We start from the raw sequence: 111,546 nt of genomic DNA on the forward strand, positions 1-111,546 counted from the left end.
CCCAGGGCAGGGGACACAGGGCTCGGGTCGTGTGAAGGCTCAGTCACCAAAGACTTCACACCTTCAGGGACATAAGACCCCAAGTCAGGGACACAGGGCTCAGGGTCATCTGAAGGTTCAGGAACCAAAGGATTCACACCTGCAGGGTCATAGGACCCTAGGGCAAAAGGCACAGGGCTCAGGGTAATATGAAGGCTCAGGAACCAAGGAATTCACACCTGCAGGGACATAAGACCCCAGGGTAGGGACACAGGGTTCAGGGTCATGTTAAGGTTCAGGAACCAATGACTTCACACCAGCAGGAACATAGGACCCTAGGGGCAAGGAACACAGGGCTCAGGCTCATGTGAAGGCTCAGGAACCAAAGGATTCACACCTGCAGGGACATAAGAACCCAGGGCAGGGCCAAAGGGCTCAGGTTCATGTGAAGGCTCAGGAACCAAAGGATTCACACCTGCAGGGACATAAGTCCCCAGGGCAGGGAAACAGGGCTCAGGGTCATGTGAAGCCTCAGGAACCAAAGGATTCACACCTGCAGTGACATCAGACCCCAGGGCAGGGGACACAGGGCTCGGGTCGTGTGAAGGCTCAGTCACCAAAGACTTCACACCTGCAGGGACATAAGACCCCAAGGCAGGGACACAGGGCTCAGGGTCATCTGAAAGTTCAGGAACCAAAGGCTTCACACCTGCAGGGACACAGGACCCCGGAGCATGGGACAAAGGGCTCAGGGTCGTGTGAAGGTTCAGAAACCAAAGGATTCACACCTGCAGGGACATAGGACCCTAGGGCAAAAGACACACTGCTCAGGGTCATGTGAAGGCTCAGGAACCAAAGATTTCACACCTACAGGGAAATGAGACCCCAGGGTAGGGACACAGTACTCAGGGTCATGTGAAGGCTCAGGAGCCAAATCTTCACACCTGCAGGGACATAGGACACCAGAGCAGGGGACACAGGGCTAAGGGTCGTGTGAAAGGTCAGGAACCAAAGGCTTCACACCGGCAGGTACATAGGACCCGAGGGCAGGGACACAGGGCTCAGGGTCATGTGAAGGCTCAGGAACCAAAGGATTCACACCTGCAGAGACATAAGACCCCCGGGCAGGGGACCCAAGGCTCAGGGTCATGTGAATGCTCCGGAACCAAAGATTTCACACCTGCAGGGACATAGGACCCTAGATAAGGGGACACAGGGCTCAGGGTCATGTGAACGTTCTGGAACCATAGGCTTCAGACCTTCAGGGACATAGTACCCAAGGGCCAGGTACACAATGCTCAGGGTCATGGGAAGGTTCAGGATCCAAACATTACACACCTGCAGGGACATAAGACCCCAGGGCAGGTGACACAGGGCTCTTGGTCATGTGAAGGATCAGGAACCAAAAGCTTCACACCTGCAGGGACATGCGACGCCAGAGCAGGGGACACAAGGCTCAGGGTCGTGTGAAGGATCAGGAACCAAAGGATTCACACCTGCAGGGACATAGGACCCCAGAGCAGGGGACACAGAGCTCAGGGTCATGTGAATGTTCAGAAACCAAAGGCTTCACACCTGCATGGACATAGGACCCTGGGGCAAGGAACACAGGGCTCAGGATCAAGTGAAGGCTCAGGAACCAAAGGCTTCACACCTGCAGGGACATAGGACTCCAGAGCAGGGGACACAGGGCTCAGGGTCGTGTGAAGCTTCAGGAACCAACGGATTCACACCTGCAGGGACATAGGACCCCAGAGTAGGGGACACAGAGTTCAGGGTCATGTGAATGTTCAGGAACAAAGGCTTCACACCTGCAGGGATATAAGACCCCAAGGCAGGGGACACAAGGCTCAGGGTCATGCGAAGGTTCAGGAACCAAAGGCTTCAGGCCTTTAGGGACATAGGACCCTAGGGCCAGGGACACAGGGCTCAGAGTCATGTGAAGTTTCAGGATCCAAAGACTACACACCTGCAGGGACATAAGACCCCAGGGCATGTGACACAGGGTTCATGGTCCTGTGAAAGCTCAAGAACCAAAAACTTCACACCTGCAGGGACATAGGACCCCAGAGCAGGGGACACAGGGCTCAGGTTCATGTGAAGGTTCAGGATCCAAAGGCTACACTCCTGTAGGGACGTAAGACCCCAGGGCAGGGGACACAGGGCTCAGGGTCATGTGAAGGCTCAGGAACCAAAGGCGACACACCAGCAGGCACATAGGACCCCAGGGCATGGACACAGGGCTCAGGATCATGTGAAGGCTCAGGAACCAAAGGATTCACACCTCCAGGGACATAAGACCCCAGAGCAGTGACACAGGGCTCAGGGTCATGTGAAGGCTCAGGAACCAAAGATTTCACACCTTCACGGACATAGGATCCCAGAACAGGGTACACAGGGCTCACGGTCATGTGAAGGCTCAGGAACCAAAGGATTCACACATGCAGGGACATGAGTCCCCAGGGCAGGGCCAAAGGGTCATGTTCATGTAAAGGCTCAGGAACCAAAGATTCACACCTGCAGGGACATAGGACCCAAGGGCAGGGACACAGGGCTCAGGGTCATGTGATGGTTCAGGAAAAAAAGGCTTCACACCTGCAGGGAAATAAGAGCCCACGGCAGGGACATAGGGCTGAGGCTCATGTGAAGGCTCAGGAATCAAAGGATTCACACCTACAGAGACATCAGACCCCAGGGCAGGGGACACAGGGCTCAGGGTCATGTGAAGGCTCAGGAACCAAAGGATTCACACCTGCAGGGACATAAGACCCAGGGCAGGGACACAGGCTCAGGGTCATGTGAAGGCTCAGGAACCAATGGCTTCACACCTGCAGGGACATAGAATCCCAGAGCAGGGGACACAGGGCTCAGAGTCGTGTGAAGGTTCAGGAACCAAAGGATTCACACCTGCAGGGACATAAGACTCCAGGGCAGGGACACAGGGCTCAGGGTCATGTGAAGGTTCAGGAACCAAAGACTTCACACCTGCAGGGACATAGGACCCTAGGGCAAGGGACACAGGGCTCAGGCTCATGTGAAGGCTCAGGAACCAAAGGATTCACACCTGCAGGGACATAAGACCCCAGGGCAGGGACAAAGGGCTCAGGTTCATGTGAAGGCTCAGGAACCAAAGGATTCACACCTGCAGGGACATAAGATCCCCAGGGCAGGGACACAGGGCTCAGGGTCATGTGAAGGCTCAGGAATCAAAGGATTCACACCTGCTGTGACATCAGACCCCAGGGCAGGGGACACAGGGCTCGGGACGTGTGAAGCCTCAGTCACCAAAGACTTCACACCTGCAGGGACATAAGACCCCAAGGCAGGGACACAGGGCTCAGGGTAATCTGAAGGCTCAGGAACCAAAGGCTTCACACCAGCAGGGACATAGGACCCTAGGGCAAGGAACACAGGGCTCAGGGTCGTGTGAAGATTCAGAAACCAAAGGATTCACACCTGCAGGGACATCAACCCTAGGGCAAAAGACACACTGCTCAGGGTCATGTGAAGGCTCAGGAACCAAAGATTTCACACCTGCAGGGAAATAAGACCCCAGGGCAGGGACACAGTGCTCAGGGTCATGTGAAGGCTCAGGAGCCAAATCTTCACACCTGCAGGGACATAGGACACCAGAGCAGGGGTCACAGGGCTAAGGGTCGTGTGAAAGGTCAGGAACCAAAGGCTTCACGCCGGCAGGTACATAGGACCCGAGGGCAGGGACACAGGGCTCAGGGTCATGTGAAGGCTCAGGAACCAAAGGATACACACCTGCAGAGACAAAAGACCCCCGGGCAGGGGACCCAAAGCTCAGGGTCATGTGAATGCTCCGGTACCAAAGATTTCACACCTGCAGGTACATAGGACCCTAGATCAGGGGACACAGGGCTCAGGGTCATTTGAACGTTCAGGAACCATAGGCTTCAGACCTTCAGGGACATAGGACCCTAGGGCCAGGGACACAATGCTCAGGGTCATGGGAAGGTTCAGGATCCAAAGATTACACACCTGCAGGGACATAAGACCCCAGGGCAGGTGACACAGGGCTCATGGTCATGTGAAGGATCAGGAACCAAAGGCTTCACACCTGCAGGGACATGGGACGCCACAGCAGGGGACACAAGGCTCAGGGTCGTGTGAAGGATCAGGAACCAAAGGATTCACACCTGCAGGGACATAGGACCCCAGAGCAGGGGACACAGAGCTCAGGGTCATGTGAATGTTCAGAAACCAAAGGCTTCACACCTGCATGGACATAGGACCCTAGGGCAAGGACACATGGCTCAGGCTCATGTGAGGGCTGAGGAACCAAAGGATTCACACCTGCAGGGTTATAAGACCCCAGGGTAGGGATACAGGTCTCAGGGTCATGTGAAGGCTCAGGAACCAAAGGATTCACACCTGCAGAGACATAAGACCCCAGGGCAGGGGACACAGGGCTCAGGGTCATGTGAAGGCTCAGAAACCAAAGACTTCACACCTGTAGGGACATAAGTCCCCAGGGCAGGGACACAGTGCTCAGGGTCATGTGAAGTTTCAGAACAATAGGATTCACACCTGCAGGGACAGAAGACCCCAGGGCATGAACAAAGGTCTCATTGTCATGTGAAGGATCAGGAACCAAAGGATTCACACCTGCAGAGACATAAGACCCCAGGGCAGGGGACACTGAGCTCAGGGTCAAGTGAACCTTCAGGAAACAAAGACTTCACACCTGCAGGAACATAGGAACCCAAAGTAGGGGACAAAGGGCTCAGGGTCATGTGAAGGCTCAGGAAGAAAAGTCTTCACACCTGCTGGGACATAGGACCCTAGGGCAAGAGACACAGGGCTCAAGGTCATGTGAAGGCTCAGGAATAAAAGTATTCACACCTGCAGAATCATAAGAGCCCGGGGCAGGGGACACAGGGCTCAGGGTCATGTGAAGGCTCAGGAACCAAAAATTTCACACCTGCAGGGACATAGGACCCCAGCCAGGGGACACAGGGCTCAGGGTCATGTGAAGGTACAGGAACCAAAGGCTTCACACCTGCAGAGACATAGGACCCTAGGGCAAGGGACACAGGACTCAGGCTCATTTGAAGGCTCAGGAAACAAAGGATTCACACCTGCAGGGACATCAGACCCCAGGGCAGTGACACAGGGCTCAGGGTCATGTGAAGGTACAGGAACCAAAGGCTTCACACCTGCAGAGACATAGAACCCTAGGGCAAGGGACACAGGACTCAGGCTCATTTGAAGGCTCAGTCACCAATGACTTCACACCTGCAGGGACATAAGACCCCAGGGCAGGGACACAGGGCTCAGGGTCATCTGAAGGCTTAGGAACCAAAGGCTTCACACCTGCAGGGACATAGGACCCCGGAGCAGGGGACACAGGGCTCAGGGTCGTGTGAAGGTTCAGAAACCAATGATCACACCTGCAGGGACATAGGACACTAGGGCAAGGGACACAGGGCTCAGGGTCATGTGAAGGCTCAGGAACCAAAGGATTCACACCTGCAGGGAAATAAGACCCCAGGGCAGGGACACAGGGCTCAGGGTCATGTGAAGGCTCAGGAGCCAAAGCTTCACACCTGCAGGGACATAGGACACCAGAGCAGGGGACACAGGGCTCAGGGTCGTGTGAAATTTCAGGAACCAAAGGCTTCACACCTGCAGGGACATAGGACCCGAGGGCAGGGACCCAGGGCTCAGGGTCATGTGAAGGCTCAGGAACCAAAGGATTCACACCGGCAGAGACGTAAGACCCCCAGGCAGGGGACTCAAGGCTCAGGGTCATGTGAATGCTCAGGAACCAAAGATTTCACACCTGCAGGGACATAGGACCGTAGATCCGGGGACACAGGGCTCAGGGTCATTTGAACGTTCAGGAACCATAGGCTTCAGACCTTCAGGGACATAGGACCCTAGGGCCAGGGACACAGGGCTCAGGGTCATGTGAAGGTTCAGGAACCAAAGACTACACACCTGCACGGACATAAGACCCCAGGTCAGGTGACACAGGGCTCATGATCATGTGAAGCCTCAGGAACCAAAGGCTTCACACCTGCAGGTTCATAGGACCCCAGAGCAGGGGACACAAGGCTCAGGGTCGTGTGAAGGATCAGGAACCAAAGGATTCACACCTGCAGGGACATAGGACCCCAGAGCAGGGACACAGAGCTCAGGGTCATGTGAATGTTCAGGAACCAAAGGCTTCACACCTGCATGGACATAGGACCCTAGGGCAAGGACACAGGGCTCAGGCTCATATGAAGGCTCAGAAACCAAAGGATTCACACCTGCAGGGACATAAGACCCCAGGGTAGGGACACAGGTCTCAGGGTCATGTGAAGGCTCAGGAACCAAAGGATTCACACCTGCAGAGACATAAGACCCCAGGGCAGGGGACACAGGGCTCAGGGTCATGTGAAGGCTCAGGAACCAAAGACTTCACACCTGTAGGGACATAAGACCCCAGGGCAGGGACACAGTGCTCAGGGTCATGTGAAGGCTTAGAACAAAAGGATTCACACCTGCAGGGACAGAAGACACCAAGGTATGACAAAGGTCTCAGGGTCATGTGAAGACTCAGGAACAAAAGTCTTCACACCTTCTGGGACATAGGACCTTAGGGCAAGGGACACAGGGCTCAAGGTCATGTGAAGGCTCAGGAACCAAAGGATTCACACCTGCAGAGACATAAGTGCCCAGGGCAGGGGACACAGGGCTCAGGGTCATGTGAAGGCTCAGGAACCAAAAATTTCACACCTGCAGGGACATAGGACCCCAGCCAGGGACACAGGGCTCAGGGTCATGTGAAGGTTCAGGAACCAAAGGCTTCACACCTGCAGAGACCTAGGACCCTAGGGTAAGGGACACAGGACTCAGGCTCATTTGAAGGCTCAGGAACCAAAGGATTCACACCTGCAGGGACATAAGACCCCAGGGCAGGGACACAGGGCTCAGGGTCGTGTGAAGGCTCAGGCACCAAAGACTTCACACCTGCAGGGACATAAGACCCCAGGGCAGGAACACAGGGCTCAGGATCATGTGAAGGCTCAGGAACCAAAGGCTTGACACCTGCAGGGACATAGGACTCCAGAGCAGGGGACACAGGGCTCAGCGTCGTGTGAAGGTTCAGGAACCAACAGATTCACACCTGCAGGGACATAGGACCTCAGAGTAGGGGACACAGAGCCCAAGGTCATGTGAATGTTCAGGAACCAAAGGCTTCACACCTGTAGGGACATAGGACCCTACGGCAAGGGACACAGGGCTCAGGGTCATGTGAAGGCTCAGGAACCAAAGATTTCACACCTGCAGGGACATAGGCCCCTAGATCAGGGGACACAGGGCTCAGGGTCATGTGAACGTTCAGGAACCAAAGGCTTCAGGCCTTTAGGGACATAGGACCCTAGGACCAGGGACACAAGGCTCAGGGTCATGTGAAGGTTCAGGATCCAAAGGCTACACACCCGTAGGGACATAGGACCACAGGGCAGGGACACAGGGCTCAGGGTCATGTGAAGGTTCAGGAACCAAAGGCTACACACCTGCAGGCACATTGGACCCCAGGGCAGGGACACAGGGCTCACGGTCATGTGAAGGCTCAGGAACCAAAGGCTACACACCTGCAGGCACATAGGACCCCAGGGCAGGGACACAGGGCTCAGGGTCATGTGAAGGCTCAGGAACCAAAGACTTCACACCTGCAGGTACATAGGACCCTAGATCAGGGGTCACAGGGCTCGGGGTCATGCGAGCGTTCAGGAACCAAGGGCTTCAGACCTTCAGGGACATTGGACCCTAGGGCCAGGGACACAGGGCTCAGGGTCATGTGAAGGTTCAGGATCCAAATACTACACACCTGCAGGGACATAAGACCATAAGGCAGGGGACACAGGGCTCGTGGTCATGTGAAGGCTCAGGAACCAAAGACTTCACACATTGCAGGGACATAGGACCCCAGGGCAGGGACACAGGGCTCAGAGTCATGTGAACGTTCAGGAAACATAGGCTTCAGACCTTCAGGGACATTGGACCGTAGGGCCAGGGACACAGGGCTCAGGGTCATGTGAAGGTTCAGGATCCAAAGGCTTCACACCTGCAGGGTCATAGGACCCCAGAGCACGGGACACAAGGCTCAGGGTTGTGTGAAGGATCAGGAACCAAAGGATTCATACCTGCAGGGACATAGGACCCCAGAGCACGGGACACAAGGCTCAGGGTTGTGTGAAGGATCAGGAAGCAAAGGATTCACACCTGCAGGGACATAGGACCCCAGAGCAGGGGACACAGAGCTCAGGGTCATGTGAAGGTTCAGAAACAAAAGACTTCACACCTGCATGGATATAGGAACCTAGGGCAAGGACACAGGGCTCAGGATCATGTGAAGGCTGAGGAACCAAAGGATTCACACCTGCAGGATTATAAGACCCCAGGGTAGGGACACAGGGCTCAGGGTCATGTGAAGGCTCAGGAACCAAAGACTTCACACCTGTAGGGACATAAGACCCCAGGGCAGGGACACAGTGCTCAGGGTCATGTGAAGTTTCAGAACAAAAGGATTCACACCTGCAGGGACAGAAGACCCCAGGGCACGCACAAAGGTCTCAGGGTCATGTGTATTCTCAGGAACCAAAGGATTCACACCTGCAGAGACATAAGACCCCAGGGCAGGGGACACTGAGCTCAGGGTCATGTGAACGTTCAGGAACCAAAGACTTCACACCTGCAGGGACATAGGAACCCAAAGCAGGGGACACAGGGCTCAGGGTCATGTGAAGGCTCAGGAACAAAAGTCTTCACACCTGCTGGGACATAGGACCCTAGGGCAAGGGACACAGGGCTCAAGGTCATGTGAAGGCTCAGGAACCAAAGGATTCCCACCTGCAGAGACATAAGTGCCCGGGGCAGGGGACACAGGGCTCAGGGTCATGTGAAGGCTCAGGAACCAAAAATTTCACACCTGCAGGGACATAGGACCCCAGCCAGGGGACACAGGGCTCAGGGTCATGTGAAGGTTCAGGAACCAAAGGCTTCAAACCTGCAGAGACATAGGACCCTAGGGTAAGGGACACAGGACTCAGGCTCATTTGAAGGCTCAGGAACCAAAGGATTCACACCTGCAGGGACATCAGACCCCAGGGCAGGGACACAGGGCTCAGGGTCATCTGAAGGCTCAGGAACCAAAGGCTTCACACCTGCACTGACATCAGACCCCAGGGCAGGGACACAGGGCTCAGGGTCATCTGAAGGCTCAGGAACCAAAGGCTTCACACCTGCAGGGACATAGGACCCCGGAGCAGGGGACACAGGGCTCAGGGTCATTTGAACGTTCAGGAACCATAGGCTTCAGACCTTCAGGGACATAGGACCCTAGGGCCAGGGACACAGGGCTCAGGGTCATGTGAAGGCTCAGGAACCAAAGGATTCACACCTGCAGGGAAATAAGACCCCAGAGCAGGGACACAGAGCTCAGGGTCATGGGAAGGCTCAGGAGCCAAAGCTTCACACCTGTAGCACAAAGGACACCAGAGCAGGGGACACAGGGCTCAGGGTCGTGTGAAAGTTCAGGAACCAAAGGCTTCACAACTGCAGGGACATAGGACCCGAGGGCAGGGACACAGGGCTCAGGGTCATGTGAAGGCTCAGGAACCAAAGGATTCACACCTGCAGGGAAATAAGACCCCAGGGCAGGGACACAGAGCTCAGGGTCATGTGAAGGCTCAGGAGCCAAAGCTTCACACCTGTAGCACAAAGGACACCAGAGTAGGGGACACAGGGCTCAGGGTCGTGTGAAAGTTCAGGAACCAAAGGCTTCACACGTGCAGGGACATAGGACCCGAGGGCAGGGACACAGGGCTCAGGGTCATGTGAAGGCTCAGCAACCAAAGGATTCACACCTGCAGAGACATAAGACTCCCGGGCAGGGGACTCAAGGCTCAGGGTCATGTGAATGCTCAGGAACCAAAGATTTCACACCTGCAGGGTCATAGGACGGTAGATCAGGGGACACAGGGCTCAGGGTCATTTGAACGTTCAGGAACCATAGGCTTCAGACCTTCAGGGACATAGGACCCTAGGGCCAGGGACACAGGGCTCAGGGTCATGTGAAGGTTCAGGATCCAAAGACTACACACCTGCACGGACATAAGACCCCAGGGCAGGTGACACAGGGCTCATGGTCATGTGAAGGATCAGGAACCAAAGGCTTCACACCTGCAGGTTCATAGGACCCCAGAGCAGGGGACACAAGGCTCAGGGTCGTGTGAAGGATCAGGAACCAAAGGATTCACACCTGCAGGGTTATAGGACCCCAGGGTAGGGACACAGGTCTCAGGGTCATGTGAAGGCTCAGGAACCAAAGGATTCACACCTGCAGAGACATAAGACCCCAGGGCTGGGGACACTGAGCTCAGGGTCATGTGAACGTTCAGGAACCAAAGACTTCACACCTGCAGGGACATAGGACCCCAGGGCAGGGGACACAGGGCTCAGGGTCATGTGAAGGCTCAGGAACAAAAGTCTTCACACCTGCTGGGATATAGGACCCTAGTGCAAGGGACACAGGGCTCAAGGTCATGTGAAGGCTCAGGAACCAAAGGATTCACACCTGCAGAGACATAAGAGCGCGGGGCAGGGGACACAGGGCTCAGGGTCATGTGAACGTTCAGGAACCAAGGACTACACACCTGCAGGGACATAAGACCCCACGGCAGGTGACACAGGGCTCATGGTCATGTGACGGCTCAGGAACCAAATGCTACACACCTACAGGCACATAGGACCCCAGGGCAGGAACACAGGGCTGAGGGTCATGTGAAGGCTCAGGAACCAAATACTTCACACCTGCAGGGACATAGCACCCCAGAGCAGGGGACAAAGGGCTCAGGTTCATGTGAAGGTTCAGGATCCAAAGGCTACACACCTGCAGGGACATAAGACCCCAGGGCAGGGGACACAGGGCTCAGGGTCATGTGAAGGCTCAGGAACCAAAGGCTACACACCTGCAGGCACATCGGACCCCAGGGCAGGGACACAGGGCTCAGGCTCATGTGAAGGCTCAGGAACCAAAGGCTTCACACCTGCAGGGACATAGGACCCCAGGGCAGGAACACAGGGGCTTGGGGTCACCGGAGCACCCAGTATGCGGAGCACAGCAAAGCAGTGTCTCCACAGGAGGGGCGGCGGACTCCGGGCAAGGCAGCTGGTCCGAGGAGGACACTTCGCCCCACTCAGGGGCTCTGGTGCCAGGAGGCCATGCTGCCTTGCTGCTGGGCGCAGGCAGCTGCCCTGAGGTCCTCCGGCCCTCCCAGCATGCCTGGGCTCCTCCATGTCCTTTATGCCAAGAGACGCCAGAGCTGTGTGGAACCCAGCTGTCCTTGTTGCACACCCACCACCCCAGGCTGCCCAAGTGCAATGACCCCTCCTGGCCTTGGTGAGCTCTGGTTCCTGTGTGGGCAAAGAAGGCCACTGGGTCAGCACCTCCAGGGCAGCCTTGGGGCAACGTCCCTAGGTTAGCTTGCCAGAGCCCACAGGAGGCTGAAGCCAAACCCAGAGAAGACAAGTGTAGACCTCCAGTCAGAGCGGGGCTGTGGGCATTGTGCCCACCACTGCGCCAAGGCCCTGCCTTCCCTGCCCACCCATGCCCGTCGGCCAGCCTTCTCAGACAACACCCCTGGGCTGGGATCTGCAGGCAGGTTCACAGGGTGGATCAATCCGTCTTCCCTGGCTCTGAACTTAGAACTCACTGCTAATGCCTTCAGGCTCCCAGAAGAAGCGTTCAGGATCACAGAAAGACAGACGCGTGTGGAAGATGCGCAAACGGGAGAAGCAAGGGCGCAGACCGTTGGGTCGGATCAGAGACCAGCTCTACCGGGCTGTGGGATTCTGACCCGGTCACACAAACTCGCTGTGCCTTGGTTTCCTTGTGTGAGGGTGAGGATGGCAGCAGGGCCAAGGTCCCTGGGTGAGCCATGAGGAGGTGGACGCTGTCCACCGGCTAGCAATCCCCACAAAAGGGCTGCTGGTGCAAGCCCCTCACCCCGCTCACCTGTCTGCCCCGCCCCTCACCCCACATTAGGGTCCCACCTGCTGGGAGCTTTCCATCCCGGGTCGCTACCCCCGCGCTGACAGCCCTGCCGACTTCAGGCTTATGTCTCGCCATTCTGAGGCTACGGCACCCCGAATTTTCTGTCACTCTTGGTTCCCACTGTAACCTGCCAGCATGCATAAAAACACTTGGCGTGAGCACGCCCATCACCGCGGGCTGCCGCACGGACACACACTTGGCGTGAGCAGGCCCATGACATCTTCACTGTTATTAGGACCCCTTGGCATCTTCCCCGTGGGAGCTGCATCCTCCTGTCTCCCGTCCTTTGTGCCTCAGCATCCTTTGGTCCCCAGGAGAGGATTCAGAGTGGGTGTCCTGGCTAGCGGCCCACCTGGAGCTCTGGATGTGCACAGGCCCAGGCTGGTTGTGGCTTTGCCTTGCCTTGTCCTGGGCTAAGTGTCACCAGAATCCCTTTCTGCTTCTGTTGAGCTCCCAGGTGGCATTTTAAAAGATTCTTTCAGCAAGGTGGGTTTCTCTGGTTTGGTCCTAGATGCCAAGCCAGCTTGCTTTCCTTGAACCGCTTTGTCTTCTTGTAAGGTACTCTCATTCCTCAGTCAATTGCCAGGTTGTGACGGTGGGTTTTGTTGTTGTTGTTATTTTTTTCTCCTCCTGTTTAATGGAGGATGTTGGTCTGTGACTTTCATGGTAAGGAGGTTGCCAGTGTTTGACAGAGTTACGCTGGGCTCATGAAGCAAGCAGGAAGCTTCTCTCTGCTAACAAGATTTTGGAATCTCTTGTTAAATGTTGTCTCCGTATCTCCATCAGCTGTTTGACAGAATTCATTGTCAACATCGTCTGTCTCCGGAGCCTTCTTTGCAGAAAGGTCTTTGACAGCAGGTTCAGTTTCCTTGACAGATAGGGGACTATTCACGTTCTCTGCGAACCTCGTGTTGGCTCTGGTGAGTCGCCTCTGTGGAACAAGTTGTTACGGGCTGTCTACGTCTCCAGCACGTGCATTCCGAAGCTGAGGCCCTCATGCTGCTGGAGCCGGCATCCTGACAAGGCGCCATTCCTTGGTGTCCATTCCTTGGTGTTGGTTTGATCAGACTCGTCAGGGTCTTACCAATGTGATTGATCTCTTCAAAACACTGCTCTGCCTCTTCTGACTTCTACATTTGTTCTATAATCTGTCAATTTCTCATCTTCATGATTTTTTCTTTTACATCCCTCTACTCATTTTGGATTTATTTTACCCATATTTTCAACTTTTCAAAGCAACATCTTAAATCATCTTGTGAGGATTTTCTTGTCTTCTGATGTGGGTGTTCAGAGCTGTCACTTCCCCTAAGCCCATGTTCAGCTCCCTTAGAGACTCGCGTGCACCCACTGTGGTTGTTTGCAATGCTTTTGGATTTATTCTGTGACTTTCTGACCCCAGAGCCATTGAGGAGTGTGTTCCCTAGCTGGCACACCCGTGGTTTCCCAGGCGTGTTACCATTCACGTCTAATTAAATTCCAGCGTGATCAGTGCACCCTGATCCAGCCCTGGGGAACGCCTGAGAGGGACTGCACCCACCCGCAGCAGCAGGTCACCTGGGCACAGAGGGCACAGGCAGCATCCTGGAGGAGACCAGCAGGCCTGAGCAGGCCCCAAGCAGTGGCCTGTGAAAACAGAGGGCCCAGAGCCCACCGGCTGCGCTTGGGAGCAGTCCTGTCATGGAAGAGCAACTTCTCCCACCCAGCGGTCCTGGCAGAGAACTCTTCACCGGATAAGAGCCCGCCAAACCCGCTCCTCCACCTGTGCGGGCTCATGTGTGGCCACTCAGAACCTAATCTCCTGGAGACGGGCGGGCCACTTACCTTCCCAGAGCAGGAAAGTGGCCACAGGCTTTGAACTGCCGGTGGGAGTCGCCCAGGGAAGGGCTGCGGGCCAGAGGGAGCCCTGAGGAGGAGGGTCGCTGGTGGCCCAGACAAGCTGGCCTGTGATCAGCCAAGGGGAGGCGCAGGGCAGAGGCAGGAGGAGCAAGAGTGGGCCAGGGGTGCGGCCACCCCACTTGACCGCAGAGTGCCACTGGGCAGAGTGCCACTAAGGCCTTGCCTGTAGAGAAGCTGGCAGTGGATCTGTGCTGCTGAGCATGCGGGTCCAGGGACCAGGCCTGTGTGCCCTGGCCCTGCTGGCCTGGCTGGTGGGCACTGCCCTCCCCTTCGCACTTGGTGGCAGAGGCCAGAGGGCAGAGCCCTCTGGCCCCCAGAACAGCAGCGAATTCCCTGTGGCCAGTCTGCAGTGGCTGTCTGTGCAGGCCCCCTTCCTTACCGCCGTGTGGACCCTGGTGGCCCTCTCGTCCCTCCTGGGTAAGCACCCTGCGTCCGTTGGGGGTGTCGCTGCTTGTCTGCGGGCAGGCCGGGCAGGGCCCACGTGGCCTGAGGGCGCTTCTGGTTTAGCCCCCCGCCCAGGCCCACAGTCTCCCGAAGGGCAGCTCTGCCTGCCCTGAACGCTCACCACCAAGGCCTGGTGTGCAGCTGGTGACCCCAGGTAGCCGTCTCTGCCCCAGGTCGTTCCCGCCCCAGACACCCTCTGGGCTCCCGTCCACATGGCGGGTCAGGGCGGGGCGTGCATGGCTGGGGCCTGCTGGTTTTGAGGGGTGCTGCAGGGAACCCCGAGGCCCGGTGACCTGGGGCACAGGGAGACTCATCTGTGCAGGTCAGGTCTCCACCTGCAGGAGCCGCACCGTGGCCTGTGACACCTACACTTGGGTTTTTGTGGTGAGGACAGAAAGATCAACATCACACACCTGTGAGGCTAGCAGCCGGGGTGACTCCACAGGGTCCCTGGGTGGGGGTGTTGGATGTGGACGGTGGTGTCCTTGGACAAGGAGTGGCCCCCCAGAAGGGATGTGTTCAGACGAAGAAAGCAAGGACGTGGGCTAGCGTCCCTGTGGCACTCGGGGCTGGCCACCTGCACTGGGAGCAGAGGCTGAGGCCTGGTCCAGCCCCACTGACCTGAGCTCTGTCCTTCTCCAGGGGAGGCCCGTCCTCGGGTGCAGGTCGGGGAGGGCATGTGAGGAGGTGGCCTGAGGGCAAAGCCCAGCCAGAGCCCCCATCCCTGCAGCACTTTCTGGTGTTGGCGAGTACCCGCTGCCCGGGGGCCCTGGGTCGCCTGGGGGTCAGGTCTCGCAGGCCGGCCTGCAGGGGGTGCACTCTCTGCCATGTCCCCCAAGGGCCACCTCAGCACCGGGCAGAGACAGCTCAGCCCCCACCCTGACCCGTCCTCCTCTGCTGTCCTGACCTCCCACTGCACCGAGCGCTGAAGTGGGTATGAAGCCTGACTAGACTGTGTGGTCTTCATTTCTCACTGTGCGAGATTGCTGGGTGTCAGGAGCCCATCAGGGTCAGTGAGGTATAGAGGAATCTGCCAGCTAGCCCTGACGCCAAGGAAGTCGCCCAAGCCCTGCTGCCCCTTCCTGGTACAAGGCAGCCTCGAGCTCCAAAGGAGGGCAGGCTGCAGTAGTGGGGCTTCTCAGCACCCCAGCACCTGCCGGACCAGCCTAATTATTTAATGAGTGGAATGTCATTGTGCAGAAAGGAAGGAGGTGTGTGGGCCGGGGTCCCGGAGCCTGGAGCTGTGCGGACTGGGGTCCCAGGCTGGGCTGCCTGGAGGCTCCCGTGTGCGGGTCCACAGGGCTCTTGCTCCAGCCTGTTGCAGGCTGCATTTGGCAGCTGACGGTGTTAGAACGCGTCGCGTCTCTTCCCTTCACAATGCGCACTGGCAAGACCTCGGAGCTCAAAGGGATCGGGAGCCCGGGCGTTGGGTCTGCAGGGCATTGAAGTCAAAACGCGGTGCGTTTCCTTTGTCCAGGACACCCACGGGCACACAGACGGGGGAAGGGCCCCTGGGACTCAGGGAGGCTTCTCCTCCCAAGGTGGGACAACAGAAGGACACAGGGCCAGCCAGGACCAAGGGCCCCTCTGGGGTCCAGCTGGGGACCTTGTATAAGTTGCCCTCGCTCTTTGACCCTTAAGGAGGTGGCAGTGGATGGGGAGGGATCACGTTGTTCTCAGCATATGAACAGAAAGACCAGCCCACAAGCTGGGGGCTCGTGAAGGCCTGCCCGGGTGAGGCTGGTGCCGTCTCCTGTGCTGGGCACCCCGAGGGCCTCACACCCTCCCGCGGGCCCTGTTGCTGGAGCAGAGCTCTGCGCAAACAGATGAAGACCCTGACCCCAGACGCACGTTCTGGCGGGAAACGGACCCTGACAGGAGGGCAGTTCTGTGGCAGGTCGTTGAGGAAGGACCAGGTCAGCAGGTGTCGACTGCACAGTGGGCTCAGGGAGGGATTGGAGGGCCAGCTCCTGCAGGTGGGCACAGCCCAGGAAGGCTCCCAGGGACCCTCCCTGCCGAGGTGGCTGCTTGTGGTCTCCTCTATTCTCCTGCTCACTCGCCGTGTGCCCCTGTGGGGGTTGTGGTTCCTGAATGACATGCCGAGCGGCCCTCTGGCTAGACACTGTCCCTCACGCCCTCCAGTACCTGCACAGGGCTGTGTCCTTCACCTCCAAGGCCTGCACTCTGCTGCCACGTGCCGCTCTAAATCTCCTGCTGAGATTCCCAGGTGGCCACAGACTGGGCTACTCCAGAGCTGTGTGACACCTGGTCTGTCCTGCGCGTGGCCAGGTTTTTGCTCGGACATTGCCATGCCCGGAACTGTGCCCTTGAGTGTGGCCTGAGCCCCAACCTCCAGGGCCTCAGGGTGGGCGGACGTTTCAGACCTGGCCTTGAATGAAGTGACTCAGGTTAGATGGGTCACCATCTGGGCTTGATCCCATCTGGCTGGGGTCCATACAAGAGGGCAGGACACGGGGCAGTGATGATGGCCTGGCGAAGACACAGGGAGGACGTGTGCCCACCCGCCACGGAGGGGCCCAGGAGGAGCCAGCTTGCCGGCCGGTCTCAGTCTCCAGGACAGCTGCTCCAGCCAGGGGCTGTGGCTCCTGCTTGAGTGTCCTGGTGACTGAGTGGAGGGCCGGCGGCCGGCTGCTCGCCCTGCCACGCAGCGTCTCCCTCCTCCTCCTGCAGCTGTTGGCAGGCCCCTCTCACTTCTGCTCTGCTCTCCCACCTTGGGAGTCATCCCTTCCCCGCGTGATGAGGCATTAAGTGGGTTTGACAGTTTATGACGAGATTTTCAAAGATACACAAAAGCAGAGAGATTAACAAGGTGGCCGGAGCTCTCAGCCTGGAGCGAAGCGCGCCTTCACGATGGAGTGCGTCGCAGTGACGTGCTGCCCGACCAGCGGACAGTCCACGCGGCTTCTCTGTGAGGACAGGATCCCAGGTCGGCAGGTCGCCCAGTTTCATTCTGCTTCCAGTCTCCCGGAAAGATCCTGTGAAGCCTCAGTTGCTCCTTAGGAAATGAACTCCAAAAATACTTTACGAACCTGACAATCCTGTCAGAATCCCCCTGGGGTCTTCAGTGAAAATCAGTCAGCCAGCCCTGAAATCCACAAGGATGGGGGAGGCCAGGAGAAGGTGGGCTGATCAGGGCCAGGAGTAGGTCTGCAGGGCTGGGCTATCTGGCCACATGGCAGGACGTCCCATAAAACCCAGCAGCAGTCACCTGGGCTTGGGGTGGGCAGACTAGAGCATCACCATCTGACCTCAGACCAGAAGTTTGGGGTCTGGTGTTTCTGTATATTGATTTACAGAGTTTTCTTTTCCAGGATACAAATCTTCTGTCAGTTTTTAAATGCCTTCTCTGAGTCGATGGCTGCTTTTCTTTCTTTCTCACTGTGCTTTCTTGGAGAGAACTCCTGCAAACTTGACTCATCACTGTGAAGCCCATCCCTCCGGTCTCCAGACGCTGTGTGGCATTGTCGGCTAGCCTGTCTCCCCTGCGGAGCAGGTGGCTTATTTAGCTGTTGTTTTAGCACTTGGCCCATTGATCAAAAGTAGGTAACTGGCCTTCTCTGAGGGCTCTGCCTCTTCCTAACCGTGCCCGCCTACAGGGGAACCGTGGAGCACTGTCACAAGGGAGCACACAGCTGATCTTCCTGGCCTGTAAAATTGCCAACAGCAGCACCAAGCCCATCGCACTGCTGCTGGGAGCTTGTGGAAAGTGTGCTACGCCCAAGGAGCTGCCTGGAGCCTGGTTGTCCCGCAGGTCACCCTCACCAGGTGCCAAGGTGGCGCACTGACCCAGTCCTCTCATGGCCGCCCAGCACAGAGCAGCCGTACCACCTCCAGGCAGACTGGATTGGTCTCAGCTCACCCTCCTTCCCTCGGTGCCCCCTGAGGCTCGGAGCACAGCATCTTCCCCAGAGAGATGAGGCAGCTCCTCACTCCCAAAGACTCTCTTTTAAAATCCTTATTTTAATTTTTGATCATTTTATTTCATTAAGATGTATTGATTGCACCTAGTAACGGGGTTTGGTGAGCTCTTTCCACACAAGCAGACGGGGTACACTGAACCTCCCTGCAGTCCCCTCCTGCCCCTTCCCAGTCTCTGACAAGAGGTACGAAACACAAAAGCAAAAGCTACCTGGGAATAAATCTCACCCCATGTGGAAAGACCCCCACAGTGAGACTCACAGAACACGGCGGGAGAGGCTGAGGGAGAAATGGAGGCCCTCCCTTCTCACGGACGGGGACCCTCCTACTCACACGCTGGAAGAATCAGCACTGGCAAAATGTCCTCAGAACCCAGTCGATTTGCAGACCCAGTGCAGTCCCCACCGAAACACGAATGAACTCTCCACAGAACTACAAGGGCGACCCTGAGATCCACGTGGAACCACGTGGCCCCAGAGCCAGAGCCCTCTGGAGCAGAGAGCCGTCTGCAGGCAGCACAGTGCCTGCTCCACGTTGCGTGGCTGAGGTGCAGTGGCCACGGCCACGTGGGGCCCCCAGCAGCGCACGCAGCACAGCGGAGAGTGCCCAGAACCAGCCCTCAGGCCTGCAGCCCACCGGGGCTCGGCAGAGACGCCACAGGACTCCTGCAGAAAGGAGCCTCCTCAGCAAAGGTGCTGGAAAACCAGTCCCCACACCAGAGACGGGAACTCAACCCTGTGCAAACAGCACCTCAAAGCAGATCGAAGGCGTCAGAGGGCAACCAGAAGCCCTGAAGCCACCGGAGAACAAGCGGGAGACGCTTGGAGATGATGACATAGCAGCTTTCTGGACAGGACTTCAAAGGACAGGACTCAAAAGAAAGGCTGACAGGTGGACGGATGTCGTGGCGCTGAATGCTCTGCAGGCAAGGGTGGCAGCCGGCGGGAGAGCAGCTGCGGCTGGGTGGACCCTCGCCAGCGCTGCCCAAGCGGTGGTGCCCGGAACCTCGCGGGCGACGAGAAGCTGCTACTGAGGGAGGGCAGGTGAGCCAGAGGCACCACTGAAGGAAAGACCAGTGGCCAGCAAACCAGGGAAAAGCGCCTCCTCTCGGGCCATCAGAAGTGCCACCGAGCCACCGCAAGACACCACTCCACACCGTCAACGTGGCCGCCGCCAGAGCCGGGCCCTTCTGGAACCTCGTGGTCCAGCAGACGAGTCCCCAGGAACGACCCTGTACTCCGCTCCCTCTGGGAAGGTTTGGGCAAGGAGAGCCCCAGCTCGGCCAGGGGAGCCCCTGGCGCCTCACACACGCCAGCCGGAGCTGCCTGCTGCTGGGGCACAGGACACTGCCTCTCTGCTGCAGCAGGCACAGGTGGCCCACGGCGTCCAGCACAGGGGTGCACAGCAGGCAAGAGGAACAGAGTCCCAAACAGAACCTGGACCAGCCCCAGCGTCCACCACTGGTTAAGGAATGGATAAGTGAGCCACATGCAGTCCAGACCCTTCACTCCAGGAAGACCGTGCAGCCCCTAAAAGAGCAGATGACACCAGAGACGGGGGTGGACAGACAGACACGGAAGCACAGAGGGCGAGCTCTGGATGGCAGCTGGACTCAGGGATGGCCTGAGAGGGAGGCACAGGAGCACACAGAGACACAGGGACGGAGATAAAGACTGGATGAGAGATGGACACAGGGATGGACGGACAGGGAGACAAAGGAACACGTGGAGACACAGAGGGGATAGAGGTAAAGACGAGTGGCCAGTAGGTAGGTAAGTGACAGACGACAGGATGGTCACACCCAGATAACTGAGATGGTCAGGTGGTAGGTGGAGCTGAGTGACAGGCAAGAGGTGGCAGCTGGTGTAGCTGGGGTCATGGGCACAGGGACGGCAGGGGTTGGCGCCTGCAGCGACAGCTGTCCCTCATGTGGGGAGATGCCCAGACACTGGGGCCGGCGTATTGCAGATAAGTGCTCCGTATCCCAGGGGAGCCTGTGCCGGCCAGCCTGGAGGGACGGAGATGGCGTGGAGGGCCAGGAGGAAATGCCGGGCGGGGCCGTGGGCTCCAGGGCTCCTGCTGCAGGACTCTTGCCAGGCTTGCTCTGGGCCAGCTGGCAGGGGAAGGCAGGCAGGCCAGAGCTCTCAGCGCCGCCCGGCAGGGACCTGCAGATGGCCCGGAGTCCCGGCCCAGGCAGCAGCCGGTGATGAGGAGGGCCGAGTCCCCTAGACCCACCATGGCTCATGACGCCGGGTCAAGGCCGCAAAACATGCGGACCCTGGAACCCGCGCAGCGGCCTCTGTTGGCTCCCGAGGCCCAGGACGCGCCTCGACCCCGGCACACGAGGTCCCAGGGTGGGGAGGGGAGCAGAGGGGTGGGGGCCACAGCAGCCCCTCGTGGCACGAGGAGAGGGAGGGCACAGTGACCGTGCGTCCTGTGCTACTTGCATACACTCGAGTGGCAAGGCCTCGCAGAACCTAGGAGTCAGCCAGGACGGCTAAAGGCGGCGCTTCTGCAGCCGCCACTTCTGCAGCCGCCGCCACTGCGCCCACGCCTCCAAAGAGTGACTTGCAGATGACCTGTTGCTGGAACCTCTGGAGAGTGACACGCCAAGAGTGGGGCACCATGCTGGCCACCTAGGGTGCGGAGACCAAAGGGGACGTGGAGGGGAGCCCGGCCCACACCAAGCCCAGCTCCCTGGGGGCAGGACCCTGCCCACCCCTCGCCTGGTGTCTCTCCCAGGGTGAGATGAGGGCCAGGCAGAGCTGGCCTCAGTGGGTCACATCCCACCCCATGGACGACTGGGCTGCTAGCCCTGCAGAGCCCACTCCACCTCTGGGTCGAGGTCCCAGGGTCTTGTGGGGACAGGGGTCACTGCCTCAGCAGGATGTGGGTTCTGCCAGCCCAGCCTTCATCCAGAGACCAAAGGCCTTTGAAGGAGTCAACATCACCTGGCTCTCCAACAACCCCTCACTTTAGGACAGGGCTGGACTCCCGTGGCTTATCCCTATGGTCAGCTGTGGGCTGTCCTGAGCAGGGGTCTGGCCAGGACTGTGTTTGGGACAAGTTGGGTCTGGGCTCTGCAGGGGTCTGGGCAGAGTGGGTCTGGGCTGGTCCGGGGTCGGGCAGAGGTGGGCTGGACCCTCTGAGGCCACGCTTTTCCCCTGGGCAGCCAGTGTGGCCAGCAGGGGGCAGGCCTCAGCAGCCTCTCCTACCCTGTGGTCCTCACGCTGTGCAGGGAGGGGACCTGGCCGACCCGACACCTCTCTTTGTCTTGGGAACATGTGTGCTTATCCTGGGTTTTCCTCTGGTTCAATGTTATCAGAAACGGCACAAGGTCCTGGGAAGCAGGCCCCTGGGCGACCGTGCAGGGCCCTTCCTCAGTGTGTACCCGTGTGGGGACAGGGGAGGCCGGGGAGGCAGGACCACTGAGCCCCCGTAGAGGCCAGCTCTGGGACCTGGTGGCACCGTCCAGAGCCCAGCTTCTGCCTGACTCTCTCAAGGAGACGCGCTCCCGCATCCCAGCCGAGTGGACACTTCCGTGCCCCACATGCTGCACTGTCCAGAGCTCCCTCGGCCGCTTTGCAACGCATGGTTTCAGGTCTCGATCCTCCTGGGAACAGGAGGATCTCTAGGCAGGGAGCCTGTTTATGCTCAGGCAGTGCCACAGGCCGGTGGCCCCCGTGGCTTCTGGGCCCCAAGGCCAGCGCGCGGCAGTCAATGGCTGCGGGATGCCCACAGCCATGTGGTCAGGCTGCTGTCCTTAGGGTGAGGGGCCACCCACTCCCCCAGAGGCCCACCCGCCAGGGGACATCCCCAAGCTCCGCAGCTGGGGCAGGGTCCCTGAGGGGAGGGTCCCCTGCGGCCATGCTGCTCATCCCCAGGCCAGCAGGGTGCAGGCAGGGTGTCCCGGGCGGGCTTCCTAGGGAGGCTGAGCACCATGGAAGGCCAGGCCACCCGACGGCCGAGGCCCCAACCCATCTGCGTTCGCCGGCCGGCCATCCGGGGCCCAGCCCGGCTCGCCCTGCAGTTCTTTTCTATTTATAGCTGTCTTGTTCTGTGTGGAGGATGATTTTACAACCTCCGAAATTCCTCTGGGAAGTCGTCAGGGCGGACACGCCCTGTGAGTTGGTGGAGGGCGGTGGGCCTCCGTTCCCCTGTCCTCGGTCCTCAGGTGCTACTGCCCCAGGAAAGCTCACGGCAGGGGACTGGGCACCTTGGGCCCCCAGGTGGGCCGCTAATGTGCACGTCAGACTGGGAAGGTCCTCCGATTCCCAACAGCCCTTGGGTGTGCTTGCCTGTGAGACAGAGGCCTGCGGAGACAGCGCACTGTCCACGGCAGCCAGGCCACCGCTCGCCTGGGCAGCGTCTGCTCCTCTGGGGACGTGCCCCTGCACCAGAGGCTTTCTTTCAGCCCCTGGAGCTTTCTCTGCCTCTGCGGTTATGGCTGGCAACTGCCCCATCCAGGCCACTGGACGTGGCACCTGGACACAGAGGTCATTGCCCTCGAGGGCAACGCGACCTCCACTCGTGCACAGTTTATTGACAGCTTTGCTGAGGTGCAATGACCTCCATAAATTCTGCCAAGTGTCAGTTGGCGCTCGGACATGCGCCGCCTCTGGAGGAACCCACCGTAAACACGCAAGGAACTGTCTGTGCCCACAGAGCCCGTGTGCAGCTGGCAACGCCCAGCCCTGCCCAGCTCCTCCCCAGCGCCTGGCGGCCACACCTCGATGCCCCCGTGGAGCAGCCCTTGCCTCACCTCTTGGGAGACGCCCTGGCCACCTCCTGTCCCACCTACCGGCCCTCGCATGGAGTGGCCGCAGGTGTGTGGACGCAGTCCAGCGAGCCTGACGGTGACCATCTGAGGGTTTCCGACTTGGTCATGGTCCGCCAGCTCTTCTGACAGGACGCGCAGACCCCGGCTTCCTCCCACCTCTGACCTTCAGCTTGCTTGTGGCTTTGAAGTGATTCCTGTAAGGGGGACTGGTTGGGGGTCTCCAGTCCAACAGCTTTTCTCCCCCGCGGGGGTCTTTAGACCTCTTGCCCTCAGTGGGATTGCCGGTGAGGCCTGTCTGCCCATTCGTGCCTCCCTTCTGCTTCCTCTGGGTGGCGCATTTCCTACGACTCAGCCTTGTCTCCTGGAGTCCTGTCCTGGTGTGTCGTGTGAAGTGGCTCCTGGAGGCTGTGGTGCACTCCTGTGGTCCGTGCCTCCAGGTCCAGCAAGATGGAGAACTTAGCCAGCAGGTCCTGTCTCCTCCCAGCCCGCGGCTTCCACATGCCCTTTGCACGTGCTGTGATCTCAGAGCCAAGGCTGATGCGACCCCTCCATCGTGCCCGATGTCACCGCCTTGAGAACCTTTGTTTCGTGTGTCACTTCTGAGTTTTTATTTGGTTCTGGCTGCTGGTAACTCTGGTCCTAGTTACTGCATCTTAGCTGGAAGGGGCCCAAGTAAAATGATTTTTTAAAAAATCTTTTAAAATAATCCATTTAAAAACAAGTCTTTGTTTGTATGTAATGTGTATTTATTGTTAAAAAAAAAAAGGAAGCTACAAAAAGTGCTTGTTAGCTTTTCATTGCTATGACAAAATACCTGAGAAAAACAACTTAGAGGAGGAAAGGTTTATTTTGGCTCATGGTTTGAGGTTCAGGTGATGGTCAGCTGGCCCTGTTGCTCTAGCCCAAGGTGAGGCACAACATCATAGTGGGAGAACGTGGTGGAGGAGGCTGGGAAGAAGAGGACACACCCCAAGGGCCATCTTCTCCAATTAGCTTCCCCCGCCCACCGTGCATTCAGCTTTCAATGAGTTAATCCAACAAGTGGATTAATCCACGATGAGGTCAGAGCCCTTGTGATCCACTTTGCCTCAAAGCCCCACTTCTGTACCCTGAGACCTTGGGGGACATTCCAGGTCAAAACCATTATAAAAATTTAGCAGGAAAAAAAAAAATCTCAGGATCCTGCCATAGGGATGCTGTTAAACCAGTGCACACTCCTGCATGTGTACTGTGACATCCCTCCTTGCTGGTGACAGTCACAATTTGGTGATCTTTCACTGACATCGCCTAGTGCACATTTATTCCCCATGCCATTAAAAATCACAGCTGCGCACTACTGTTTCTAGTTGCCGCTCACTGAGTCCACACACCTGACTGCTGAGGCAGCAGGACTGCAGGTGTGGTCAGAGCTGGGCAGTGAGCGCCGGTCAGCGAGGAGACTGGAACCCAGGTAAAGACTCACTGCCACGCGGGCCTTGCTGCACCAGCAGGGGTGCCAGGATGGCCTTCCACTCTCCTCTGCCCAACAACCACCCGTCGGGACTCATCCCTAGTCACCTCCTCCGGGAGCCTCTCCTGTGTCCAGCTGGGTGCCTTCCCTTGGGGAAGACCTGGACTACAGAGACCCCAACCAGGAGCTCTGTGGTAGTGGGAAATGAGGGCCAGGACACCAAGATCTGCAGGCAACACTTCATTAGTGGTACCGTGACCCAGAGGGATCATTCTCAAAGTCTGAGCCCCAGCGCGGCAGGGCGTCTACTGTCACACATAAGCAGGTTTGGGGTACCTCGAGGCAAGAGGCTTGGTGCGATTCTCCTGGAGGGTGCCTTCTGCATTCCTAAGGGTCCAAGCTTGTCGACAACCTAGCGACTCAGCTCGTACAGCTTTCACTGCACTAAGACTAAAGGGACAGGGTTCCGCCCCTCCTGTGTCCCGCTTCTGCTACCGTGGTTATCTGGTACAGGAACCTGTCAGCCACGGCAACCCTCATGGTGAAATGTCGCAAGCAGGCTGCAAAGCCACTGCCGGCCCGCTCTGACGCTGCTGAAGTCCCCATTCTGCTCTACGCCACTGTCAGAGCAGAGCGCCCTCTAATCCTGTCTGGTCTCCAGCACCCTCCAGGCAGAAGCCTGGGCACTGCGACCCCAGCCTCACACAGGGTCCCTGGTTCTGGGCACAGAGTGAGGCCCAGCCACGGGCACCTGCGTTTCTCTCTTCGAGGCTGCAAAAGGCCTGGGACTCCAGTTCTCGGGGCGTAGGGCCCAGGCTCACCGGCTACAGCAGTCAGAGGCCGCCATGCTGCAGGTTGTGTCCTCAGATGGAACAGATTTCTGAATATCTGATCAAAGTTATTCGGAGAATGACTGCATCTCTGTGCTGAGCACACATAGACTTTTCTTGTCATTATTCCCTTAAAATACAGTACAAAGCTGGTGGCATGGCACTTATGTTGCGCTAGGTTCAATGACCCTCTGGGGATGATTTACAAGGGTACACAGCACCCTTGTAATCCCAAGTTCAAGGCCAGCCTGAGCAACTTAGACCTTGTCTCACAGTTAAACACTGAAAGGGCTCAGGACACAGCTTAGTGGTTCAATCCCTAGTTCCAAAAAATTAAAAATAATCTGAAAGAGTAAAACTAAACTAAACGAGGGTGGGGGTTTTCTGCAGGCAGGCAGCGCATTTGGAGACCTGAGCGCTGTGGGCGTGGCCTCTGTGGACTGTGTGGTTGGATCAGAACTTACCAGAAAAGTCAGAGAGCCCCAGAAGGCGCACGGCGGCTCACACAGGCTGAAGCCCAACCGGAGACAGACAGCGTGTGGCGGGACTGAGGTTGGCACCGGGGTCTTTGTTCCAGATAAATGGAAACGTGCTGGTGGGCTACTACCCACCGTGGACACCAGCACGTCTCCAGACCAGGCCGGACATAGGTGGTCCCCAGCATGGCTCTGGTCCACACGCCTGTGAGCCCCTCTGGGCAAGAGCCTGGCCCATGCCCACACGGCACTGGTATGTGTCCAGCTGTCCGGCATGCACTGCCCCGTGGTATTTGGCTGGGGTTGCTGGGGCACAGCTGAGGGTGGGCACATGTGTGACAGGTGAGGTCTCCTCTCCCTGGGGCCGTGAGCCTCAGGGGAGCAAGGCCAGGCAGACCCACTGGACCCACCTGAACCCACATCAACAGATGTGGTGGATGGCCCTGGGGCCAGGTCTGGGTCTGGTCAGGTCCAGGGGTGGCTGTGAGTTGTGGGCAGCAGAGGTGGAAAGGGCATGCTGACCAAACCACTCCCAAGGCTGCGGGTCCAGGTGCCCAGCCCTTGTGGCCAGCCCAACTCCAGTGGGTGGAGGTGCCCATTCTGGGCTCCCGAGCTGCACAGCACATGCCCACACGCTATGCCATGCTGCACCCTAGGAGGTCTGTCTACCCATGAGGGTCCAGGAAGCTGCTCCCCAGGCCAGCGCTCTCCCACGCCCTCTGAGGGCAGCCCTCCTGCCCCAACAGCTTAGCTTCAGGCCAAGCACCTCCACCAGGCTGCTGACCACCTGCTAGTCGGGGTCCACATGCACAGCGGGTTCATCTGCTGGGCTAGATATGTGGCCAGCTCCGTGTGGCTGAGCTTGAGGCATGGAGGCACCCCTAGGTGTGAGGAAGAGGCCGGGCCTCAGTCACGTGAGGTGAGAAGCAGTGGCACTCAGCGCTTGCCACCTCTGTGCCATGCCATCCTGGCGTGCATGGAGGGGCTCTGCCACTGCCCAGCCTGGGCTGGTCTGAGTGCCCTGCTGCTATCTGGCCAGATCCCAGCTGCATGCCCTCCACCTCCAGAGTCAGCTGGGCTCTGCCTTCTGCCTGGGGGTCTCCAGGTGAAACCTTGGGACACCCTACCCCTCCAGGTTGGGTCCACAGCTTTAACCACAGGGCTTCTGTTCCCAACCCTCTCAGGGCAGGGCAGCAGCAGGCATCCAAGGCCCAAGCAGCCATGCCTGTGGCGCAGAGGGACTTCTGCCAGAAGCCAGCGAGGCCGCCTGAGCGGCAGGAATAATCAGATATCACAAAGTCCAAGCCCTGTGATCCCCGGCACTTTATTGGTAGGAGCGGCTGTCTCCCCGCCTGCTCACCCATCCTACGCTCTGTTTTGGCTCCAAGCACGCGGCGTTCCAGTCAGAGCAAGGTTGTTGAGGGCAGGAGGCACCCGCGCCTTGGCCTCCATGGGGAAAAGGGCAGAGGACAGGGAAAGGCCACCAGGAAGACCCCGAGGGCTGGCCCCACAGGGCAGAGGCCACTGGGGTCATAGCAGGGCACACTCTTGCTCTGTGTGACACTGGGCCACATGAGCGGCACCTCTGAGCAAAGCTCAGGTGGCTCCCCAGAGTCGATGCTGGGGCCACACTGTGACAGGCGTGGCCTCAGGGCAAACTTTCCTCCTGATAAGCCCCTGGCAGCTGCCCTGGGTCTTGGCAGGAATGGACAAAGTCACTTTCCTTGCCTCCTCCTTCCCGGCATCTTCCAGAAGCTTTCTGAACCTCCCAAGAGCTGCAGAGGTCAGCCGCTGGTGCTGTGGAAATGCCCCAGCCCTGCAGATGGCAAGCGGCCAGGCGGAGTCCACCCACCAACAGCAGGTCCTAGCCTTCCGGCATCACAGAGAACGGGTCTGGCGGGCCCCGGAGAAATGGCGAGGTACCTCAGTCCTGCTGGTAGGCGGCTCCTGAGGCCCTGGCCACGGGAGGTCACCCAGCATCAGGCCCCCTTGTCCAGTGAGGGGCTGATGAGTGCTGATCGCAGGTCGTGGGGACATGACGCAGAGCAGTGACGTCCAAGGGTAAGGGAGGGACTCAGGACCAGTGAGCAGCAGTTTGTCCAGCAGGGGCCAGCTCCCCAGATGCTCCAGCCTCCAGGGGCCTCTTCCATCACAGTTGAGCCGGGTGTGCACACAGCTGGCGCTGAGCCAGACACAGCCCCAGGGGCAGTGCACTCGAGAGGTGGCCAAGGGCAATGGCCATGGCTCCATGCTGACCATGGGACCCTGACTGACCATGAGCTCCCCACTGACCAGGGACTCCAGGCTGACCAGAGGTTCCTCAGTGGCCATGAGCTCCCCATTGACCACAAGATCCTCACTAATAATGAACTCCTCACTGATCAGAGATGACCGCTGACCAGGGACACATGCTCTCTTAGGCCCCAGGTGACCCAGGCTGCTCTGGGCAGTTTTCGAAGGACAGACCTGTCCACTCCTGGCTGATGGGCCTGGTGGTCTGGGCATCACAGAACCTTGAGGGATTGTGTCACTAAGCTCTGCACGTGTGGTGTTCCTTGCCTGGACCTTAGCACACCAGAGGCAGCGGCCGGAGGGTCGCTGGTTCCAGGCCAGCCTGGGCCACCTCACCAGACTATCTCAAGACCACCCTAGCAAAGGTCTGGAGCGTGGCTCTATGATCACGCGTGCCCGTGGGCAGGACGGCACGCGTGCGCGCAGCCCCGTGTGTCCTGAGAGTGCTGGCCTGCTGGTGTCTGATGTCCTGGGAAGGCTTTGGGCCCCACCAGGACAAGTGACAACGGCAACCTGCCTAAGGACTGGGCTGGACAGGGGCTGTGGAGAGAGTCAGTCACCGCAGCTGCAGACGCCCCTGGGTGGCTGCCAGGATACCTCCGCCACGCAGCTCTCTGCGGGAAGTTCCAGGGCGGGGGGGGGGGCACTTCCGAGCACCGGGCTCTCTTGGCTCGCCTCCTGCATGGACGCGCCAGGCTCCGCCAGCCTGAGCCCTGGTGTCTGACCTCAGACGGCAGGCCGCCCTCCCCGCTCAACTGGTACGATTTTAAAGCACATAAAAACTGAACGAGGAGAGGAAGTGGATGCACAGCGCACCGCCCACCCAGCCACCCTTCCGCCTGCACGTGGGGCCTGTTTACTCACGACCTCTCACCTCCTTCCAGCACGAGGTTGGCTAAAGTTAGGGCAGCACGCCGATTCCAGGTCTTTTGGGTTCCTGATGGGAGTACTTTCCCCGGGAAGCCAAGAAGCCTGGTGGCCTGGCCTGTCCCCCAGGACAGGTGCAGGTCCTGGGAGGGAGGGAGGGAGGCTGGGAGGGTGGAGCCCGAGTCACAGGTCCTTGGTCAGGAGGGGCCTTGGGAGCATTTCACGGCTTGCCCAGGCCCTGCTCCCAGCCAGCCCACCATGGCCCTCAGTCACTACAGGGAGCTGGAGAAGGGGTGCCCTCCCCGGTCCCTTCTGTTCCTCTTAACAAGACACCCGGAGTCACACCACACCAGGCCCACCAGCCTGCAGGCTGGGGCTGGCCTGCCCTGTGCCCACCCTGTGCCCATCTCCCCAGCAGTCCCCTGGGAGCTGCCCGTTCTCTGCCTGGCCTTTCCTCTGCATGGGGAGGGAAGCCTGCACAGACCTCTCAACATCTTCCCCATCCCCAGCGCTGGCCACACCAGCTGAGGGCCCGGAACAGCTCCTGCTCAGCAGGACCCTAGTGGAAGCAGTGCTGCCCACTATCCCAGAGGTTCCTCTGCCCACATTGCCCTGCTAGAGGCCCTGACAGGATGGGGGCCAGCGAGGCAGAATGCAGGGCCGGCTCTGGCTCTTGAATGCACTGGGGCTCCTGGAGGCCCAGTTCACTGGTGACACTTTGGAATTTGGTAGTTCAAGTGGACAGAGTGAGCAGACGCCGTTTGGGGATTGTGCTTGCTCTGAATGCTCGGTGGAGCCAAGCTAAGGGCTAAGCATCCTTTCCAGCAGGTCTCAGCACCTGCGCTCCTGACACTGTGACCTCCAAACTGTCTGAACCTGGGGCTTCTGTGTCCACTGCCCAGAAGCTGATGAGCTGAGGCCTGTGGTGGATTCCCAAGTGCCCCACCAGCAGGGACCTTGCACAAGACCTCATGCACCCCTAGAGTGGTACAGAGCAGAAATGCAGATTAGACCCTGTGCCCATCCAAGGAGACTGCTTGGGACTTCACAAGGGGTCACCCACTTGCAGCTGGCAGTAATGTCCACCTCAGCAGCCAGGGAAGAAGCCCTTCCCTAACCCCACCCTCTAAGAGCTCCAGAGTCCTGCAGTGGGACAGGGCATTGGAGAAGGAGACTGGGCAGGAGAAGGATGGGCAGCATCAAAGGCCACAGGTTGCCCACCCATGTCCATGGATGGAAGGCGTCTTGCTGGCTGGGGTAACCTGTGTACTATCCTGGGCCCAGCCTACCCTGCCCTGGACACCTGCTTCCCACTGGAGTGCTTCTGTCCTGGTGCTACAGTGTCCAGCACAGTCCCTTTACCTGGACTGGGCCCTAGGGCATGACCTGCAGCAGGAAAGCAGCCAACCAGCAGCATCACCCCAGGTGCTCAGCCCCACGGCACGTCCCGTGCTGTGTGCCAAGCGTGGGAAACACTCTGACCCCCCCCACCTTGTCTTGAGTGGCCACCTGGAAACACCGCTGCCTGCCTGAGCTCTCTGTGGCTGTGTCCAACCAGGAGTCCACCTGGCTTTTGCAACAAGACAAATGGCTGTCACACCAGAAAAAGGCAACTAGATGGAGCAAACCCTCCAGGGACCTGTGGTGCCCTGCAAAGCCTGTGGGGTTCAGATGTCCTTGTCCTCTCTCTGGTTCCCATCTGGACCTTGGTGGCCACTCCTGGAAGGGCTGGAAGGCACCAGCAGGCCCAGGGCAGGAGAGCCTGGCCCTTTCCCTGCTCTGAATGCCCGTGGGACTGCCCCTCGGGGGACAAGGTCAGTGCAGCAGCTCTCACCCCATCCAGGGATACAGGCCGGGCATGTCCTGCAGCAGGAGGGCCTGCCGCGGTGTGGCCTGGAGGCCTGGGCAGGCCCTGTGCTGAGGACGGTGCTATGAGCTCCCTGCTGCAGGCGCCTCCCAGCATCCCTGGGAACATCGTGTGTGGGAGCTGCCAGGGGCGTGCAGGTCAGAGCCCCTCCCCACAGAGACGGAGGCAGGAGGTAGCCTCTGGCCTGCCCGTGGTGGGGGACGGCCCCTGCCTCTCTGGAGGTTTCTGTGAAGAGAAGTGGCCCCACCATCTGCAGCTTAGCTCCTGGAAACTGCAAGCTGCTCTTCTGAGTCGGGACCCCACTTACAGAAGCCCCAATCCTCAAGGGCAGAGCATCGCTGGGTAGCCAGGTGCGGTCTCCTTGGCCGGCAGCTGGTGCAGGCCTTTCTCTCCCGAGGTTCCTGCCCTTTCCCAAAGCCAGGCAGTGGTGTCCTGGTTCCAGGGCTGGGCTGCACCACTGTGGCTCGGCCTCGTCCACGCTGCAGGGTGAACTGTGTGCTCCACTCTGGCACTGGTGCCTCTGTCCCCACTGAAGCTCCTGGCCACCCTGGGGTCTTGCTCGGGAGTCGTCCCCCCACGCCATCTAGGGTGGGCCTGTGGCAGGCCTGGGCTTGGGAGATCCCTGCTGGGCATGGCAGGCCACAGTGCCCGCAGGGCCCGCATTGCCCAGCCTGCGAGTGAGGCCCTGGCTCTCCCGGTGTGCTCACCACCCAGCGCGACGGTGGTGCTGGTGGCGCTCTTGGAACCCAGCCCTGTTGGTGGACCTGACACTGCCAAGCAGGAGGGCAGCAGGCCCAGGGAGGACCCCGAGGCCTGAGAGAGGGCTCCAGGAGAGGCCGGAGGGAGGCTGCCCGACCCTGGGATGTGAAGGGCAGGGAAGAGGGCGGACAGTGAGGCCAGCCCTGCCCCAGCCATGGGAGGTCACCAGTGGGCAACCCTGGGGAGCTGCTGCGGGGGCAGATCAAGAAGGGCCAAAGGTGGAGGTCAAGGCAGTACATTTCTGGGTGGACGAAGGCAAGACAGTCCTCCACCACCAGAGGAGGAGGGTGCTGGTGTGGAGTCAGAGGCCCAGCTTGGGGTCCCCCCTCCTGCTCCCCATTGCCCTCAGAGAGGAAGCCACAGAGGGGTCCGGGCAGCTCCTAGAGGGACTGGTAGGGGCTTGGATGGGGCCCCCGTAGTCTGGGGGGCCAGGGTCTGGGAGGTAGCTGTCCGGGCAGGCCAGCCCTGCGGCCTGAGTTGGCGAGCAGTGGAGCCGCTCTGGACCGGAGCCGCTGTCGGGCTGTGGCCAGCCTCGCATGGCGCCCTGTACCATAAACATTAATTAGCACGAGTTAATATGTAATTCCACGCCCGCAATATCTCACTCGCGCTGCGGCCATTGTTCGATAAGGATTTAATGAGGAGGCAGGACAGCACCAGTAAGGCCTTCCCTCACTGCGGGACGCCAAGGTCACCGGGAGGGGAGCTGCGACCCCAGACTGCACGCAGGTTCTGCTGCAGGTGGGGTCCCAGTCCTGGCACCCCAGGCCTGTTCTGCTTCCTCAGCGGCACTGGAGTGGCCCTGGGGTCATGGTCTGCCAGCATCTGTGTCATTGCCCACCCTGCATGCCAGCCTGGCGAGGCTTGTCTACACAGGCGGCCCAGGCCAGGCCTGCAGGGCCCTCCTGCCCACAGCAGCCTCTCTCTCCACTCAGACATGGGGCCCCAGAGGCAAGGTCGGCGCAGTGACTTGCAAAGCCAGGCAGCTCCAGGCGGGCAGCTCCCTTCCTGCAGACAGGCTGTGGTCACAGGAGAGGCAGGAATAGGGCCTGTCATAAACGGGGCCCTCCCAGCCCGTCCCAGAGTCCGGAGAGGCCAGGGTGCCAGAGGAGGCACGTGGGTTTATGGCCCTGCCGCCAGCAGGAGGTGGGGGCTCTGAGCCCAGGCGTGGCCTTCCAAGGGTGCGGAGGAAAAGGAACGTGTGGAAGGGGGTCTCCAGCACACCCTTCCCCCAAGCAAGGTCCGAGCAGGAGTCCTCAGGCCAGAGCTGTGGGGAGCTGTGACCTCTTCCTTGGGGGAGGCAGAGCCAGCGGACCTCCCTCCGAGCACAGTACCCCAGAGGAACAAGCACGGGGGGAAGGAGGGAGTTACGGGCAGGTGCGCCAGCAGAGTCAGCGCGTGCGCCGGGGCACAGGGGCGCGGGGCTGGCTCCCACCAAGGTCCCCGCTCTAGAGACGTGGAACCAGCCTGTCACACATGCAGCCACAGGCACCAGCTGCAGGACGCTCGCCGGAGCCTCCGTCCTGCCGAGGATGGCTCTCCCCGCAGACGCGGGCACTGAGTCCCTCCACTCCCCGCTGGTCCCACCTCCGGACTCAGTGGCAGAGCTGGCTTGGGAGCAGGCTGTCTCCCGGGCCAGCACTGATGGCTCAGACACCGCTGCTGACCTCCGCTGGTCACAGCCGGACCTATGGGCTTCAGGAACACGCTGAGCACCCTCCAGCCCCACCTTGCTGGCCAGTCCAGACCCTGGCCATCACACAAGGCATGTCCCCTCGTGGCTGTGGGCACAGAAGCACTGATGATAAAGCGATTCTGCTCTGCAGCAAACATGTGAAGTCGCCTGACCAGCCCAGATTGAAATGGAGTGGCAAGAGGCCTCTCCTTCCCGCGCATCTGGCCAGAAGAGCGTCTGCCACTGCAGGGCTCTGGACACCCAGGCAAGCCTCGCGCAAGGAGGGTGGGCAGAACGCAGCTTCCCTATTGCTGTCCTGTGCCTGGCGTCCCAACGGGCTCTGCATGCTGCTCAAGGACAGCGTGGTCACCAGAACCACCCCAACAGCCGCCTGCCGGCTGGACCCTGCTTCTCCCTCAGCTGCCCGGGGTTTGGGGAGACACAACGTTTCTGCCATGGGGTGACGCGGGGTGGGGGTAACCACAGGTGTGGTGTGCCGGGCTGGGACAATGACTGAGGCCAACCCCTGGCCAAGCACTGGCCCTGGGGGCATCTGGACGAACAAACCAACTCCCTGCCAGCACCCGTTTCCCTGGCCCACCAGCCCATTAGACTTGGGGTGGGTGTGAGCATTCTGGCTGTTCTGGGGGGCCCTCACCCCGGCAGTGCCTCGACTGGGACCATAGCAAGCAGCCTCCATGCACCTGGAGAGCCCCACCCATCTCCCACACAGGGCAGCCACTTGCCCACACAGGTGCCCACGCTGCATCCACTGACCCTGGGCGGGAACTTCCCAGGGAGCAGATGGGCTGGCAAGGTAGTCACTCCCACCGTCTGACGACGGGGAAGCCGGGAACAGAGAGGTTAAGCAACTCCCCAAGGCAAGGTGGTGGGTCCAGGAAGCCCCAGCAAGCGCGGCAGAGTGGGGGTCAGCTGCGCCTTGGCTCTGTGGCCCTGGGCCAGCCGCCAAAGTCCTCAGCTTCCCTGCTTCAAAATGGGATTAGGGGCACAATGCTAGCCAGGCTCTGGGTCACTGGGTTCCCAGGGTATCAGGTGAAGCCCAGGTGGGACGCCGCAGTGAGCGCCGGCGCTGTTATTTTTCTGTGTGTAAAATACCCAGTCTCTAAACAGGGAAATCAGCAGAACAATGAGCACATTCAATGCAGAGAAGCGCGAAAGAGTCCACAGGGCTGCATCAGTCCACTGTGCTGCCGCACAGTGGTCTGGGTGCCGCCTGGACAGGGGACCTGCCTCCTCGGAGGCTTGGAGCCTGCTTCTCCAGCCAGGGCTGTGGCGAGCTCGCCAGCCCCAGGTCAGCACTCGGGCCCCGTCCACACCAGAACCAGTTACTGTGACAGACGCCCAGGCATTTCGAGACCAGGGAAGGGAAGGCTGGCTAGGAATGGCGCACCAGCCTGCATCCAGCGCCGTGAGGAGGCCGCTCTGCCGGGGAGGGGAGCAGACCTGCGCCTCATCCAAGGAAAACACCCTGTTTTCATGAGCCCAAACAACGGAAGCATGAGATTGATTTTTGAAAATATTATTCCTGAAATCTAAACTGGCCGCCCGTGTTCCTGGCCGCCAGCTGTGGGGCCTTCAGGTCTGGCCACCTGCGTCCCCCAGGGCTTGGCTACAGCTGCTGGTGAAATGCATCTGGACTGGCACATGGTCTTCTACCCCAGACCACAGACGTGGCTGCCTCGCCCAGGTGGGCTGCTGGGGCGGGGAGTGGCCACCACGCCCTCCCAGGGCCACTAAAGGTGACTCAGACGCAGCGGCACCCTAATCCAGCCTCAGTATTACATCCATAAACTCTGCTCCCGTTTCTGGGAAGAAATCAGGGTTTATGTCCAGCACGACCACGTCTGCTTTATAGCCCAATTGACCTCAGCCCAACCAGGGCTGGCCCAGGACAGCCTGTACCCACCTGGGGTGAGCACACAGGTGGCCAGGCTCTCCTGTGAGGTCTCGGTGGGCTGGGCCGGGGAGGGGCTCCAGAGCTACCTCCATGATGGAGTAGATGGGCCAGAGCAGGGGGCGGGGCACAGCCAGCCTTGGGACGCCCCCTTTAGCCTCCACACCCACCATGAACCCAACACCCAGCTGCGGAGAGAAGGTGGCCAAGGGCCTGCCCAGCCGCTCCTGGGGATGAGGGGCTCAGAGTCCCTCCCTTCCCTCCCTTGAGTGGAACCCGCCCATGGAAGCCCCGCCCCTCAGGGCCCACAGCACAGGACGAGGCATAGGCCAGCACAGGGCAGAGAGGGGCAAGACCCCTGTCTTCCAGCTCTGATGGGTCAGGGGACAGAGCAAGGAGCCACACAGGCCATTCACAACCAAGGTCCTCCTGTCCTCCCTGTGTCCCTGAACATGAGGCAGGGTCAGCTTCTTGTCCAACGGCTTTGACGGAGAAGGCTGAAGGGGCCTCGTGTGCAGAACGCTGCGTCCTGCCCTCCGAGTGCCCGCAGCCTGGTGTGAGCGACATTCTGCTCTGAAAGGCTAATGAGTACGGAAGAGAGCTGAGCCCTCCGCCTCGGCCTGAATTCCCTCCTCGGAGGCAGCGTTCCTCTCTAGGGAATTTTCCACTGCCAGGTAAGCAGCCGCTGCCCCGGTGGCCACCCAGTGTCCTGTGCTTTGGCTCACAGCTCCTTTTCCTTCCTGGTGACCAGAGCCCTAGGTGGGGCTGGTCCTGGTGATCCAGGGAGATCAGGGACCCAGCTGCCCCAACCACAAGGCCTGAGGTCTGCCAGGGGCCTTTGATCTGCAGCCCTGTGCAGGGGCCTCAGGGGTTGGATAGGGTCACAAATTCCCTACCAGGGCCCCCAGAGTGGCCTGTGGCCAGTCTCTCTCCCCACCCCAACTTCCCTGAGCTTTGTGGTGACAGGAGGTGCCCTCCCCTCCCTGCAGACCTGTTCTGGAAGCGGAGTAGAGGTCCCCTGTGTGTGCAGTGGAGGGGCTGCAGCTGGTGCCGTCCGCCTTGGGCAGCCTGCCTGAGCTGCCATGGAGGCAGTGGGGGCCAACACACTACCTGGCCCTTCAGCAACCCTGGCCAGGCCTGGAGGGAAATGTTCATAGCCCCCACCAGCTGGACCAAGGGAACTTCGTCCCCTGGCAAGTATCTCCAGCAACTGGGGGTTGTGCCTAGACCTGTCCCAGTTCTCCAGGAGTGTGCAGAGGGTGAAGCACAAAGCCATCCAGGAGGATGCAGGCTTCGCCCACACAGAGGCACAGACCAGGGACCACGTTGTCAGATCTCGCAGCACACCAGGGAGCTCGGGACTTATTCCTGTGCACAAAGCTGTCAATCTCTGGGGAAACCTCCCTGCATTCTTTCTGAGAAGAAGCACTATCAGGACTGATATGTGAACAAAGCCTTCCCACCCCCAGGAGCAGGGGCTCCTCCCAGCCAGGTCTCCCTGCTCGCCCGGAGCCACACCTCCTAAATCCTCTAGCACACACACCTCAGGCCGCAGACAAAACCCAGCACCCTCCTCTGTGGCCCAGTGTCCCAGTCTTCAAGGCCTGAGGTCGTTGATCTCTACCGGAGGTGGGGCCACAGCTGGAATGGCTGTGCAGCCCAGGGGACCTGGCCTGGGTCCAGCATCCTGGACGTTCGTCACAAGGAAGCTCCTATGCAAAAACCGTGTGTCCAAGAGGTCCAGGGCACAGAGGACGGGCTGGCACTGCTCACCGTGGCCATTTCCCCAGTCTCCAGCACACCTTGGTGCACAGCATGAGGATGCAGATCAGGGCCTCCCGGTCTCCTGGGGACCTCCTACATGGGTGCGCCACAGTCACATGGGGACACTGAGTCTGAGGATGTAAGCAGATCCCACCCAGGGAAACAGGGACCTGGGCCAAGTTAACCCCAGTGCTTACATCTCCCCATATCAGGCTTCCTTCAAAGGTACTGAGCCTGCTTTAGCCCTTCTGAATAAAAATGGAAGCCTTAGGAAGGGGAGGATGGAAAGGTCTGTACTTTCCAACAGAGGGACGGCGGTACCAACATGGTGGCTGAGCCCACAGTTGAGCAGTGGCTGAGCAGTGGCTGAGCTGTGGCTGAGCTGTGGCTGAGCTGTGGCTGAGCAGTGGCTGAGCTGGGGACTGATCTGTGGCTGAGCTGTGGCTGAGCAGTGGCTGAGCAGTGGCTGAGTTGTGGCTGAGCTGGGGACTGATCTGTGGCTGAGCAGTGGCTGAGTTGTGGCTGAGCTGGGGACTGATCTGTGGCTGAGCAGTGGCTGAGCAGTGGCTGAGCAGTGGTTGAGCAGTGGCTGAGCAGTGGCTGAGCAGTGGCTGAGCTGTGGCTGAGCTGTGTCTAAGCAGTGGCTGAGCAGTGGCTGAGCAGTGGCTAAACTGTGGCTGAGCAGTGGCTGAGCTGTGGCTGAGCTGTGGCTGAGCTGTGGCTGAGCTGAGGCTGAGCAGTGGCTGAGCTGGGGACTGATTTGTGGCTGAGCAGTGGCTGAGCTGTGGCTGAGCAGTGGCTGAGCAGTGGCTGAGCAGTGGCTGAGCAGTGGCTAAACTGTGGCTGAGCAGTGGCTGAGCAGTGGCTGAGCTGTGGCTGACCTGTGGCTGAGCTGAGGCTGAGCAGTGGCTGAGCTGGGGACTGATTTGTGGCTGAGCAGTGGCTGAGCTGTGGCTGAGCAGTGGCTGAGCAGTGGCTGAGCAGTGGCTGAGCTGTGGCTGAGCAGTGGCTGAGTTGTGGCTGAGCTGGGGACTGATCTGTGGCTGAGCAGTGGCTGAGCAGTGGCTGAGCTGGGGACTGATCTGTGGCTGAGCAGTGGCTGAGCAGTGGCTGAGCAGTGGTTGAGCAGTGGCTGAGCAGTGGCTGAGCAGTGGCTGAGCAGTGGCTGAGCTGTGGCTGAGCTGTGTCTAAGCAGTGGCTGAGCAGTGGCTAAACTGTGGCTGAGCAGTGGCTGAGCAGTGGCTGAGCTGTGGCTGAGCTGTGGCTGAGCTGAGGCTGAGCAGTGGCTGAGCTGGGGACTGATTTGTGGCTGAGCAGTGGCTGAGCTGTGGCTGAGCAGTGGCTGAGCAGTGGCTGAGCTGTGGCTGAGCAGTGGCTGAGTTGTGGCTGAGCTGGGGACTGATCTGTGGCTGAGCAGTGGCTGAGCAGTGGCTGAGCAGTGGTTGAGCAGTGGCTGAGCAGTGGCTGAGCAGTGGCTGAGCTGTGGCTGAGCTGTGTCTAAGCAGTGGCTGAGCTGTGGCTAAGCTGCGGCTGAGCTGAGGCTGAGCAGTGGCTGAGCTGGGGACTGATTTGTGGCTGAGCTGTGGCTGAGCAGTGGCTGAGCTGTGGCTGAGCTGTGGCTGAGCTGTGTCTAAGCAGTGGCTGAGCAGTGGCTGAGCTGTGGCTGAGCTGTGGCTGAGCTGTGTCTAAGCAGTGGCTGAGCAGTGGCTGAGCTGTGGCTGAGCAGTTGCTGAGTTTTGGCTGAGCTGGGGACTGATCTGTGGCTGAGCAGTGGCTGAGCAGTGGCTGAGCAGTGGATGAGCAGTGGCTGAGCAGTGGCTGAGCTGTGCCTGAGCTGTGGCTGAGCAGTGGCTGAGCTGTGGCTGACCAGTGGCTGAGCAGTGGCTGAGCTGTGGCTGAGCTGTGGCTCAGCAGTGGCTGATCTGTGGCTGAGCAGTGGCTGAGCTGTGGCTGAGCAGTGGCTGAGCAGTGGTTGAGCAGTGGCTGAGCAGTGGCTGAGCTGTGGCTGAGCAGTGGCTGAGCTGTGACTGAGCAGTGGTTGAGCAGTGGCTGAGCAGTGGCTGAGCTGTGGCTGAGCTGTGGCTGAGCAGTGGCTGAGCTGTGGCTGAGCAGTGGCTGAGTTGTGGGCTGAGCAGTGGTTGAAATGTCGTTGTGGTGGGGGATGAGGCCTCTTCCTCATTTTATCTGGGGACTAGGCTCAGAGAGGCTGGTGTTCCTGTGAACCCACCCCCAGACACTGGGTGTTCTGCTCCTCTGCCTCTGTTCCCAGAACCCCACTTGTCTGGGAGTATCTCTAGGGTCTGACGACCGTGGGTGGGCTCGGGCCTCAGTCAATGCATAACCTGGATCTGATACAGAGGGCTGCTGTTATGTCTTGTTGGTGGAGAGTGTGCCCTCCCAGGTGCAGGGCAGAAGGCTCAGGCAAGCCATGCCTGCCACTGGCCAGGTCCCCTGGAGCCCCTGGGGGCCTGGGGCACTAGAGGAATCAGGGGATATCTGGTGATCACCCAAGTGTGAGGCCGCAGGGACACCTACTGCTGCCAGGCTCCGTGTGGGCAACAATTGGAACGCGGCAGGGCAGAGGGGCCATGGGATGGCAGGAGCATGGGGCATGTGGGGGGCAGGAGCAGTACCAGCCCCACCAGCTGCCTCTCCCTCCATGTGACCTCGGACGCTCCTCACCAAGAGCCACTTCCCCTGCACTGATTGTGGACCCCAGAGGCCCACGTGAGCCTCTGCCACACACGAGACCTCACAGTCCAGGCAAATATTTGCTCAAGGGAAGTGAATTATAACAAGAATGCTGAGGGAAAACAACTGGTTGGAAAGGTGGAGGGAACAGTCAAGGACATCACCGAGCGAGCCCGAGGCCCTCCGAGCCAGCGTGAGAGCAGAACCCAGCACTGCCCTGGGCTGGGGACACCGTGCGTGACAAGGAAGACAAGCCCCTACTGCTTCTATGGAGAGGGAGAGGCCAGCTTCGGGGTCCAGAGCTTGAGGGCTATGGTTTGCCGTTTGTACACCATTAGTTTAGAATGATTAATATAAGATAAAGATTGTCAGACTCAATAAGAAACAAAATTATAGTTAAGTAGAAGATACAAATAGGTGGAAAATTAAAAGCTGTAAGATGATGCACTTACATTAACCCTAAGATAGCTGGTGTGGGAATAAAGGCAAGAAATGGGAGAGGAACGGGAACGTTCTGTGATGGCAGGGGCCAGGACAGCCAGAACATACATGGACGCCTTGCATCAGTACGCACTACTAAGCCAAAAGCGTAGACAGCAGAATCCAGGACTCCAGAGATGGACAAAGCCTCCGCCACAGACCTCAGCAGGATACAGGTGGGACCACACCGTCGGCCAGCTTGGCCAAATGAGTCTGTGCAGAGCCCCACGTCCCAGGACAGCAGGATGCACACTCTCACCAAGGTGTGTGGCAGATTCACCAAGATAGACCAGGTTCTTAGCCACCAGTAAATCATTAAAACTCAAAAGGACTGAAACCTCACAAGCTGTGCTCTCTGGTCACGGTAGAATTCTATTAGATCTCAGTAACAGGAAGACGATAGGAAAATCTCCAGATATTTGGAAATGAAGCAATGATAAAGTAAAGTAACACTTCTCTGTAACCTATATGTCAAAGAGAAATCACAGTAGAAATCAGAAAACATTTTGAGCTGAATAAGGAAAATATAGCACAAAAAATTTCCCAGATGCACAAAACTGATCACCAAAGGGAAATCTACAGCTTACTGGGCAAGTTGCATGTTTAAGGAGAAATGCTGAAAATTAGTGACTCATAAAAGAACACCAAATAAAGGTGAAGAAAGTAGAGAAATAATAATGAAGTCTGTGAAACAGGAAATGGAAATAATGTGGAGGAAATCCATGTTAGGTAACAGGAAATCCAAACACCAAACCTGGTTCTGTGAAAAGATGAATAAAGCTGATAAACCTCCAACAATGCTGGTCATTAAAGAGAAAACAGCCCAAGGTCCCTGGAGTAAAGAGGGAGACATCATCGCAGGGTCTCACAGACACTGAAGGTACTGGAAGAATGTTCTCGCACATCTTTTGCAACATTCTTTTCTGGGTATATCATATTTTTGATGTGTAAATTATATTTTCAAATGAACTTTCATTTTCTAAAAAGATAACAAACAAAATGCAATTGACTTTGGAATGTTGGTTTTGTAGCCAGAACCTTGCTTCTAAAACAGTGGTACCCTGCTTCGTGACAGGGACACTTTCTCAGGCAGTTCTGTCCCTGTGGGAACATCACAGAACTCTCTCGTACCAGCACAATGGTAGGAGGTCGCTGTCAGAACCCAGTCCACAGATGACGTCGTTAAGCCACACAAGGCTGTGGCTTGTAAGTCTTTTGAGTGCTGCAGGTATTTATTTATTCATTTATTTATTTATGGCGGGATGGGGAGTTTCACCCAGGAGCACTTTACCACTAAGCTACATCCCCAGCATATATTTTTAAAGATTTTTAGTTGTAGATGGACACAATACCTTTATTTTGTTTACTTATGTGGTTGCTGGGGGTTGAACCCAGTGCCTCATGCATGTGAGGCAAGAGCCACAACCCCAGCCCTCCCCAGCATATTTTTTAAAATTTTGTTTTGAGACAGGATCTCGCTGAGTTGCCCAACTGGACCTTGCAATTCTCCTGGTTCAGCCTCCCACATCTCTGGGGTTTCAGGGGGACGCATAACAAGCTGTATATTTATTTTACAGTGGGGGTTGGGCCGGAGCCCAAGGTTCCCCCCCAGCAAGGCAAGGACTCTGCCACTGAGCTGCGCCCCCAGCAGGGGATTATTTCTGCTAACAATATGGTCCTGTCTCACACTAGTGCTCCTCTCTGTCTTGGTGTGCTGGCTGGGAGTTGGGGCTCCCTCTGCACAGCATGGACAGCAGGCACCAAGGAGACCCCTGCTCTCAGTGGGAAACCTTCCTACGGTCACCGTAGTACTTACCAGGTTACTGGAACCTGCCTTGTTCTAAGCCTGCTAGCTGTCTCCCCTCCATCTGTCATGATGAACCTTCCTGTACATCCTGGCCTTCCTTCCTGGATCAGCTTGGTCAAGGGGAATTATCTCATCCTTCACAGGCCTTGTCCTTCCCCAATGCCGTTTGTCTTGGGGGCGGTTGGTGGGGCACCCTGCCACCCAAAATCAGTGGAGCACGGGGATCTGGTCGCTCTTAGGTCCCCTAGGCCGCAGGGCACTTACTACCTGGCAGGGACTCAGCCCAGGGGCTGTGGTCCGACCTCTGCGCTGGACTGTGCTGTGGCACGTCCACATCCTCGGGTCTGGGCAGGTCCGTGGAGCCTGGAGAGGACGCAGCAGATTGGGGCCCAGAGAGGGATCGCGGGATCGCAGCCCTGGCGCCGGAGGATGAGGCTCGAGGCAGATCCCTCCAGGAATCGGGCTCCAGAATGGAGCGGAGCGGCAGGCGGGAGGAGTCTCCTGCGCGGTGGCGGGGAGCTCAGTGGAGTCCCGGGGGTCACATCGCAGAGGGGGCCCTGGCGTCCCCAAGGGAGGGAGGGAGGACAGGCGCGGCCCCTCCTGGCAAGCGCCCGTGGCCAGCGGCGCGGCGCTAGGTTCGAGGCAGCGGTTGGGTCGCCCTGGACCGCCGCCCCGCCCCCGCCCCGGGGGCCGCCTCGCCCTTGACCCCAGCCCCCGCCCCTCCCTGGCCCCGGCCGCCCCACCGCCCCACCCGGACTCAGCCCCGCTCCCCCAGCCGCCTGGAGCGCCCCGGTGGTCGCCGCCCTGCTCCGCCCGACTCCTCTGGCAAGCCGACTGGCTGACCGCTGCCCGGCCGCCGCAAGGGGCTGGTCCGGCTCTGAGGCCCCAGCCCGCGCCGCCGATTCCTGCAACTCGGGGCCAAATCGCGCGCCCGGCGGTGGCGCCCACTGACCGTGGGCGAGGTGGAACCGCCGAGGGCCGCTGTGGGCAACAGGACCCCCGACGCACGAGGGTGCCGCCGAGCCAGAGCCCAGCCTCCCAGCCCCGGGCCTGCGCGGGCTCACGCGACCCGGTCCCAAGCGTGCTGAGAGGCGGCCGGAGCTGCCTGCGGGGCCTGTTTCTGAGAAATGCAGCTGCAGCCCAGTCCGCAAGCAAGAAACGTGGATCCGCCGCGTCGGGACGGGCTGTGGGGAGGGCGGCTGGGGCCTGAGGTTGGGCGGAATGGTGCCCAAATGCTCCCGGGAACAGGAGGGAGCACCGTCACAGCTGCCCAGTGCGACAACATCCGAGCTCCCCTCCCCAAGAAGGACTGGCCTGTGACCTCTGCAGGTTTGAAGGTGAACTTTAGGGGGTCCTGTGACCTCTGCAGGTTAGAAGGTGAACTTTAGGGGTGAATGCATGGCCTTAAGCGTGTTAAAGGCGTGTTAGAAATGCACGTTAGTCTCTGCATTGTTAACAAAAGCTTAACTAGGTTCCAATCCATTTGCCTCTTTATTCACAAGACATTTTTCACAAACCATAAATGAAATTCAATCAGAAATCAATGTGAGGGACTAGATTTTCCCAAGTGATTTCGAAGCTCCATGCTTGGCAGTTAGGTGGATGGCAGTTTTAGGACTGGGTATTGTTTCAACATTTCACTTCTTGCATGGACAAGGCCCTCCACCTGTGTGCAGGCTAGCCACAGGAGCTGGTGTGCAGGGTGGAGGAGTGGGCAGCCGTTAGACCCAGCCCGGTGCTCCTGGGCTCTGGGGGCCACTGTGTGTACAGCCTGCCCATCTGGACACAGCCTACTAAATCATGGCCTGGGTTATTGAACAAGAGCTGTGGGGCTGAGCCCCGCCCATGGTCTCAGTCCAGGGAGTGAGTGAACACCCACACACCCACTAGGCTGGCCTCTGCCTGCGAGGCAGCTGTCCTCACTGCCTCACCCTTCGTAGGCACTGGGGCACGGGCAGCACGTGGTGGGGGGCTCCCAGCAACAGGTTCATCCCAGGTGACCCAAAACCCTGCCAAGAAGCCACACCACCTCAGGGGTGGGAGCAGGGGCTTGCTGTCTCCTCACCCTCTACCAAAGCGTCCCTTCCCATCGTCTCAGGTGGACTGCCTGCACCGTGGGCAGCACTCCGACCCGTGGCCAGGGACACTGTCAGTGTTCACTCGAATTCTCACATCGACACAGTAACACCCTGCTCTGCTGCCCTTTGAACTGCCTTGGGGCTCACAGGAGCCAAGCTGCAGCTCTTAGGTCAGGCAGGGTTGGGTGAACCCCCAGGGCATGGCGACCAGAGGGCTACTGGGCATCACGGCACATGCTGTTCTGGTGGGAATTTGGCCTTCTTATGGACTGCAAGGGCAGCAAGAGGACGCCCCTCCTCCAGGCTTCACCCAGGAGCCACGAAGGAGGGGTAGGCATGCTGTCTGAGCTGGAGCTATGCCTGCTCTCGCCCAGTGGGTCTTTCTCAGACAGGTGTGAGATAGGGCTGGAAACAAGGAGGTATGGAGTGGACAGGAGCAACTCCTGCACCCCTATGGCCAGTCATGTGCTGTGGTGGCCCAGAGCTGCCTGCCAGATCCTGCCACACACAGCGCCCAGCCGCCCAGCCAAACTGCCCAGTTGAGCAGAATGTGAATCTGCACTCTGCTACATAGGCCACCTCCCTTCAGCAGGAAATGGGGAAACTGACTCAGTGCTGTCCTCCTCCGGCCTCTTGGGAGATGCTAGAAGACACCACCTGCCCTCTGTCTACCTGTCACGGGAGATTAAGTATGAGGCGTGAGAGTTAAGTAGTTTCTCCGTGCTGGTTTATTCACTGCACACAGTCGCACACTTACTCGATCTGACTCTAGTCTTAGCCTGACTCTCGTCTCACACCAGCCTCCCAGCACTCACCATGTGACGTGCCTTAAGGCCGGCTTTGCAGGGAGTCCATCTGACAGGGGTGGAGGGGTGTGGAGGATCCACCGCAGTGGGAGGCAGAGGCTACAGATGTCTCCTCCGGCTCTTTTCTCGGCTCGACTGGGGTCTCAGCTCTGATGTCCTCAGCTCTCTGACATCCAGTCTGACTGTCAACTCTCCACCATCTGATCTCCTGCTCTCTGGTCAGTCTTATAGTTCTTCTGAGGGTCTGTCGTAGCTCAGTAAGCTGGATGGCACTGGGTGTATTCGGTGTGGTTGCTCTAAGCTGCCTGATTGGTCACAACTCTTTTTGGGTCACACCATTAGTTTTTCATACGAATACATCATTCGAGTTGCACATCACACATAACACTCTTCATAACACTCATAGTATTCCATATAGTAAAGTATATCACACATAACACTATCCATCGTCCCTCCGCCATCTGTGCACTGACATTTCAGGAGTACTGCTACACAGGCACTGTTCATGCTCGGGTCAGAGCTGAGCAGCTGAAGCCCCCAGTCATTGGGCAGGCATTCCTCAGAGCAGGTGGCCCGTCAACTGGCAATCCAGCAGATGGCCTGTCAAGAGGAGGCTGAGCCAATGAGGAGAGCCGCTGGGAGAGGAGGGAGTGTCTCCTCACAGCTGTGGAACCTCGGGACCTGAAAGGTGAGCACGTGGAGCACATGGAGGAGCCTTCTAGGCAGGGGGCCCAGAGAAGGGGCAGTGCCTACCTAGGCTGCTAGGGGGCACCAGTGAGGGGCTAGGGACAGACAGGGCACTGGATCTGGGGAGATACTAGGGTATTTCCTCTGAGTTGGAGGAGTCCAGCAGGGGACCAGATGGGTCAGGTGAAGTGGCCTCCAGGACTTGGCTGTGGGGTGCTTGGTGTGTTAGGCAGGTCTGCATCAATGTGGCAGGGTTCCTACGCCACCAGTATAGAGGAGAAGGGAGTTTCAGAGGCCCTAGTCCATGACTGGTGGGCCTGCGGTGAGGCAGAAATGCATGATGGAAGAACAAGGCAGAGCAAAATGACTCACTTCTTGGGGGCCGGAAGCAGAGGGAGAGGGGCTTTGGACAAGACACAGATCCCAAGGACATGTCCCCAAGGGCCCACTCCCTTCAAGAGGTCCTACCTCTGCAGTCCCCACCGCCTCCCAACACGACGTCACCTATGAATCCGTCCGTGGAGGTTAGAGCCTTCATGACCCCATCTCTTCCCCAAGGCCCCTCCTCTGAACACTTCTGCATTGGAAACCAAGTTTTCAACACATCGGCCTCTGGTGGTCGCTTTATATCCAGTTTATAGCACTTGGGGACACTTGGGGACACTTGGGGAGGGAGAGTTCTGCCAGGCTCTGGGAGCTTGAGGTGGCCAGGAGTGCACTCCTGGACTGCAGTGCTGTCCTCAGAGAGTCAAGGGCAGATAAAGAGGCTCATGCCCTCTGGGCTTTCAGGCCAGGGGCAGCCTTGGAAGACCCGGCAAAGGGACATCCAGGTCAGCCTCAGAGGGTCGGGAAGGGGACCCTAGGTCCTGACAAGTTGGTCAACCCTATTGTGGAGCTGCGGTTGATGTCCCAGAGGGAGACCCACGGCCGGGGTCCTCTTCATTAGGAGTCTCTGCTACCCGGGCCTTGCATATCTGGAGTAGGTTCGGTAGGGCCGAGCCACTGCAGCCCAGAGCCCAGCGGTCACCGCAGAAGGGCGCCCTAGCCCTCAGAACTGCGGGTCCCACCCACCGGGAGCTGCCGGTAGGGAGGGAGGCGGCCGCCTGGGCCGCGGCTGGGTCCATCCTTGGCGGCACCACCTCGCGGACCTCCTCCGCGCCGCGCCCTCCGGACGGGGGGTTCCAGCCGGCGGCGTTGGAGCGCCGGCACGGGGCGGGGGCCGGGCGGCAGAGGGGCGTGCACAGGCCGGGCGGGCGCGCGAGCCGAGCGCGCGACGCTCTGCTCTCACGTGTGCGCGGCGGGGGCGGGAAGGCCCCGCCCTGGGGCGGGAGGGGGCCGTGGGATTAAAGGCCACCCGGGCGGGCGGGACCGGGCTGCCGCCGGCACCCAGAGCACTCTGGGCTCTGCGCTGCCCGACAGGCGTCCCGTGGCCCCAGAGCCGCGCGTCCGAAGGAGCGCAGCAGGGACTTACCGCAATATGCGCATGGGGACCCGGCACTGAGAGGCGGCGGCGATGTGGCGAGGCGAGTCCCCAGGCCCCTCCTGGGGACCGCTGCTGGCGCTGGTGCTGGTGCTGACGCTGGGCGGACTTCCAAGAGTGGGGGGCTTCGAGGAAGAGCCAGGCGGCGCGCATGGCGCGAGCCAGGGATTCCAGGTAGTCACCTTCAAATGGCACCACGTCCAGGACCCCTACATCATCGCGCTCTGGATCCTCGTGGCCAGCTTAGCCAAAATTGGTAAGTGACCCGGGGCCTGATGGGTCGTGGGCCTCACCGCCTCGGCTCCCCCGCGCGCCCGGGGGGCCTTTGGAGGTCCCTCAGCGCCACGGGGACAGAGCCCAGCACTCCCTTCTCCTGCGCCTTCCCTCCCGGTCTCTGGGGAAGGGTGCACTCTGGAGGAGTCACCACCACAGTGGATCCCAGGAGCAAGGCTCCTGCCGAGACCCTGGCTGAGTTGCCGATGGTCCTGGCCCCAGCGGCCGGCACAGCCCTGGGGCCCTGCACTCCAGCTCCTGGTCTGGACGCAGGTCCCAGCTTGGCATCTGCCCAGGTCTGCTGTGAGCACCGGGGGCTGCTGGTCCTTGCAGTCCACCTGGAGTGATGTTTGTCTCCGCGGCAGAGCAGAAAAAGGACGGCCCTCAAAATGAGACCTAGTGAGATCCCATTTACAGGAGCAGTTTCCACAGGATTCCTGTTCTCTCATCTTCTCTTCTCTTAATTGGCCAGTGAGTCAGGAAAGGGGATCACAGGTAACTCCTGGACAAGGTGAGAGGAAGGTCAGCTTTCTTAGGAGCTGAGGAGGATCAAAGCTTTGGTGTCTTCCTGGAGGGAAGGATCTTCCCGGAGCCATGGTGGTCTGTGTGACCGTCTAGGTGGAGCCCCGGGGAACCGCAGGACCCGGTGGGTCCAAGAGAAGTAAGATCAGACTGCTGGTGCTTTATCCGGGGAGGCTTCCACTGGGGCTCTGGGGTGGGGAGGGCCGGGGAGCCCCCGCCTCCCCTCAGCAGGACAGGAAAGGGATGGGCTTGGGGAGGGCAGTTAGAAGACGGACTCAGAGGGCCTGGCGTGGGAAGCTTTGGTGAAGGTGTGACCCTCAGGGCTGCTGAGCTCTGTCCTGAGGTGCTGGTGGCCTTTTCATCTCTGCCGTGTCTCCTAAAAGCTCTTGTGGGACCTTCTGCCTCCTTGCTGGTTCTCAGGTGCCTCCTCTCTTCCATCCCTCTGGGTCTGTTCAGCTCCCCACCTCTGGCTGCCTGGTCCCCTTGCTCAGTCTGTCCCCTGGGCTCTTAAGTCAGGACTGTGGGTTGGCTGTGGACATTCAGCAATGCCAACTGCTTCCTAAGGTCATTGGTTCTGGAAGGACCAGCCTCATCCTGGGGTACCAGAACCCCTTCCTGAGGCTCCCGCTGATCCTGCCCAGACTGCAGCACCCAGGTGTGTGAGCGTGCACCTCCATGCCAGTGGGGTGCCCCCTGATCAGCCCTGGTGTACATTCAGAGCCTGGGCACCTGCCAGCTGGTCAGCTGTGCTCTGCTGTGGGAGGCCAGTGGGCGGGCACCTGAACCAGGGTTCTGCTGCCCTGAGTGTTATTCATCAGGAAGCACCCAGCCCTGCAGCTTTTCCAGTCACTGAGAAGGGTCCTGAGAGGGCGTCCATGTGGCATGAGGGTGGGGTGGCCAGCAGCTCTCTGAGAGGGCAGTGGGCCCTTTTGGGGATGTCTGCCAACTTGAAAAGGTCCACTAGTTAAGTCAGTCTGTACTTGAAGGGTAAGAGCCAGACATTGGTGGAGGTGTTGGGGGCAGTCCATGAAACAGGCAGGGACCTCTGAGGATGATGGAGCCCCCTTGGGAAGCCCTCTGCTCTGGACAGGGGCCAGGCCAGACTCCCCCACACGGCTGCCCATTCTACGTCCAGACTGTGCTGTGGATCCCACAGCAGAAGGAGCTGAACCCCCCAAATCTGGCCTCTCCTGCAACACTCACCCACCCACCCCCGGCTCAGGGAGTGTCTGAGCTGACCCTGCCCAGGTCCCAAAGGCCTCCTGGTAGTTCAGCATAGCCCTTGGTGACCCACGTCCCTGCACCCTGTGGGTGTTCCCCCTCATCCCCAGCTTCCCTCCCTCTGCTGGTGCCCCTGCTCAAGCCTGCAGATGGCAGCTCCTAGGCGCTCTCCCTGAGCCTCCCTCTGTGAGCCACGCCTTCTGCCCTGGGCCTGGGGCCCCCACCTCCAGCCAGGAGGGTCCCCCGAGTGCGGCTGCCTACCAAGCATCCCAGCACAGACATCTCCCCACACCTCAGACTCCACAGGCCCTGAAAAGCCCAACTCTACTCAGAACCAAAGCTCACATCAGCCCTGATATGACAGACGAGACAGGGTCACCGTGGGTCCCTCGGCCCTGGCGCAGACTGGCTCTGTTCCAGACTCCACCCAGCTCCGCCCCTGCAGTGTCCCTTCCCCAACAACCCATTGTCCACCCACAACCTGCATAAGAGAAAGAGCACCTAAGGATACCTAAGAGCACCTAGCCCTGGGAGCCACCTCCAGGGCAGGACACCCCCAGCCCCGCCTTTGTCTCCTCCCTCCCCATGGACTCTGGACTGGCTCAGATCCCTGCTGACCCCGACCTGCCCCCTCGGAATCCTCCCAGACCCCTCCCTGCACAGGTGACCTCGGATGCTCATCCTGGGAGACCCTCACCTCCCCCGTCCCTCCCCGCTGCCTCCCTCCATTGGCCCAGTACTGACACAGGGGCTCAGGGACTTGTACAAAGGAGGGCTGTTCTGAACTCTGGCAGCCCCCACCATGGCCCCAGAACAGAGTTCTTGCTGGTAGGCTCATGCCATTGTTTAAAGTGGCCCAGAGCATCTCAACCTGGAATCACGGGATAGAAGCCATCCTTGAGGGCTGGATTCGTGTTGGTTTCCATGAAATCGGGCATTTGCTGAGCTTCTTACACATCACGGTGTCCCTTAACTGGTGCCCAGCTGTGCAGTTAAGAGGCCAGCCTTCTTCCAGCCAGCAACACGTCTGGGGAGGTTGGCCAGGGCCTGGGACACAGGCAGTGTCTGATTCTGGCAGCGGGGGCTTGAGGAAGGCTGAGAACGGGGCCCCCAAGGCTGGGGAGCCTGTCCACAGTGCAGCTAGGCTGGGGGTCAGGATGTGCTGGGGTGGGGGTGGCAACAGGCCAGTTTCCCTGGGGCGTGAGAGACTCCTTCCTCTGGCCAGCCTAGACACCCACCATGGGCTCCCCATGGGGGTCCCCAGCCTGCTGCAGCTCAGCCCCTTGGCTCTGTCCCCATGACTTCCTGACCCTAGACCCTAATCCTCCCCTCCCTTCAGGCTCCTCTCTTTCTTCTTCAAACTTGTGTCTTCTCTCCTGGATCCTCCAGCCAGGCAGGGGATCTGGCAAGTGCTGGGTGAGCCCCAGGACCTGGCAGCCCTCCGCCTTGCAGGGGGTCATGAGCTCAGGGTCAGGGGCCAGTAGGGCAGGTGCACTCTTAGTGAGGGGTGAGAGGGAGCAAGGTGCTGGCAGCCCCCAACTCAGCTAGCCTGGCCTTCCTAGCCTTCATCCTCCGAGTCCACTGGCATCCCACATCCCTGCTGCCCAGGGATTCTGAGCTCAGCGCCTCCAGCCTTCCTGCTCCTCAGGATGCCTCTTCCAACTCCACGTGCTTTTGGCTGTACCAGGTCAGGCCAGCCAGGGGGGCAGGGATTGTGTGGCTCTGGCCGCCTTGTGCTGGCCACTGCCTGACCCAGCAGCTGCTTGCAGACCTGTGAATGCAGGGTCACACGTGGAGAGGCATCGAGGGAGGGGGTGGATGTGTGAGTGAGTGGGTAGCGGCAGAGGGGCAGGAGTGAGGCACGGTGGGGAGCAAACACTGCCTCCCGCAGACCCCTGCAAGCTGGGCCCGGAAGGGGCTCTCCAAGCACCTTTGCCAAATTCTTCCCCAAACTGCCACACAACCTCCTGCTGGCTGCACACCCAGCAGGCCACCACCTGCACAGGAGCAGCCACCTAATCTGCAGAGGGGTCACGGGGAGGGATGCATCCCAACCTCCGACTGGGAGCCATGCAGGCTCACCCTGGGAAGGCCAGGTCTCCGGTAAGCTGTGACGCTGCAGGAGCTGTGATCGGCAGCCCCGGATCTACGCCTGCTTGTTTCTGCCTCTGGAATAGAAGGGACCATACAGCCCGGCTCCAGGAGGCAGGCACACCTGACTCCGAACCTGACTCCGTGCTGCGACAGAGTGAATCAGGGCCCCAGGCAGCAACACCGCGCCTAGCAGTGGTGTTTGGGGCTTGAACGGTGGGGTTTGTGCTGTGGATGAAGCCAGCTGTTTCCACCGCCACAGGTCTGGCCTGAAACTGGCACCCAGTGAGCCCTCACTGAGGAAGCGCTGAGCATCCCTCCCATGTGCCTATGCTGCTGAGGCAGCAGCCGACGACTAGATGGGGACTGTCTTGGGAGGGCTTTCCTGCAGGGGTCAGCAAGATGCGTGCCTGGACACCCCGCCCCGGGGCAGGAGGCACCAAGTGCTGTGCTGAGGAATGCCGGTGGACCCTTCACCCTGGAGACAGGGAGGTGTTTCTGGGGCCAGAGACAGTGAGAGGGCTGGAGGCAGCCTGTGCAGATGCGGCAAAGGAGCAGGTGGGCAGAGGGACTGAGACAGGAGGGACCGGCAAGGCGGCCCACCTGCATCCTGCGGACAGGGGACCCCCGGTCCTTAGGTGGCTCTGCGGGCTATGTGATGGCATGGGGGTGGGCCGTGGAGCGGGAACTCCAGGGAGAGACTGGCCGCAGTCACCCAGGAGCAGGGACTGGCCCAGGGGCTCATGAGTGGGCACAAACCAGAAAACCAGATTCTGTGTCCTGGGAGAGGGGCGGGAGAAGCCCTGCATCCCAGCCAGGCCCAGGGAGCTGCTGTTTCTGGTTCAGTGGGGCAGCCTCTCTGAGGGCACAGCACCGGCCAGGAAGGAGGGTCAGTGAGGACAGCAGCCAGTGAGGACAGCAGACAGGAGGGGCAGGTCAGAGAGGGGGGCAGGCATGGAACACCCGGCTCTGGGCACCCGCCACCCTAGCTGTGGTGAGTGCTGTGGTGGGCATCCGCTGTCCTGTGAGGCACCTGGCCTGGGCTGAGGTGGCCTGAGCTCAGCAGCCCTGGCCTTTCCTTGGGGCCAGCTATGCTGTCACTGAGGGTCATTCACCCAGCTGTAGGGGAGAGCCACATGCTGGGGCAGGGGGTAGGCTGAGGATTCAGAGTGGCCAGCGGTGCACAGCGGTACCCCACTGTAGGAGAACGCTGTGAGGGTCCTCAGAAGAGGGGTGGGCAGGGCAGAGGGGCCGGGGAGGACGGCCAGGAGGACCCAGGAAGGGGGGCAGGTGGCAGATGCATTCAGGGAGCAATGGAGTGGGGCCTCTGGGGCTGCAGTGCTGGGTGGCCAGCGCCCTCGGTGGGACTTCAGTGCCGGCTGAAGAAGGGAGTGGACTTTGCCTCCAGGGCAGGTGAGCCAAGTCAGCCCCAGGGCCCCCGAGAAAGCTCTGCTTCAGGGAAGGACGTGGGCTGGGAGGCGGCCGGGCTCTGCCAGGAGGGGTCCTGAGCACTCCGTTGGAGCCAGCCCAGCCTCTGGACGCCGCTGGGGCAGGGACAGAACAGTGCCCCTCTGAGGACCCAGGGGAGGCAGCAGGAGGTGGGGATGGCAGAGTGGGATCTCCCCTTCTGGCAAATCAGGAACCTGCTGGATTCACCACCCGCGGAGCCCAGGTACCAAAGTCCAAGCGGTTTTGAGTTCTCAGCTGGGAGAGTTTCTCGAGGCAGAACAGGACATCGGAAGGGCCTGGTTTCTGGAGCCGTGGAAAGAAAATGTGAACCGTCACCCGCTCCTGGGAACATCTGTCCTGAGATGTCACCGGGTGCTTGGTGGGGTGGATGCAGGGTCTGCAGCTGCACCCTTGCACTGTGGGCCCTGGGGTGCCAGGTCGCAGCCCAGCCTCCACCTGCTCCTCAGGGCCGCTGGCCACACGGCGATGGGCCCCTGTCTGAGAGGCACTGCAGTGAGTGTACCCACTCCTGTGACGGGAGGGGCTCCATGGGCAGGACCAGGCAGCAGCTTTGCATGGCCGCACCAGGCGACCTGGTGGAGGTGGGGAGGGGCCAGGCTGGTGCTGGGCATGGCTGGAGCCTGTGAGCCAAAGCCCAGAGCCCAGGAGCCTGGGAGGAGGTCTGTGCACCTGAGTGTTCTGCTCCTGTCCTCCTCTGGCCTTGGGGCTGCGTGTATGCAGCGGAGCTGGGTCTCACTGGAGCCAAGGGGCACCTGGGGACACCCAGTTTTGTGGGGCCCTCCTGACCCACAAAGCTCTGCCCGGAGCTCACGTCTCACCGGCACCCCCAGGCGGGGGTCCAGGCCCTCCCTGCTGTCTGTCTGGGCAGGCAGTGTCAGGCCGAGTCCTGCTCTTCTGGTTCTGTCGCAAGGGAGACCTCCCAGATACCGACGCCCTCTTCCTCTTGTTACGCTCCAGCGTAAGGTGTGACCGCACTGATTCCAGTGGCATCTGAGGCCCTGTCAGTGCCCTGGGACCACAGCAGACAGCTGTCCTGGCCTGAAGCCCTGGGCCTCAGAGGCTGCTCGCCTGGTGAACAGTGGCAGGAACATCAAGCCTTCACAACCCCCACTCCCAGGCCTTAGGCCTGATCCAGTGTCCCTGGCCTGCTATCACAGCCCACCTGCCCCCCAGAGGTGGCTTCTGTGACCACTGTTTAGTTAGAACAGCAGTAAACTTCATTTTTCAGTAAAGTTTCAGACTGACAGAATGATGGCTCAGAGGGCAGAGTCCCCTGCCTGCCAGCCTCCCAGGCCAGGCCTGTCCTTGATGCAAGGATGGGCACTGGGTGGGGCCCTGTGTGCATGTCATTAACCTGGACAGGCGCAAGGCCAGGTGCCCTGCGCAGGACCAGTCTGCGCCCAGGGGATGCCCTCGCCTGCCCTCTCCTCAGCCTCCCTCAGCCCCCGGCCTCCACTGTCTGCTGCCGCCTAGCTTGGCCTGCTCAGAGTGTCACGGAGCTGGCGTCACCAGGTGCAGCCCTTGGGGAGGTTCCTTCCAGGCAGTGATGTGCACGGCAGGGTCCTCGTGCCTCCATGTGGCTTGATGGCGCCTGCTTCTCCATGCTGCGATCTCCCCACCGTGGGGACCCACGTGGCCTGTGTGTCCGCTGCCCATCACAGGTGTCGGTTGCTCGCCAGTCTTGGCAGCTGTGAGTGCAGCTGCCACAAGCCTCCCTGTGCAGGGTTTGCACGGGCATGTTCTCAGCAACCTGGCTCCCGGGTGGGAGGTGCTGAGTTTCCTAAGAAGCAGACCGTCCTGCAGAGAGGTGGCATCGCGGGCCCAGCCGCGTCTCACCAGTGCTCGGTGTCCTGTGCTATGGTCACTTCGATGGCTGCGTGGTGCAGCCTGGTTTCAACGCGCAGGTCCCGCTGACCCAAGGGGTGGAGCGCCTTGCCCTCCGTGTGCCTTTGGTGAGCTGTTTGTCTTGGTATCACCCTCTTCTGACAGAGCCATCTGTTTTCTCACTGAGTTCTCATAGTTCTTTGTGTAGTTTTGATCTAAACTCTATACAAATGTATTTTCCCCCATTCTGCGGTGGTTTTTCATTCTCTCTCTCTCTTTTTATTTTTATTTTTAGTGCTGGGATTGAACCCAGGGTCACTTACCACTGAACCACATTCCAGCCCTTTCTGTGTTTTAAATTTGAGATAGGGTCTGGCTTTGCTGCCTGAGGCAGCCTTGAGTTTGTGACCTTGCTGCCTTAGCCTCCCACTTTGCTGTGATCACAGGTGTGGACACCACACACTATGTCTTTTCGTTCCCTTAATAGCGATTTTGGTAGAGCAAAACTTAGTAGTTTAATGAAGTTCAAGTTGTTGTTTTATTCTTTTTATGGATCAAGATTTGGTATTATGAATGAAAATTAACCCACAGTCATCTAGATTCTCCTCCATCTGTCCTCTAGAAGCTTTGTGGTGTTATGTGCAGTCCTGGTCCTTGCTGAGTGGTGCTGTGGGAGGGGCAAGGCGTCCTGGGTAGCTGTGAACACGCAGGCACGTGGCATCTGGCTGTTCAGTGCCATTTACTGAAACAACTCCTGTTTTCTGTAGAGTCTCCCTGGCTCCTGTGTAAGGTCAGTGAGCTGCCAGGGTGCAGCCTGTGCCTGGGCTCCCTACTCTGTCCTGTGGACCTGCCTGTATGGACTCTGGCCAGCACTCGGCCTGACTGCAGTGCTATGCTCCTCCTGCAGCGTCCTTTGCGATTCACAGCCTCTCACCTCTCCATACAGGTCCAGAATCAGTTGTTGGCATCATGAAAACAACTTGCTGGGGTTGGGTGGGGATGCACTGAGTCAATACCTGCAAGTTGTGGGTCACGAGCTTAGTGTGGAATCTCATATCCATGAACATGGGCTACCTCTGCATCTGTGTTGTTCTTCATTTTGCTTCATTGGAGGCTTGTACTTTTCTTTGGATCGGTGTTGTGCATATTTTGTTAGGTTTTGTTTTGTTGTGCGTGTGCACATGTGCTGAGGTATGTGTTTTAAGTTCAGATCCTGCAGCTCCCTGCACGTGTGTAGGAACGCCATTGACTTTGTGTGTTGGCCTTAGCTTCTGCAACCAGCTGCAATCACTCACTAGTCCTGAAGTCTTGCAATCTGTACATGGGCATCCTGTCGGCCCTGAGCGGGCCCTCCTGCCTCTGCCCTGAAGGCCAGGGTGATCTTAGCGCTCCCTGTGTTCCAGGCTTCTGCTGATGCATGCTGGATAATTAAGATAGGGCCAGGATCCTACACGTACCCCGAGTGAGCAAATGGCCCTTCATTTTGAGGCTAGAGGGAGTCTTTGAGCTTGTGAGACCAGAGGGTGGCAGCTGCAGACAGGAAGGGGCCCTGGCCAGGAAAGACACAGGAAGACTGAGGACTGCAGGTGACAGGGCATAGGTACAGGACAGGGGGAGCCATGGTCTCGGAGCACCTGGTGCCAAGAGGAGCTGTACCTGCTGCAGATGAGGCCTCCCCCCACCAGATCTGTACCTTCCTCACCCCTCACCGTGTGCCTCCTGGGTGCCACGGGACTGCTGAAGCGTGACTCCCAGAAACGAGCTTGGAGCCTCTGACAGGGCTTTTCCTGGGCTGCCCAAGGATGGGGCCCTCTGTGAATGCCCGTGGATGCCCGCAGGGGCACCTCCCTGCCCGGTGGGAGCAACTCTGCTATAGCGTCCTTCCTCTTCAGGTTGTTGTGTCACTGATGGAGCCTTGGCTGGCTCAGGATTTGGAAGAGGGCAGTCCCACCACACCCTCCCTAGTCCCTGCTCCCTGAGGTGGCCAGGAAAAGCTCGTTGAGAGAGTGTGACTCTCTCCTGTCCCTCTGGCAGGTGAGTCCAGGAAAGCCCCTTGCTGTCCAGGCCCCGCTTGTGCCTCAGGACCCAGCACTCCCCACTGGCCTCCAGAGCTGCGGGCTGCTGGGCCGGCTGCAGGGCTCCCCGTGCGGCTTGCCTCTGCTTGCTCAGTGCCTCCCTCCCAGGTGCTGTCCAGGTAGCTCTGCCACACGCGGCAGCTGGTAGTTTCTCTTGTTCTTTTCGAGACTTGAGCACCCCTGCAGGGCCCACCTGGACCTGGGCCCCCCCCAGTGCTCCTGTGTTGGGGACCCCTCCCTGTGGAGAGCTTGGGAGGGCCGCTCATGGCCCCGCTTCCGGCAGCCCTGTGCTGTGCCGCTGGGACAGGGTGCAGGTGGGAGTGGCGTCCCTTCCCATGTGTGCGGGGCTCTCCTCCGGCTCACGTGCAGAGTGCTCGTCGCAGCCGTGCTGTGGGCTCGGGCTGACTTCCTCACCTGGGCTGCCTCCAGAAGCACCTCTGGGCATGTCCCCCATGTGTCTCCCTGTCCAGCGCGAGCCCACGTGTCCTCTCCACTCAGGTTTCTCTTGTGCGTTTTTTCTTGATCTTTTCCCTTTATTTGCTGAGAGAACATCACGGCTCACCCCGTTGTGACCTTCAGCCTCTTGGGGCTTCCAGACCTGCCTCTCCTCCCAGTGGATGGCCCTGCGGCCTGAGGGTCTACTTCCTGCACCTCGCTCACAAGCACTGCGTGTGCTCATGACTGCCCGAGACCCCCAGGACAGACCCTGGGCTGGGCCGTGTGGATGAGGCATCCCGGGTCTGCAGCCCCTCTCTCCTGCCGGCTCAGGCAAAGCTGCAAATGAAGGAGCGAAGGCGCCTCCCTAGAACCGTCAGGCCGCGGGCCCTGCAGGATCTGATCTTCGTCTTCAAGCCAAGATAATCATCTTGGAGGAAACCAGGTCTGAAAGATAAGCTGCCTGCTGGCAGGTGGCCTGGCACGTCCTGGGAACAGAGCGCCCTCCCTGTGCAGGGACCGTGAGCCTCTGGCTCCACGGATGGGGGCTGTCTGTCCCTGGGTGTCGGCTTGCCCCAGGGAGCCCCAGAGGGAGGCATGGCCGAGCCATGGCCCTCCTGGCCTGGGAAGGGCTGGGCTTCAGCGGGCAATCCGTGCAGGGCTGCTCCCTGTGCCTCCGCCAGTGTCTCGAGACTGACCCTTGTGGACGGGCCTCTGGGTTCCTGGGCCACTGAATGGCACTTCCACCCAGAGGCCTTTGAACCCCTGCTCTGCTGGAGTCGATCATCCCAGCCGGCGCCCTGGCGCATGCCTATGATCCCAGCAGCTTGGGAGGTGAGGCAGGAGAACCCAAGTTCCAGGTCAACCCAGCAACCTAGCACGTGGCTGTCTCAAAAACCAACAGGGCTGGGGTGCTGCTCAGAGACAGAGTGCCCCGGCCCACTCCCCAGTCCTGAGGAAAAGCAGTGGTGCCTCCTTTCCTGTGTGCCCAGGAAGCGGCTGGTGGCAAAGTCCTGGCTTTGGGGACTGGCAGGGAGCGCCCGGATGGTGGTGGCCGCAGCCACGTGAGCAGTACAGACAACCCGCTGGCCTGTCGCCACAGTCTAGCTGCACAGAATCCTCAGACTAAAGGTCTTGTTGGAATTTTCATAGGAAGGTCCGAAGGTTGGCAAGATGGCACCTTGTAAGCTCCTGGGGCTGCCGAGCTTCTGTCGCACCCCCGCCCTGCAAAGCGAGTGTCTGCAGGCCTTGGCTTCAGTGTGTCTCTCCTGCTTCCACCTGGGTAGCACTGCAGGCCATGCTGCGGCCTCCTGGGGGCCATGCTCGCCCAGAGCCCCAAGCTCTGCAGAGGGTGTGGCTGGGGCTCAGCAGCTCTCTGGCTCTCTTCCTGCTTTGGCAGGGGACCCACAGGCAGGGCGATGCCATCAGAGGAGACCTCTGCTGCCCTGGGCATCACGACAGGGCCACAGGCCGGCTCCTGGCGTCAAGCCTCGGCAGGGCACCGTGCGGGGATCCAGGAGCGCAGCTTCCGTGACTGATCGAAGGCGTCAGGGCTTCTCGAGGGAGACAGAGGAAGAGGCGTGTGGCGGGGTCCTGAAAGAATCGGGTCGGGTGGGGCAGAGCGCTTTTCTGTGAACTCCCATGTCTGGGTCCTCCTGGGGTCTCCACTGATTGGTTTATGGGTTGGTCCTATTTTCCTTTGTCGTCTTGTGATTCTGGATTGCGTTCGGGATGTTGTGACTGTATTCTGTATGTCCCTCTGGAAAGGAAGGACTTTCGTGGTCGTGTTTTGTGGTGCTTGTTTTACCAGGTAACTGACCTGGGTGGACTGAGCCCTCAGTACTGACCCTCTGTGGCAGCGCTGCTAAAGCTGGGCTCTTCAGCTCCGTGGCCCACGTGGGAGCCACCTCACTCCTGTGTCCTTCACACAGGGAGTTTTGGGGCTCAGCTGGAGAAATGGAGTTCGGGGTTTCCCTCCCGGGCTCCTTCCTTCCTGGGATTCAGCCTGCCATTGTGGTGTTGCTGACGGAGGCTCCTGAGCTCCACCATCTGCACAGCCCTGAGGAAAAGAGCCGAGGGGAGCGGGGCATCCCCGGCTGCTTCGCCAGGCTGAGGCACCCTCAGCGCGGCCTCTCGTCGCCCCCGGCAGCCTGCTCACTTCTGGAGCCATGCTGTTGCCTGCCTGTGAGCTGGGACAGCAGGGGCCGACCCTTCGCCCGCCCACCAGGGAAATGCAACGCACACACCTTCTCCCAGGCTTTGTTAAGTCACAGAAAATGGTTAGAGCACAAGAAAGCAAACCTGCGTCCTGTGGACCTGGAGACCTCAGGAGCAGAGCAGCCGGAGGGAGGGCCCGGCGGGTGGGAGGCCCCGGCTCTGTGGGCCTTGTCATGGCCCACACGTTCTGTTAGTTTAACAAGCAGTTGCCACTTACTGCTCTTAATGCGTTATGTGCAACGTTAGTGACTGTTTCCGTCAGCTATTTCACTGCCGTGACTGACTGATCTGACCAGCACAATTATAGAGGAGGAGAGGTTTATTTGAGGGCTCAGAGTTTCAGAGGTCTTAGTCCATAGAAGGCCGGCTCCACTCCTCAGGGCTCCAGGTGAGGCTGAACATCATGGCGGAAGAGCGTGGCAGAGGGAAGCAGCTCACATCATCAGAAAGCAGAGACTCCACTCTCCAGATACAAAATACACACCCCAACCAATTCCCACCTCCTCCAGCCACACCCACCACTTCAATGAATCTCATGGGATTGGTTCACAACCCAGCCGTCTCTCCTCTGAACCTTCCTGCACTGTCTCACAGGGCAGCTGTGGGGGCACCTCACATCCACTCCACAACGGGGACCCTGTCCTGGGCTGCTGCTTGCTCTGTGACACACAGCCTCCGAACCCAGGCACAGGGGACCAGGGGCAGGACCGTCCTGTCCATCTGGACCAAAGGCTGCGGCCGGTGCAGAGAGGCCGATCTGAGCTGACCTGGGGCTCAGGCAGCTGCAGGGGCCCTGGCCTTCGCTCGGCCCTGGCTTCTGTTGTTCACCAGACTCAGGGCGGAAGGAGAGACTGCCTCCCTCTGCTGATGGGAAGCCATCAGCAGTTTTCATTTGAAACTAAAATTTAAATGTAAAACTAACTTTTAAATTTAAAAGTTGACAAGGTCTGTCTGGGCTTTCTAAATGGACCCTGTTGGAAATATCTCGTGACTTGTGGGCAGCAGCGCCCGTCCTGGAAGGCCACCCAGCCCAGGAGAGACCCTGCTCAGCCAGGTTTCCCTGCAGGCCTTTGGGAGAGCCGGTCTTGCCTCCTGAGCAAGCTGGACCCTCTAGCACATGCCTGGATCGGAGCAGGCAGGGCTGGGTGGTTAAGTAGCATCCAGAGAGACCGCGAGGCAGACTATAAATACCTGCCCCTCCTGCCTGGCTCTGCGCTGACACACTTACCGTGTTTCACCATGTGCGGAGAGGCACACCTGGGAGACGCAGCGAGATCGAGGTCAGAGGAATGGGGTCTGCTCCTTGCGGGCTGGGGAGTTGGGTGGACTCAGGCACGTGAGGACCGCATGTGTATCTGGGTGCTCAGACAACGGCGCAGAGTGTGTGATGGTCAGGGTGATGTGGCCGCTCTGCAGGAGGAGGTGGCCCGTGGCCTAGGGCGCTTCCCATTCTCTGTGCCTGGTCCTCACTGCTCGGTCCAGTTGCTTCGTTAAGCAGAGTGTAATTCACTGAGGCTTGTACGTGTTAAAGTAAAACCAAAGGGTTCACTGTGCTGCTGCTTTTGTGTGGACTCAGCTCAATCCGCGGTCACCTTGAAAGCTCCTTGGCAAGGGGTGGCCCAGGCCGACCAGGCAGGTCCAGGGCTGCATGGGTGGGGGGCCGCCCCGTGGTCCTGAGCCCAGGCTCCGTGGCAGCACGAGATTCTTCCCAGTGCCTGGCCCAGAAGTGGCTCCTATGCGCCTGTGCCCTTTCGCTCCTGCCAGAGGGTCTGTAAGGAGAACTGAGCGTGGCTGCCCGGCGTCACCTCCTGGAGCTGCGCCATTTGAGCTTAGTTAGCTGGGACTCTCTGGGCGGCGGCAGTCAGTTACCTATGGGCTCAACGTCCCTTCACCCCTCACTGTCCCTTGGAAGGTGCCTGGCGCCACCGCGGGGCGTGGGCCTGGCGTGTCCTCCGCAGCATCTCCTGCTTCCAGTGTTCCCTTTGTCCTCTGAGGATGACCCCCGCCCCTCCTGTGCAGCCCCTCTGGTTTGGTCTGGCCAGTTGCACAGCTGAGCCCTGCTCAGCACAGCAGTTCCCACAGGTCCTGGGCTGAGCTCTGCCCTGGGACAGCAGGTGCTGTGGGCAGGGAGCCCTGCGGTCCCAGAGGCCCAGGCACCTCTGCTCTTGCTGGTGTTCTGCCACGGCAGCGAGTACCTGGGCTGCCGCCTTCTGGGGAGGAAAGGCCTGCATAGCTCCCAGCATGCAGGAGCAGGTCACGGTCACGTGGCCGTGGCCCCGTCACCGTGGGCCTGTGGTGGCTCAGCATGGCAGGAGCATGTGGCACTGCCAAAGCCATCGCCTCAAGACTGGGAGCCAGGAGAACGGCAGGGGCCGGGGCTCCCGCAGCTCCCATGCCCGCAGGCCAGGCCTGGGCTTCCAGTGCTCCCACAGCACCATTGCACCAGGCCGTGCACATGTGGCCTTGCGGGTGCTCATGACCCTCGGCCTCTGCACGCTCAGCCCACAGGCCACGCCCTCCCCGGTGGACTCCACGGACCGGGCTCCAGTGCCCAGGAGGCAGCGCACATCGCCACGTGCTCGCCCAGGGCAAATGCTCTCCCTCCACACGAGCCGCCTCGAGTAGCAGCCCCTGGGCTGGGCTTCCTGCAGCATCGGGAGGCTCCCGTGTGCCGATGGGGACACTGAGCTGAGCCAGCCCCTCCTTCCCAGCTTTCCAAGAAGGTCAAGCTGCCTGGGAACACGGCGCCTGGTCCTCGGAAGACCAAGAGCACAGGAGTCCTTGGGCAGCATCTGTGATGCGGTGGAGGGTGTGAGAAGGTGCTCGTCCCCCACAGGAGAAAGAACCGCCTGGGAGGGCAGCTCTGACCTGCAGCCGTTCCCGGAGCCCGTGCCTGGGCCAGGTCACGTGGTGGGAAGGCCCACGGTGCCAGCGCACAGCCAGTGCAGACACGTGTGCCGGGCGCCGTGGGCTATCTGCAGCCCTGGCTGACTGACTCCTGAAACGCCCATTATGCCCTTAATTGCTGAGCCTCTGGGAAATTGCCACTCAAATCAACAAGTCCTCGATTTAAGTGCTGATTACGATGCAGCCGCCACTTGAGAGGTGGCCACAGGTACGTGGGGAGCGCTGGCGAGGAGCCGCCTGTCCACCAGACATCCCAGTGTTGGTGTGAGGAGCAGCTGAGGCCCAGAGCCACGTCCCCATGGAGGCCTCTCCCTGTGGCCACAGTGAGTCCTGACCACAGGAGAACAGGTAGAAAGCAATGTCCAGCCCCAAGCCCAGCTCCAGGGAAGATCCTCAGGCCCCCGAGAAGGCAGCCAGGGTTAGCAGGAGAGAGAACCTGGACGGAGCTCTTCATATCAGGAAGCAGCAGTTTGCAGAAGTAGCTCAGGGGCAGCAGGTGAGGCTGTGAGCCCAGGACAGGGGCAAGCTGGAGGGAGGGAAGCCCCAGAAGCTTCCTCAGGGCACAGGACCAGGAAGCCGAGCTCCTGTGGAGACTCAGGAGCCTGGAAAACACAAAGAGGCTCTTCGTGTTTCTCAGCAGCAGGAGAACCGCCCAGTGGATCAGCCTAAGAAATAAACCCGAAGCTGCAGGAAGAGGCGGAGGGAGTTCTGGTGAAGGCCGGGGAGGAAGGGAGGCCGAGGAAAATGGCGCAGGCCAGGACAGCCCCAGGCCACAGGGCTGTGCAGAGACCTGCAGACACCCCGCGGAGACTCCACCTGAGCCCACCGACCAAGCTCACAGATTCACTGTGGGAAGGGCCAGTGGTCAAGGAAAGCTTGGTGGGTGAGTCCAGCAAAGCACTGGCAGGTGGACTCCAGTGGAGCCCGAGAACACAGGCCGCAGGCTGCAGTGTCAGGATCTGTGACCAGCACTCTCCTGAGGATCAGAAATGGCTTCTGGCTGTGGACAGGAACAGCCGACAGACGGAGACCCTGGTGCTGAGGTGACAGAGCTGGCTTGCCTGGCCCTTACCACTGGGCCTGACCCCAGAGCCCCCCCAGCCATGTGACCACTCAAGTCCAGCTCACCCAGAAAGCCGTCAGGCTAAGTCACGGTTGGGAGCAGGAGCCCTGCGGACAGGGAAGAGCAGCCAGGATTTCACCACCTGGGAGCAGAGAAGCCCAGGTGGAAGGACGGCGGAGAGGGCTGGATTCCTGCGCCGGAGAGAATTTGGTTGCTGATGGGGCTCTTGCGTGACCGACGCTGGCCCTCGGTGCCAGGCCCACCTCCCCTGTGGTGCCACAGCAGGGTGCTGTGCCAGAGACTCCGGGGCACAGGGTCCGGCATTCAGCCTACAAAGAGACTCAGCAGAGACTCAGCACCCAGCAGAGGATCCAGTCCCGCAAGTCCACAGCTCACAGAAAGGGAACGTCTCTGAGGTGGAACGGCGGCCAAGCCTGACCCACAGCCAGGGAAAGGGCCCCTCACCCCACGCGGACAGTGAGGTGGGCGGGGGACGCAGAAGGCACTCAGGACCCCAGCTTCCCCGCAGAAGGCTGTGTGCAAGGTCCCTAACGACGTTGGGATGGCGAAGGGCTGGAGGCAGTCCGAGTCCCGTGGACGCTGCCCGTGGGCATGTCCTCCTCAGTGAGGCACCATCCTTTCTGTGGTTTCAGGGCTTCTGAGCAAGAGCATGGGATCTGAAGGCAGCCTGTCCCCCACCCACCCGTGCTGCAGACCCGTCGGATCTTAGTCACAGCTGCCGACGGGCATGTGTGAGGGTCAGCTGGTGGCCTCAGGCGCGCTTGGAGTTCTGCTGTGTGTGTGAGAGGAGCCTGGCTCGGGCAACCTCTCTGACCTGTGGGTGTGGGAGTGAGCTTCACAAAGGTGCACTCTTGGCAGACCTCTGGTCTGGGGAGGGTGCAGTACCAGAGAAGTTCTGCGTAGAACCAGGTCCCAGGGCTTTCCCCAGCTCGGGCGAGGCCCAGCTCAGAGGTCTCGCAAGTCCTTCTGCAGTCAGACCTGTGACCACCATGCTGCCTCGGAGGGGCCCACACCAGGCCATGGAAGGGCACACCACCCCCACCAGGCCGTGCAGCGCTGGACATGGGGCAGGTGGGGTTTCCAGTCAGTGTGCGGCTGTTGTAAACAGAATCCCACCAGGCCTTGAGGTGAGGCAGGAGCAGTGCAGGTGCGGACAGCGCTTGACGGGGCTCATGCAGTGCACCACACCCACCAGGAGGCTCTGCGCTTGGGCTCCGGGAACCAGGACGGCAGCCTGGGTGACACATCACTTCCCTGTTGGAGATGGCGTGGCCCCGTGTGGGCACTAGGGAGCAGTGGTCAGTCAGAGCAGCTGCTGGACAGCCCACCAGAGGGTGGCTCTGGGCAGGGACCCTGGCCTTTCTGAACACACCTCAGGATACCACGCCCGGTGGCTGGGGAAGATGAGAGGGCAATGCCCTGGGCTTATCTCTGGACGTGCATCCGGGCATCTGGAGGCTTGGTGCAGCCTCCCCCTGCCGCATGGCCATAAGTCCAGGGTCCACCACAGTGGACTCGTCAGCATGACTCCCGAGGGCCTCAGGGAATGCAGCTTCCTGGCTGGCCCAGGACCTCTGAGCATGGGGCCTGGAGCGGGGTTCCGGGGCCGCCTGAACCTGCCGCTGTGGGCCCAGTGCAAGGACCTGACCCCCCATGGGTGGAAAGGGCCTCCCAGGTCCCTTCCCAGAGTCCCACCAGCGCAGGGCCCCCAGTGGTGGCAGAGCACAAGAAGGCAGCCCACAGAGGAGAGGTGATGGCCTGTCTTGAGGCTGACCAGTACCCAGGTCAGGAGGGAGGCCCCACAGGACCCAAGGCTCTCTGGCATCTGCTCGGGGCTGCCGCAGGACCAGCCCCTCTGGATGCTTTCCTGTGGGAGGCCCTGGAACCTCAAGGCCTCCAGTCCCAGTCAGGGCCCTGAGGATTCCAGTGAGCAGCCTCCCGTGCTCTGGGGTTCGCCTTCTGGGGCACGGTCCTCACGCCTGCCTGGCTGGTTTGGCAGGCGGTCACGGGGTGAGGCCTCCAGCATCACTGGGGCTTCCTACAGGCAGGCCCTCCCAGCTGACCCCGCCACCGCGTGAAGGCCTCAGTAGGGGAGACCCTCAACAGGGCAGAGGGGCGTCCTGTTGGCCTCTGCTGAGTGTCTGCGCCCCTGGAGCTGGTGTTTCGGAGTCCAGCGTGGGGTCCGCAGGACTGAGGCTGAGGGAGTGGCCAGCAGGCCTGCTCCTGGTAGCTGGCGGAGGTGTAGCATGGTGTCCACAGCCATGACGTGCGCACAGGACTGTCCACAGGGCGGGCAGCAGGAAGGGCTCCTCCAGGACTGGACCCGTGATCACACACGGGGAACAGACCAGGGAGCCAGCCAAGGCCCCCGGCCAGACAGACGGGTCCTCACCCGCCGGAAGACCGGCACCCACCCTGGCTATGCCAGCAGGCCCCTCCTGCGACAGGGGCGTGAGGGTCCTCTGCTCGGTTGGTGCCAGCTGGGGCCTTGGGTGCTGAATTCCAAAGAAGTCACTTCACTGGACAGGCCTCCGTGAGGGAAAGGAGTCTGCCGCACCACCGGCTCACGCCAGCCGCTCAGCCCCTCCGTCGGCACTGTCGACCTCGCAGTCACCAAAATGCAGCTGGTCGGTATCCTGACAGCACTCGGCCCCCAGATGGAACTCAGGAGCCTGGCCCGCGTGGCCTGAGCTGACCAGGCAGGGCCGAGCGCCCATGGGACCCTGGCAGGGTTGGGCGGCTGAGGGGCCGGCGGGGGCCACTGTGGCTCCTGCCAGCTCCTGCTCAGGGCCTCAGGCCAGTCCCTGGGGACACTGCCCTAGAAGCCACTGCTTCAGGAGGCGGTGCGCAGGGAGGGCCTAAGCGGGGCCGAGTGGAGCCAGGGAGGACAGTCCTGGTCCCCAGGGTGACGAGCGGGGCCAAGCGGAGCCAGGGAGGACAGTCCTGGGTCCCCAGGGTGACGGGCGTGAAGCAGGCTCTGGACCTCAGGATCGGCCTGGTCAGGCAGCCTCAGGAGCAGAGTGGATGTGGCTGCCCAGAAGACAGTGATCAGCCCCACCAGGGGCTGGGCAGGTCGGGGGCAGGGGGCGGACAAGCAGCCCCAGCCTCTCTCTCAGACACAGTGTGGCCCCTGCTGCCCAGACTGCCACGGGGTCTCGGCCAGCGTGTGTGCTCACCCCTTCCCCACGTGAACGCAGACCCTGGAGCAGGTGCTGGCTGTGTGGCGGAGGTTGTCCAGCCCCCTCCTGGACTCTGGGTGCCAGCCTCTGGTGGGTGCAGCCAGCTCTAGAAGGGCCTGTCTAGGCTCACACGACTCCTGCCCACTGTCGAGGGTGGGAGGCCAGAGGGGCAGGGAGGGCTCTGCAGATGCCCCGGGACCTGGGACAGGGCTGGGGAGGGTCCTGCGGGTGGGGGTGCCCTCCCCAGCCCCTCCCAAGCCCCTCCCCTCCCGCTGGCCCGCAGGGTCTCCAGCCTCGTCCCCCTGACCCTCTGTCCTTCCTGCAGTGTTCCACCTGTCCCACAAGGTCACCAGCGTCGTCCCTGAGAGCGCTCTGCTCATTGTGCTGGGCCTGGTGCTGGGCGGCATCGTCTGGGCGGCTGACCACATTGCCTCCTTCACGCTCACGCCCACGGTCTTCTTCTTCTACCTGCTGCCCCCCATTGTGCTGGACGCCGGCTACTTCATGCCCAACCGGCTCTTCTTCGGCAACCTGGGCACCATCCTACTGTATGCTGTCGTCGGCACCGTGTGGAACGCAGCCACCACGGGCCTGTCGCTCTATGGGGTCTTCCTCAGCGGCCTGATGGGTGAGTCCACGGCCGCCCGCAGGGTGGGCAGCAGGCCGCTCTGTTCAGGAAAGGTCAGGGTGCGGAATCCCCCCTGGGCGAAGGCTGGGACAGAGAGGGATGTTGCTGCTGGTGGGCTGGTTTAAAGACCCACCAGTCTGCAGCGTGTTTGCCACGCCGGGCTGAGGCCCGTGCCCTGCTCGAGAGAGGACCTCTTTCCGGTCAGTTGGTGTGTGGGTGGGATCTGACAATGCATCTTCCTCCCCTGCTGGGCAGGGAGGTGGGGTCTGGCCTCCATCCCAGGGAAAAGAGGACGAGAGGAGGCGGCATGCAGGCCCACAGACTGGACCACAGGCTGGCTAAGCCCACTTCCCACGGCCTCCCCCCGTGAGGCCCATGACCTCCCCGAGTCCCGCGCCTCAGGCCGGAGGCCACTGGGCAAGCACTCCCAGGGACAGGCCAGGATCAGTGACCTTCCCTCCAGCTCAAGGCAGAGCTGTGGCCCACTCACCATGTGAATGGGGCCTTGAAACCCTGGAGGCCGAGAGAAGTGTGGTGACAACACAGCACTCCCTCCCGCGTGCCGTGCCCTCCACGCCAGGTCCTCACCAGGCTGCTCCTTGAGCCTCCCACCAGCGTCCCCGCGAGAGCACCCGCAGGCGTGGACAGGCATGGAGGTACAGTTGCAGAGGGTGTCACCATAAGGTGGCCAGGACGTACCTAGCATGACCGGCCACCTCTGACCGCTGGGCACAGGGATGATTCAGGGTCTGGAAAGGTACCCTGTACCCACTGCCCACAGCCCCCAGGGCATCACGCCCACCCTCACTGATAGCCCTTTGACACACGAGGTCCTGGCATGGGGTGTCCCAGGGTGGTTTTAGAAGAAGCCTTCAAAAGACCTGGCAAGCTGCAGGGGCTACTCTCTGGCGGGCACACTCCGGGGCTCCCTGGCCACTGGCCTCACGTGCTGTCAGGGTCTCCTCGCTCACTTGGTCAGGCGCAGCACCTGGGTTTTCTTTTGTAAAGCAGAAGTCCTCACAACAGGCACGGGCCTTGCAGTCCGCTGACCAAATTGTGTGCCTGTGTTGGACCTAGCTATGTGGACATCAAACTCAGGCATTCCCGCTGCCAGCGGGGACCGGGTCCATCCTCCTGCTGTGGCTGTGCAGGACTGTCCTGCCACCATGTGCCCTCTTCACGGTGGACACACACTGGTGGCCTGCACTTAGTCCCTGGGTCCCAGCAGGAAATCCAGGAGTGACTGAGCGGGGCAGGCAGTGGCCAGGACCAAAGCCAGGTGCACCCACCACAGAAGGGTCAGCTGGGCTGGCCACAGAGGCCCTGCAGGTGGGCAAAGTTGCCATTCTTCCTACCCGAGGTAGAGAAAGGGCCCAGAGCAGGCGGCCCAGTGGCATGAGCCCCTTGCTCCAGACACTCCTGGCAGGGCCAGTTTCCGATTCAGCGGCCTATGCTTCCTGCCGGGAGCTGGCTGGTTCTCAGGATGCACACTGCAGGGTCTGCCAGGGCCCTGGAGCCAGAGGCTGGTCACAGTGGAGGCATCTGAGGACTGGCCTTGAAGGCAGGCTGGGTCTGTGCTGACCTTCCACATAGGCGCTACAGGGAGTGCGACCTGACTGAGGCTGCGGGGCGGCCAGTCACGGCCATACCCCTCCCCACTCTGCTCCCTGCAGTGGACCCACCCGTGCTGTCCTGGCAATGACCCACAAGCTTGCCTGCCCTGCGGGCTGGTGGGCAGGGTCTGCCCCAGCCCAGGAGGGAGAAGCCCCTGTGGGACTCTGCTGGCGTTGCACATCCAGGCCTCCCGCCTGGGCTCCGCCCTCGGGCTCCTTCTGCTGCCTCGATGTGGTCTGGGGACCTGGGGGCCGCAGGGGCCCACGCCGCCTGGCCGGGACTGCCCCTCCCGGGCACTGGGTGCTGGACCCTCCCCTAGCCCCCGTCTTGCAGGTGAGCTGCAGATCGGGCTGCTGGACTTCCTGCTCTTCGGCAGCCTGATCGCGGCTGTGGACCCGGTGGCTGTCCTGGCGGTATTTGAGGAGGTGCACGTCAACGAGGTCCTGTTCATCATCGTGTTCGGGGAGTCGCTGCTGAACGACGCCGTGACCGTGGTGAGGCCACCACAGGGGCCAGTACTGAGAGGCACGGGACTCTGCCCATGGGACGCCGTCCCCGTTCTTGGGCCAATGGGCAGGGAGGCTCTTGCCCAGAGCGGGCGGCCCAGCAGTGCCAGGACCCTGGGGCCTGCGCCTGTGTGGGTGCGGGTGTCCCCGGGGCACCTCGCCTGCATGCTCCCTCTGCCTCTTCCTGATCGTGGACCCACTGTGTGCTGCCTGTGCGGGCAGGGCTGGCAGGGCTGAACGCCCATAGCTGCCAGGCCCCAGAACAGAGGAGCTGACAAGCTGGCCCCTAGGATGTATCCTCTGCTGCGCCTTGACCAAGCGCCCAGTCCTGGGGGCTGCAGGCAGAGGTCGGGGCAACAGGCTCCTCCTGAGGAGGCCCCTGGTGTGCAGACGGCGTGTTCTGCCTCCTCCCCCTGCACGTCCGTGACCTGATCCCTCCTCACGAGGACCCCTCAGCGTGGCCTGCCCTCGAGACCTGTTTCACCTTGTTCCTTTTTGAAGGCCCCGCTCCAAATGCGGGCGAGAACTGGGGTCCAGGCCAGGACAACGCGTGCTTCCAGCAACAGGCTGGCCCCTCGTGGGACTCACGGAGCAGACGCAGCCGCATTGTCTGTGTGGCCCCTGGAGACGTGTCCGGGGGCCCTGGACCGCGTGCAGGTGGCAGGGCAGCAGGCAGGCTGCTCCTCAGGAGGGCTGGGCGATTCAGGACGCGGGCACAGCCTCCTCTTGGTCTCCGGACCTCGGGATGCAGAAGTCAAGGTGTGATCTGTCCCTGGCCTCCAGAAGGGCCTGGTCCAGGGACATCCTCACCGAAGCGGGGCCCTGGCACAGCAGAGTTCTCCCACATGCTGCAGGCGCCTTTCCCAGGGGCAGCTGGGGACCCTTTTGAGACCAGTCAAGGTCAGCGCATAGCACCCGCTGGGCCAGGGCGGCCTTGGCTCCATGTCCCCATGGAGCCTCCCTGGGAGCCAAGGGCCCTCCCTGCCCACATGGCCCCACTGTTCTCACCTGCATCTCCACGAAGAGCATGCCCCACGAGGCCCTGCTGGGGGCTCAGTGGCCACCGAGGACATGACCCCCAGACCACATGCCTGCCCTTGGGGCCCCCAGCACACACCTCAGAGCAGAACAGGTCAGCCGGGGCCTATGTCCCCAAGTCTGGAGTCACAGACCTCACGAGAGCAGGGGCTTGGGAATGGCCACTACCCAGCACCAGTACAGGATGGGTTAGGTCACACATGGACATGGGAGGCCAGAGGGCGTGGCCCCACAGTCTAGCCACACAGTGCGAAGCCACCAGACAGGGCCCTCTGATAGTCTTAGCAAAGGAAGTGGAGGGTTAACGCCTGTGGTCAGCTCTGGCTGCCCCATCTGGCCAAGGGTAGGAAGAGGCCAACTCTGCTCCTGAAGCTCTGGCCCTTCCAGAACATTCTCTCACCCACACGTCCTTCCTACTAGTCATTATGGGCCTCTTCCTCTTACTACTGTTCCCTGTGCTGGCCTTTAGTTGCTGTGGAGTCCACACACGGCCTAAGGCCAGTGAGTCCCAGGCACTGAGATGGGGAGCAGTCAGCATTGACCACCGACTGACCAGATGCTTGGCTGTCTCCTGCCCTTTCAGGTCCTATACAATGTCTTTGAGTCTTTCGTGACACTGGGTGGTGACAAGGTGACCGGCGTGGACTGTGTGAAAGGCATAGGTATGTGGCTAGAGGGTCCTACAGCCCACCCCAGGCCTGGCCAGCAGGCACGTGGGCCACGGGCCTGCAGAACTCAGGCCACCTTTGGCCTCTGTGGCTCTAGGGCCCTGCAACCCCCGAAGGGAAAGGTGTCTACACGCAGCCCTCCCAGACACCCCAGAAATAGGACTTGCGGGGTCCTGGCAATCCTGGGTGGCCTGCTGGGCAGGGAGACCCACCAATCTGTGCCTCCCTAGGGAGGGAAGGACGTGGCACTAGGGACGCGGCCTGGTGCCCAGGGCCGTCTGTCCAGGTGCACCCCTGGGACTGGCCCTCGCTTCCCGAGCTCCTGTGGGTGGGATCAGCAGGCAACTCTCCCTGAGGAGCGGCCAGGCAGGCCCGCCTAGCAGCCTGGCCCACAAAGCTGGCCCCAAAGGGCCACTCGGAGGCTTCAGCCCTGGCCCTTGCCCCTCACAGTGTCCTTCTTCGTGGTGAGCCTGGGGGGCACTCTGGTGGGGGTCGTCTTTGCCTTCCTGCTGTCCCTGGTGACCCGCTTCACCAAGCACGTGCGCATCATCGAGCCTGGCTTCGTCTTCGTCATCTCCTACCTGTCCTACCTGACCTCTGAGATGCTGTCCCTGTCAGCCATCCTGGCGTAAGAGACCCTGCCCACGGGGGGTTACTTCTGCCTGGTGGCAGGCTGGAGACCCCTGCACTGGACCTGGGGACACTACACCAGGCTGGCGCTTCTGCCAGGGGGCACAGGTGTGGGTGGAGGGCCCACAGGTCACCCTTGCCCTGGGCAGGGGACATGGACGGCCCACACTGCCTCCTTGGAGTGTGACCTTTCAGAGCACATCTCCCAGCTGCCTCAGCCCCAGGCTGTGTGGAAATTCATTGTCGGGGGACAAAGAATGTGAAGGATTTGATTTCTAGATCAGCAGTTGGCGTTTCCACAGATGGGCCAAGGCTGGCTGGCATGTCTGCTGGGGGTGGGGAGGCGGGCAGCAGAGCTGGCCCAGCTCAGGCCTGGCCCCAGGCTCAGGCCCACGCAGTGCAGGGCTGACCCATGGCGGTCAGCTGGGCCAGGCTCATGCCCCGCCCGCCCACAGCATCACCTTCTGTGGCATCTGCTGCCAGAAGTACGTGAAGGCCAACATCTCGGAGCAGTCGGCCACCACCGTGCGCTACACCATGAAGATGCTGGCCAGCGGGGCCGAGACCATCATCTTCATGTTCCTGGGCATCTCAGCCGTAGACCCCCTCATCTGGACGTGGAACACAGCCTTCGTGCTGCTCACGCTGGTCTTCATCTCTGTGTACCGGGCCATTGGTGAGGACCCGCCCTGGTCATAGCCACCATGCTCACTTGGCCCAGTGGCCGCACACTTGAGGCCCCTGGGACGGTGCCCCCCAAACCGGCCCCCATCACTGGCCCCCATAAAGACCCAAGCTTCCTCAGGGTCTGGAGACAGGCACGGGCTGGGGATCGAGGTGCCTGGCTGCCCCCCACGTTGCCACCGACTCACTCTGATGGGCCCCAGGGCAGGACCAGGGTGATGGAACGTGGGGCCAGAAGCCTGCTGCCCCGTCCTACAGGGAGCACGACCAAGAGGGCCGCTGGGAAGCACCCACCGTCCCATCCACCGGAACCACTGAGGGACGGGGCGGAGAGCTGAGGAAGGGCGCCAGGCGGGCGGCAGGGGCACTGGCTGACGTGCCTCCCCACCACAGGTGTCGTCCTGCAGACCTGGATCCTGAACCGGTACCGCATGGTGCAGCTGGAACCCATCGACCAGGTGGTCATGTCCTACGGCGGCCTGCGCGGGGCTGTGGCCTATGCCCTGGTGGTGCTGCTGGATGAGAACAAGGTCAAGGAGAAGAACCTGTTCGTCAGCACCACCATCATTGTGGTCTTCTTCACGGTCATCTTCCAGGTGCGGCTGGACCTGGCTGCACAGTCCTGGTCCCCACAGGCCAGGCGGGCCCATCTCAGCACGGTGGGGCCAGAGTCTCCAGCCTCCAGACCCTAACTGGGTCGCGTAATTTTAGTAACAGGCTGTGGCCCCACGGGACGCAGCCCAGTTTGTCCCGAGTGCTGTCTGGCTGTCTGATGAGCAGGGCCCCCCGTTACCACTCAGGCGAGTCTCCAGACTCGCTGGTTCTTCCATACCTGTCACCATCTGCAAGTGACCACAGGGTTCTGGGAGCAGGCAGGGCATCACTTGCTGGCCGAGAAGCGGGGAAGGGAGCCCAGGCTCACAGGCACCTGCTGGGCCAGGTGTGTGTGACGCGGGCGCGGCCAGCTGTCCAGGGCACCACTCTGCTCTTCCCTGACTGGGCAGAAGTCGGGCCTGACCCGGCTGGTGGGCGTGTCTTCACCGTGACAATGAGGTGATAAGCCCCGGGCTCCAGGGGCGCCATGGCATCCTGGTTGGAGCAGGGTCCCCTCGGGTAGGCAGCTGGGAGCACCTGGCTGTCCTGTCCAGCCTGCACGGCTGCACACGAACAGCAGGATGGGCGGTCTGTTTCAGGGTTCCGTCTGGTGACAGGCCTGGGTGGCAGCCCTCCGCCTCTGCGTCTGGGGGTCGAAGGAGCAATGGCGGGGACCCGGGGGCCTCATGAACTCTGAGGCACAGGCTAGGGCTCGTTTCTGCAGGGTGGGGTCACAGATGCCTATGTCCTGGGCTTCCCAGCATGGCAGGGAGGCCACACTTGGGCTGGGGGCAGAGTGTCCCGCCTGGCATCAGGATGAGTAAGGCCGGTCTTCCAGGGCCTGACCATCAAGCCTCTGGTGCAGTGGCTGAAGGTGAAGAGGAGCGAGCAGCGAGAGCCCAAGCTCAACGAGAAGCTGCACGGCCGGGTAGGGCGGTGGGCGCGGGCATGGGCGGGCACGGCGGGCAGTGGGCGGTGGGCATAGGCGGGCATGGCAGGGAGTGGTAGGGAGTAGAGGGCAGAGGGAGGGACCAGTCCCACGTCCCTGGGGCTCCAGGAAGCCGAGTGGTCCCAGTGAGGCTAAGGGGTGTCCTTCCCCCCAAAGGCATTCGACCACATCCTCTCTGCCATTGAGGACATCTCAGGACAAATTGGACACAATTATCTCAGAGATAAGTACGTGGCCAGAGCTGGACCAAGGCCTTCCTAAGCCTGTGGGACCCACGGGCACAGTGAGGGCCACCACAGACCCTGCGATGCTACAGGGGTTGAGTCACCACGATCCAGGGCCCCGGGCCGGGAGCCAGAGGCTGTCAGGGAGCCCTGCCCTGGCTGGGCCTCCAGGGTGGGGCGGTGCCTTGTGCCCTTGCCAGCTGCTACACCCTTCACTTGTGTGGGAACTGAAAAATCAGTGCACGTCCCCTGCCCCGGCCCCGCTATGGACAGAAGAAGGGCGCATTAGTGACAGTCGACATTTAAAATTATTTTGATCATCTGCGTTTCGGGAGACGGCCGCTTACCTGGGAGGAGCGTCCAGGCTCACAGCTGCAGGCACCCCAGGAGACTTGCACCTCCTCTGAGGGCCAGGTGCCACCTGAAAGCCCCATCCACGAGGCGAGGACACAGAGCCACGGTGCCACCTGCGTTCTGAAGGCCAAATCACCGAACAGTGAGGCCCAGAGGTGGCCCTGCAAAGTGGACTCCGAGGGCCTGCCATTTAAAACTCACCTCCAGGGAGACTTTTTCCTGCTCAGCCCCTTGTCTAGGTCCCCTCTGCCTGGGGCAGGCAGCCCCGTCCGAGTGCTAATGGGACTGTCTGTCCCCCAGGTGGTCCAATTTTGATAGGAAGTTCCTCAGCAAGGTCCTGATGAGACGGTCAGCCCAGAAGTCTCGAGATCGGATTCTGAATGTCTTCCATGAGCTGAACTTGAAGGATGCCATCAGCTATGTGGCTGAGGTACTGGAACATTCCATGCCCTTCTGGAGTTGCAGGGCTGAAGCAAGAGGACATTGGACGTGGTCCAGAGGCACACATGAGGGCCCCTGCACCCTGTGCATGAGTGTCCTGCCCCCAAAACTCAAGTGCAGCTCAGGCTCCTGATACCTGGGGACAGGCATGTCAGAACCCCTGACGTTCGAGGGGACGGACGTCCAGGCAGGCGATGCTCAGTCAGACGCTGGTGCTGGTGGCTCTGAGCACCTAGGTCAGGACTTCTGACTGTAGGGAAAGCAGGGAAGGGGTTAGGGACCAAGGTCCTAGCACACACAGGAACACCCAGGGGAAGAAATAGGATTTCTTCCCGTCCTCTCGCTTCACCAGGTAAATGAATCCACCCCCAAGTCCTGAGGCTGTCCACACATGGGTGGTGGGCATGACCAGGCCATGGCACAGAGGAGCAGCTCAGATCAGTGGGAGGGGAGCGACCAGTCCTGCCATGGCTCGCAGGGCCTGTCGCCAGGGGCACCACACAGCCCCCTCCCACGCACAGTCAGGACTCAGGACATGTGGGTGGGTAGACATGGGAGGCACGCAGCTCATGGCAGGACACAGTCCAACCCCACCTTCCCCACCTCAGCCCCAAGTGTGTCCGCAGGGCAGGCCCCACGTGGCCGTTCACAGTGGCAGGGCAGGCCTCGACCTCAGATGATTTCTTGGCCTCCTCTGAAGGCCAGTCCTACAGAGGGCAACAATGTTCTTTCTGCAGTCTTGGAGCTGGATGAGGACAGGGAGGCGAGGGTGGGCAGGGGTCTCTGGCGGCCTCTGAGTGCGGCTTCCTGTCTTTGGGGTGTTCTTCAACTCCTCACTTCAGCAGATGATGGATACCAAGCAGGGTGCTGAGCCTGCCCTTTGTCCCTACCAGCCAGTGTGTCCCTGACGCAGAACCCATGGCCTTGGGTTCTGTTCTCCCCCCAACACCACTCAGTTGGGGAAATGGCCCCAGGTCCAGGGGAGTTCGCGTTCACAGCCTCAGTCCTTCCCTGGGTGCCTAGGGCCCCAGCCTCCTTCCCAGTCCCAGCCCCTGCCCCAAGGGTCCCCTACCTCCCTCACATCCCCTCTGGGTGGGGCATGCCAGGCACTGTAAATGCTGCAGACCCAACCTTGCCGTCTGTGGCCGGGGGACAGGTGGTGTGGAGAAGGCAGGGTTGGAAGTCAGAGGCCAGGTGATGACACTCCAGATGCCTCGGAGTTTGGCGGAGGACGATCCAAACACCCACAAGTCTGCCCCACCCCCAGGCTCCCACAGAGCATTTCCTGAGCTGTGAAGTGCAGTGGACATGTTGAGGCTAGTTAAGGACAAGGAGCAGCCTGACAAGGCCACTCACCCCTCCTCCTCAGCACAAGCCCTCCCTGAGCTGCAGCCCACTGTGATCTTGTCCACTGAGGCTGCTTACCCTCCTGACCCAGGCTCCGCTGCAGCGTGGATCCTTTATCCTCCAGCAACTTCTGGGTTGCTGTTGGAGTCCACTGGGGCCTGAGGCCTGTGGGTTGGAGGCTCCAATGAGGACAGGGGTCCCCTTCCCAATCTGCAGGTAGGATGGCACTTTCCCAGACTCCCCCAGTGCCCTCCAAGAGGTTCTGTCTCTGTGCAGTTCTGCCTCGGCCAATACTTGACCCCACCGCTCAGGTGGAGCACTGCCTGTGGCCCTGCAGGAGCTGGTCTCACCTGGTGGGTGGTCTCCATCCCTGTAGGAGCTGGTCTCACTCCTGGTGGGTGGTCTCCATCCCTGTAGGAGCTGGTCTCACCCTGGTGGGTGGTCTCCATCCCTGTAGGAGCTAGTCTCACCCTGGTGGGTGGTCTCCATCCCTGTAGGAGCTGGTCTCACCCTGGTGGGTGGTCTCCATCCCTGTAGGAGCCGGTCTTACTCCTGGTGGGTGGTCTCCATCCCTGTAGGAGCTGGTCTCACCCTGGTGGGTGGTCTCCATCCCTGTAGGAGCTGGTCTCACTCCTGGTGGGTGGTCTCCATCCCTGCAGGAGCTGGTCTCACTCCTGGTGGGTGGTCACCATCCCTGCAGGAGCTGGTCTCACTCCTGGTGGGTGGTCTCCATCCCTGCAGGAGCTGGTCTCACCTGGTGGGTGGTCTCCATCCCTGCAGGAGCTGGTCTCACCCTGGTGGGTGGTCTCCATCCCTGTAGGAGCTGGTCTCACCCTGGTGGGTGGTCTCCATCCCTGCAGGAGCTGGTCTCACTCCTGGTGGGTGGTCTCCATCCCTGCAGGAGCTGGTCTCACCCTGGTGGGTGGTCTCCATCCCTGCAGGAGCTGGTCTCACTCCTGGTGGGTGGTCTCCATCCCTGTAGGAGCTGGTCTCACCCTGGTGGGTGGTCTCCATCCCTGTAGGAGCTGGTCTCACTCCTGGTGGGTGGTCTCCATCCCTGTAGGAGCTGGTCTCACTCCTGGTGGGTGGTCTCCATCCCTGTAGGAGCTGGTCTCACCCTGGTGGGTGGTCTCCATCCCTGTAGGAGCTGGTCTCACCTGGTGGGTGGTCTCCATCCCTGTAGGAGCTGCTCTCGCTCCTGGTGGGTGGTCTCCATCCCTGCAGGAGCTGGTCTCGCTCCTGGTGGGTGGTCTCCATCCCTGCAGGAGCTGGTCTCGCTCCTGGTGGGTGGTCTCCATCCCTGCAGGAGCTGGTCTCACCTGGTGGGTGGTCTCCATCCCTGTAGGAGCTGGTCTCACTCCTGGTGGGTGGTCTCCATCCCTGTAGGAGCTGGTCTCACTCCTGGTGGGTGGTCTCCATCCCTGCAGGAGCTGGTCTCACCCTGGTGGGTGGTCTCCATCCCTGCAGGAGCTGGTCTCACTCCTGGTGGGTGGTCTCCATCCCTGTAGGAGCTGGTCTCACCCTGGTGGGTGGTCTCCATCCCTGTAGGAGCTGGTCTCACTCCTGGTGGGTGGTCTCCATCCCTGTAGGAGCTGGTCTCACTCCTGGTGGGTGGTCTCCATCCCTGTAGGAGCTGGTCTCACCCTGGTGGGTGGTCTCCATCCCTGTAGGAGCTGGTCTCACCTGGTGGGTGGTCTCCATCCCTGTAGGAGCTGCTCTCGCTCCTGGTGGGTGGTCTCCATCCCTGCAGGAGCTGGTCTCGCTCCTGGTGGGTGGTCTCCATCCCTGCAGGAGCTGGTCTCGCTCCTGGTGGGTGGTCTCCATCCCTGCAGGAGCTGGTCTCACCTGGTGGGTGGTCTCCATCCCTGCAGGAGCTGGTCTCACTCCTGGTGGGTGGTCTCCATCCCTGCAGGAGCTGGTCTCACTCCTGGTGGGTGGTCTCCATCCCTGCAGGAGCTGGTCTCACTCCTGGTGGGTGGTCTCCATCCCTGCAGGAGCTGGTCTCACCCTGGTGGGTGGTCTCCATCCCTGCAGGAGCTGCTCTCGCTCCTGGTGGGTGGTCTCCCTCCCTGCAGGAGCTGGTCTCACCCTGGTGGGTGGTCTCCATCCCTGCAGGAGCTGGTCTCACCCTGGTGGGTGGTCTCCATCCCTGTAGGAGCTGGTCTCACTCCTGGTGGGTGGTCTCCATCCCTGCAGGAGCTGGTCTCACCCTGGTGGGTGGTCTCCATCCCTGTAGGAGCTGGTCTCACTCCTGGTGGGTGGTCTCCATCCCTGCAGAAGCTGGTCTCACCCTGGTGGGTGGTCTCCATCCCTGCAGGAGCTGGTCTCACCCTGGTGGGTGGTCTCCATCCCTGCAGGAGCTGGTCTCACCTGGTGGGTGGTCTCCATCCCTGCAGGAGCTGGTCTCACTCCTGGTGGGTGGTCTCCATCCCTGCAGGAGCTGGTCTCACTCCTGGTGGGTGGTCTCCATCCCTGTAGGAGCTGGTCTCACCCTGGTGGGTGGTCTCCATCCCTGTAGGAGCTGGTCTCATTCCTGGTGGGTGGTCTCCCTCCCTGCAGGAGCTGGTCTCACCCTGGTGGGTGGTCTCCATCCCTGTAGGAGCTGGTCTCACCCTGGTGGGTGGTCTCCCTCCCTGCAGGAGCTGGTCTCACCCTGGTGGGTGGTCTCCGACCTTGCAGGTTGTGGGGGACACTGGCAGGTCATTCATGGTCTCCCACAGAGCCGACTTTCCCTAGGCTCCATCTCCACTCCCAGCCCTGCAGGGCCCAAGCACAGGCAGCAGGGCCCCATGTTGCCAGGTGCTTCCCAGGACCTCCTCAGCTGACATCTGCCCTGCCCTGCAGGGCGAGCGGCGGGGGTCTCTGGCCTTCATCCGCTCCCCAAGCACCGACAACATGGTCAACGTGGACTTCAGCACACCACGCCCGTCCACCGTGGAGGCCTCGGTGTCCTACCTCCTGTACGTGCTTCCTGTGGGGGCTGCCACCCTGGAGCCTGAGGATGGGTGGGGTCTTTCCTGGCCAGCTCCTTGGGAAGTCATAATGGGCGAGGGGGGATCTGGGGGCCTGGACCGGGTGGGAGAGCACGGAAGAGAGCATGTCCCACCAAGCAGACCTGCCTTTACTAAGTAGCCTACAGGAGCACATTTCTGTGGCACTGATGTGGCATGGGAGGGGTGGGGCAGTCAGGGGCCAGGACCTGGTCTCTTTCTCCTGGCCACCAGGTGCCTGTCCTTTCCAGGATGTTGTCTGTTACCTGGAGCAGCTTATGGCCAGTTCCTACTGAAGGTGGCTGGTGCAGGTGTCCCAGCACTGGGGAAGGGCAGTGGGCAGGTTCGCTCCACGGCCTCTCAGCTAGGCTTTACGGGGGACTGACGAAGGTCTTCCTTAAAGAGGAGGCTGGGAGGCCTGTGGGCATCAGTCTGACTAAAACTGCAAGGAGAGGAGAGCAGGCCCAGTGTCTAGGTGTGCAGGCAGGAGTGCAAGGGGCAGCTCCTCCTGGGCTCAGTCCCTCCAGGTTCAGTATGGGTTCCTCACAGGAGGGAAAATGTCAGCGCCGTGTGCCTGGATATGCAGTCCTTGGAGCAGAGGCGGAGGAGCATCCGAGACACGGAGGACATGGTCACCCACCACACACTGCAGCAGTACCTGTACAAGCCCCGGCAGGAGGTGGGCAGGGGTATGCCTGCCAGATCCTCCGAGTTTCTGGAGGTGGGGTCCAGCCAGATCCCCTCCCCTATGCTGGGGAGGGAGGGTCTGCCCCTGCCCTCCCGTCGCTGGCGAAGCCACGTGGAGCCCTGGGGCAGCGTCCTGCCTCTCCCCAGACAGAGCGGTCAGGAGGGCTGGGCAGGAGTTCAGCACTGGTCCCCGCAGCCTGACGGCCCGCTTCTCCCCCAGTACAAGCATCTCTACAGTCGGCACGAGTTAACTCCAAACGAGAATGAGAAGCAGGACAAGGAGATCTTCCACAGGACAATGCGGAAACGCCTGGAGTCCTTCAAGTCTGCTAAGCTAGGGATCAACCAAAACAAGAAGGCCGCGAAGCTGTACAAGAGGGAGCGCGCGCAGAAGCGGGTGAGGGGCGGGGCGGGGCTGGAAGGCGGGGCCAGGCTGTGGGCTGAGCAGGGCCAGGGGGTCGGGGCGGGGCGGGCCCGGGCGTGAGGGCGGGGCCAGGCTGTAGGAGGAGCAGGGCCGAGGGCGGGGCCAGGCTGTAGGCTGAGCAGGGTCAGGGGGCGGGGCGGGGCGGGCCCGGGCGGGTGGGCGAGGCCAGGCTGTAGGCTGAGCAGGGCCAGGGGGCGGGGCGGGGCGGGGCGGGGCCGCGGGGCCAGGCTGTGGGCTGAGCAGGGCCAGGGGGCGGGGCGGGGCGGGCCCGGGCGTGAGGGCGGGGCCAGGCTGTAGGAGGAGCAGGGCCGGGGGCGGGGCCAGGCTGTAGGCTGAGCAGGGCCAGGGGGCGGGGCGGGCCCGGGCCACGCAGTGGGCTGAGCAGGGCCAGGGGGCGGGGCGGGGCGGGGCGGGGCGGGGCGGGCCCGCGGGGCCAGGCTGTGGGCTGAGCAGGGCCAGGGGGTGGGGCGGGGCCAGGCTGTAGGAGGAGCAGGGCCAGGGGGCGGGACCCGCAGGGTGTGGTCTGGAGGGTTGTGGATCTTCGGTCGAAGGTCGCGGGTCGCTGGGCAGGGTCAGTGGGTGCGGCGGTACGGCATGTCCCGGGCACCCTCACCGAGGCCTCGCTGGCCAGGCCCCCTGAGCCCAGGGCCCCCGCACTGAGGCGAAGACCCTCGGCCTCTCCTTGGAGGGAAGACGAGTCCTGGCAGGCTTGTGCCTGGATGCGGGACGCGAATGTAAGGGCTCACACTTGTCCGCAGAGGAACAGCAGCATCCCCAACGGGAAGCTGCCCGTGGAGAGCCCAGTGCACAACTTCACCATCAAGGAGAAAGGTATGGCTGCCCCGCTGTGCCTGCTTGTCACAGTCTGTGTGCCTGGGCTGTGCCTCAATATCCTGTCCCCCACCCCCGACCCGGGGGCTTCGCCCCCACTGCAACCCTCGCAGTCCGCTGGGCTGGGAGGCTGCTGCCTGGCTCTCCTTGCCCTTCCCCTGTCAACCTTGTGGTTCCAGCTCCTCTCCAACGGAATTTTCAAAAGGCCATGTAGGGTTGGGGGTCGTGAAGGGGGACAGAAGAGATGGTTTTTCCTTTGCTAGTTACCTGGCCACTGGGCTGGCTGCCCAGCCGCCCGAGCCTCAGTGACAACCCTGGGGGACACAGGCCACCCTCACCCCCAGCCTACTCCCTCCTCTGTCCCCTGCTCCACAGATCTGGAACTTTCAGACCCAGAGGAGGCCCCTGACTATGAAGCAGAGACCAGAGGGGGCATCGAGTTCCTGGCCAGCGTCGCAAAGGACACTGCCTCTGATTCCCCAGCAGGTGAGAGAGGAGCAGAGGCAGGGTGACACCAGTGTGACCAGTGGAGAAGGACCCCCTGCCTGGGGGGCTTGGCTGCTCCTGGTGGCCCTATCCAGAAGACCTGCCCAGGGCAGAAGGCCAGCTCATCTGCCTATGGTGTGTGGGCTTACGGGGTGGAGGGAAGGCAGGACTGACTTCGCAGGTGACTTGCAGGTGGTGGCCACTGGATGCTGGCGGCTGCACTGGGCAGTGCCTGCCCCCTGCTGCTAAGGGGATGTTCCTGGGAGGCTGATCGACTGTTGCCCTTCTTCCTAGGAATTGACAACCCTGTGTTCTCCCCCGATGAAGACCTGGACCCGAGCATCCTTGCCAGGGTGCCTCCCTGGCTGTCCCCTGGCGAGACTGTGGTACCCTCCCAGAGGGCCCGAGTACAGATCCCCCACTCTCCTGGCAACTTCCGCCGCTTGACACCCTTCCGACTCAGCAACAAGTCAGTGGACTCCTTCCTACTGGCTGACGGTCCCGAGGAACGGCCGCACGCTGCCCTCCCTGAGTCCACGCACATGTAACTGCCTCCCTGGCTCCTAACACCTGCTCTCTCCTCTGCTGTTTCCTCTAGGTCTCTCCTGATCCTGCACTTTCACATGCTCTCTCTAGCAGTTTTCTTCCTCCTCTAGAGCCTGTCCCTACGGGAGTCTGACCCACTGCACATTTCTTAGGAGATGCTGATTAACAATACCCATTTGAGTCTCTGCTCCTCCAGCTAAGACTTAGGGATCCAGAGGGGTGTGAGGATTTGACTTACATTGGCATGCTGTCTTATGAGAATTTACTTTTTAGATTGTCAGTTGGAGCATAAGCTGTATCTGCATGGTCAACCCTGAATTTCACTCCTGGACTCAAAGGGAACTGAGCAGAGCAGGACTGTGTATGAAAGAGACGTCCATTTTGCTCCAAAGGTCCATGGCCTGGAGAAGCATCCAGCTGCCAGCTCATCCAGAAGAGAGGCAGTGGGTCCCTCCCACCCTCCTACAGAGGGGTGCAGGGGCAGGGTGTAGGAGGGAGCTCCCTGAGGGCTGACCAGCAGCCAGGAGGCTCTGCCAACCAGCTGGCTAACCAGCAACCTTGTGGGCCTTTCTTGCAGGAGATGGGGGTGCCCTTGATACTGGATAGGGGGCAAGGCACCTGTTGAACAGATGCCCAGAGGTCCTCTCACTGTTGTACATTACTGTCTGCAGTGAACAGGGTTACACATACCCTGGGCAGTGTCTTGAGGTATTCCAAGTTTCCTTGGGGTGCTTGGTGGGCAGGTGGAACTGTTTGTAGGTGGGTAGGTCTGGCCCAGGCCAGGTTTCAGCTCCCTGTCCAAGAAGGCAGTGTTTTTTCTGGTGGACACTTGCAAAGGGTTTTATCCCACACCTTCACTGCTGGGGATTCTCCAGCAGGCCCTGCTGCAAGAATTGGTGTGGACTCTTATGCAAGAAGTGGGCTTCCCCTGAGGCTAGAAACAGGCATAACAATGCTTCCCTCCCTTGCTCCTTGCTTCTGCCTCTGGACCTCCTGCTTCCCCTTCTTCCCCCAGGGTCATCCTTGAACCCTATTTGTCCTTAGAGCAGGGTCCCCAGAGAAGCTTCTGGCCAAGTTTCCTGGGCAAGGCAGCTGCAGGGGGTGGGCGTGATGCTAGGTGTCCTCCTGTAGAAGGGGAACCTATCAAGGGCAAGTCCTCAAAGTGTCACAAAACATTCCAAGTGGTCCAGCTATCCTGGCTCCAGGGATGTTAGTGACGTGGCTAGATTCCCCTGCCCCTTGCTCACTTTTTAGGGGAGAGCATACACTGTAAGGATCCCAGCAGGCAGCTAGGAAGGTCAAGTGCTCCTCCTTACACAGGGCCCCAGGGGCCCCTTACCTTCTGCACCTTCTTTTGAACAAGTCCTCGGGTGGCACCTCAGAACAGAAAAGTGGAGAAGGGAACCTTGTGCAGAAGGCGTGACCATCTGCCAGGGGCCAGGGGGGATGCCTGTCGCAGCTCACGCCTACTTGCCCTCCTGCAGGTGACACCGGTTCCGACACGCCGCTGATTGGACACTCGTCCCCGCGTGGTGGGTCGCCCGCTGTTTCCCAGCAGCCCCCGTTGCCGGCGCGTCTCCCGCGGCCGCACGCCCCGAGCCCCGCCCCGCCCGAGAACGCCGCCCCGGTGCCTGCAGCGCGGTCCTCGCGCGAGCCAGGTGCAGGGCCCACTCAGGGGGCGGGGCCGGAGCGCAGGGCGCTGCCCGCCGCGCACGCGCGCTCAGCGGCGGCGCGGCGCGTGCACAGCCGGCGCTCGTTCCAGCGGCCCCGCGCGCGCCGCCGCCCCGCGCTGCTCAAGCTCGCATCGCTGCAGCCTCCCGGGCCCGCCGAACTGCCGCCGCACGCGCTGGAGCAGGAGGAGACGCCACTGTGACCAAGACCGCCGCCCCGCCCCCGCCTCCCGGCGGGTGGCCTGGCCCCGGGGATCTCCCCGCCCCGCCGCCTGCTCCCTCCTGGCCCAGGTGCAGGCCGGGCCTCCAGTCCCGAGGTCCGGCAGGTGCTCCATTTTGGACTGCTGCCCGCCTGCCGCTACCAGCTGAGCGGCACTTCTGTGTTAATCTTTCGTTGTCACCCTGACTCAGGGACAGGGAAGGCTCCAGAGGCCTGTGGCCGTCCTCATCACTGCCAGGCTTTGCCCGTGATAGGCCCTGACCAGCTCCACCCACACCCCAGCTGGTTTTCACCATCCTCAGTGATGCCCCAGGCCCAGAGTGGGGGCTCAAGCCCCTCTGACAGCTTCACATCCACTTGCCAGTTCTCCAAACTGCCCACTGGCCACGTGGCCTGTAGATGCAATCGCAGGAACATTTTTGCTTGCTTTTGTTTTTTGGCTCCTCCAGCCCAGCTTTTGTCCTGTCCCTCCCCACTGAAGCCCCCTTGGGACTGTCCTGAACCGACAGATAAGAGCTCTCAATTGAGTTGCTCTTTAGTTGAGGTGGCTGCAGGTGGCCAGGCTGGGCCAAGGGCTAGAGGGGCCGCACAGGTAACCTCTGCTTCTGAATCACAGCTAGCTGGGTCTGGCCCCAGTTGACACAATGACAGAAGAGCACTCAGGGGCATGGGGAGGCTCCAAGGAGGGCTTGGCTGGGCATCCTGTGCCCATCTCTCCAGGCCTCAGGACAGAGCCCTGTCCCTGGCATGTGAGAGGGGATGCTGCCTCCATTTCACTTGAGGAAGATCCGACAGGGCTAAGGTGGACTCAACTCCCACACCCAAAAGCTTTCCTGAAACCACTCAGCTTCTCTGCTCAGGAAAACCAAATGCCCACATCTCAGGATAGAAGTGGACGTTCATGAGTCCAGGAGGGTCAGCAGCAGTGTGCATTGCTGTTGCTGCACATCAGGCCTTGGGCAAAAAAGCATACCTTTTCCTGTTAACAGCTTTACTGTTGGGATAAACAGGAAGACAATGCCAGTTTGTTCAGGCCTCCATGACTTCTATTCAGAGCAGCTTTCCCTGGAAGTGTCAGCTCATCACTAAATCGCTAGCTCAGTCTTAGTGGTCAGGGGCAGGTGTCTGGCTTGCAGCCATCTTTGTCCAGCCAGGGCAGAGCGTGGCCAGCCCAGCAGTGGTCTCCCCACACAGCCAGAGAGAGCACTGCTGGAGCTGTGAGGACAGACTGGAGCACCCAGGGGCTGAGAGCCCGTCAGCACCCGCTCCGAGTCCTCGGCCAAGTTTCCCACACCTGCCCTGAGGAAGCTGCCTTAACACTGCCTGGGCTGCTGGCCGTGGAGGCTAATCTCCATGGCACAGTCAGAAGCCAAGCCAGAACAGCAGCTCAGGCAGCACCTATGGCCATGCACTGGACCAATACCAAAGCCAGCAGCCAGGGGACGAACCTGCTGGACACCTCCTTGACACTCCCTTGACCCCTCCACCATGGTTGCTGGGCTTGCACAACCAGCAGTGGGACACAACCATGATGGAACCAGACTCTTGGCAAGGAGGGGTTGCTCCCAGCAGCTCACCGCGTGTGCTCAGACGTCCCCATGCTGTGACCTGGCACCGTGGCTGCAATTCGGATGGGAATCCTTCTGGTCCTCTCCTCTCTGTTGCAAAGCAGAAGGCAAACTAAGTCCCGCGAATGTATTTCCTTAGGAAAACTGTTGTAAAACATTATTTATTTAATACTGTGGTCTACTTTGTGGTACTATGAAGTACACAAATTTAGGAAATTGCTGTTTCTCACGTATGTATTTTATTGAAAATTGTGTTATGGTGTTCAATATACTGTATACTACTGATCTATTGTGAAAAGAATCTCACAAAAACTAGAAGTGTATTATCTGAGTGGTGACAACTGTATGTTGATGTTGTGAATGTAATCAAACCTTTGTGTACCTGTGATCACAGGATGATGTGCCTTAAAACACCCCTCCTGCCATGGCATGCAGGGCCTGTCATGGAGACCCTGCAATAACCAACTGCTTGACCAATTCTATTAAAGACATTTCAAGGTATTTGGGTGCAAACTCTGTTTATAAATGAAAGGACGCACCCGAGGGGACTTGGTCTCTTGTAGGCAGATGTTCTGCATGAACACCAAAGTGATGAATGTGTGGTGTTTCCACCCTGCTGTGAAGCAGCCCTGGCTGGAGTGGGCAAGTCCTGTGGCCCAGCTGTGAAGTGAGCCCAGGTGCTGGGCAGTGGGCACTGGGCACTAACATCCCCCATGCAGAGGATGCCCATCAGTTTCTCTCAGATGCAGAAGAGGGCTCTGTATCTGGGCAGTGACTGGGAGGATATGGCATCTGAGTGGCTGGGCAGAGGCTGAGAGGTGGCAGGGACAGCAAGGTCCAGAGCCTGGGGGCCCAGAACATCTTGCAGGTTGAGATGAGAATGGTACAGAGGCAGGGGTGTGGGTGCACCTACCCCACGTGTAGGAAGGACTCCAAAGCGTCAGATTTAAGGACTAGGTGTCACAGACCCATTTTAAAGTAAGTTTTAGAATGTTTCTTAATGAAAATTGCACATCGATTATAAGAGTTCTAAGGGATAAATTCGTAGCCACCTCAAAGCAGATATGATGAGTGACCTAGAGTGAACCAGAAACACAAACTGGGTGGCTCTGCAAGGTCACTCTTGCAGGCCTGGAAGAAGTGCAACAGGGGTGTCCTCTGGGCTCTTCCCAGCTCCAGTGGCTGCTGGTGTCTCTGGCTTGTAGACACATCTCTCCAACTGTCTTCAGGTTACCTCTGCCCTACTCCCATGTGACTTTATCTCACCTTGACCTGTCCTCATCAGCAACGATCCTATTTCCAGTTGCACCCAGGCACCACGGCAAGTCTTGACCTCTCTTTTGGGGAGCCATAACTGCCCATCGCTCACTGGAGGAAGGGTGAGCCGAGAGGGCCGTTCCTCCAGCTTCCCTTGTCCTGGGGTCGAGGAAGGCTGGGCTTCAGCGCTCCAGGCAGACGTGCCTGGATATCTGTCCTTGCTTTTGAACAGAGAGGGCTTGCTGCAGCCTCTTCCTGACAGATGTCTGAGCTGTTCTGGGGTGTGCTGGTCACAGCGAGCAGCCAGGAATGTGCACCGTACCAGATGTCAAGAGAGGGTGGGAACAGCAGACACTGGTTTCATCAGCGGCCTAGGAACACATCCTGGGCTTCTGCCCACGGAGTGTGATGAGAATCAAGAAATCCTGCTGCCGTGGAAGATGCCCTGTCACTAACCCATGGTCCACTTGCTGGAGGATGACCCTAAGATGAAGTGGCATGCTGTAGGAGCCTCCTGCTCTCCCCATGCACTCTCGTCTGGCACCTGGAAGTCAGACCCCTGTGCAGAAAGCAGGCAGGGGCCTTTGGTGGGGCAACGGCTGCCCTCCACTGGGATGCTGCCTGCCCAGGCCTGTATGTGGCATCCTTCACTGAGTGGCTTGGAGATGGCTGGCCCTGGTGTCAGGATGTGGCCTGGTGCCACCCATGGTTTCCAGCACATCCCAGTCAACGTCCCACTTCCCAAATCTCACTGTCCTGCTGTCTGGGAACCTGCTCACACCTCGGAGGCAGAGCCAGAAGTCAAATGCTTAGCTATCAGGGGTACTGAGGTGATCATAAGCTGTCATCAGACCAACAGCAGCAGGGACAAGCAGGCACCATGTAGACATCCACCGTAATGAATATCCACCCTGGACACCCACGGCAGCCTGGAGTCAGAACTCTCTCAGTGGGATAGGAAGTGCATCTTTATTCCTGTAAGGGCATGAAGAATGCTTGCAGACACCATGAATTCACCAGCGCAGGACACACTAACCGAAGGCTCGTTACCAGGCAGGAACGGAAGGGCACAGTCTTGCCGGGACACCTCCAGGAAGGACACATCTTTCATGAGCCTCAAAAGAACTACCTCCAATTTACAGTTACCTAATTCCATTTAGGTTCTGATCCTTAAAAAAAAAAAAAAAAACTAAAACAAATAAACAAAAACAAACAAGGCCTGTGCATTCTCCACATCTCATGAGAATGAAAGAAGGGCAGAACGCAGCTCTGCCTCTTGATGGAGAGGAACAGAGCTCACCCACGCAAGGCCCAGTCCCTCAGGCCAGGCTCTGGGTTCTGTGATGAGGGTGGGTAAGCACTGTGTACATGGAGGGCTGGTGGCAGCGCTGTTGGCTAAGCAGTGAGCAGCTGGCCCTCTGATGATGGACAGGGACAGCAAGGACACGAGGCTTGCCATCCCTTCAGGCCACATTGCAAAGGCTGCTGCCCTTGGAGGTGAGTTGTGGAGAGTCAGCCGAGCAGGGAAAAGAACTTCAGGGGCTTTGCACCAAGAATACATGAGACTCACGGATCTAGAAACGCACTCCAGACACTGAAGTTTACACATGTCTTTATCGAAACCAGCACTCAGGACCCGCTCATCAGGTATGACTGGCACACCCACCCTGGTGGCACGCCTGTGCAGACTCTGACCACTGGATGGACTACTGAGACCAGCAGCCGATTTCTCCCATTCAGAGCGCTGAGGAACCAGTCCAGAGATGCTCAGAAAGGCCAGGGTCAAACCATTCCCCTTGGGGACAATGAAGGACGCCCACCCCACCTTCCCATGCCTGGGAGACCAGAGCCAGGGAGAACAAGGGACGCCCACAAGTCACAGAGGTGGTCTATGGCAGAAGAGTTCTCACAGAGCACGTTCCTGGGGTAGAATACTCACATCAAAATCGTGATCACATGCATCTGGGTATCAGAGCAGGCAGGCACATAACACCTCAAACACCAAATCTGACCTGGAGTGGCTTTTGTTTTAATGTGCTTGAGCATAGGGAAGCAAAGTCACAGTGAGGTGCACAGACCAGGACAACGCAGCTACTTAAGGAGCTTGGCCACGTTCAGACTGGGCACGGTGATCTCCCTGAAGATGGGCACGTAGCTGGGGTTTGCCTGCGCAGGACCCTGCTCCAGGGTTTCAATTATGGTCTGCTTCATGTCCCGGCTGGCGTCTCCTCGCACGGCCAGCAGCGCACCAATGTGGTCATCTCTGTGGGGTGGGACAGTTCAGCCTGTGCCCATACGACCCTTCCTTGTCCCCCACGTGGTCATCTCTGGGGATCAGCCTATGCCTCCTCCACCCTCTCTCGCCCCTACAGGGCAGGTGTTCAGGCCCTGAAGGGCAGCATTTCCTTCTCAGAGAAACCAAGGCTCATCTTGTGGTGGCCTCTTCTCCAGCCACAGGTGCCACAGGCTTTGTTGTGCTGCATTTGTAACTTGTGGCTTAAGAACTGCTAACTAGAGGGAGGACCCCGGAGAGCTTTTGCTGCAACAGAGCTGCAGCAGTAGAGGAGGGACCTCAACTGAGTCAGTGGTTCCTGGCCTTCAAGGTGGCAGGTCCCCCCTCCCTTTGCCTGAGGCTGGGGACTGCCAAGATCACACGTGCAGCTTAGTGTCTAGGCCATGTGTGGCATGTGGGCTCCCTTCCTTAGGTCCCCACAGCACCAGAGTACAGAGGTGACCTAGTCCTTTTGGGCTACTCGCACGACCCCAAGCTTCCCTACCCCACCACCCTCTGAACCTTCCAGCTGGAATGCTCTCCATGGCCTCTGCCACAGAGCACCATGGTTGGGCCACATAGGAACGTGTGGGCCTCAGCTTGGTAACGGGCATTAGGCAGACACCACACTGGTGCCCGGGCTGCCCTCCTCAGGCACCCAGCTGGACAGGTGTGTACCCTGATGCCTGTGTACTGGGAATGGCAGCTGCTCCTCAGTTCTAAGAGGAAGATGCACAGCCATTACCTGATGTCTGGATACTTGCTGACCAGCGTTGAGACTTCCAGGTAGAGCAGAGAAGGGTCTGTTAGCTTAATAACCTCAGCCACAGCAATGATGGTGTCACAGTGACCATCCACATCTTCACCAAATCCCTGGAAACAGCAGCAGGGTGTTGGAGGGTGCAACCCTCCTTGGCTGCAGGAGGGTGGCTCAATTCTGGACGCCTCTCAGACCCCCGCATGGCCAGTGTCTTGCTCTTCCTTTAAACACCCCAAAGTGCACTCCAAAGGGGAGCGGAGCTTGTGTGATGACTTGGCCTGCCTGTGGGCTGGGGAGCCTGAGCGAGGAGTGCCTGGTCATATCCTGGGATGCAGAGTCAGGTGACTAGGTGGCAACCACCAGCATCTTAGAGAACAGGTCACAGGCAAGGGCAGAGGACTGGAAGGGCACACTGCTCCACAGAGCCATGGGTGCTAGGAAGCTGAGAGTGGCCTCTGTGCTACAGGGTCTCCCAACCACAAAGCCATGGGGGGCTATGGACCCCAACCCCAGGGAGCAACAACTGACTCCCTGCTGGTCCTAATATGACTGGTTCCTCTCCACTGACCTAATGTGGTTTGGGGCTGGAAACTGAAGGCCAGACACAGCAGGACCTGACCCTGTGCCGGGCACCTGCTGTGCAATGTGAGACACTCACTGAAGCCAGTTTCCGGAAGAGGAAGTGGAGTTGCTCGGCCTCCCTGACCATCTTCTCAGCGCCCTCCTTGCGCTCCTCGGCGCTCCGGAACGAGATGCGCTTCTGCATGACAGCCCGCAGGTACTCCACCACCACTCGCCGATGTGCCTCGGCTGTCATCCTCTGAGGGGAAAATGGTCAGCTGCAGGCTGCCGCTCTGGCAGACAAGGCATGCTCCTTATACCTGGGTGCCACGGGACCAGGCTGCAGCCCCTTCTTCCTACTGCCACTGTGACAGCTGGCTAACTCAGCCCGTTTAGATCCGTGATGCCCCGAGGCTCCTAACAGCATGTGGCGAGCAGTGGACAGCACAGACTGGCTGTAGCAGCAGCATACATGGGCAGGGAGGGTGCCCGCCATGCAGGCTCCATCCTAGAAAGCAGACAGAAGCCTGTGCCTGGGCAGGAACTCACTTCCCGCACCATCTGACTCATTCCTGAGACAGACAGTCTCTGTGGGAATAGGTTCAGCAGGCTCAAGAGGCCAGGCCAGCTCAGCACTGCTGACCTGAGTCCTCACAGGACTCCCAGGACATGACCCCTCCTTGCCCACAAGACTCTTGGGGGTCCCAGGACATGAGCACTCCCTGGAGCTGACGGTGGGCTGGGGGCTTCCAGGATGTGAGCCCTCCTGGGGCCTATCAGGCTCTCTGTCTCCAAGCATCTCGCCCCACAACCGACTGTGGGCTTAGCAGGGGCAAGGCCTGGGCACAGGCAGGATCGGCAGGACCTGTGTGGACCACACACAGCACCTGGCCCCAGGCCTGGGCACAGGCAGGATCGGCAGGACCTGTGTGGACCACGCACAGCACCTGGCCCACGGTCTCGGTCAGTGCTGGCCCCAGCAGTGCTGCATCTGAACAGCGACAGGGCTTCCCAGAAGAGAAGAGCCCTGGACCACGTAGCTCAGATACCTGGGGGTCTTGGGATGCAAAGGGGTAAAGAAAAACCCTCGGGCATCACAGGGAGGAAGAGAGGCCTGGAAGCCCAACACAGGTAGACAGGCTTTTCAGAGGGACAGTCCTGCCACAGGTGACAAGGCCTGGAGGGAAAGGCATCAGTGGCTGCCCTCGGCTGTATGACCACCATGCGATGATGTCAGCCAGGCAGGGGCTGCAGCAAGGCTGTGGTGTGCCCAGAGGAGCACCATCTTCCCTGGAGGACTGCTCCTTCCTGAGGCCCCAGGGAAGACCCATGTGCCACTGGACGAGGACATCCGAGGGGGTGCCAGACACCCACTGACAGGCCACCTACAAATGTTGAAAAAATAGGAGCAAATGCATGTGGGCCAAAAGATTCAAAACCAACCAGATCAGCCTGAAATTACTGAACCTGAGCTCGACAGTCAGGGAACTCTGCTGAAGGTCAGGTTTGTGGCCAGCTCTCAGTATTTCATGACCCTGGGCTAAGGACCTGTTTCTTAAGACACAACAAAACACTAACCATAAAAAAGGATAAACTTGTCTAGGTTAAAATTAAAGGCATCATTCCTCAACCAGGAAGCAACCAGGAAGAGCATCAGAAACTGACAGTCTGCTCAGGCTGCTTCAACCGAGTGCCACAGCCAGAGGGCAACCAGACACTGGCCTTCATGTTCTGGGGCCGGAGGTCCAAGATGCTCAGAGGCTTCTCCTCAGTATGAGACACGTCTCCTGTGTCCACGGCTGTGTCCCAACTCCTCTCAGAAGGACACACGCCGAGACTCGTGGCCACATTTTCCCTCGGTCCTCCTTCAGAGTGCAGTCTTCCAGCAAGCCTGGCCACCCCAGAGGCAGGCAGAGAGAACACGACACCAAGGCAGCTAGGAACTCACTCCCAGGACACACACACAACCCTCAGCAACAGCAGCACAGTGCAGAAGCCACAGAGCACTCTGATGGCGCCTCAGACGAGAGGACTTCCAAAGGGCCTATCAAATGAAGATGCTGGACCCCGTGAACAAGGAGGAAATGCCAGTTAAAGCCACAGCATAGGCCTCTGGCCATCCCAGCAGTCCGTGAACAGAGTGCTGCCAAGAATGGACACTCCCCAACCACTGCAGAGCATGCCGTGGCACACTCCTCTGGGGCAGGGTGGCCTCTGCCAGGAAGGCCCACTGGCCACGCTGACAGTCTGGCCATGTCCGGCACCAGAGTGACGGGGGGATGCCACATGGTAATGAAGGGCCTGCAGCTTCCTTACTCGTGTGCGCAGGAGACCCTGTTTACATAGACTCTGAAAACACGCAAAGCCACGTTGTGTGTTCTTAAGGGTGCACACACAGGTAGGCAACTGCAGCGAGCGGCTAGGACCTGGCTGCCCACCTGTATGCTGAGTGCACTGCCAATTCACTGACTGAGGGGCACAGCACACAAGGCAACCCCACAGAAACCAGCTGACCAAGAGACTCAAGGAGGAGAAAGGCGGCAGCGATGCAGGACACGGGAGAGACTGGATCCATTCCACACACTCCCCAGAAAACACCGTCCAGGTACAGGACACCTCCTGGTCACAGCTGAGGACAGCCCCGTGTGGCCAGCCCTCTAGCCACCCAACCCAGATCTCGTCAGTGGAAGAGTGATGAGGAAAATCGCAGGCCCCTTGTCCTCGTGCGCATGCATGGAGAAACCCTTGACAAAATTCTCCAGAACAGAACCCTGGGACACACATGTAGTTAGACATCACGAGGGCACGGGGTCTCACAGGGGCAAAGGTGGGATGGCAACTGCCAAGTATCTACCTCACCACCTTGGCCATTACAGAGGACACTTAGCAAACTTCAATACCAAATCTCAGTGATAAACAAGCCAAAGTCACACACACAATTCTGACCTGGAAAATGAGGAACAGAAAGGTCCTTCTTTCATTGGAGGCAGCACAGTGTGTTTACCAAAACCTGAGGCAAGCACCATTTCTTTAAATAGAGCCCTCTGCTTCACAGTGGATCCATGTGGGAAGGAAGTGTGTGCTGGCATGGGTGGGGGTGGGGGTGGGGGTGGGGGATGCAGGGGGATCTTTGTTTTGCCTGCTGTGAAGGTTTGCATTTGCAAATGCTCCCCATTATCTTCTGCCAACAGAGGGAAACAAAGCACACACTCCACAAAGTGAGGAAGGGAGACACCTCACCAACACCCAAGCTAAGTCCTGTGCAGGTGCACTTGCTCCACCTGTAAGCTCTTGGTGTGGCACTTGAGACCTGGTGTCCCTGCTACTGCTGAGGACTGGCCTTATCACAACAGAACAAAACCGCCTGCTGTACAAGCCTAGAACCAGGGCAGGTGCCCTGCAGCTGTCCCCAGTGTGTGGGGAACATGTCCCCAGAGAGTGGGGAGCTCTGGAGCAACCAAACCAGAATCCAGCGTGTACAAACAAACATGTACATAAGATCCACAGCATGTTTACAAACACAGGGCAATAACACGTACAATACATGCACACATACGCACACAGCACACACAATATACATATACTCAATTAACATATAAAACCACACACATGCATGCACTCAATATAACAAGCACAACATGCAAATGTGCAGTACACACACAATATACACCATATACAAGGTACAAGATACATGTGCAATGTAGACACAACACACATGCATGCACACATGTATTGCCTGTTATGTGTGCATGTAATAAAACACTTGTGCAAACACCAAACATATGCCTGCATATGTGCAACACACAGCACACGTGCACTGCACATGCACAAATATACACAGGTATGCACTTATACACACGATATTCACACTACATACAGTCATGACAAACATGCACATGCACATATAATTAGCATATGCACAAACCACCCACATGCAGCCTCTCTCAACTCCTGGAGGGCCCCCTGGTGGCCAGGAAACTGCAGCCCTGTCTCTTTCCTCCTGGGCTGGGTCTCTTGAGAGCGCGCCCCTGCGTGTGGTGTGGCCCCTGGTGTTCAGGTGACTCATCCATGGCAGGGCACCGAGCACAGGGCCCTAATCTGGAGGGTCCCACTGTCATCCTGATGCTCACTGTGGGTCTCAGAGGCCTGGGGTTGGAGACAGTGACTTGGGAGGGTGTGTGGTCTCCACCTGTAAGCTCTTGGTGTGGCACTTGAGACCTGGTGTCCCTGCTACTGCTGAGGACTGGCCTTATCAGAACCATCTCCAGCCCGCTCTGGTTGAGACAAGAGCTATGGGAGCCTGGGGCTGTCCCTGTGCCTCTGCACACACACGTTGGCTGCTCCTGAAGGCTTTAGACGCATCTAACAAGGGGCACAGAGGTGGGGTGTGGACACAAGGGCCTCACCAACCTCTCACAGACCTCTCGACAGCCAACGGCAGCCCAGTTAGCTTGGCCAGTTCAAAGCACATGGTCTCCCTGTCAGGATCACTTCCAGTCTTTTTTTTTTTTTTTTTTGGTACTAGGGATTGAATCTGGGGCACTGTACCCCTGGGCTGCATCCCCAGTCCTTTCTTACTTGTTTTGAGATACAGCCTTCCTAAGTTGCTGAGGCTGGAACTTGCCATCCTCTTGCCTCAGGCTCTGAGTCCTTGGGATATAGGCGTGGCCACTGCACCTGGCTGTAAGGACCACTTTCAATGACAAAGAGCTAGAAGATTTTCCTTTAAAATCAGTAACTGAACAAGGAAAAGGCATAAAAGATGCAAAGACCAAAAATGAAGACAGCACACACCACCATTTGGAGGCATGACAGCTGTCTACAAAGTTCCAGAGGACCTGGGACAGGTGGTGGGTACAACTGGAACTGCACCGAGAGCTGACGTAAGATCAGTGTACCAAACCGCCTGCACAACCACTTCAATAACAGCAATAACCAAGGGGCCTGAGACCTGCACAAGGAACTGGCACAGCAGTCTGGAATCTGGATTCCAGAACCCTGGCAGAAGACCAGACACAGTCCTCTCTTTTGTCTGCAGTGGGCTCTGGGTTCTGGCAGGCCTGCAGTATGTACTAGGCCAGGGATGGACTTTTGCATCCCATGACCCTCATGGCCCCCATGCCCCTCCAGGGCTCCCTGGTGCTGAGAGTCTGGTGGGATGGTGGGTTGAAAAGTCTCCCCTGCAGGAATCCAAACACTCCAGCTGGGCTTAAGCCAGCTGCACTCTAGACCCTGGAGGCACTCTGCTGCCTGCCTCCCCAGATGAGCCAGACTCGAGGTGGGCCCGCTGTGAGCTCCCACCCACACACCTACCTTTTTATAGGGTTTTTTGATTTTGGCAAAATCGTTGAAATAGTCTTCCACGGTGACACAGATGATGTCCACAGCATTTGACCCCGACAGCCACTTCTTCGTCATCAGTTCATTCAGATGTTGCTGAAAAGCAGAGAGAGGTCACCAAAATCTTGGCCCACACAATGCCTGGGGTCATGTGATCTGGGAGGGCTTGTTGTTGATAACAACAGCAACACAAGCTCAGGTAAAAATCTACTTCTGCATCATCTGCACACCTCTGTGGTATCACAAGTCCACAGATGAGACTGTAAGCACCTGCACACACACCACCTTTCACAGTGCACACACTTGTCCTGTGGACACACACTCATCATGGGCCCACCCACGTCTATGCTGATGAACATTCTGCAGTCACAAACGATGCTACAGTGGAGGCATGTTTTACAGGTCCAAATCCTTAAGTAGAATTCCTCAGCCAAATGCATGCAAATCACACAGCCCCCCAAGGACTTCCAATTCAGCTCTACCCAGACACAAGAAGGCCCTCAGCAGCGACTGGCATCTCTTCTCAGAATGCCACCCTGCAGAGTACCAAATGACAAGGCCCACAGCTGCACCTCCCTAGTGGTCAGGCCTGGGCACTGCTTCACATTGAGGACCCTCATGTTTCTCTGTGTTATCTGTGTCCTTTGTCTATTTTTATGTCTCTCTTTGACATTTTAAAATGATCTCAAAGGCAAATACCTCCTCCTTTTAAGACCATGGCCCAGGGCTGCACTTTAACATGCACAGGGGCTTCTGCCAGGGCCTCTCAGGAACACTCGGCCACACCTGCACTCGGTAGTGGACCCTGCTTGTTCATGGCACGGCACGCCTACCACAAGCAGAATTCACACTCTCAGCTCTGCTGGTGGGCGTGCCACTCTCCACCCTAGAGCCAGGCTGTGCGTGTGCTCTCACTGTGCTCTGGACTGTCTCTTCACATCTTGTAGCTTGCAGCTTGATGCCTCATTTTTAGTGGGAATCTCTACAGATGTGCCGAGGAAGGGCCCGGTGTCATCCAAAGCAAGTGGAAGACCCTCACTCTGCTTTAATGCAGACACGAGGGGATAACTCAGGTTCTGCACAACATCCACACTTGGCAGGAGGCAGTGTGTCCCCACAGGGTAGCGTGGAGACCCTTGTGCCCAGTCCAGGAAGGAAGGGAGGAGCTAGCTCCCCCACCCTCTGGGGCAGCATGGAGGCCCTCTATCCAGCCCAGGAAGCGGGAGCCAGGCCCACCTCCAGGTCCAGGAAGACCTCTTCCAGCAGGCTGCCACAGCTTTCCTTGGCAATGGTGTCGAGAGTCCCATCCATGCTTGGCTGGCTCAGACACACACCCTCCTCCGCTTCGCTCTTTGAATACTTCCTTTTCAGGCTGACGATGGACTCTCTGCAAGGCAGAGGCTCGGGTTCAGGGAGGCAGCTCTGCGTGCTCACTCTCCTCCCTGCTCCACACGCCACTTACTTGAAGGTTTGGCAGTTGTTGATGATGGCAATCATGTACTGGACGTAGCAATGCGGGTGCTGCCGGTTCTTCAGGTGCTCCTCCTTGTACAGCTGGGCTTCCTCCTTGTATCTGGGAACCAGGTGACAGTGTTAGTAAAGGTGCCCCGCAGCTGCCTCCAGGACCACACCAACCTCACGACCGACAGTACCAAGAAGGGTCTTTACACAAAGCATATTTTGGGTGGTCACACGATTGGGGAAAGTCGGTGGCTTTAAGTGGATATTAAAAAACAATTTTATGTCAGGTTCTGCAGTATCGTTCAAGGTCCTGATCATGAAGATGTGAAATGCATGATCATGAGTGGTCAAGAAAACATCAAACGCTCCCTTAATCAAGAAATCAAATTAAAAATGACTGAGAGCTGGGCAAGGTGGCACAGGCCTGTGATCCCCATGACTCAGGAAGCTGAAGCAGAAGGATCCCGAGTTCCAAGCCAGCCTGGGCAGCTGTGTCTCATATGAAAAAGAAGGACTAGGTGTGGCTCAGTGGTTGAGCACCTGGGTTCAATTCTGAGCACCACATACAACAAAAATCAACCTAGATTTTCATAATGTCAAGGAAACAACCGAGACACCACAAGCTTCATTTCTGAACTTACGGAGACGTGTCAAAGGGCAGCATGAGGCCTGCTCTGCATGTATTTTTATAAGAAAGGCACAAACTCAAAGTGGAGTAAGCATCTGCTCTGCCTTTCTGTCCACGTGTGGCTCTAGTACCAGTCAGATGAAGCTGGTCAGAGGAAATTCCTCTTCAAAGAAGACCTCCACAAATGAACTGATGCCTCAGCCACGGCCCCATGGTGCAAGAGGGTGAACTGGGCTGTAGCCCTGTGGGTACACGGTGGGGAAGCTGGGTCATGGCCCCCGTGGGGGCATAGGGTGGGGAGCTGGGTTGTAGCCCTGAGGGTACATGGTAGGAGCTAAGTTGGGGCCCCATGGGTGCACAGGGCAGGACTGGGCTATGGTCTTGTGGGTTGATGCAGACAGGATTCACCCAAGTCACCAGAGCAGGACAGCTGTGAGTTCACTAAGCTGCAACGTGGGGTTCACACGAAAATCATGAAGAGGGATCCACATCAGTCTCTGGAGCTGACTCCTGGTCCAAGTGCAAACAGCAGTGTGGGAACCAAGCGGAGGACACCACAGGATCTGGACACGATGGGATGGTGATCTGCCTGCCTCTTCCACTGGCCAGTGCCTAAAGGGGAGGGCAGTCCTAGTGTCCCAGAGACGTAAAAATCCCAAAGACGACAAGCCATGCAGACTGTTAGCTGCGCCACTAAGACAACGGGAAGCCCTACACTGTCAGCTGAGCCCTTCCGTGTGTGAGCTGATGACAATATGGTTACAGCCGAGGATACAGGACATGGCTAGCTGCAATGTCTGGGCAACAGAGAGAGATGAAGGAAAAGAGGGAGAGGAACAGGCAAGAAGGAAAACGGATCGGGGGAGTGGTCTGGAAGGAACGGCTTCCAAGCCAGGATGATGGTGCACACACAGATTTAATGTGAGTTGTTCTTTTGTCCAGGCTGAAAGATCTTCATCCTGAGCAATTCCGAGGGAAAGGCACACTGAGACCACTGGAAGTCCCATCTGCTGAGGGCTGCCGACACCACTGTCTGGGGAGCTGCCCACCCTCACTCTGCTAGCACTACTGGCTACAGCTCACGACAGTTCTGGGATCCCAAGGGAACAGTGTGGTCCATTCAGAGGAAGGGTAAGAGAAACTTGCTTCGGTTGTTTGCATTTCTTCTTTTTATAATTTTAACAATTAAAAAAATTCTTTTTTAGTTGTCGATGGATCTTTATTTTATTTATTTATTTATTTATTTATTTATTTATTTATTTATTTATTTATTTATTTATTTATTTATATGTGGTGCTGAGATTGGAATCCAGTGCCTCACACATGCCAGGCAAGGGCTCTACCACTGAGCAAGAACCCAGACACTTTTTGCATTTCTAAGTACAATAAAAGGTGGCTTACAAGAACCTCCAGGCTTAAATTAATTTTAACAGCAGCATACTACGATCAATGCACTTTAACTTCTAACTTTTCAAAACAGTTTATAAAAATTAGCACACTGGCAAAAATACATACCTACTCAGGAAAGAATTCATTTGCTGAAGACACAAAACTAGTACCTTTGTTTTCAAATCTTCACTTATCTGAGCAGCAACTTGAAGATTCTGTTCAAACATCTAAAAATTGGAGAACTTGTGAATTCTGGTAACACTCCCACAAGAGTATGAAGTACACATTCCCCATTTATAAAACCCATCTGCTAATTGGCAGTTAAGATGGTCCAAATTCAAGAAAAGGAGAAACTGCTTGGAGAATAAAGTTAGTTAAACAAACAACTAACTTTCTTAGGGGGCAACAAGCCAAGCTGGTGACCTGCAGCCTGGTTCCTATGGAGGAAATGCAAGTTCTCTCACTGCATCTCTGAAGAACCAGGATGTGAAGAGGGCTGACAGGGAGGGGGCCAGGAGGTCAGGGACGCTGGGCCATGTGGGTGCCAAGTGCTGGGCTGGATATCAGTGTCCTAAGCTCCTACACTGCAGCTCAAAGTGATTCATGCTCACCCACTTTTAAGGGAATGTGAATTTCTTAAGAATCAGGAGGCAGACATTCTGGAGCTAGGGGAGCTGATTTCTGAGAGATGGAGGACTGCAAGGTGCCCAGAGTGTGTACCAGGCTCTGGTCAACACCCATGTGACAGGATGTCAGTTACCAAAAGAAAGGAGAGGTAGGACCCCCCCCCCCCCCCCCCCCGCAGCCCGTCACCTGGCAACACCATCCTCCAGCCTACTCCTGCCTTGAAAGGAGGAGTGGATAGAGGGCACAGCAGGGGGGAGAGCAACAGATAGTGTGGGTCTAACACAAAGCACTGTGACCAGTGACCAGGAAAACATCTTCCATGCTGTTAGGACTCCTCCAAACTCTGCAGATTAAACTCACTCATGTGGCACTTGTAGACAAATCCTGCCTATTTAAACAAACTCAGAAGGAGAGCCACATAAAACTAATTCATAATTAGGTCCAGTTTAAACCCAAAAAGGCTTCCCAGGAAAACCTAGGTACCATGGGCAAGACTACTAGGCAGGCCAGATCCTCGACCCTTGATGTCTAACTCCAGAGACAGACAGTGAGGGTTCACAACATCCTTACTATGCTCTTTAAAAAAAGGTCAAGGTCCTCTGTGCCCACTGGTGAGACACACAACCCTATTAGCCACCCAAGAAATAGGCCGTGGAGCCCGTGGCTTGTACCTGGAAGACAATGGCAGGGAGCGTTGTCTGGTAATACCCATCTTGGTCAGCCTCAGGCTCTGTCTCTTTGCTCCAGTCTTTCCTGTCTGTTTCTAGTGCTTTCCGCAGCCAGGCAATGATGTTGGACTGGAGGTTCGGTGTCAAAGAGAGAAGGTAAAGAGAGAGTGGGTAGTTACGTCCAAGGCTCCCCTGCAGCCATGTGCCACTGCACAGGCCATATGCAGTACATCAGGCAAGCAGAGGCTGCCAGAGAAGACCCCTCTTCAGTGGCCCTGGTGGCAGGGCTTGCAGAAGCCACACCAGTCTCTGTGGGTAAAGCAAAACCCTCACCACAGGTACAGAGGGAGAATGGACCAGGGACCTCATGGACAAACACTGTGCTGGAAGACAAGGCCAGACTTGTCAGAAGGCCAGAGATGAGGCAGACGGGCACCTGGTCAGGCTCCAGCAGAAGACTCTCTGCCCCAGGGAACCTCCACACAGACTCAGCACACCTTGTGCTGCATAGGCACACCCTGGCATCCCATCCTACCGAAACTGGCTGGTAGTCATGAAGCTGCAGTCAGACCAGTTCCTCAGTCCCCAAACTGCCACCCCCACCAGGACTCAGCATTGAGCCCAACAGCACACCACACCCATGGGGACCTCACCAGCCTGTCTGGGATGGCTCCCACAGAAGATGAGGCTCCTGTGTCCACAGGATGGGCACCCTAAACAGGCCCAGTCACAGGCCAGGAACAGCTACCCTTCTCTGCCCGAGTTCACAGGTGGCCACCAAGACCATTTCTGGGACAGCAGGCCTAACTGTACTCACAGTGAGCGTTGACATGTACGTGTCGAGCAGCTCAGAGACCACATTCGGAGACAGTAACGGCTCCAGGGAGTGCACGTCCACTTCTGGGGCCAGCTCCACGTTCCCCATCATTTCCACACTACAGTAGGAACCCAGAGCGAGAAACGAACCACAGGGACACAGAAAGAACATTCTCAAGTGAGTGTGTATCTAATTCACATGCACATACTCATGTGCCCCAGAGACCTCCATGTGGCCGCAGCCTGCGACTGGGGTGGGGGTAGGCAGAGGGCCTTGTGGAGACTGCAGGCAACCCCCCGTGATGTCACTCACTGGCTATGTGGTCATGTGATCACCTAACCTACAGTGCCAGCTGCACAGTGTGAGGGCTCAGTGCAGGAAAGAGCCCAGGGAGGTGAGATCCTCTGCTCCACTCGCTGTGTCTCAAGAGCTGACAGCAGGCCTGGCACGTGGGCTGCTGACAGTCACGCTTCTTTCCATAAGAAGACAATGAGCAAGAAATACGACTTGGGAGCATGAGCCATGGAAGCCCCAAAGCTAACGTCACTGAGTCTGCAGGACGGCACAGTCCAGCGTGTGGGACACCTGGTGCTTCTGAAAACAAACCACAAGAGAACAAGCTACAACTGGCCATGCAGGTATGTGGAGACGCACCAAATCCCAAGGGAGGCTTTCCAGGGGGACACTTACTACTTGTGCATGTGCAGGGGTCTTCCAAGTCAAGGTCTGAGCACTCAGAATACTCACAGGCCCTGGTGCCATGTTCTCCAAGCAGTCAGAACAGTGCTGGGCAGTGTTACTAACACCAATCCACTTCCTAAACAAGTTCAGGACCTCCCAGGTCAGAGCATACTTTGTGAGGTTCTGTAAGTACTGACTCTTTTTCAGCCTGGGGGTTTCTGCACCAAGACCCCTGCTGCAGTGTGTTAGCCACAGTGAGGGTGCTGACCTCTCCAGTCTGGTCTGGTGGAACACACATGGCCAAGATGAAGAGCACTCCCAAGGACAGGAGATGCTATAGTGTGTCAGGGAGAAACCAAGTCAAGACACAAAACTGAGTAAGCCCCCTAAGTACACCCTCCAGCGGCCAGAGGCAGGGTGAGGACCTGACCCCAACTGTGACACCCACTTCACACTTGCTAACCATGCAAACGGGCACATTCCTCTCTCTGTGCCTCAGTTTCCACATCTTCCACAGGAGGGAATCACAACTCCCATGCCTGTGGGCTGCTGGCGCTGTGCTGGATAAAGGACATAGCACTGTGGGGACCTGAGCGGGCAGTAGGTCCAGGCCCATTCAGTGAAGTTGAGAGACACTGAATCCCGTGGGTAGCTGGTATCTTTCTCACACCTCTGTGCTGAAGGGCACAGACTACCACAAGCAGTTACCCATGAACCATGGCATACATGAGAATAAAACTCTGTGCTAAACACACATCTCCTCAATTCTTCCCCAGCTGTGCCCAAAGGGGCAAAACCAAACCACACATCCCAGCACATTACTAAACGCTCCTTCTGTCCACGAAGCCAGGCAAAGCCACAGAGCATTACCATCTCAGCTGCCCAGTCCCAGAGAACGCAGGCCTCTGCCACTACTGCTGCTTTGAGAGGCCACCTCATGCCATTCTGCGCACCATGTGGTCTGTGCTCCCTCATGTGCAGTGGCAAAGGCCCACGATGAAATGCAAAAGGAGTGCCCATTCTCCAAGAACTGTACAACCCCGCAGCCAGCTATTTGTTCACTTATTCAGAATCAGGATTTCCCTGTGTTGCCCAGGCTGGTCTTGAACCCCTGGGCTCAGGCAATCCTCCTGTGTTGGCACGACAGGCATGTACCACAGCACCACTATGGCTGGCTTCTGACTGTCTATTCTTAGAAGATGAACTGCTACACTGTACAGGTGAGAAGAAACAGAATCTGGTGGTTTCCTCACCTTCCCAGTGACCGCAGGTCATGGGGCCATATGATCCCACCTGAAAGGCTGGGCAGCAGCAACCTGCCAGAGGGTGCCAGTGAGGAAGCAGGTCTATACACAGCGGGCAGAGAAAATCCCAACACCCCGATGCACGCTGTGGCTCACGTGGAGCAGACACCCACAGACAGCAACATTCAGACCAGAGCCAGCGGCCTCAAGGACAAGCCCTCTGGGTAGGCCAGGGGACCCTTTACAAACCTGAAGACAGCCCGAGGGCACCAAGCGCCCCCCCAAAGAGAAACCACCCAGGAGACCTGCAGGAGTCTCTACACACCCTCACAGAGGTTTCTAGGCGAGAGAATGCATCAGGCTCTACCTGGTGTAGGTGTTCAAGACCCAAGTCAGAAGGCTCACAATCTCGCTGGCCTCGAGGTCCTCTGACGCCAGCTCCTGCATCCTTGTGCTCAGGGCCTGGTGGTACATCCTCAGGAGATTTCTAAAGATCTCGTAGTGGGGAGGGAAGCACTGCACCATCAGGTTCTTGGCGACCAAAAGGTCATCTAGGACGTACTTCCTTATGATCTCCAGGTGTCGCACAAGCCACATCTTGTCCGACTCCCTGGTGTCTGCCTGTGTGCCCTCGATTCTTGTTGTTACAGTCCTGTCCAAGATGGCAAACATCTTCTCTTTCCAATTTTTGGGTCTCCCAGGAGGAACAAAGCCAGTTTGCTTTTTCCGGTCAAGTATACGCCTGTCAATTTTTTCCTCCCTTTCAATGATCCTGACCACGGAGACCAGCAAGGTGGGGTCCCGGCGGACAGTGACCAGCGACCTCTGCAGCACCATCCATAGCTGCTTGGCCAGCTCATCAGAGAGACCCTGTGTGCTGCTGAAGTAGCCATGGATAAGGGTCATGTCCCGCGTGTTCCCACTGTCCATGCGGTACTGTTCGCACATGAGCCCGTCCCGAGAGCACTCCAGGTCCATAAGCTTCCGGTGGGCCTGCAGAAGCGCCCCCTGCTCAATTAGGTCCTGGGTCTCCCTCACGATCTCAGGCACTAGAGAAAAGGTACAAGTTGGCTCCTTAAAAACACATACAAGGTTGAGTGCAGGATTCTGTGAGAGAGCAGGGCAGAAGGCCTGAGGCCTCTGTTGTCCACCTGAACATCAGCACTGATAGAATCTGACCTAACTGTTCTGAACACTGGAATCTGCTAAAGCCTGGTAACCCCCAGAGAAAGACTTGGATGGTAAATTGAGTTATTTTTGGCCGATTTCAGCTCTTGGCACAGCAGTCCTGCCCACACTGCCTACACTGCCTGGCAGGCAGCTGTTCATGTGCCTAGAAGCAGTTAGAGCTCCTCTCAAGAGCCAGGGTGGGCAAAGCACTGTCTTTCAAATATGGGGACTCTGCTCTAAGTGTTGATGGTGGCTCCTTATCACCAGGGAGTAGGAAAAAGGGTAGAGGGGCTGCAGAACACCTCCTGCCAAAGAGAGTTTGGGGTAGAAAGGGCAGAAACCCCCATCTTCCAACAGTTCCAGGGGTGGAAAGGGCTGGTACCATCCCTTCATCTGCCTTTCCTTCTTCCTCTTCTGGAAACCTGATATTCGAGAACACTAACATTTAAAATACTAACATTTAAAAGCGACTGCATCTGGGGGATGTCTGTCAGGCAAAGCCTCAGGAAAGACCTGAGAGGACTCCAGGTATATGCCTCACCAACCCCAGCAGAGAGAGCCTGCATCAAGCCAAACACAAAAACCAGCATAACTGGTTGAAGGGGGAGTTTAATTGCAGGGTTACCACATTCTCAGATTCAATAAAAACTCTGAAGACACAACAAAGAGTAAAATAACACCCATTCAAAAGAAAAAAAAAAAAAAAAAAAAAAAAACTCAATGGAAGCTGTCCCTGAAGACCCAATGGCCAGTCTACTAGACAAAAACAACTGGTTAAAATTCTCAAGAACTAAAAGGACCAAGGGGTGGGAGGGAGGAGGGAGGGGAAGAGCTGTGGAGAGCTGTATTGACCAATTACATTGTGTGCATGCACGAATACATAAAAAGAAATCCCACCATTATGCACACTACAATGCATCAATAAAAACTAAAGACTAAAGAAAATAAGTGATGGTTATTCATCTTTCTATCTCATTTCCATACACCTAGCATAATAAAGATCCATAGTAATTTGCTGAAAAAAAGACTCAAGAACTAAGTAAGAAGTGGAGAAAGTAAAAGTGAAGTATCAACATAGCTGGAATACCAAAAAAAGAGACAGAATACCTAAAAAGAAACCAAAAATAAGCCCTGGAACTATACAACATCTGAGTAGATGTGAGCAGGCAAGAGGAAGAACAGCAAGTATAAAGGGACATGACAGGGTCTCAGGTGTGAAGACAGAAAGGAAGACACCTACAGAGAAGTGCACAGAGCCCATGGAACTCCTGGCCCCTAGAGCAGAGCAGGCAAGCACTGAGGGACTCCAGAAGGAGAGGGGCAGGCAAGACCCCAAGAAATGACAGCTGACAACATCCCAAGTTTAATGAAAGGCAGGCAGCAAACATCCAGAAGCTCAGTGAACGTCAAGCAGGGTGAACAAAGAGACCCACACCAAGACAAAGACAAAGAGAAAGAGGAGGCCCATAAGCAGCAAGAGAGATCAACTCATCACATACAAGGGCTTCTAAATAATATTAGCAGCAGATTTCTCAAGAGAAACTTTGGAGGCCAAAAGAAAGTGGGCCAATGCTTTCAAAGTGCTAAAATACAAACACTGCAGCTAAATTTCACACCCAGCAAAGCTGGCAATTAAAAGCGAGGGAGGCAGGGCACAGTAGCACATGCCTGCAATCCCAGCAGCCTGGGAGGCGAAGCCCTAAGTGTCTTAGCGAGACCCTGTCTCAAAATAAAATACGGAAGAGGCTGGAGATATGGCTCAGTGGTTGAGCACCCCTGGGACCAATCCCTGGTGCCAAAAAAAAGTGAGGGAGAGCTGGGATGCAGCTGAGTGACAGGCACTTGTCCAGCATGTGCAAAGCCCTGGGTCTGATTCCAGCAAAACAATAAATTAAGAAATAAATTTAAAAAAAAAGTGAGGGAGAAATTAAGACATTCCCAGATGAATAAAAGCTGGGGGAGAGCCTTCAGGGATAATAAAAAGATGCCAAGAGTAACTTACAAAGAAAAAGATTGCAGGAAGGGCACTGATAAAATCTAGTATTACTGCTCCTTCAATTTTTAACTCGACTTTTGTTTTCTATGTGACTTAGGACACTAATCCATTTAAGAATTACTTATTTAAAAGCTAATAATACTATGATTTTAGATTATAACTCCATGATTTGTTTTCTATATAAGAAATTAATGCAGTAAAAAACAAACCAGCAATTACTGGTCTATGTTTTGGACAGACAAAGTATACGGAGAAATACTGTGATATCAACCATGAACGGATGAGGATGAAGCTGTACAGAAATAAGAACTTGGTATGTATTGAAGTTAAGCTGATAAATTCAAACTGCAGGGATATAATGTTAGACTGTTTAACATATCTCTGTGGCAATCACACAGAACCTACACAAAAGAAACAAGAGGCAAGTTAAAAAATGTTTCACCACAAAAAAATCAAAACCACAAAAGACTGTAATGCCGGAAATGAGATACAAAAAGTTACCTGGCATATGGAAACCAACAGCAAGCAACAAAAATCCCTCCAGGCTAGCACTTACTTCCTTTAGGGTAAACAGAACACACTCTGATCAAAAGAAAAAGATGGCAGCGCGGAGTTTTAAAAATACGGTTCAACTCTATGTGTCTACAAGAGACTCCCCTCAGAGCCAAAGTCCTGAACAGGCTGGCCATGAAAGGTGGAAGAAGAGTCCACGCCAGTGAGGACCAGAGAGCTGGGCCACACGACCATCAGAGAAGACAAGCCAACACTGACAAAAGGCAGGCCATCACTTACCCAAAGAAGGTTCCAGAGACGCACAAGCACATAACAATCATGCACTTATGCCATTTCTGCACTTACTAACAGACCAGTCAAAAACATGAGGTAAAGCCTGACGGAACTGAAGGGAGAAACGGGTCTTCTGTGGCCACACCTGGAGACTTCAATACCTCCTCTCAGTAGTGGACAGAAGGAGCAGACAGAAGCAGGAAACGGGAGCGAAGCGAGCACAACAGAGCACGTGCGCTCTCCTCCAGCGCACAAGGACGCTGCCCTGGACAGACCACGTTCGGGTCGTGGATCGACTCTCAGGCCGTGAAGTGGGCCGGGGAGGTGCAGTCATGATGCCTAGCAGTCCCCACCCTCCACCTCCACTCACCTGAGAAGATGTTCTTGAGATTCTCCACGGCTGCAGCCAGTTGGCTGTGCTGCGCCACGGCATCCTTCACGTCTTTGAGGCTCTCGACTGTGTTGATGCTCTGCCTCCAGTCCTTGCTGACATTGGCCAGCGACTGCTGAATGTCTCTGACATCAGTCAGCGCATTGTGCAGCTGGCTCAGGCCCGTGCGCACCCCGTCCAACTGTGACTGGATCGCAGCCTGCGGGGAGATACCACTGGGTGAGCAGAGACACGGACCGCCACAAGCTGCTTCCTGATGGAAAGACGTTCCCCAGGAGTGTCCAGTTCAGTCATTCGAGGACCAGAACAGCCACTGCCAGAGAAGGATTAAAACTGACAGGGACCTGACTGACTCACACAACCACTTCTTTCACTGCTCTCTGGGAACAGAGCACTTCACAGCTTGGACCAAAAAATCCACTGTGTGCCACTGGGGGCAGCCAGACCCATGGCTATCACAAATACATCATTAGAAGCACACAGTCCGTGTTCTCCCTGGGCATCTCGCTTTCCTAACAGGGCTTACCTAGGCAGAGAAAATTCTCAAGATCTCTTCTGTCAACTGGGGGAGGGGGCATTCAGCAGACTAGAGTTGGCTGGAGGACAGTGGCCCTGCTGCACTGACTGCATAGGTAAGACTCAGACCACACTGTGGAACAGTCCAAATGCCAGCCATAAGGGGAAGGGCAGGGAAACAGCAGCAGGTGGACGGGAGGCAAGGACAGGACTGGGCTGCACCAGCCATGCCAGGAGCAGCTATCATCCAGGAGTCTCAGCTGCATTTGGCCACAACCATCACTCGAGGCTGAAATCACTAGTTAATCCCACAAGTTTCTAGAACAGATAAAAATTCAGGCTAAAAATGCAGCAGGTCCAAACTATTTCTAAATTAATACAAAACTGCTGTCTCAATTAGTGAGCAGAGTCTGTGGGTGCTTTGCTGATACAATACCACATTGAGCCTGCTGTTGCCTAGGTAACTGCACAGTTCTCAAGGGGGAAAACTCAATGCCAGGTCAGTGTGAGAATGAACTTTCCTCAAAACTCCTAAGAACATTCTGATTCATGTCAACTATGGAAGAGCATGATCTTAACATTTTATAATCATACCAAATGTTCATTTTAATAAAATCTCACCTACGTAGAGCAACTCACTTGAAAGTCCATCCGAATCTGAAAACAGCTTGAAGGACTCCTTCCCTGTCTCACTCTCACTTTTTCTTTTCTGTGCTGCTAGGGACGGAACCCAGAGCCTCAGGCATGCCAGGTAAGTGCTATGTCACCGAGCTGCGTCCCCAGCATCCCTCCTGCTTTTCAGACGGGTCCTACCCAGGGTGGCCTCGGGCTCCTGGGTTCGAGTCATCCTCTGGCCTCAGTTTCCTGCATTCTGGGACCACAGGCACTGCCACCACACCCAGCTCATCCTCATTTACTCTTAGTAGACATGCCTGCCTATTCTCCACCAGAATGCCTGCTGGTCCAGCATTCCTAAGTGTTCAAATGATCTAAAAAGAACTCTTTGCTTATATGCAGGAGAGTTTTAAATAAACAAGCACTTGTCATTTTCCAGGTAATGCTTAAAAATCTAAATGGACTCTCTGAGGTAGGCACAAAGGTGTCTTGCGGTGCCAGCAACATTCCATAGTCCTCTTTTAGAATCTACTGCTTTGGTAATACGCTGTTGGAAGGAGCTGCTTAGTCCAGCTCTGCCTCCTCCCACATCAGAACCTAATTTGCAAAATCACCATGACATCAAGTAAGGACCAGAAACTCAAAACACATGGCCCAGTCCTGCCTGAGCGAAGTCTCCTACCTTCAATCTGGCCTCCACAGAGGCCTTCTTCCGAGCCTCCCTCCTGCGATACTGCTCCACTTTGTCCAGCTGGTCTGGGCGCTGGAGCATGCCAGCCACCCTCTGGACAGCTGTTGCTACAGCCTCCCGATCTGTCTCTTTCATGGTCAACGAGTAGGCATCCAGAGGAACCTGTGGGTATGGCGGGAGGATGTGTGAGGAGGAGGAAGTGCTGGCCCAGAGCCACCCACCAGCAATGATCACAATGGAACCACAAAAAGTGAGGAAATGTTCAACCCAGAAAACCTGAAATAAAGTCGAACTTGAATCACGAACTCCTTAACAAAAACACAAAGTGATGGAACTCAAGAGTGGGAAAGTTTCACCTTAATAGAGAAATGGGGCGTATGACAGCGAGAGACACGGACACGGAGGACGTCTGCACCGGGACCCCAGCCCACTCACCCTGCCAGCTGCCATCTCCCAGGCACCCTCTCCCCTGCACGGGGCCAACTTCTCATTTCTGGAGCCCTCGCCCCATCCGCTGTGCACGCAGCCGGCGGCTTGGCCAGCCCCTGGGCGAGGAAAGGGGCTCACGGCTCACACTCGCCTCCCCCAGCGGCAAGCACAAGTCTCGGGCGCAGCCGCCAGGCGGACCTGTCTCCAACCGCAGCCGGGTCAGGCGGCTGTGCGCGCCTGTGGCCGCCAGCCCGAGGCTCCCGCTGACCGGCACGCGGAGCCCGTCCCCTGCCCGGCGGGGCTGCGCCCGCGGAAGGCCGCCCACCTTCCCGCCCCGGCGGCCGCCGACGCCAGTAACCTGGGCTCGGGGCCCGCCTCACCTGAACTGCGCCGCCGCCGCCTCTGGGCGACCGGAAGTGGACGGCGAGCAGGAACTTCCGCTTCCGGCGACAGGCCGGGGGCGGGGCCTGGGCAGCCGGGAGGGCGGGGGAGTTGTGCCGCCGGGGAGCTCGGGGCGGGACCTGCGAGACCTGCGGGACCTCGGGGCGGGACCTGCGGGACCTGCGGGATCTCGGGGCGGGACCTGCGGGTCCTGTGGGGCCTTGGGGCGGGACCTGCGGGACCTCGGGGCGGGACCTGCGGGACCTCGGGGCGGGACCTGCGGGATCTCGGGGCGGGACCTGCGGGTCCTGTGGGGCCTTGGGGCGGGACCTGCGGGACCTCGGGGCGGGACCTGCGGGTCCTGTGGGGCCTTGGGGCGGGACCTGCGGGACCTCGGGGCGGGACCTGCGGGACCTTGGAGCGGGACCTGCGGGTCCTGTGGGGCCTTGGGGCGGGGTCTGCGGGACCTTGGGGCGGGACCTGCGGGTCCTGTGGGGCCTTGGGGCGGGACCTGCGGGACCTGCGGGACCTCGGAGCGGGACCTGCGGGACCTTGGGGCGGGACCTGCGGGACCTCGGGGCGGGACCTGCGGGACCTGCGGGACCTTGGGGCGGGACCTGCGGGACCTCGGGGCGGGGTCTGCGGGTCCTGTGGGGCCTTGGGGCGGGACCTGCGGGACCTCGGGGCGGGACCTGCGGGACCTCGGGGCCGGACCTGCGGGACTTCGGGGCGGGACCTGCGGGACCTGCGGGACCTCGGAGCGGGACCTGCGGGACCTGCGGGACCTTGGGGCGGGACCTCGGGGCGGGGTCTGCGGGACCTTGGAGCGGGACCTGCGGGTCCTGTGGGGCCTCGGGGCGGGACCTGCGGGTCCTGTGGGGCCTTGGGGCGGGACCTGCGGGACCTCGGGGCGGGGTCTGCGGGACCTTGGGGCGGGACCTGTGGGACTTGTGGGGTCTCGGGAAGAGGTCACAGCGGGTATGGGACGTGGGAACGGGACTCGGGGCGGGGACCTTGTGCCATATGGGACCTCGGGACAGGACCTCGCTGGGACCCTGCGTCGCGACCGGACCTCATGGCGGGGCCATGAGTCTAGGACCCCGAGAAGGGGACCCGAGCTGGGTGGGCCTGGGGGCGAGATACTGCATCCCAGTGCGGGCCCAACAAGGGACGAGGGCGGGACAGGACATCCCGGAGGGGTCGCTGCGCACAGCCCTGGTCTTTTCATGGTGGGAACCCTGAGCTCTGAGGAGGACTGTTCACCGCATGGGCAGGGTGACTGCTGAAGGGACTGCTGCTCTGACCCAGCCCCTCAGCATTCTGGCCCTTCCACTGCCTTCCTGCCTGTTGTCTGCAGGGGCTCCCGCACACTTGGCACTCCTCTGGTCCCCACTGCTTTCCAGGATTCACCTTCCAGCTCAAGTGCCCACA

At 58.9% G+C, this 111,546-nt stretch overlaps 2 protein-coding genes across 7 annotated transcripts; one reads left to right on the forward strand and one right to left on the reverse strand.

The window, feature by feature from the left end:
- The first annotated feature begins 46,919 nt into the window (after positions 1-46,919).
- SLC9A3 (solute carrier family 9 member A3) lies at positions 46,920-85,100 on the forward strand. Of its 5 annotated transcripts, none has more exons than XM_079144526.1 (17): positions 46,920-47,294; positions 66,662-66,964; positions 68,912-69,072; positions 70,706-70,784; positions 71,241-71,418; positions 71,876-72,096; positions 72,498-72,700; positions 73,537-73,626; positions 73,804-73,874; positions 74,526-74,655; positions 78,858-78,973; positions 79,553-79,682; positions 79,911-80,087; positions 80,873-80,945; positions 81,321-81,431; positions 81,726-81,975; positions 83,462-83,603. In XM_079144526.1, the coding sequence occupies exons 1-17, from the start codon at positions 47,072-47,074 to the stop codon at positions 83,463-83,465; spliced, it is 2,520 nt and encodes an 839-aa protein (XP_079000652.1). In that variant the 5' UTR covers positions 46,920-47,071; the 3' UTR covers positions 83,466-83,603. The 5 variants fall into 5 exon arrangements, with proteins under 5 accessions (XP_079000652.1, XP_079000654.1, XP_079000651.1 ...); XM_079144528.1 differs by having other exon boundaries at positions 81,726-81,900; positions 83,462-83,600; XM_079144529.1 differs by lacking the exon at positions 81,726-81,975 and adding an exon at positions 48,290-48,488 and having other exon boundaries at positions 47,156-47,294; positions 83,462-85,100.
- A 3,178-nt stretch (positions 85,101-88,278) lies between these two features.
- Positions 88,279-110,235, reverse strand: EXOC3 (exocyst complex component 3). Of its 2 annotated transcripts, none has more exons than XM_079145776.1 (13): positions 110,115-110,235; positions 109,297-109,467; positions 107,463-107,682; positions 103,508-104,189; positions 101,216-101,333; positions 100,402-100,527; positions 99,230-99,330; positions 97,088-97,198; positions 96,862-97,012; positions 95,599-95,721; positions 90,383-90,544; positions 89,710-89,837; positions 88,279-88,955 (listed from the first exon to the last, which is right to left on the reverse strand). In XM_079145776.1, exons 2-13 carry the CDS (start codon positions 109,438-109,440, stop codon positions 88,784-88,786), a joined length of 2,238 nt encoding a protein of 745 aa, XP_079001902.1. In that variant the 5' UTR covers positions 109,441-109,467; positions 110,115-110,235; the 3' UTR covers positions 88,279-88,783. The 2 variants fall into 2 exon arrangements, with proteins under 2 accessions (XP_079001902.1, XP_079001901.1); XM_079145775.1 differs by lacking the exon at positions 110,115-110,235 and adding an exon at positions 109,741-109,961.
- Positions 110,236-111,546: the final 1,311 nt, after the last annotated feature.

This window comes from Sciurus vulgaris, assembly GCF_902686455.1.
Source record: "Sciurus vulgaris genome assembly, chromosome: 6".
NCBI classification, from domain to species: Eukaryota; Metazoa; Chordata; class Mammalia; order Rodentia; family Sciuridae; genus Sciurus; species Sciurus vulgaris.

Coding starts and splice junctions, on each gene's coding strand:
- EXOC3 (XM_079145775.1), bottom strand. Junction 99,331..100,401: donor TCCCTGCCATTGTCTTCCAG/GTACAAGCCACG, acceptor TCCAATTTTTAG/ATGTTTGAACAGAATCTTCA. Junction 90,545..95,598: donor TCAAAAAACCCTATAAAAAG/GTAGGTGTGTGG, acceptor TTTTCCCCTCAG/AGGATGACAGCCGAGGCACA.
- SLC9A3 (XM_079144525.1), top strand. CDS start 47,072: ATGTGGCGAGGCGAGTCCCCAGGCCCCTCCTGGGGACCGCTGCTGGCG. Junction 66,965..68,911: donor CTTCCTCAGCGGCCTGATGG/GTGAGTCCACGG, acceptor CCCGTCTTGCAG/GTGAGCTGCAGATCGGGCTG. Junction 80,946..81,320: donor CTTCACCATCAAGGAGAAAG/GTATGGCTGCCC, acceptor CCTGCTCCACAG/ATCTGGAACTTTCAGACCCA.